The sequence below is a fragment of the Conger conger genome, chromosome 10 (assembly GCF_963514075.1).
Source record: "Conger conger chromosome 10, fConCon1.1, whole genome shotgun sequence".
NCBI lineage: Eukaryota > Metazoa > Chordata > Actinopteri > Anguilliformes > Congridae > Conger > Conger conger.
In genome coordinates, this window is record NC_083769.1 from 31,370,750 (window position 1) to 31,498,550 (window position 127,801).

Below are 127,801 nucleotides of genomic sequence, written 5' to 3' on the forward strand. Positions count from 1 at the left end.
TCTTTTGCTCTCTTGGGGTCCCCAGGCTGTAGATTCTACTTGGACCACAGCCTTCGGCTGCTGCCAGCTAAATCCTGTAGACACTGTCTAGTGGAGTCTATCAGCACAGCTTTGTGTGCGTGTGTGTGCGCGCGCTTGTGTGTATTTGTGTGTGTGATTGTGTTTGTTTGTATGTGTGTGTGTGTGTGTATGTGTGTGTGTGTGTGTGTGTGCATGGATTGTCCCTCTACATTTCTGATTTTAGGATTTCTCAGTTGGCAGGGATCTAATAAATCTTTAAATGACAAACATTTTTGAGATCATGTTCTTCCCTTTGAATGTTTAATTTCAGGCATTGAGAAGGTTTGACCCTCTGAATCCTTGCTTCTGTCTTCATTGTATAGATCACAGCAGACAGGCGATGGAAAAAGAATCTCACACACCTCAGTGAATTCATTCTTAATGATCTGCTGTCATTGCATTGCCTTTAAAGACAATGACACCCTAATTCAGAGCAACTGATACATGTGATACATTTACATGATCTGAATTGAGTTCCTTCATTATACAAATTACATTTCTTCTTTTCAGTAGTTTTGCCTCTGGTGATGGGTGAAAATGCTAGAAAGCTCATTTTGGCAGCACTCCTTTCCTCACCATTCTGTTTCATATTATGTATATATTTTTTTCTATTCTCAGTATGATAAGGAACGCTAGCAATATCATAAAATCTTGCGGACATTTAACTGTCAGTCAATAGCCTTACAGTTGGGGCACAGGCAGTGCAGATATGTGTGGCAGACACAACTGCCTCTATGCCTGGAGGCTACAGCTCACAGTACAGGGCAGGGCCTACAATTCAGAGCTCTGCTGTCGTCTTCTCCAGCCACACACCTCTCTGGGGCTTCATCTCAAATCCGTCGACCAAGGTCCTACGGCCGTCCGATGACCCCGCACGCAGCTCGGAGCCTGGCTGGTGGGAGCGGGGGTACGGCGGGAGGCCTGGGGGTGCGGTGGACATCATGACCTGCATGCAGGCTCAGGCCTGCAGGGGCACCACGCCTGCACCTTCCCGCACAGAGAAACACGTCCCAGGGCATGCCAGCGAGGCCGTGACGCTGCTGAATGTGACACGCCAGATTGCCTGGCACCAGAGTGACCATCATCTGGTGGGAGGGGAGAGACAGGGATGGGTGAGCATGAAAGAGGGAGAAAAATATGGTGGGTTTTTTTTGCTGCTGTCATTCTCAGGCCAAAGCCTGGGAGCAGAATAAATCCACACTCCAAATGCAACAAAATGGCTGTCTTCTATTCAAACATCAACAAATATCTTAATACTTATTGTATGCGTTTGTATTTGAATGGTGTGTTGATTTAAGTGTTGTTACAATAGTTACTGATGCTGATATTGATATATTATATCTTGTAATATGAAATTATGTATATATCCACTGTGGATCAGAATGTAAGTCAGAGGAGTGGAACAGAAGCAGAATGAAGAGTTCATAGGAGCTGTAGGGATACATTTTGCACTTTCACAGAATACAAAGTATATGAATAATTGGACATAGAGGCCTCATGCTGGCTCTCCTCATGCTTATAGATGTAGCCCTACATATCTACTTGGAATATATCTATGTCTATGGTAACAGAGAGAGGAGAATGGTAACATATTTCAGGTTTAATTATTTATACTTTCTTTTACCGCAAGTATTCAATGTGACAGCGATCAGGGCAAATAGAGTGCATGCATAATGCATTCTGTTGACATTTTACAAATAAAAAATGGAAATCAATTAAATAAGTAAAAGTCTGGGCAAGAAAAAGTGACTGCTACTTTGATTAAGGTTCCTCTCCTGCCTGAGTCAGATAATGACTTCCAACCATGCGCCTCTGTCAGTGGCCATGCCCGCTGTGTTTTGCGATCAACTTTAGCTAAATACTAATTAATGAATGTTTAGTATGGGTGCCCTTTTTATTGAATCCCTTTGGTATAAACATTAATTACGGCTCATTCTTTTGTAGCGCCATCATCATTATTCCACTGCATCCCCCTAAGGACCGTAAGCTGGGCTGGACCTGGTTGGAAACGACACTTGGAAGCCGATGCGAAAGACCTGGGACTCCACACAAGTGATGTTTGTGAGCGCAGATCAAAAAGCATTTACCTTTAGATGTTTCCTGTTATGAATATTCAATGTACTTATTGAAATATAATTTAGATTTCCTTATCTCTGGGGCCTTTTAATCATCGCATATTGCCCGAGGCTAGCACTGATTGACAGCCAAACTTTTGTGAAGAGGAGGGGAGAAGGTTCTCATGATGGAGATGTGGACTCCAGTGTAAAGCATGCAAGCACAAAAGTGCTGAGGGCTTTCAAAACCTCGACATGAGTACAATCTGTAGAGTGGGCATCTGCATTATATATACATGTGTACACTATGAAATACGCAGGGCAGTATGCTACTAAGAAACACACAATGTGAAAACACATAATTGTGGCAAAATTAGTTTATCTAATTAAACCATGCCATCTGTGTATGTATAGTCATGAATGTTGCTAATATTCATGTGTAGTGTATGTATGGTAAACTGATACAAACTATGAAGTCAAAGTTGAAGGGTAATTGTCATTCATTAATGTCATTGTGTCTCTCTCGGATGAACTTTGAGAGAAAATGTTTTAAGGGCAATGAGGGCAGGGAGTTATTAACAGGAAAGTAAAGCAAGGGTAGAAAAGTTTTCAACCATCAGTGGTATGATGGGTCTTGTTTCCATCACTGAAAGGCAGATTTGTAAAATACTAGTGTGTTCTCAGGGACATAGTCAAACACACTATGCAATTAAAATGGCTCCTATCGTTAAATGGGGTAGACAGGGAGAATGGAGTTGTATAATTGCTGTCTGTTTAAAGGCATTATTAAGCGAGGTCCTTTGAAACATTCAGTCACGATCAAAAATGGCCAGCATATGACCACTTCGTGCCACAGGGGAACACACCATATTGTTTTATAAAATTACATTTCTTAAACATTTGTTTAAATGTGTTAATCTCAGTTGCCATTATGGTTGATAGACTCAGGCACTATGCAGCTTATTGATATGAGAAGGGCTTTTGCTCCGTCGGCAGGGAGACACGGCCCATAATGGATGTTCTTTGTTCTGTCGGTTGAGGAAAAAACTGGAACGGAGAAAAAAAAAAAAAAAAAAAAAGTGAGCGATGTAATAATCATCATTAGGTGTGAAACATTTGAAGTTCTGTTTTTGTTTTGCTCGTGGCAATACTTTAATGAGCCACATGTGTGAGAACACATGATTAACGCCAAAGTCTAAATAAGAAAATAACAGAAAAATATGAACAGAGGTGGATGGCAAGTCACAGGCAAGTGATTGGCAATTTTTTGTGGAGATTTTTTTTGTGAATTTCTGCAATTTGGCCATTCTGTGAGCATCGTGACATGCATTGTGTACATGCAGGACTAACTTACGAATTGCACCATATACACTATTATATTCTATATACACAGTATGATTTTTGCTAAACAGTGGGATCATCTATGTGTCATTTTCACTCTTTGTTATTTTTGAATACTCCCCAGTAGCATTTGGAGGAGACACCCTGTGTCCTGCCAGTCTTCCTGCATACACACTCGTGAACATACCCAATTCATTTTGATAAGCCACTTTCATCACAGGACCACGTTTAGCATGTGCTACCAAACCGACGCTGTTGTGAGAGATTATTACACAGGGCCTGCTAATGAAAATAGATGTACGGGAGGGGAAAGGGTTAAGGCGTGGTGAAAGGGGAAGGGGTTGGTGGTGATGAAGATTAGCATTAATGCCCATTGTGAAGGCGTTTTCCTGCAGACGCTGGTGCGGTTTCAGTGCGCAGGTGTGGCCGGGTCCCGGAGGACTGCATTAAAGCTGTGGCCCAGCCCTGCCGGGGACACTGCTCTTTATATTAAACACTCGGCCGTATGCTGAGCAGGAGGCAAACAGCTGATGGGCTTTAATTGACAGCAATCAACACATCAGGGGGCTCTCCGCTGTGCTGGCTCCAGGGAACACCGGCAGCGCCAGGCAGAGAGGAGCCAGAGGTCACAGCCTGCAAAGGCCCTCTCACGCCGGCCAGGAGGGAGGGCTGGGAACAGCAGCCCGCAGCCTTCATGGCCGTGGACTTTCAGTTTCTCATGCTGCCCATGGTCTTTGGACTGAAAGGCAATGCTGAAATATGTATGTTCTATTATTTATTATTTCCTTTTCTACATCAGCCATGGTGGTTAGTCGTTTCACTATATGTGAACCTTCCATCATCTCCAGTTTGTCAAAACGGCCCCCTAAATCTTATCTCTGTGGAAATAAATATTACAGCAATAAAATGAACACTGCAAAAAATATATAGATATTCTAGAAACAAGACTAACTGATGTATGAATGCTGTATACATTGCACAAAATTTTGATTACATAAATATGCGAATCTTAATTTCCTAACTGTTTCAGCAATAAAAACAAAGGATGATACAGGCCTACTGCAGTAATTATCTTCCTTGCATTTAGTTCACTCAAATAAATAGCACAATCAGGATCAAATATCTCACTAATAATCAAAACCTCAAAGGCTGACAGTAGATAAAGTAGACTGCTGGTATCTCTTAAATGAGGACCTGTCCAGTCTAATCCCCCTCAGATGATTAGGTCACCTTACCATCTGACCCTCACCAGCAGTTGCGCTCATCCTATAGGTTCTCTCTCTCTCTCTCTTCACGAGGTCTGTAACTTGCATGAGCTAATTAACATTCAGATCAGAGACAACGAGGCACCCCTCCACAGAGAAAGGACATTCGCTGAGACGGCGACACTGTGACATTGTCATTAACTTGATGTTAATTACTAATTAATGGGGCTATTTCATTTACATGTATCCCTCTCTCTTCCTGACGGGGCTCCTTGCTGTGAAGCCCCGCTGAACCTAATAACACGGGGGCGGATCCCCTCATTTGCCACACGAGCTAATTAAATACTTACCCATTAAAAACATTTTAGTGTTTTTAAGCTGCTGTAAAGCTGGACGCAATGGACCGGGTGTCTTTGTGTCAATCGCGCCCGGTAACTGAAGACCAATGCCAGTCTCCGAGGCAAAGGGCAAGACTGTCCTGAGATATGAACACAAAGCTGCAGCACTTCTGATCAGAGTAAAGAATTATGTTACACCAACATACAATAAATACAATATTTATAACATGTTCATCCATAAATAAAGCATCAACAAAGAAAAACATGCAATTATTTATAAAATAAATATTGATTTTATACATTTACCTAAATAACTTTGTGAAGCACTTTTGAATACAATTTGTTTCCTCAAATTCTGCACTATGGATTTCCTAAACATATGCAAGCAGGGAGCCTGCTGTTTTAGAACTCCAGTATTTATCCTAGAGATGCGTCTTAGATCTAAAAACTTTCCTTTACAGTTTACCTACAGAGTTCACAAACAATGTTTTCAATGGGCACATCTAATGTAGTTAATTGTATAAACCCTGAAATGAAGGATTAGTTGCAAGCATACTTACATAGTTACATAGTTACATACAATAGTTTTTAGCATGCTTAACAAACCTACCCTGGCTAAGGCTGTGGTTAGTGATATTCACATGTTAACCAAACACTGGACGGGGTCCTGAGGGATGAGAGAGCGAGATGTTCCGAAGGAAAATATACTGCATCAATCTCTTGCCTTCCTCTGCCATATGACAATGATAAAAATAATGCGCTTAATTTGTATTTGAACATGTAGTTTTCTAAATATTTACAGACCTAATGAAAAATCTTCTATGGCAGCTCTTTTGTGCGTTTTGCCTGCACAAACACAGGTTTTACTGGGATTGGCTAAACATGCACATAAATGACTTTCGTGGGCCTATCACACAGAATGACATCAATGCACCCAGAATGCTGCAGGGTAAAGTACTTAAATGAACACACTTAGAGCTCCATCCACCAGAAGAGATACGTGTCAGTAGAGATGTGGATGCGGTCTACTGTCAGTCAGATCCCCGGGACCTTAAAGCAAATAAACCAGCTGTACCTCCATCAGCAGCACCTCCTTCAGACTGCTCCAAACATGAATTCCCTTTCTGCCATACTTAATTTGAGAAGCTAATGTTACATTGATATTCCGTTTGCATCTATAAGCATATTCAGATTGAACTGAGGTTTGGTTTTTCTCATTGTTTTTACTTTTATGCCTGACAGAGGCAATTCACTCACTGAGACATGCCGGTGATGGCCTGTCTGGCCCATAGGACCCAGCAGTGCTGAATAATGTGTTTGGACCAATAAAGTCAAGACTGACCAGAGCCCATCCACTGCTGGGCAGACCTTTCAGCTGCCTCTCCTCTGGTGGTTTTTATAACTGTGTGTACACATGTATGTGTACGTCCGTGGTTATAGCAGGCTGACCCAGCTGTTATTCTGCATTCTCAGGAGCATTCATACAATGTCAAATTAAGATCACTAACTGCAATTTGAAAGTGAACCTGGTGTGGGTACAAAGTTAAAATATCTCAGAATAAGTAAGGAGATGGATCTGCAAGGGTGGCATTTTGTAATCTCGCCGCTCGTGAGGGTGTTCTCCCCTCAGAGGGGGAGGGGAGGCAGTCATCTGTGGGCTGCATCGCTCTGCCAGAGGAGAAGGAGGTGGAGTCCCCGGAGAGGCCAGATCCTGTAGCCCACAGTGAGGCTGTGCCAAGACGAACGGGGTTAACCACTCCTGCTGTGAGGCCCGCCTACCCAGCCCTTGCCTTTCAGATCAGATCAGGGGTCCCGTCATGTCTGCGCTATGGATATTAGCGTAAATTGCTTGAACGTGTGGCCATTGTTAATGGGCACAGAGGTAAATATTGCATTACGAGTGCCTGCACCCCACATAGCCTGAGATCCGAAGGTAGTTCCCTCTCTACTGGATATCTACAGGCTGTCATCTCAGTCCTCATCAGTGCCTCTAACACCATTTTAATTGGGATTAAAGTGGAATCTTTCACATTGTAGTGCCAGTACAGTTTTGTCATTAACTGCGCCTATTACAAATGTATATTTAATTGTAGCTAGATTTTGTTTGCTATTTCACAGAAATATTTCCAAAATGACGAGGTGAATAGCTTACTGCAATGCATGCATAACAAACACACTTGGAAGTTTGAATGAAAGGATTTTGATACTGCAAATTAAATTATAGGTTTGGTAGCAGAGCTGTGGAAAGCCTGAGAAACAGGAATCATCACTGCACTGGAAGTGCTAAGATAATGAAAACCCATCTGCTCAAAACACTTCTCACAGTCAAACCTGTATCCAAACACGGGTCTCCAAAATCAATTTCACACGCAACAAAACCAACAGGCCATGGCAACTGACAATCACTCACTCGCACACATACAGTCAAGCTCTCCACGTTTCTCGCACAACGGCAGTGTAGTAATGGTTAGGGAGCTGAGCTTGTGACTACACAGTTCAGGTTTCATTCCCCGGTGGGGCTCTGTCATTGTACCGCTGAGCAGTCTGCTTAACCTAAATTACTTCACTAAATACCCAGCTTTACTAATGGAGAGTATGTACAAGAATTTAAGCTGTGTAAGTTGCTCTGGAGAAAAGTCAGCTAAAGTGGGATAAATGTAAAATGCACACAGCTTGTTTACTGTTTTTTCAGCCACACCATGGAACACACTTGAAGATGTTCATCACATGGTACACTGAAACAAGTATTACCGCATATACTAGCACAGGTCCCACGGCTTTCTCTGAACAGTGAAGTGCATCTTTGATTTTCTAACAATCGTGCACTGATTTGCACTTTGAAATAATGGTGATTCTTCATCTCCCTTTCTCCTCCACGCCACACGGAGGGCCATTGCCATCTGTCTCTATGGTAACCTGTGCCGGTCCCGGGAGAAGGGTGACTGGCGTCTGGCCGTTCACACACCGCAGTGCCAGAAAACCAACATGGCACACAGCGCCCGGCCATATGGTGCCTCCCCATACATCCCGAGAGCCTGTGTTTCTCAGTAATGTGAATGGAGGCCTGCTCACCACCAGCTGACATGCATCTCCCAAGCTGTGGCAGGGCGGGTGCCTTACTAGTACTATCTCTCTCTCACACACACACACACACAGACACACATTACTATGGCTTCCATAATCCCTTTTACAGTTAACTGCTGCCAAGGATGTCTGTCACCTCTTGTGCACCGAGTGCTTTTCTGGAATTGGTTGACTGAGGATATGGTTTTACACAAAACACTTAGATGCACAATATAGTGGCAGTGCGGTCGCTGCATGTGAAGGCATACTTCACAGGCGCGTCCCTCCTGTGATGCCATACAACAGCACAGGTGGCCTTTTGTCTGCGGTGTGTGACACTCAGTGGGAAAAGAATACAAGCACAGTGAGACTGGAGGATGACTGTTTGTAATGATATGAAATCAAAGATAAAAATACAGACCGTGCAGACGGAATGGAGGAGGAGCGCGTCACGAATCTTTAACTGAGACACACACACACACACCCGCACTATATATGCATTCAGACACATTTTCTCTCTCACACACACACATGCATGCACACAGACACTACACTTAAATGCCCAACATAGAAGTTAGGTTTGAATAAAAAAGCATACATTAAAAGGACAGATATTACATTTCATGCTTTAGACAAGTTTGGATTTAGTGCAGAAATTATGCAATCCCATGCAATACTTACTCTTGAAAAACATCTTTGCAGGTCTATAGTCACAGTCAGCAAAGATATAGACCAACAATCCTGATTTGCTTAACCCAGCTTTACTACAATGACCTGGATCTCTTGCACTGTGCTGCCCCCATCTGACTATTTAATGGAAGGACACAAAGCCAAAATCATACACATTTTATTATCCCCCTTATTATCAATTTCCCATATTAACAATCTATACTATTTATTTGTAATTATGCTGTACAAACTTTATGTAATGTGACAAAACAGTAACTGCATAAGAGAACTGGATCAACATTTTCATGAGAGAATACTATTTTGTCAGTATATGGAGTGTACTGTTAGATGCTACGTAGGACACATGTTTGTATATGACACTAGCAGTGCAAGTGTACTTCTTCTGCCCATGTTGATTTCACTAATTAGTTCTACTGTACCTCCTGGCTGAAGAATTGTGCTAATTAGCAAATTGAGGGAATTGGAACAAAATACTGGGAAGGAACTTTCTGAACCTGGACTTTCCACCTCTGCTTGTAACTAGCCAAGCCCAGCAAAAACAGAGCAGGAGAATAATGGTGATACTTTTGCAATTTCAGTGGTCAAACAAAAAAATTGGACACATTTCTTTCTCATTTTAAACCGTTGATAAAATATATTTTATTTAAATTTCAACAAAATATGCTTATAAATACAATTCATTTTCCAAAGCAAAAAAAAGAAAACTGCATTACTTAAATATCTTAAAAATCTATTTGCTTTCTGTATTGTACATATATGTTTTTGTGGAAAAAAATTATTCTAGAATGTAATATGGGTTGGTGGTTTACAGCTATTTTTTTCTAATCGTATTTGCTGTTCATGATAAGATACACAGAAGAAAGAGATGCCTGTATTTGGGTCTTAATAAATAAATTGAGTGGATTTACTGAATTGAGCCTTTACACAAACAACAACAAAAATGTAGTTGTAGCACTGGTTAGCAGTTACACTATCTAAGACATGGCTTTATTATTATCATCTGCTATTATCATTCACCTCAGCTCTACATAAAATATGTTTCTGTGTTTGCAAAGATTTGTAGAATGTTATGCTAAATGCATTGAATGTGTACTTGGACTCATAAGAGCAAGTTTAGACACATATATTTCATGAAAGAATACATGTTACAGTTTTTGTACATTTGTATGTTGATTGCTTCTGATATACAGGTGACCTCTATGTGGAATACAGTAACTGTTCAGATCAGTAACGGTCACCACCAGTTCCTGGAACTGAAGGACTGAGACACTGAGTAACCAAGGTGTCTTTCAGAAAGAGAAAATAAAGTCAGTATACATGCCATTTGACCATTTGACTATACCATGATATTTCTGATGAGTTGCCCCTTAAGATGAGGAAAAACGTAATGAAAGAGGGTTAGACCAGATTATGATGTGTCATAATTTCTAGGAAGCTGGACTCTGCTCCATGAAATGCAGTGGATGGAGGTTCAGTGGAGTGGGGCACCTTATGAAATCAAGTCAGAGATTTATTGCCCCATTCGCTGAACTGCTCCATTTTCATTGTGTTTGGTGGATATGATAGCTGTTGTTGTTCTTATTTCATTGTCGAAACATTTCAGTATGTACAGGCAATCGAGCAGATCCTCTCTCAAGTGGGGCTGGGACACATGGGTAACCTGGCTCTTCCCTTATAAAGGGTCACTGAGAAACAGGAGACTGCCTCAGTAACTTTGCATAGCCATACATTGTGTGCACAACATGCCTGCAATTGTGTTTAATGGCACAATTAACCTGAATGAACAAAACGACTTTTTGAGCATTGAACATTGATATTCCTCGAACATTGTGCTAAGCTGATGGTGGCATGGTCTGTAAATTGGCCAAAAACTAAAGTGAAACAACAGCAGTTTTAAAAACACAATTACAGAAAGTAGACACAAGTACAGTGTGTGACTGAACAAGAGTAGTACTCCGTTCATGCTACTGTATATTAACCCCAATGTGAAAGCCTCCTCACTCCTTGTGATTTTAAATAAATGCTAAGGACCGCAAAAATACTTTTTTCATATTATCATAACTCAAGATAAATAATTACAATAATGAATGATGTAAAAGTAATAATATATCCATTTAGCAAAAGTAATGTCATATTCAATATTTGGTTTCACATAAAATAACTTACTGAGCCCCTCTGTAGGATAAAGGTAAATAATATTGTACATTCACATACAACACTGTTCAATCCAAAGCAGACTGCAGTCTCAGTCGCAATGCCTGCTGAAAGCTTGAAACAAAACCTATTTGAACACAAATATTAGCATACATTACATTTGGTCAAAGACTCAACGTGATATGGTTAGAAACTCTATGGCATCCTAAATGGACAAGTGCATCACTGCGTTCCAGGATTGCAGCTGCCTCCAGCACTCTGACCTTTGCACACATTCAACCAAGGCTTTTAGTAATTCTATGTCTACCATCCTCAACCCACAAGGCTGCTAGGAGTAAGCAAATCGTTTTTGCTAGGAGTTTTCCACATACATATTTAATTAACTTAACCAAACTGACTGAAGAGCTCAAACTGCCATAGCATTTTAAGGCCAGGAAGTGGCCTAGCCAATGTGGGCAAACACACTCAGGAGAGTGTTGCCTGCACTGACGTAGGTCTGCCTTCCACACTTAAGACGTAATGTCTCCAGACCAGCACAAGAGGCACATTCACATTAACATGGTTGGGCCACACCCTCTGAAGTCACTGCTGCAACACCATGTACCTGCTTTGACCCTTACATGGTCACTTTCACAGTAAACTTTTTAAACATCAACCAATCATCCGAAGGATGAGAGCAAGGCTTCTGTATTCGATTAAATAAAATAAAAACATGCACTTTGACAAAAAAACATTGCAAATCGAGGTATTCTGGCATACACCATGCATCTTTAACAAAAAAAAAAAAAGCTTTGGTCTTTTTAGTCATTAGCAACAAATTGACAGCATTGTTGAAAATGGCATTCTGTGAAAACTGTGATCCATCTCTGAAGAGAATGAGTAACTGAACGGAAACCATATTTGCTATGGAGAAATATGACAGGTGAATTCTACAGAAAGTCAGCATAAGAGCGAGGCAATTAGTCATTTTTAATTAGATGCCACTCAAAATTGGCCATGTCTGGGGCAGCCATAGCCCCACCTGCAGTGACAGCTCTGCAGGTGCGAAATGAAGCGCACTTCTTGTTGCATCTCCACACAACAAGCTACACTTGTAAGTGTAAACCCAAAGCTTTCAGTAGAATAATATCCTCCTTATATGAAGGCAAGTAAGTACTACATTTCCTCATCTCTCTGCCATGAAATCTGCAGGCCTTACAAGTAGTACCAGCCCCTGTCTTACACCCTGTAATCCAACACCCAGCAAAATTAGAGAAAAACTAAAGAATAATACCCAGTTGAGATGAAGTTGGTCGGACAGAATCTGTGAAGGATTCATTCTCCACTTGTTCCCCTTTAGTCAGAAGATGAGAAAACTCACAGAATCTACGGATCCCACGAGACCATGCCCATGGTGTGCTCAGATGTGAATGTTGTGATACTTGGACTTGACCCCCTCAATGTCGACCCGCCGGGCCTCAGCGAACAACAGGAAGGAGCAGAGCCCCAGGAGGTTGACCACGGATATGAGGGCGAACACGGACGCCCAGGACCCAGTCGCTTCAATCAAGTATCCCGAGAAATACACCATGATAACTCCTGCGCAACATGAATGCAAAAGCAGAGAATCAGCATCGCGGTTAGGAGTTCGCATGTTAAGCGGTTTGTTTAAGCGTTTCGCTTACGCCCTGCAATGTAAACATCCAGATCTGATGTACAGTAATTCGAAAACAAAGTTCCATTTCATACTGCGTCACACTGCACACAACTGGCAGATGGACAATTGCACAGCTTTATCGCAATAAAACTGGTTGATGTAACATAGCTCAATCCAAACAAAGATCTGCAGACTGAATGACACACAGAAGTGATTGTGGAGTCTGAGGCTTAAAATAAACCTCACGATCATTTTATGAACGATCATACATTTTTTAAATGACTCTATCATAACTTATCAACTGTATAATTGTGTGTCACGAACAGAACTCAACCTACTAGCATTAATATCATACGGCTATGTAAACAAGGCTTATGAGCGCTTAAATATAATATTATATTATATAATGTCTTACCGGTGAATGCTCCACATGTGTTCATAACCCCTAAAAGGCAAAATAAATAAATGTAAAAGTACAGAAGCTTTAAGCATACATTATAGAAACACAAGCTGGTTCTAATGTTCTGGTGTGCAAACAAAAGACTTGATGGAAGTTATGTGCAACCATAAATGTTGAACTTAAAATGTATTCAAACAAATAGTCAAAGTAGTAGTGTTTAAGCCTTGTATACGATACATTTATATACACACATTGTAGTGGCAAGAAGCAACTTCAAACTAAAATATATATATGGGCAGGACCTGTGTACACTGTAGAGGCAGGATGTAAGTATTCATATCCTGTCCCTTCATATTCATATTCTCCGGTTCCCTTGCCAAACCACTGCTGTTATCTGACAGGGCTTTGAAACCCCTACAGCAGTAAAGGATCTAGTTTCGTTTTTTTGTCTCATCACCATTAATATGGCACCTGGTCTATGACTGCACTACTGCCCATGTCCTAAGCCTGAAAGTGACACAGGTATAAATACATCAATAAATACAGGAGTGTTAAACTGCTAAAATTCTCATACAGAATGAACATTTCAAGAACTGCACAATATCTGTTCTTGAATATGAAAAGGATTTAAATAGAGCTAATGGTTTTACCCATCCTTCCCCCAATGTGTAAGCGTTCTACAGCTGATGGCCCTTACCAAACAGAGCTCCAGCACAAGATGGGGCCAGGTCCTGCACGTTCAGAGAAACACCACTGGGTAAGAAAAGCACAGGGGAATAGGCGTGAGAATGTTAGCATTATATTAAACAGTGATCATGCTGAAGTATGCCTCTTGAATTATCTTTACAACTTTAGATATGCCCTCAATATAACATGAACACCACTTTGAAATAACAGCTGGTAATCTTAAAACCCTTTCAAACATTTAAAATCAAAACCATATCTACCCTTTCCAAAAGAGCAGTTTCAGAAAAATTCTGAAAATCATCTTTCATTTACCCATCAGAAAGGAAATTGTGGCTGAATACATCTATGCTGTATGGAGGCTTATAGTTAAAGGCGGGTAGTTAATACACCTCAAGGACTGCTCTGAAAATTCAGCTTCCATTCGTTTGTCCCTCTAGGTCAAAAGCAGAGCAGCACTGGTGTGCAGAGAAAAGAGAGTTAAGGTACCAGTGGCTGAAGGTGGTGAGACCCATGGTTGCGGACACAAAGGCCACAGCTGTGGAGAAGGTGGTGGTGCCACACAAGGCCAGGGTGAAGATACTGGAGACACCCATTGAGAAGAACTGGGTGGGGTAAAACACAAAAACACAGAACTGCTTCACCGCCTGATGCTGAGGAGCCGTCGGGTGCCTGAATTTACCGAGCAAGTGCAGATGAGAGGACGATTCCATACTGCTGCTAATGGCTGTTGTCATGTGAAACATCATAGTGACCTAGCATTCACTTTGCAAGCCTATATGGGGAGACAATCCTGTTTGGCAAGAGCGACTATGCACTTACCTGCATCAGTTTCCTGACCGAGGCTGTGTCAAACCCTGGAAAGGAGACGGGAAAACGTGTGAGCCATGCTGTTCAGACAACACACGCTTGACTATTCACTGAGAATTAGCTAAGCTGCAGAGCGGGTGAACTCCCTTGCCTTGCCCGATGAGGTGATCGGAGAGACAGCCGCTGAAGAGGGAGGAGGGGATGGCCACAAACCAGGGGATTACATTGAACACCCAGCCCTGCGAGACAAGCCCACACCCATCAGTGTGAAATGCAAGCGCCTCAGGGCTTCAAAAAAAATATAACCACTGCAATGTTTTCATTGTTCACCGGAAATTAAAATGATAGAAACAGGATTTCATTTTATGTTCATACCTGAGGCCACAGTCAATTAGCCACAAATGAGTACGGTAATTCAACAAATTATCGATTCAAAGGCTGAATTCATCTGCTCGCGGTTATCCCTCTGCATAAAGCATCTTATTTCATTCAGTTTGTGTAGCCAGTAGTTGTAATGGCCTCAATAGGCCATGTCTGTGGGCGATCTGACCCACTGCAGTGTGGGGTGTTTAAGGACAGGATCAACACATTAACTGTGGTGCCCTCTGCTGGCAGTTATGTGGACATTCTGCAAGACTGTCACAAATGCTTTCTGCAAAGTCAAACAAATGCTCCATACATCCATCGTTGCTTCCTATTTTGAAAAGTGTACCTATACAACGTACTGCACCTAAAGTTCTCTTTGAGGACAGTTCCCTAGAAAAAGGAGACTTTTCCTTTGTCCCATTACAGGTAGAACCCCATCCCATCTTTGTATAAAGATACTCCTGTCACACCTATCACAACAATAAAAGCACAGGTTACAGTTAATGCTTGAATGTTACCTTGGCATCAGGAAATGTATCCTTGAAGAAGGTTGGCAGCCAGGACAAGAGTGTGAAAAAGGTACTGGCTGTGCAAAGATGGGTAATGATCACAGCACTGGAGAAAAAAGACAAGAATACAAGACATGACCCCTGACCTTGATATCAGACTCAAAAAATAACTCATCGAGGTGTCCTAAAAGCTGACAGCAGCCCAAGGACATTGAAAAGTTCCCTCCTACAATCAACAAAGATTATTATACTGTACTTGATTAATTACCACTCATCTGAATTCACAACTAGAATGTTTTCTTTGCAGGCACAGTTCCTCAGTACTCACACCTCTTTTAATTATTTTATTGATTCAAAAGAAGTCACACACACACACACACACACACACACACATCTCACTTAAAACAGCACTTGACCTGATAAAGCATATCTGATCCTGTTCAGCAGATTTCATATTATGGTGTTCCTGCAATGGCAGGAGACCCATGTGACTCTCATTAATGTGTTTCTGGACACGTGTAAAGATGGGAATGCATGGAAGGTTATGTAAAGTCCACTATACAAGAGGAATAAAACAGCTGATAACTGCAGCCATTTTCCAGAAGGAAATGGTTTCATTTTCAATTTCGTATAAACAATGGACTCAGTGAGGGTGGACTACAATCCACCACTGTGGTAAAATTATACTGAAAACAGTCGCCTTCATGTTCTGTTAGCAGTGTATAACTGTACAGTGCTTATACCATCAATTCACTAAACTTGAAAAATCTCTCCATTACACAAACTCTCTCTGTCACAAACACACACACACACACACACGCCACACAAACACCTGAAACAGCACACACATTTTGCTCTCATCTTACCACACAGCTGGGTGCCTGAACAAGCGCAGCCAGTGTCTCTTGGACATCTTCGACTGTGCGCCAGCACTTCCCAATGACTCTAATGTGATGATCGGACCTGGAGATTCAAGCATAACAAACATTGAGCCTTTAAAACAAAATACATATTTAAAATGAATTACAGAAACAAGTTGAGAAAAGAAACACAGAAAGCACTCCTATAATAATATGCCAATTAACTGGTATACACAATTTTATAGAAATGTTATAAACATCATGGGAATTAAGAAACAAAAATGTTTCGGCACAAGACACTATTGCGTATGCATTCATTTTAACAGTGACAGGAAAAGGAGGAATTACGAAATAATTTGTCAATGACACAGGCCTACCTTCCCCTTTTAATAGATACTTCCACATGCAGTAGGCCCAAAGTACACCCAGCAGACCTGACACATAGAAGACACTCTCCCACCCGTAGAGATCCAGCATCAGGGAGCCTACACCCCCAATCACCAAGGTTCTGGGCACAATCAAAGAAAATACATATTTCACCATTGTATTATTTTTAATTGATATTTCAGCTAATGCAAGTGATCACACAATTGGTCTGTAACAGTCCGCTGGACCAACTCACCCCAGGTAAGAGCCGCTTCCAACTGTGCTCATCAGGAATCCTCTTTCACTCTCAACAACCTTCTGTGAGCAAAGACTGGCCAGTGAAGGGTAGTGAACACCTGTGACAAAAGCAATCAGCAAATCAGCTCAATATTTGTCATGCTCCTGCACGCATACATTTGAAATGCAGCATGATGAATGTTAGACACTTCGGCCTAGGAATGCAAAACTGCCTGTTCACATCCTGTCTGATCTGAACCTTTCTATGTAGAGCTGCAGCCTACAAGCGATACCTTGCGCACTACTTAAAAACAATCCATTTCCATTGCATCACCTGAAACCTCACAGCCAGAGAGCACAACTTCACACAAAATACTGGTGCCTGTCCAAATCAGGGCATTTGCAGTTCAAGGCTGAGGTTTTCTCCCAACTAAAACGTACATACTACTTCTATCTAACTTACTACAATATGCTCCCTCTGTGCTTTCTCTTCTCCATGTTTATCTCAATGCTCAGTGATGACGGAAGCAATGGAGATATGCAGTAAACTCTATCAACAACTTATCAATGAGAATGCCAGAACCAAAAACATAACCTGAAATGACAGATAGCAGAAACCCAGATACTTATGTCAGCCCAATTCCTCCGGTTAATTTAACCTACAATGGAAAGGGCCATTCACTCAATTAGCTCTATTCTCTAGCCACTAACTCCACTTCCCCTCTCCTCTATAGCACTATCCCCTACACCCAGCTGGTTGCAATCTCACCTTGAAGTAGTCCCACAAGGAACCTGGCCAGTGTCATGGAAACTATGGGTTGGGAGCAGAGGTGAGCCAGAATGGGGGTAAAGGCGGTCATTGCACCCCAGGCAGCAGCAGAGAGGAGGAGGACCTTCTCTCCACCCACCCTGGAACAGGTAATGCAAGCGTTACACAGCCATTTCAAAACCTCACATACAGCAACACTATGCTTCAGACTGCAGTTTCATTCCATTGGGGACTGTACAAAATCCCATGCACTCTTACATTGTTACTCATTTTGTCTCAGTAAACTCGTCTAGGTAATGGTGCAATTACTGGGTTCCATATGGCCAGCAAAAAAAAAAGAAATCAATGGTAATAGGTGAATGTTTTGGGAACACAAGCTTAACCTTGTACAAAGGTAATATAACGTAGTGTAACCTTCATATTATACCTCCATAAGTAAAACTAAATATTAGTTTTATTTAGTGTTACAGTATACAGCCTACGCCAGGGCAGCCCAACCCTGTTCCTGGAAAGCTATTGTCTAGTAGGTTCTCATTCAAGATTCTGTTCATTTGATTCTATGTAGTAGCAACACATCGAGATCTCTAGCTGTTGATTAAGGTGTGCTTTGTTATGGGTGAAGTGAAAACCTGCAGGACAGCAGATCTCCAGGCAGCCCTAGCATAAACAATAAAGAGTATCTATAATGTTTACACTGTTGCAGAAACATCCACTCATCCTGGATTGAATGGTTAGTCGTGTCTAAACCACAAAAGCATAAAACTCAAACTACAGTTTTTCAATGCAAGAGTGGGTCTTTTGGCCTCACCTGTCACTGACATAGCCCCCAAGGACCTGGGTAAAGCAGTAGCCCCAGAAGAAGCTGCCCAGCACCATTCCTGACTCGCTCTTGCTCCATTTGAACTGGCCCGCCATGTTGACAGCACAGATCGGCATTGCGACCCGAGCACAATACAGCAGGCAGGTACCTAACAGGAGAACTACCGTCCATATCCGCGCTAGTGGTCTAGAAAAAGAGAGGACAGTACAGTATGTCAATACACATCATCAATGTGACACACATGGGACATTATACAAGCTCGATGGGTAATTTAAGTAACTTGAATAAAAGTCCGTAGGCCAGCAAATAGCACTGGTCGTTACAAGGCTTTTGTACTAAATGCTTAGCAAATCAAACTTAAATTTTTTTTTAATAAGAATGCAATTCCACATGAAACGTTGCTAAATGGCTTCATGAGATGTCCCTCAGCAATCGCATTACTTTATTTGTACAACTTCTTCCAATGTCTGAATTAGACACTTCAATTGACTTATGCTTGCTGACGTTTGTCAGCACACGTCACTTAACACAACTCTCTGAACTTGAAAAAAATAGATCCATCGGACGGACACACCTAGCTACACATTCAGATCATCTATCACAAGTAGTAAGTTAGCTCATTTTAACTAGCTAGCTAGTTTGGTCCTTCCACAAACATTCATTAATTCCTGTATCGCGTTATGGAAAATACAAGCTGCCAATTACGTGGCATAGGCTGATGTTACCTAACGTTATACGAAATAATATTAACTGTAGAGGAGCTGGTAGTATTACGCGATACCCATTTTAATTTTTGATCCACAGTAAAAATTTTAAAAAAGCTAGCTATCTTGTCACATCAAGTCATGACTATCATTCCATAACAATAATACAAAATACTGCTAACCAGTGCACTCAACTAGCCAGTAAACGGTCAGCAAAAGGCCGAAGCAACAATTTCCTCTTCTAAGAAGTTGTTTAGAAATCGTCGTGATTATTTTGTAGCCCGGAGATAACGATAAAGCTATGTCAATCTGGTGATATAGAAAAGATTAGCAAGTAAATTTGGTTGACACTGTACTGTAATGAAATGAAACTATCAAGCGTTATTATTCGGCGAGTGGCTAACCTCTAGAATAAGCTTTATGTTTAACGAGGCAATGAATGATGTAGGCTAACGTTTGATGGTAGCCGTCTCCCTGTTTAAAATAAAACGACACTTCCTACCGACTGTTATTCAGCAACTTACCCCATTCACCATCAAAGTTGGGGTGGCTAGCTGCGTGTATGAAACAGGTACTGTAGCCAATCGTATTGCATCCTGATAAGATTATCCATCAGAGCATCATTCCGTTTTTCACAAAAAAGCCACAGAATTAACGATAGCTACCTAGCTAACATAGCAGAATTAACTTATGCTTACCTCGACCAGTTCGAATTCGGTTCTGTCCACTTCTTCTGAGATCCAGCTGTACCGAAATCGTCTGGGGGGTTGTCTTTGAGGTTGGCCAAATCCAGATTGGAATTCTTTCCATGTTTTTGTAAAATTGCCATTCAATGAGAGATGTTTCTGTTGCAGGCTAAAATTCAGCAGTTCGAGGACGTCTTGGGGAAAATAATAATGATTTGATCCCGAGGCCATACAGTACCATCTCTTTACAACTAAATGGCTAACGTAAGCTAGCTACACCTTCCGCGGAACAGGTAACGTTAAAGCAAGCATGGGCGTTTCGACAGCTAGCCTATAACTACAGTCAACTTAAAGTCTGTATTTTCCTGGTACTGGGAGTGTTGATCCACGTGTCAGTTTTTTTCAGCCACGCAGTTCTTCCTGCCAACGTTAGGTTAAATCAGGAAGTAGCTCAAATAATTTAGCCGCTTCCAAAACGCGAACGAGACTGAAAAGGCAGATCTCACTCCACCTTGTATTGACCCATCAAAGATGAACATTTTATTCACCGTGACTATGCAAGGTAATACCTGCCCTGGCAAAATATGCGCTACGGCTTATGTAGCTAGATAATGGCCTACAAGACAACAGACTAACGTTAAGACATGAGAACGAATATGCCATTACCATTATAAATGATTTATGCATAACCTTTGGTTTAATTCAGCTAGAGGTGCACGATACCTGTCCTCTCTTTCAATACACAGACACATGTATATGCCATAGCTTGCAACCTCGGTTTAGGTCAAAAGCTGCTTCTCCTCTGCAGAGGAATCCCATCAATGCTTGCAATAGTCCACGTGCCTGGTTGTGTATGCATGACGTTAACGCTACATAGAATTCAGTTAAATGCTTGAAATACTGTACGGAGGAGCCGAGCCCTACGCCTATATCGTCTTACAAATTTCTGCAGTCGTGTCAGTAGCTAATCATAATGTATAATGGTAAATACATAAATACAGCTCAGCCCCCAAGATATGTTAAAACAACTTGTGTATTCAGTGGACCTCATCCCAATTAAAACTATCAGGACAGTTCTAACAAAGTAAACTTTAAATAATCTCCACACAATTGTTTTGTCAAAAGTATTCTTTATTTCATACTGTAACTGTACATCTGCCAGAAAAAAACCTTCATTTTAGTAGCTGTTTGTTTTTACATTCTCAGCGATCACATTGTCTATACACTTTATATTTGAAGTTAATAAATGGCTGTAGAAAACAATTTAAAAACGAATATTGCAAAGCAACTTATGTGAACATTCACAGCTGACATAAGCAGTTCCACTGTACCCTTGTTAACAAATATTACAAAAAGATTAATTTTGCATGCTTTTGTTCAGCAAAAAGCGAAATTGATTATGTAGGTCAAAGTTGAACAAATGGCATAATTGTGCCCCCTACCCCACCATGGTTTTGTGACCAATGTGAGAGACTAAAGCTACTGCCATTCACATCACATGACACATTGATCCTAGAGGCAGAATAATGAAAGCATAAGTAATGTAGTATCCCTTACCACAGGGTATAATTTAGTGTTTTTGCATATCTTCATCCTTATCCAATTCCAGCTGACATGAATTTGGTGGCTAAATTACACTGCAAAACAATTATAATACAAAAAGTGAAGTTACTATTAATTGATCTATAAATATAATAAACAGTTGCTTAGTAGTAAAACATACATATCTGAAATATCATATTCCATATCAAGGTTTACATTTTGGAACATCTACATGTCTTCACTTAAAATGCAACCATATGCCTACAATTTTACACAACAAAGGAATTAAAATCTCTCTTAAGCAACAAAACATATGTACTGTATATATATATGGTTCAGTCCCTGACTGATTATAAATAGGAAGTAATGTGTCCTTATGGTTGTCCCCACAGCGCACTTGTACCAGTCTTCAGTTCATTTTGGATCCTCAATTGTTCCCTTGCTGAGGTCAGTCATTTTGGGGTACTTGACTTTCTTCTGGTCAAGTTCATTTTGAGCCCACAGTAATAGTTTAAGCAGTTTTGCAAGTTTCGGTGTAGACTCTCGGTTTTCATAATCTAGCACAGCCTGGTTCACCTCACTCCACACCTAGGGGAAAGAAGATGAATAAAGTATATCCATAATAATACTACTGCATATCAGTCTGGGGAAATATCCTAAGCATTATATATTTTTAAAGAGCCAAACAATTTGTGGTAGTTTATACTGGTCATGACATGTCACACTTAACATAAAGAAAAAATAAATTGCACATTAAGTGGTAGACATGTAGTACATTTTAAGACTTTAAGTCTCAATAAAAAATAAATGTCATTTTAATTAGACATTCACAAGGTTATAAATTTCAGTGGTGATCTAACTTCCAGCAAAATTTATGGATATTTCTTTCTTTTCTTAACCCCAATGGTGCCAAATAGCACCTGAGCACTTTATTAGGACCTACTTATTCATGCGATTATCTAAGCTAATTGTTTGGCAGCAAAGTAATGCATAAAATCATGCCAATATGGGTCAGGAGCTTCCGTTAATGTGATTTAAGTGACGTTGAACATGGAATGATTGTTGGTGCCAGAGAGGGTTGTTTGAGTATCTCAGAAACTACTGATCTCCTGGGATTTTCACGCACAACAGTCTCTAGATTTAGCAGAGAGTGGTGCGAAAAACAAAAAACATCCAGTGAGCAGCAGTTCTGCGGGCATAAACGCACTGTTAATGAGAGAGGTCAGAGGAGAATGGCCTGACTGGTCGAAGCTGACAGGAAGGTGACAGTAACGTAAATAACCACACATTACAACAGTCGTATGCAGAAGAGCATCTCTGAACACACAACATGTCAAACCTCTTACGTGGATAGGCTACAGCAGCAGAAGACCAATAAGTCTAAAAAAATCATTTTAATAAATACGTAATAAAGTGCTCAGAGTGTATTTTTAAAATGCCACAAGGCAATGTGGGCCAGAATCAAAGAAATTGACTAAAAACAAGGCAGTTGAAAACTCTTCAAAATCACATTTGAACAAGGTGCTTAAATAATTTATTACATGGTCACCCATTTATAACAGTATAAACATAAATGTGTTCAGTGTAAGCGGTGTCAGGCTATTTGCTAAGCAATACATAATGCCCATTACTTATATGCTGATTCCCTGTGCAGTCATGCATTCATATAAAAATATGAAAATATTACAAAAATGATCATGTTAAATAGATTTTTAGGCTTTTTTTTATTTTTATCCCTGCTGGATAACAGATTTTTTGTAGTGAATGCATCATTGAGAATACAACAACAGTGTCATTTTCCAGATCATTTAAATTTTTAAATTTTTATTAAAAAGTTCAATTTTTATAAAATAAATATTAGTACATGTTTTATTCCCTGAGCACAACATACTTGTTCAGGTCTCACCTTGAATATTTACAAGTTATTGGGTGGTAATAATAGCAAAAAAAGAAATATTTTTGAAAAGTCATCTCTGTAAACCTGTATTATATTTGTGACTAAAGTCATCATATGATTCTAAATTAAAAAATATATAAATTACATTTGCTGCAAATATATATGGATATTTTTAGAAATAACTAAATATCATTCTAATAATATAAAACTGCTTTTATTTGCATTTTTAACCTTTTTTTTTTCCTAAACTGGAAACCCTTATCTGTCACTGACCTGCATATTTTATCAATTAAGTACTGTTAAAACATATAATTGTACATAGACTGATCAGTCACAACATTAAAGCCACCTGCTTAAACCATTTTTTTCATGATTAAAATATATGATATGTGTACTTAAGTATTCATAACTGAATAGCATTCAAAAGTTACCTTTTTAAATAAAAATTGACATCTTGTAAGCTAATTGGGAGGGGGGGGGGGGGGGAGTGCATTGTTTTGTTATTTAAATATCTTGGTAGATACTGGTGTTCATGATCACCTCTATCTTAACAGGTGCTCCAGATTTGTTTTTGTTTTTTTCAGATTTAAGATCTATTCCCACATAAGTTTCACCACATGCAGTACCATGTCATTTCAATGGAGGGAAGAAGGGTGAAACTGATGTAGGATTAGACGCCATGCATTTTTAAATATGGTGGGTAGTCTATTTAAAACTGTTTTAAAATTCTACAGGCTCTGGAGCATCTGTTAAGATAGACATCATCGTGAACACCATTTGTACTAAGATACTTAAATAACAAAACAATACACCCCCCCCCTCCCAGTGAGCTTACAAGATTTCCATTTTTATTTTTAAAAAGAACCTTTTGAATGCAATTCACAAATGATTATCCCCTTATACGAGTACACATATCATATAATTAAATATTTAGTGTTTATCGACAAGTTTATACAGTTTAAAGCATTTCTAATTCTAGAAAAAACTGGTTTGAGCAGGTGGTTTTAATGTTGTGGCTGATCGGTGTATATTTCTGTATTAACTGCACAGTATTGGCCTTGACCAATCAGCCACTACCCGCAGCCCTGACTTCCATGGCTGTTTTCATTCACCTTCTGTCTCTGCATCATGTTGAGCAGGTCTCCGAAGGGCGATTCTTCAGGGTTGTCGAAGGCCAGCAGTGCCAGCGTGCGCTCCATCTCGGTCAGGCATTCTCGGCTTTCCTCCCCCTGCTCAGCCAGCTGTGTCTGTGCAAACTCTAGAGCCGCTTCCGTCTCCCGCAGTCGGATCAGCTCGATTAGGTGCTGCTGCTGCACGGTGGAAGGGAGGACAGGGGGGAGGATACAGGCCAGTGAGAAATAAAGAAAGAAAATGAGAAAAACAGCAACTTTGGAAGGCAATGGAGGTATAGAAAGAAAGATTTACAAAAGGTCAAATTAAAGGGGACTTTACACTTCATGATTAAGGTGTAGTATTTTTATTTTTCATTAATGAGGCAGAGCCACCAGCTTTTACCTGCAGATGGAAGTAAAGATAGCGATTTGTATCCAGCAGTTCTGGGTGAAGGCTGTTGATTAGGGCAATAGCCTCCTGAATCTGCCCTTTAAGAATCATCTCCCGGATCTTTATTCTCTCGTCCAGCGAGTCAAGGTCCACACTGGGCTCAATTCCCGATTCCATTCTGAATTTTTCTGCAGCTTCTTTAAAACCTTCTGAAAATGTAAAACACATACAGCAACCTTGAGGCTTCTCAGCATAGACAGCTCAGTAAAACATACATTATTATTAATTTAAAACGGAGAAGCTCATTTGTAATAGTGTAAAGTGTTTAGTAACATTACCTGTCACCAGATAATTCATGATGAGTCGGTTCATGTCAGCTCTCTGTATGTGCACATTATTGAGCTTGTCCATCCACTCATCTTTCGTGATGTCCTCCGGCTTTTCAGCATAACTCATAATGAATAGTCTGTGAAGAAAAGCGATAAGACATTGGTCGTGCTTTTGTAATAACGTTAGCCGTTATCGAACATCGACCAGCTGACAAACTCTAGCACAAACTTGGCTAGCTAGCTTGTTATCAAGCATTGAGTGAAGACAAGATGGCTAATATATCAGCCAATGAAATAATGTACACCGTCATAGACCGCCTATCTAGTTAACATTCACCAGTTTGCTGGCTTCACGCAACTTGGCTAGATCGCCCTTGGTTTACTATGCCTGAACCTTGCTGGATAGTTAAGAGTTTTGACTACCTAGCATGGTCCAGGTAAAAATGAATTAGACTAAATGCCGGTTTAACGTTAGCTAGCTTGCTAGGTTCCTGGGTGGTTAGCTGCTAACAATACTTCACTTAATGATTCGTTACATGTAGCTAAATACCACTTGACGGTGTACGTAATTCAGTTACATACATTACATATTGTTATGGGGCGTTTCATATTATCAACCAAAACATTGCAACCTGATCATTCAACATGAACTAATTTGACTGATTAATGCAGGCTGATGCTACATTTGCTAGCTAGCAACCAATGACAACAACGATAGCACGCCTGCTAGTTATGCCGGGATACATTAGACGACATCAACTCGATTTGAAATATCAGCGTGTTAAGCATACGTAAATATTTCTCTTAAATAAGGTTTTCGATCAGCCATACAATTAAAAAGAGATACCTGAAAAATACTTGGCTTTCTTCTACAGCATCTATCAGTACAGGGCCGCACTAGGGAAAATCTCGCGAGAGATCTTTTCAGAACCGAACGACATTTCACCAGAGTTTCAATATGATTGGCTAAGAATCATTTGACCGATGCTTTTATGTTTCTTTCATGTGCATTAGTATGATTGTAATAATATATGAGCCACAGAACTGTATGTGATATCAACGCATGTTCAGATCGATTTAAAGGGATAGTTTAACATTTATTGTTTTATGCATTTACTGTATATTCATTACATTTCTGTGTCATGATTTTGACTGGCGGAGACAGTTTTAGGAAAATTACTGGATTACTTACTGGATTTATAGTAGCTATAATTGTGTTACTATTTAATAAATTTAATAAATAATAATCATAATACAAATCTGTTCATTTGTACAGTCTCTGTAAACATAACGTACAACCTGATTTGGAGTTTTCCAAAGTGTATTTACAAACCCCTGACTGCCTTATGCATGATGCTGTAAAGCCAGCAGGTTTGCAAACAACATCTGCAAATATCTTAAAATACCTTCATCACCTACATTGAAACTTACTTTATTCTGCAAAGGGCCTAAAACAGGAACACAGAATTTACTTTTAGCAAGAAAATTACCCAAAGCACAAGGACAGAGCTACACTGCAGTTTTTCAGCCATATTTAGTCCTCGGGTCTTTGTGATTAGGCACTCACTGCTCCTATCTGTGAATAATCCATGCAAATGAAAAAACACGAGCACCAGTTGACAGTTATATCTGGATAGGTAAAGAGTTGATACACTGAATTAACAGTGTAAGAGTAGGGTTTCCAGGGTTTTTGTTTTATTGGTGACATGGGAATGACTTTAACATTTGTTTTATAATGTTAAAGATGGTTTTACAAATTGTAGAACCATGTTTACTAAATTATACCAAAATATAGATTTACCTGTTTGAGAAAATAATTTATTAGTGGATTTAAACAAAACACATTATTGTTTGTGCCATTTGTTCTCATTGTCGGTATCAAACATGATATCAGTTTGAACAATTGTTTTGTCTCATCATTCTTGTATTGATTATTGTTCCTTTAACCTAAAGTAGCTCTGGGTGAATTGAGTGAGGCTGCAATGGTCACTTGAAAATGCGATTAGTTTATCGATACAAATGTGTAATAGACGTCCACAGACGCTCCTTTACAGATTAAGGGGTGTTATTTCTTATCCCATCTGTCCATGTCTGGTGTATGCTTTCGTCACTCGGGCTTTCCCCGTTCCTCCCACTTTCTCATTTCGGGGTGCGCGCACGTCAATTCGCGACCAACGAGAGAGAGCGCTGATGCGGCTGCTTGTGTTTGTAGCTTGGTACGTGTGTGCGCGTTTCTTGGGATGCGATCGTAATCAGGTACAGTTGACTAAACTGAATTGAAAACCCATCGAGTCACACTACCTGCAGAACTCGACAAACCGGTAAGACACCCGCTGCTGCAAATAAACAGAAATGTTCAATATTTTCTCCCTGCCATACAAATAGGTATTTCCCTGTCCTTGGATTACTGCTGACTCTATGCTGGCCGTGCCTGGAGCTAGCTAGGCTAACCAATATGGATGCTGTATGTGCTTTTGATGCAGTACAGAGATTAGGCGCTTAAATCCAAGCCTGACAAGCGGATTTTAAATAACCCAATGTAAAATGACATCCAGTGCCCAATATTCCGTTTTTTGGCCTGATTCTCCTCGTTCTTCTCAGATCTATTTTATCTTGTTTTAGTGTGGGACGCATTCTCCCACCGAGCTAGTAAGCTAACCTCAATGGTTTAAAATGAAACCTCATTGATGCCGGTGTAATAGCATATATTGTCTCGTTCGCGTTGCATTCACCAAGCTAACGTTAGTCAATTATATGTTTTCGCAAATATAATTTTAGATGTTGATTTTCCATGTCCAGTGCACATATTCCCAGCCAGCAAATGTGTGCCGTGATTTAGCTTGCTAGTTAATTCTATCCCTTAGTATGATCTTTATTTCACGATTTTCGAATTTTTAGGCTTTTAGTATGCGTGCTATTACGTTACCTGATCCTGGGCTTAGGCCGTGCATTTCTGTATTTTACCCATAAAAACGGGTTACGCTTTCTTCGGTGAAGATTTTGGTGCCTGTAACTATGTTATATGTAGTAATGGAGCTATATGTTTGCATCTTGTTTCGCCGTTGCTTTTTGCAAGTAGAACGCATTGCTAAGTAACCATCCCTGATTATTCTCTTGATACTCTTTAGCACGGTGCAGCTTCACAAAAGTGAACAGGTGAAAGTGTCGAGATAGAGGCCATCTCATGCATACGCTTCTAACCTAATGTAGCTGATCAACTCAATGTTCATTTATATTTGTTCATTAGGTGATATTATTTTGTTCACATTTCGGTCTTGACTAGGTGGGCTGTTTCGGGGCGTAGGCCTAACCAACCTAATGACTTTAACTACGAACTGGTAGCTGGAGTTTATATTATTTACTTTACAAACATAAAATAGCATTTACAATCCAACAAACGCCTATACCCTGCTGGCCAGATAGTGAACTGAATTCCCCATTGTGTGCTCCCACACATACAACATTATTGATAAATAATTACCTATTCAGATAAATTGTCCTGCTGTTATAAGTTAGTAGCCCACAGAAAAAGCTGTATAAAATTGTGAGACTTAAAAAGGGTGGTCACCATCAGAATGCAGACTTAAACATTTGATTTGTGCTTCTAAAGTTTCAGTGCCAATTTCTTCTTTAATAAATCAACTAATTGACATTTATTTTGGGCTGGTTATGATAAATTGAAGCAAGCCCTCTAGTGTGAGATTTGGAGTTGGAAGAAAATACACTGGGAGACAGTTAAGGGTGAGTCAACGAGTTGGAGAAGAGGTTGTGCTAAGCCATGATGTCACCATGACATCATATCATGTGGTCCAATCTTGACTAGCTCTGACAACTCATATTCATATTGTCAATCTCAAAGCATTTTATTAGCCTTGTGAAATCTGTCCAGGGTCAGAGCAAAGTCCATCTTTCTCCTGCACCTGATTTTTCATTGTTATTCTACCTATTAGAAGTTCTGTCAGGCACTATACCCTGGGGCCTCTTGCCTCACTGCCTATGCTTTGTGTATTTTGCCAGTCTGTAAATTTTAGCCTTTCTTAATTCAGGGGAATATTATTGTCAGCCGTTTCATCCCACTCTAGTGTTGATTATGTTAGTGTTGGATTCCTTGAAGGCTTGAAAGCTTCAAGGAAATGCTCCTTTTTGGATTTTGGATGCACAAAACTGGTTGCCACTATTTTGATTTCCGTTAGAGCAGGTGGGATCGTTGGTCATTGTGAATGGTGTTGATAATGCTTTGATAATGTCCAGTGATGCTTTGATAATGTCCAGTTTCTTGTTTTAATTTTCAATGTACTGTTAAATAGGTCTGAAAAGCATGCCCTGTCAGCTCTCAGAGCTTTTATCGGTAGTCTATGGTTATACATATCTAATTGGAGAATGACTAGTTTAATGCATTTCTTCCATGAAATAAGTTCAAATTCAGTCCAGAGTTTTGGCTGGACATGCAAAGAACACAGATAGATGGTTTCTACCTGGCTTTTAGAAAATGCTTCATCCTAACTGGAGTATTGCTGTAACACTGAGCTATTGATTGAGTCTTACATCTTAGTCATGTAACAAGATGTAACTGTCAAATTCAACCAGTTAACATAAGAGAACATTCATGTAAGGGTGTATGCACATCAGTGATACTATACTTTCTTGAATATCCCGCATGTGCCATTGAAGGTAAGGTGAAAATTGATTTGTCTGCCATTAGCTAATTAATTGGAGTGCTGTGGTTAAATGTTCATCTCCTGCCAGTGTTTTAAGAGCCCACCACAGACTTTGATAAACTTTGATTAGTAATTTGCTATTAGTCTGCCACTAGTGACGTTCCAAGTAAGGGTTTGGATGACATACTAAATCATACTAATGGTTTCAAAGGATGACACACAATTGCCTCTATGTTGGGAATAACTAATAAATAGATAGAAATACAGGTAACTTGAGACAAATTCACAGATTGATGTGTGGTACTGTGGACTGAGCAGCCTATGAAGTGCTTGAAACAGAGAAATGAGGGATCTCTGCCTTTTCGTGTCTTCCATGTTGTAGTCAGTCGTTTAACATGTATTACGAGCATGCAAATGAGACCGACTGTCTGGGTTATTTCCTTTTGTTCCGTGGTCAGGTTGTGTATGTGACATGAATTTATATGTATTGTCATTCTTAATGGCAGCACATGTTTGCTTTTGTTTTGGATTGGTCTGCGCCACTCAAAGGCAGTGAGCAGGTGTGTTTGCCTATGAGGTTGTAGCTTTGTGATCACATTATACGATATTGATTCTTAGTGAGGAATACCTCTCTGTAAACTGATAGGATAGCAGGGAACACATGCGGTCATGTTCAGACATTGTTTCCTGTTATGCATTTTCTGACATTTTATAAAGAAAACAGCCATGGCACAGTGGGAGGAAGTCTTTAAATATATTTTTAAAGTTCTAAGCTTTCTGCCAGTTAACGTTGAACAGAGAATGAGAAAATGTGGTTTCCACTCTGGCCTAAATTAATTTTTTATATGATGTAACCTTCTGTTGACAGTTTGGCCTGATGACCCAAGTTATCATGATTCTCTAACAACAACATTTCTCTGTAACATTTCACTTTTTGTAAAATAAATGCAAATCTGAAATGTGCACTCTTACACACACACACACACTCTGATGCAGAAAACAAAATAATAAACCTAACACAAAATATGAAATCTAAGACCAAATTTATATATTAAAAATCTCGGGTGCCTAAGACTTTTGCACAGTACTGTATCTGTGAAGTCACTATGACACCTATTATAAGATGCCTCTGTTTTTAACTTTGGCTAATACAAAAAGCTGTGAGCATTTGAGACTATATTTATCTCAGCAGTTGTTTTTTTTCCTTCACTTTTTTCCGCTAATTGCATCTTTTGAATTTCAATTATCGCTCTGCCACCTGCTCTTGCACTCCAGGAACATTGTAACAGAGACAGGCTCACTTCTTCAGTGCACTTGTCTATGAGCCAATGACCGTTTTCCACTGTAACCTCTACACCAGTGGTCTCAAATTCACTGCCACTGAGAGCTGCGTAAATGCTGCCTTAAATGGTTCAAATGAATCAAGTCGTGCATATGTATTTAACTGCATTAAAGCGCAGAATATAAGCAAAATTTTTTTAATCAAGATCTGGAGGCTGGAATAAAAACCAGCCTACCCACAACTATAGTGTAGCACTTTCAGAGCGGAGTCAATTTCAGTCACATCTCTCACTGATTATTGGTGGCCTGTAGCCAGCAGGAGTGTCATTGTCATGGTAACTCTGGTGGCCTTAAATCCAGCAAAGCTCTGCTTCCATGGGCTTTCCACTTTTTTGCAGCCTGTATGATTGACAGTGAGTTCCTTTAAAGAAATTGCCCACTAATTAAAATATTCAGCCTGGAAGACGCTCGTTCACTCACTCCCTTAATTTTCGTAGAAATTTTCGTACCAATCTCTGTCATGAGTCATTAGTTGAAGAGCGATGAACAGGAAAATGGTGATAAAGATCTCATGCGATGAGGCACCCTTTTCCTCAGCCCCCACTCCCAGTCCCTCTGGCACCCACACTTTCCAGCTCAAGCCAACAAGCCATACTAAGGGTTTTGTTTTGAAAATGTATGCTATGGTTGATCGTAATACCGTTGAAGTTGAAGTATACCCATGGCATGTTTCAAATAATGCAGGTAGTTGGAATATGAATTAACAATTTGAATTAATGCTTTCCAGCCTGTATTTTATTATTTAATGCACATTTTTATTTCTATTTTACTTGAGATTTTTGAGAAATCTCTTTTTCATAATTCTCTAGGTCCTTCTCAAATGTTTCTGGTTTGGGGAGGTGCTTTCCATAATTACGGCTTGCCTGTGGAGTACTCAGGGAGACCTGTATAGACCTGTACCTGAAAACTTAAAATAAATAAGTTGGCCTACTTAAAGAAAGAAAAAGTGATGCTCTGTTAACACCATTTAGAATGTTCTTGTATAGTAAAGCTATATCAGCAGGCGGTATGGAGAACAGAGATGGCTATGTGTGTGCATGTATGCAGGGAAGCACAGTGTTGGGCTGTTTGTGATGCGTTTCTGTGAATTACATTTCTGGGACAATCCTTTTTGAACCTACATTTTCCCCTCTCAAACCGTCTCCTCAAGGAAAGATGCCCGCCCACAATAGCAATGATTTGTTTGCTTATTTTCTCCACTGCTGCATCAGATGGCACATGCTTGCCTTGCCTACTGAATATTTGTGACAGTAAAATTATAGCCAAATGACCGTAAAATTATGGCCCATCAGAAAGGGGCGTTGAAGGTGTATTGTCCAGTTCCTTTTTTTAGTTTAATTACTTTCTTCTTTGATTGATATGACTGAAAGTGTACTGGAAGTGTATCATCAAAGATGTGCTGTGATAGACGATGCAGGTGATTAATCTGGTGAAAAGGGGGGTGGACTGGGGAGTGGGGCTGTGGGGGTTCAGGATGCACACTCTGCAGGTGGTCACTTGTCAAAACATGAAAAGCATTTGAAAAAGAAAAGTGAAATTTGGTGTGATAGTGGCCTGGTTCGGCACTCCATCCTTCTTACCCAAACAGCTCTTATTCATAAGGGCATGCATATGCGTAATATTTCCGCCAAACCACATTAAATGAACCATATTTATACCCTACATCTGCACCTGCACGGAATGAAGAGAATAACATGGTTTGTCTCTTCTGCTCTCTGCACAGAAAAGGACACTCAGCATCCTACAGCAGCAGTAGGCCTGTTTCCCAGCTGAGATGTTTTTCCGACCTCCCTAAGCCTGCAGCTGTCCCGCATAATGCGTAGGAAATTACCACCAAAATGAAGGCATTGTACTGTAGGATCTGAGATAAACTGCCTGAATGTTGGGTTCACTGAATTCTGTGCTGTGGTCAGATAAAAAATGCAGCTGCAATGACAGTCTAATAGAATCATGTTATTGCCTCGTATTTTGTGACTTAAAATAGAGAACAGTGGTTGAATTTAATTGTCTAATTATTTCTCACCAAACAGCAGGTAATGGCCTGACCCAATTAAATTATTTGGTGATGTCATTGTGCTATTTTTGCTGTGTGAATGTGATAAAGTTTTGGAGTCCTTCTTCTTCTTGTCCTGGCTTGTACTATGCAGTCATTGTAATTCTGATGCTTTCTAGGAATTAATCTGAAGAGATTGCAGGGAGGCTGTTGGCAAACATTTTGTTTCTCATTTGATTCTAATCTGGCATATGGATGACAAATCAGGTGATTAGGCAAAAATGTTTTTAAAAAATTGGATACTCCTTGAGTCTGAATCTATTCGGTCCCAAAATGCACTTTTCCCTGGAAGCACTGATACCTGACATTGAAAAGCTGGCAGCTCATCAGAATCATCTGTAAGCACTTAAAATGTCCCTAAGTGTCTGGGCCAATCAAAAACATAGGCTAGGCTACACTTAAACTTAAATAATATGAGAGAGATTCCGAAAGTGAGCTTTCACAACAGTCTATAGGATGGGAAACATTGCAATTGTGGACGAAACGTGTGGGACAAGCCAGTTCTGCTGTTTTTATTAGAAAAAAATGTTTCTGGTGCCGACGAGCTGTAGAACAGTTGTGGCAGGTGGGGCCTGGATTTTGCCGAATGGGTGGACAGGAAGGTGAGCTGAGCTCTCACGCACTGCTGAAGGAAACCCTGCTGTCACTGACATTCACTGTTGCCAGGGAGACACTCATCATTGAAAAGAAACAGTAGTTGAAAAGTTTGCTTCCAGGCACAGAATCCCCCAGTGTCCTTAAGAGACTGCTGGAGGCTGGAGAAGAGCATGATAGTACCCAAGACAGACAGCCTGAACCTGCCATTCACGCGCAGCCTGCCAGCTACAGTGGAAACACACTTATGTGCAGATTATTCAGCCAGGGTGCAGTGAACTTCTTCAGCCTTTTGAAACTTTTCTGTTCCCCTCCTGACTTGACCAAACCATGCCTGTGTAGTGAAATGGGAGCCAAGATCCAATGCCTGTGTGAGTCATTTGCTCGGCACAGCAGCCAGAGTGACATGGTTGTGTGTTGAAGGCTGGCTAGTGTTGCAGGCTGCCAGCTCTCCTGTGCCTGGAAACAGTGCTGCCATGTCCAACTGCCTCAGTTTTCCTTGTGTCACATGGAGGTTTCTACATGGCTGGGACTATGGGGAAACTCCTCCAGGAACAGGATGGGCCAAAATTCATTCATTCTCAGAAAACCTTTCCGGTGATTCTACAAAATACATTTATCTTGACCTAAGTTACATATAAACTCTAGCCTCATTTGCCAGTCTCATGGAATGGTCTGGGCCTGACCAAGTTTGTGCAACAGAGATGTATGTGTGGCTAACTTTCTGGGCTGTGCTATGCGAAGTTGTCAATTGCTTTAAATGGCAAATACTGATCTCCTCTTTTGGGATTACATTTGGAGGAATTTCAGCCCCACTCAACCTTAAAATAAGGCTGGCTGTGGCTCAGTAGAACCAGCTGGATTGCGGGAAGCCAGTCTCATAAGCATTCTTTGATGTATGAGCATCTGGTACTACATTTTCTTCAGAAACTATCCTTTTATAAGATACAATATTCTCTAAAATGTTTAAACCACCAATTTCAATTTGTTGCCTGTCAGGTTAGCAAGGCCAAAAAGTTGAGAAATGTATGGGAAATAATTGAAGCAATTTGTTCAGTTGGCAGCCAAAGGGTTCTATCTAGCTTTGATGCGGTTTGGCAGCTAGGTAGCTTTATTCGGTGCTTGATGACTAGCAAGTTAATTGGTAAAATACGAAATGATAGCTACCCAACCAGTTACCTGTGTGTGTGAAACATGGCTTTAATTGGCAGGTTCAGCCCTTTACGAAGTTAATCGATCACTAGTGATATCTCTGCTGGTCAGGGTGAAATAAGAAAGTAAAAATAGTTTAGCATTTACCATAAGTGTAAAATATTTTGCATGTCGCTAACAGAATTTGAAGAAGCACACTTGCTACATTCACATGCAAATGAAACCAGAGGAAACTGGTGCATGGCACAGTCTGTGGTGGACAGGGTATTTCTGAGGCTTGAATGGAAACCTTGGTACCAAGCTGTTTCATTGCTCTAAAATGTTCATTTCCTCAATATTTTGGCATTCATCTGTGTATAGTGCCAACATGTAATGTAGTTAGACGAGTTAGATTCCTCATTTCCTTCAATTACAGTTTCCCTGTATATAACTGCAAATAGTCAGAATTTTTCAAAATTTGCCAGCCCTTATGTCACAGAGTGTTAAAGAAGCTGGCTCATACAGATGAACTGCAGGCCAGATGGCTCAAACCTAACTGGCTATTTTTAATGACTGAGACCAGTGTAGGCCGGATGTAGTTGAATGGTAATGCAGTATCAGTATGAATCTCTATATCTAAAAATGACTCATTTAAAAGCATCTGTAAAATGCAAAATGTTGCTGTGGTGTACAAAATGTCGCATAAATACTTTGTAAATGATGTATTCTGGAGGTAGGTTTAGTTGTACTGTTGATTCTACAGGACTCCATTCATTATAAAGCTGATAAACGGTTATCAGCTGAAAAATGTTCCAGGAAAACTGCACCTTTTTCTGGGCCTGCCTTGCCTTGCAACACAACAATCCAGGCCATCTGGCTGGGATTTAGAAGGCCCGCCCCATTCACACAAACATACGCTGCTAATGGCGCTCATGGAGACGCAAGCGCTCCCGCAGCTGATTCCTCCGGTCGTGTCAGAGAACATAGGCCGCTGTCAGAAGAAAACACTCCCCTCCTCTCCCTCTTTCCCCTTCTGTCTCCCTCCCCCCGCCCCTCGGCGCCCTACAGTACTGTGTGTGGGTAGAGGAAATGAAGGCGGGATTTTCTGTCTCCTGGAGCCGCATGCGCACGGTATTATGAAAAATGACTGTGGCACAATCTGATTGTGTATTCTGCTGGGTAAATGTTTTTCGTTTTTTTGCTTTTTTAAAAATATGAAGGCAGGAATTACAGTGTGAATAGAGACAAGGAGAGGGACGGGGGTGCAGACGATTTAGCCGGTCCATATGGTGCTGCAGAGGGGGTGGGGCGGAGGGGGTGCCCAGGGCCAGGGCTGCATTGCAGAGCTGTGTTTCTCAGGAAACTCCGTCAGTAATCAGGCTTAATGAGAGGCTGGATCAGCTCCAGTCTGGTGATGACAGGGAGGAAATCTCTAAATCTCAGGCCCGTAGCAGCAGCCCTATCTGAACAGAAATCTGGCCCAAATCACTGAACACTCTCATTAATAGTCTGTTTTTCACTTGCGATGTAAATCTGATCTTTCATTATCAACAGACATTAACAGTTGGGACATGCCTAATCTTAAGGTTACATATGTGATCAGATGCAAATGAAAATGATCAGATAGCCCTACAAATGTTTTGGTTCGAGTCAGATGTAAAATGTAGCCTAGGCCTAGCGTAATCTTAACCCATATTTTATGCAAAACTGTTTGTGCGGGTAGTATGAATATAGGTCAAATTAATAAGCCCAAAACTGCTCGTGACATGTTGGGTTGTGTTTGTTTTGCAGCCTTGTAGCCTTAACAAACTGTTATTTCAGGCACATGTTCTGCCTAAAATATTTTGCAGATATTTGAAATGACTGAAATATCTAGGCTATATGCACCATAGGTCTGAACTATATCAGTAATTTAGACTAGGAGTATTGGAACCCATTAAAAAAAAAAAACACAAAACACTGTATAGCTGGTTTAAATGGTAAATTTAAGAATACACATTTGTTTTAATGAAAAATACCCCCACATATTCACTGCTGGCATTGCCAGTCTACACTGACAGGCCACATATTCCCACCTCTTCCCCTTCCTATTCACAACACACCAGAATTTATAGGAGGCTACAGTTACGTACATTCTATCCGAAGCTGAATGCTTTGAATTCTCATGATAATGGAGTCTGCTCTGTGTGGGGTATCTGAGTGAGGGTTGCATATGCCCACAGCCAAGCCAGTATGCCAATTTAGGTGACCGCATATAAGCATTTATATTACGGCTACGTTAAACATTTAAAGACTCACAACAGAAAAACAAATGTTTATTGCAAAATCACGGAAGTCTATTGAAAATTAACTTTTCAATAGATTGTACAAGTTTGTTGCTGTACTTCATGGTAATACTAATTACATTGAATGTAATTGTTCTGTGTGTTTATAAGGAAGCCATCTCAATTGTCCACTCTTTTGTCCATTCAGCCAGGCCTCAGGCAGAGGGTATATCCCTTTGTTGTCGTAGAGGCTACACCAAACAATTTGTGCCATTCTGATTAGCCATGCTACACAGAGCAATATGTCCCCCTACAATTAGCCTACCTGGGCTACACAATGCAACCTGTCTCTGTATGATTGCTCAAGCTACACTGGGTGACTTATAGAGCACTGTTTGAGACCAGCCTTCTCCGGAAAACATTATTGGGCCACTCTTGCAGTGGCTGCTGGTGGCCCCAGCACAGAAGTAAATACGTGGGAGTGGCTAATCTAATAATGTTCTCTGGCGTGCACTGCAGTCAGATTAGAGGCCGGAAGAGTGTCACTCACGCTGACCTGATATGAGGCAGGGAAACAACAGGCTTACAATTCCATTTTACCTGCCATAAATTTATTTTTAGTTTTGTTGCCATTGTTACCTGGCTGTAACAAAATGCTGAAAGGATATGTTGCTTTATGTTGCTTTGTGACATTATTTCAGTTTTATTGCATGTTTTTCATTGGCCTGCAAGATTTATAATGACTGGTATAGGGCCATTTACTTATGGTAAATGCTAAACTATTTTTACTTTCTTATTTCACCCTGACCAAGTTTGTGGTTTCAAGAAAATACACTTTTAATTATTACATAGCACATTTATCTTTCTGCCATTTATTCATATAAACAAAAAAAGGGAGGTGATATTCGCATATCTCGTAATGCAGTGTGTATGTCTGGGTCATCTCCATCTCTTATCTTTATTTCAGACTTTAATATAATTTTAATTTTAATTTGAGTCATGCAGCAGTGCTGCGTCAGAATGATATAAGATCTCTCTGATTCCCTGCTACTTTGAAGGTTGCTGTGTGCGTGTGTTACCCGTACATTATGTCACTTTGTCTCTGTCACTGTACCATCTCTTATAGGTTTCTGTTGACCGTTTCCTCACTTACAGGTGATCATCTAGGGCAGATAACTTAACCTCATTTCAAAAGTGGCATTTCTAGATCCCACAATCAGATAGCATCATTTCTGTGCTTTTCTACAGACTGCCGAGTACGTGAGTCACTATGTCAGAACACCAGAGGCAGCGCTCGCTCTCCACATCCGGAGAGACACTTTATCATGTGCTTGGCGTCGATAAGAATGCCACAACAGATGACATCAAGAAGTCATACAGGTGAGTCTGCCAGATGAGCCGCACCCAGCACTGCCCTACCAAAGCCTTATGCACTGAGAGATGGAAGAGGGAGAGACCGAGAATTTGGGGGACAGAGAGATTCATGTGCTGACGGGTACTTCACTTGTTCTTTGCCATTTGTTACACTTACACACTGCCTGTTGCGCTGGTCACAAATGTAGACCAGTAAAATATACCAGTAAATGTGTATTATTTATGCATTTGTTACAAAAAACTTGCCCTTTCATTTGGGCTCTATGACACCATGAAGAGGATTAATTGAATATGTAAAGAAATGCAGAATGCTCTTTCAGTGGCTATCATATTTTCAATGTTGAAAATCTTATATTGAACCATTATTTAATCGGAAGATAAAACCTCTATTTTGAGAGACCCAACGAGAAAGTCGCCAGGGAAATGGATTGCATTTCAGCTTGTACATGAGGAAATATTCCTTGTGGTGATTTTCTTGGAGAAGTGCTTCTGTGCATTTGTCAATTTTCCTGGAATACACTAGAGGGTGACAGTGAGTTGTGTTGCATTTCAATGTTTCTGCATAAGGTCCTTGTATTCAGGAAAGAAGCATGGCGCTCTGCTATTTGGCGGTATTAGAGCATGAGGTTGACCGTCTTGGTCCTTGGCGTCCGTAATATAGTATTTGTTCTTCTACGTTTCATTTTGTTTTTAATGATCCCTTTTCGCTACCCCTTCCCTCCCTCCTCCCCGCCCCACCTTTTCAGGAAACTGGCACTGAAGTTCCACCCTGACAAGAACCCCGACAACCCAGAGGCAGCGGACAAGTTCAAGGAGATCAACAACGCCCACGCCATCCTCAATGACCCCACTAAGCGCAACATCTATGACAAGTATGGCTCTCTGGGCCTGTACGTGGCAGAGCAGTTTGGCGAGGAGAACGTCAACACCTACTTTGTCCTCTCCAGCTGGTGGGCCAAGGTAAGGGCAGCCTCTCTATGGCCTCTCTGAGGGGCATACAGGGTTACGGGTGTCCTTCCTGCTGTGCTGCTGAACTAGCAGTACTCAAGACCTCACTGGCTTAGACATCAGTGTCACTGTTATGGTTCCATTCTGCATGCTCACATAAAGAACGACCAACAAACAAAAATCTGTAAAGCACCTTCCCCACAGCAATGCTGCTATCAGTGCTTTTCAGACTGTTCCAAACAATGTAATGAAACACTGAGATTTCTAAGATTGAACCAGAAAATATATCGATAATAATTGACTGTGCTATTGAGATCATGACCCTTTTATAGTGAAATGCAAGCTTACATCCTGCTTTAATGGTGGTTGCTTGAGGCGGCTGTCTGAGATATCCTTGGGCTCATGTGAAAATACAAGGCTTGTTCACAAGGCAGTGTGGGAAATGGGCCAATCATTGTGCCGCATTAGCATTGATACGAGAGCGTGCGTGTATCATGTCCGGTTTCTCACTCCGTACCCCGACTCTACCCTTTCTTTCTCCTTTAAAATGTCTCTTTAAAATTCAGATTCAGATTCATATATGCTTTATGGGCATGACCACACATTACCGTAGTGTTGCCAAGACGTATGCATTTGATTTCAGCGTTTGCATCAACCTCTCAATATCTCTCTTTCCCTCTCTCTCTCTCTTTCTCTCTTCCTTCCTTCCTTCCTTCTTTCCTTCCTTCCTCGCTCTCCCTTGTTGCAGGCGTTGTTCGTGTTCTGCGGCCTGGCTACAGGCTGTTATTTCTGCTGCTGTCTGTGCTGTTGCTGTAACTGCTGCTGTGGGAAGTGTAAACCGCGGCCGCCCATGGACCAGGAGCCGGAGTTCTACGTGTCCCCGGAGGACCTGGAGGCCCAGCTCCAGTCTGACGAGAGAGGTGAGACCCACACGCCGTGCAGAGCAACACGATCACACACGGCCCCCTGGCCCTGCTGGCAGACCATTCTGCACCCCCAGCCTTTACTCATAAAATATCCTCCATGTCCACACTGAACACCAAGCATGAGTTTGAGGCCTGGGGCCTGTATCACAAAGCAGTAAAGTGACCCATTTGGCGCAAATTCTGAAAACTGCTAAAAAGTTGCTTTGCCTTTCAGTTCCCCGCATTTTACTGATAAAAATAGTTTCTTTACTGTCATAAAACTTTATTTTGAATTATAAATGCATATAGCCTAATGCAGTGGTTCTTAACCTGGGTTTGATCGAACCCCAGGGGTTTGTTGATACAGTCTCAGGGGTTCGGCAGGGGTCAAGGCACACACAGACACTAGTCTCTAGACTAGACTGTAGACTCTAGACTCAGTCTCAACGAACCCCCGAGGTTCGATCAAACCGAGGTTAAGAACCACTGGCCTAATGTATTTGGATATGTTAGATTTTAGAATTTCCCAAATCCTTGCAATTCTTAATTCATTTTACACATCAAAATGGCATTTGAAATTATCAGTGAAAAGAACCATGTTCCATTAATTGTTTTGAAAAGGATAGGCAATGTAATTAATATGACAATGTTAAAAATGATAGAAATGTACCATAGCATACTATTACAATTATACAATTGGTTCTGCCTGTTTCGTTAAGGTATGACTGTTAAGGAGTGCCTTCAGTCTGTTCTGGTGTCAGCAGGGGGCAGTGTGCAGCTGGGGAGCTGCAGTTTAGTCCTTACACAGCCCATGGCTGTCACACATTACATATGGACCAGATGAGCAGCCTGTTCAGATTTGTTTTTGAGGAGTGAAGAGTGGTTTGACCCTGTGAGGGGCGAAACTATCTCCACTAGACTGCGTATAGAAGCATTCCCATTATTTCTTTGCAGACCTCATTTTCTGTCTGTACTGTCCAGCTCGACACTGGTTTTGTATGATCTGTAGGGCTGTTGGAATGAATTTCACTATTCAAATATAATTAAAATGTCAAATTTAGTTTGGTTCAAATGGAAAAATGACCCTTCTAATGTGTGAACTAACAGTGGTATGTTTCCATGTATGTACTGTCTGCCTGCTGAACCCTTCTTTTTCCTTGCTCCATAATTCAAGCTCATTGGGCCACATGCAAGAACCACTTGTACGAACAGATTTATTCTTAAATCACTTAAATTTCTTAAAACGAGTGATTTCAGAGAACTTCCTTTGTTCTTGTAAATCCCACTGGCCATCTGTTTTGACTGAACGTGGCACATTGTATGAGCCCTTGTACGAAAAAAGTAAAATAAATTTATGATAAGAATACAAAAATGTTTTTGCATGAGGCCCATTCATTGATAAGTCAGTATATCTGTTTGTAATTGGGCTAACCAGCACTAAAGTAGCAGCACCATGGCATAAAACTCGAACTGATGGTCAATGCGAAGATGGACACCGTAGTTTGCAGAATTTGCAAAGTGGAACTTGGATATAATCCTCTGCATTCAGTGGAGTTCAGAGAAAGAAGCTGGCTGGAATTGACTGCTCTAGTGTTTTTTGGATTATATCCTTCTTTGTTTTTGTTGTTTTTATTTGTTTGTTTTGTGTATGTGCAAGCATGCATTTGTGTAGGCTTGTGAATGTGTGAATGTGCCTATGTAGTTACTGATGTCCCTGTTGTGTTTGTGCCTGTATGTTTGTGTGTCGGTGTATAACTGACTTCCCTGTGTGTTTCTATGTAAAACTTGCATGTGTGCACGTGTGAACCTGACCTCCCTGTGTCTACGTTTGTCCCCACAGAGACAGGAGAGCCCATCATGATGCAGCCCTCCTCGGCCACAGAGACCACCCAGCTGACGGCCGACAGCCACGCCAGCTACCGGACCGACACAGGCTTCAACTAGACCCCCTCTTCCTGCTCCCCTCACTTTCCAACACCGGGAAGAGTAAAAGAACAGAGGAATTGGGGGAAAAACGAAACCGTCATTTCAACACTGGAGAAGGAGAGGGCCAAGCAAGTGAGGAAGGAGAGATATGATGTTCGGAATACAAGCTGAGCTTTCACAGACATCTCCTTCTGCCCTGAAAGCAGCAGACATCAGCATTTTTGTTTAGGAAATGGGAAACAAGTGTTTGTTTCTTGGCCTTTTACCTCCACTCCTCCCCGCCCCCTCATCTCCCCTGCAAACCACTCCCACACTCCTATGCATAGTCCTGTAGCATGTAGTGTTCAATCGGTTTAGGCTGGGGTTTCTTTTTCATATTAACGTGTCTTAGTTGTGTGTTTGACTTTATATGTACATAAGTGCAAAATATATGTTCATATCTCACAAGTAGGTGTGTATGGATGTGTGTACGGACATGTATACATACATACAGATATGTATATTTACAATATGTATGTGTATTTAATTTGTGTGTGTATATTTGTATGTACACCCTTGTGAGTGTTTTGAATGGGCCACTGTCAGTCATTTTTTCTTCTTCTTAGAAATGCACTGGTCATGAGAATCCCTGGAGCTGCATGTGCTCATGTTCGGACACCCTAGAACACCCACACCAGGTGTCGTCTGCCAAGTCTCCTCCCCTCCCACTGATGATGGAGGTGGTGGTGATGATGATGATGATGATGATGATGATGGTGGTGATAAGGGAACCCGCAGCATCTTTATCCTCTCTGCATGTTCCCCTCATTGTCTAGCCTGCCTCTCCATGAGCTTTGTACCATGAAAATGGCAAGTCCTTCAGTAGCGAAAATCACCAAATCCATAAATTCTGTACATCATACCTACAGCTAATTAAGTCTTATGTCTTAGTTTTATTAATTCCTTTTCCCCATATGGAAGTATATCCCTACATGTCTAAATGACAAGTCATTGAATGCTTGGCTTACCTTGGTCACGTCATATGCTTCTTAAGCTTCTTTAGATGTTCCTCTTGTTTAGGCAGCTGGTTATATTGGAAATAATAGTGGTCATAAGCTGTAATTTATCACTGCAGAACTGGTTTAAATAAAAGTTCTCCTGGCTTATAGAAGCAAGTACTATTTGTTTCAGTATCTCCCCATTTTGGTTTAATTGCCTCTATGGAAAATATTCAGTATTAATTTGACGTTTTCTCATTTCCATGAATCCATGAGTTTGGTCTGTAGTGGTAAAACATGCAGCAATTGGTTGTTGGTTATTAACTACCTGTTTGGGAGAACATTTGTCAGTATCTTCAAAGCTGTGTTGCTTCAGTTCAAACCATCCTCTAACTTTTAACAGCAGGAATTTAGTTTTTGTTTTTGATTGAGAGTTTTTTCTGAAGTTGGTGACACCGTGTCATGCTCATTGATATGATGTTTACCACTGCTGTAGGTTCTCAAACCTGACCTGGATTCTGCAGTACCATATGTTTTGAGGTCAAAGGGTTTCAGTTTCATGATGAGAGCCTACTAGAATTTCCTGTCATATACCTCCTGGTACACATGGGGACAGGGACAGGGGTGGTGAATGTCTATATCATGGAAGACAAACCTACTTGACACTATCTCTATGTGGAAAATTATTTTAAGCCAGCTTCAATTGTCCTTCATTCTAGCAATGCAAAAAATTATATATTGCTTATGTCACTATCCCCCACTTTAGTGGTTCTTTGTGTGGTTTAACCAAATTTAGTGATAGTGCCATAGCAACTGACTGTAAAGGTATAGCTTTGTTCCGTTTTGGCTTTTGTAGTTGTTTGCTACAAACAAGAGGCTTTGTGATAGGAAAGCACATTGCATCTCGAATGGCAATGAGGAGGTTTGCTCACCAGGTATGGTAGATTTAAATTAATTGGAAAGCTTCATGGCATGTTGTTGTGTGTCTTTGCCTTGACTGCAGCGAGCCCCTCCTTTGCCAGCTTCTGATGTGAGAATCGGTAACTCGACCACTACTGATATTCTGTTCCCCAGGTGAAGCATTGGTTAGTGATGAGCAGATCCTGGAATGTGCATGTGTCTAAATCCTGTCTGTGATCAATCTGAGCCAGTCATCATGCGTCTTTGTGGGACTGATATGTAGCTTCCCTATTTAGATATTACCTAATCTGAACTCAGATTTGCATCAGACTTTTTTCCTGCGATCAGGTAATTTATAATAATTTAATGGTTTGTAGCTGGTAATGGATCAAATAGGTTTGCCATGAAAATGTCTGCACTGCCAGCCTACATGGGACAGTTCAGTAACAGACAAATTTGAAATCTGGTCTCTTAATTTTCCCCTTCCAGACTTTCTTTCATTTCTCCAATGGCCATTTCAGTTAGGGATTGATGTTTTGTAATATTACTTTTTACCAGATTATTCATTTAGAGCAATAAATATGTAATATTATTTGTGTGTATTTATTATTTGCCATGTCTTGGAGCTGTAACTTCAATTATTGTTGGTAATATTGCTCTTTTTATGAGTGTGAAAATAGGGAATCTACACACCGGTATTTTTACAGTTGGAATTTAGTTGTAAAGCTATTTCAAGGTACTGTAAAGCTGTTGTTTTGCACTGCTTTGTGTTATATTAATTTTTTGTGATCCTTTTTAGAATGATTCTGGTTATTACAGGTTCTCGTTCAGCTGGCTGTGGGAAGCAGCAGCTATCCTCAGACCATGCGGTGTCTGCGTGTGCCCCCACCTGCCCCTCTATATCAACATTAATATGGAAAGTAGACACGGTTCTTTGTGTTCCTTCCTGTTCTGTTTCTCTCCTTGCTCCTCTCAGTTTTGTCCTCCTAGCACAGATTCCAGTGGAAGTCTTTCCCCCTTTGTGTCAGCTTACCATTAGAATATGGATAGGACTAACAACAAGCTTTAAGAAAAGCTGGTAAATTCCTTCCACAAAACAAATGATTGACTTTGATTTGTTCACCTTTGATGAAGTGGTACTGGTGTTCCAGAATGATTTTGTTTAATGCATTTCCTCTGTCCTCTTGAGAACAGAACTGCTTATGAAATTCAGACCGATCCTCCTCGTATGGTGCTGATAGTGCATGTTTCATATCACGTTTAAGCATTCTATAACTTGAGATAAGTATATCACAACATCATCTATATTCTTGAGCACCGGGGTCTTTTTAATAGTTTTTGATGAAAATAATACTCTTGCTATGACACTTCATATACACTATACTATCTTCACATTATGCAATCATTGCTGGTTTGTGTGTTGGTGGAAGGGTGTGCAATGTCAGTCTTGTACTGTGATCTGAATATTTGACTTAAACTGTTTACAGTGCATAATGAATGATTGAGAATATTGTCCTTTAATCCAGCCTTCATTTTAGTATTTCATCCAAAGGAGGGATCAATGTTTATGTCTTTTGCGTTTTCGTTCAATTTGAGTTTGTGTTTGCAAATTCAATGTTCACAAGCTGATACAATGTTAACTGCCCCGTAGCTGGTCAAAGATGAGGGGATTGAAAAGGCCTGTTTGTGAATGAAACTGAAAATCATACCAGTATTAAATTGAAACAAATGATATTCGATGTGTTTAATTGGGTATCATTACAAAGGCTTGTGCGTTTTATCAGCATCAGATCACATGATGCAGGTTTGTAAGAAGGGGTCGTTCTTTACTTATGAAAGGACTGTTAAAACACATGTACATTAGAATGGCATTCACACTAAATGGAATGCGATGACGGTAAGGTAGTCCTTTTATCTTTGCTTGTGAGAGCATTATTTCTTGTGAAATGAAAATCATGTAGTGGTTTTCTTTTGGCAAATTTTACATTACATTACATTACGTGGCATTTAGCAGACGCTCTTATCCAGAGCGACGTACAACAAAGTGCGAATCAAACACAAAAATCAAAGTAATGAACATTCTGTTATACAATTTCCTGCTTTGTTCTACGTTCTTAAACCAAAAAAAAATGGAAAATGCAACATTTTTATTGCTATTAATTCTGACTCCATACCCCCACTAACGCCCCTGTGCCCGGCCTTTCCTCTCCTTCCCTTGATCTGATTGGTCTGTTACTTATCTGTGCTCATTTGAAGTGAAACACCTGTCTCAAACACTCGCTGTGGCTTCTTTGAGATGTTGGAAAAAATGCAATGTTTGATTGAATGCAAAATGTATTTGGCAAATTGTATTGGATTACAGATCAAGACATGTTCTTTTAGAATCTTTAAATAAATATAAAAAAAGATTATATAGTGCAAATATAGTGATATGGTAATATGATGCATTCTTTTATTTATTTTATTTTTGTTATGTTTTTAATAAATAATGGTAGTTTAAATGGTATGTAATTGGATGTTGCCATTAAAAGGTCTGTTTCACAGAACTTAATGGTTAAGGTCTCCTTCACATACAGTACCCGTAAATATGAGTATAGTGTTTGTTTTATGTTTTAGCATGGTTAGTTGCTGTGTCCAAAATAAACATGAGTAATTTATCTGATTTGCTGTTGTAAAATAAATAAATGTTTCTGAAGCTTAAAACCCTTTCCAGGTGCATTTGTGTGTTATTTATTTTTTATTTTATCCACTTTTTTATTTTCTCCAATTATAATTCAATCATTCATTTATTATAGATTTTTGCATTAACAAGTCTGAAATGCACTCATTAGAGTGGTAAGAAAATAACTACTTATAACTAACTAAGAAGATCTTTTTTAAAGTAAAGTAAAACCTGTACATGCAGCATTTCTCATTTCAAGCCTGTACTAGGGTCTATATGATGGTCAAACCTTTACCTATCTAATGATAGTAAAAATAATAATAATTTAATTTGTCAATGCTCAAATGGTGGAAGCTCACCTCAACCATCTAAGGGGTATTTCTCATTCAGGGTCCTGTCTGTAGGGCCCATTCGTTCAGATGCCTGGGCTACTCCTCTCCTTCAGGGTCATGTCATTTTGTAGGGCCCATTCATTCAGACACCGGGCCTCCTGTGGTGTAGTCTGATATGAAGGAAGAGACTTGATGACAAGGCTTCTTGATATGCAGAATACATCAGTTGAACAGAACCTGTGTTGTCAAAGAATGTGTTCCTAGAGCTCAGCATGAATGAGTATCATCACCTAACAAAAATGCAGCATCTGTGTTACATGATTAACTCTATGAAATACCTTGTTCATATATGCCAATAACACCTGGATTACTGTGCTGTCTCATTAGTACAATGCAGTCAGCCAGAACTGGCATGCGTTGGCTCCAGTAATTGTGATAATCCCTATTAACACTGTAATATCCTTCACAGATGTAGGAGTCACATGCAGCCACTTAATTCCCTGCTGTAGTCTGCCAACTGGGCTGCATAGCCATTGCTGTAGAGAGATAAACATCTTGCATAGCTGGTATAGACAGACCACAGGTGCCCTATTAACCAAAGGAGTCTCAATTGGGCAACAAGGAGAAAATACCCTGCCAAAGAGAGCCTGTCTCTATGTGATGATGGGGCTGATTATGTATGTGCTGACATAACATTACACAGCCAGGGCTTAATTTTATTTAGGGTTGTCTTGGTATGTCAGTTACAGGCTTTTGTATTGTAAGCCGGTCATAAGGAACATTTGGTCTCATGCGCTGGTCAGCTTGCTGACTTCCCCCCCTCCTACATTGTTAGCCCCCACCATTGGCACACATGCCTGTGGGGGAGAGCTAGAGAAGGATTTTCTCACATTCCAGAACAGGAATATTGGAGATGGTATAAAGATGTTTCATGATAATCCCAGGTCAGAATATAGTGATGTTTGGTGTTATTCTGATTGGTTCAGTGCGACTGGTGTAATGGTCTAGTTTTTGTAACAGTCTACCTTTTGATATCACAACCAGTCAGGAGCCGAGGGGAAACTGGACAAAAGCTCTGTAGAAGCCAGGTGTTTTAGCCCCCTGCCGGGTGGGCCTGGCTGTAAATTATAGATGGGTGACTCACTTTTTAGAACTAAGGCCTGGATTTCGGAGATAATGAGAAGAAACCAAACAGTCTGGGATGTCTCCTTTCCTTTCATTCACCCAAATCAGGTTTATCCAAAAGGTATATTACCATGAGAGGCACAAAGACATATTTACAGCATAATGCAGTTATCATGAAAACTCCCAACTACAGCATTCATAGATATGATGGGGCGGCCTGTAGCAGGAAGGGCCGCCATCTGTGAAGAGCCTGTGAGCTGGGGGTTGACTCTGCCATTTGTGAGGTGGGGGTTCTGGTGGGTGTCAAAAGGGACAAAGGACAATACTGTTTGTAGTTCCTTTTGAGGAGTTCCACACCAGTGACGCCAAGATGATAAAGGAGAGATATATGGTGGGTGGATGAGCGGTTCCCGGGCAATTAGGCCATGTGGGCCATTAAAACTCCCGGGAAAGGAATGTGCCTAACATCTTATGACCCCACACCTGGTCACTTCCAGGGGGAAAGACTCCGGGCAGTACCACAGTGCCCTCCTTTGGGCACTGCTGTCATTACCCCAGGGACTACTCTCTTGAATGAAAACCTCAAAACTGTTGTTTAGATGGTAAATAGACCCGGTAACACCTTGAAAACATTGCCCATGTGATCCTTGTATTATTGCATTAAGTCTTATGTAATGGTAACAGGAATTGCATGTAAAATGGATAATCAGGAGGGAAGTTTCATGATAACTGCACCATAACAAAACATTAGGATAATCTGTTTGGTATGGATGTGATCCAGTAAAGTCAACGAATCAGATGAGATACATTTCATATCAAATGGATTTTAATTAACCATAGTTTCAATAACTCAAGGGAAAACCTACACGTCCTCTCCTGGTAATCATCTCATTTTCCCTACTCAACAACCCCCAACGGTGGGGGTCTAAATTCCAGATTTGACCACCCCTCCAGGTTGATTTATGGCACTGCCGCCTGGTTTCAAACGTGTGATTTGGCATAAAAGCAAGGGAGACAGACCAATCGGGGAAGATCGTATTCGACTTCCCACACAACATGTCTTGGGTATGTATGTATGTATGTGTAGCAGTGGAAGATCGTATTCGACTTCCCACACAACATGTCTTATGTAGGTATGCGTGTATGTAAGTATCGGGAAGATCGTATTCGACTTCCCACACAACATGTCTTGGGTATGTATTTATGTATGTATGTGTAGCAGTGGAAGATCGCACTCGATTTCCCACACTGTGCATACTTTGTATATGTGTGTAGCGAAAGCAGGCTGGGTAAGATTTCACTCTATTCTATTTATCTTTCATTTGTCTAATTGTAATTGACTGATATTCTACGCTAATAACCTACCTGTCTGCGAATAAACTATTTTGTTTGTAACTTGCGTGATCTCCATGACTCTAATTCATCTTGTACCTTTTCAGCCTAAATTACAACTGAAATACTCAGGGGGAAATGGTGGCCAAAAGACCGACCGATCGGCGGGGCGGTACACCTGTGATAGTTCTAAGTTGTGAGGCCAGCAATTTCTGTCCCTTAAAGGGTCGGGCGACGCAAGGCTCTTGTAATCTGGTGCGAAGGGAACCCATGGGCGTTACGCCGGTTCCTACCAAATTAGCTCTAAGGAGCCCAGACAATGCTACGCCGACCTGGGCTCGCAAATATCATGGCAGGTTTGCATGTATTGTGTTGATTGGACCCTCAGCCTCTGAGTTCTCCACCGAACTGAGATTTCAGCAGTAATGCTAATCCCGGGAGCATATATTGAGTAATGGTGGCGCAGGTACGAGTCGAGTGTAATCACTCCCGAGGTCTGCGTAAGTTACAAACCCAAATTTCTAAATTATATCTTAAATGGAGTCAGATCAACGAGTGGAACGAGAGTAACCACTAAGCTTTCAAAACAGCCCCGTTTACGAACGGAGAATATTAGGAATATTACTGATCTGTTTCAGGCCAGTTGTAAGCGGGATATGGGGCAGGTCAATCCATATCCGACCCGTGGCAACAGACCCAGTATATTCCTAAACATAATTGTGCGCTGTTCGTGTGCGGAGTTTGATAATTAAAATCTTTCATTCAACCGCCAGGAAAGAACACGTCGTCCCTTCACCTCCAGCTATTCCCTCATTGGTCTAGCTGTGCAGGTTCTACAAGTGGTGACCCCGACGTGATCTAATTTCATTATGTGATCAAACTTCATCCATGTAAGATTCGTCTGCCGAGGCTTACAATGGGTGAGGTGTCTGAAGTTTGTCCTTTCTGGTGGTGTTGTTGCATTCCGGCATGATACCCGTTACCGCGGGTGTATGGTTTTCTTCCATCTGGTTTTGCGGTCCTTGGTGTGGTGAGTAGCACAATTTCTTTCATATCGGCATATGTTTGGGAGAGTTGTGTTATTTTACTGCATGTACACTGTTTCGGGAATCGACATATCCTGTACAGGGCTGGGACCGTAGAATCCAGTCATATTTGCAGGTTACTACCTCTCAGGGTATGTAACGTAATTATTGGAGGAGGTAAAGAGAGAGAAATGTTGATGTGCATGTTTTGTGACGGCGCTGTGTTGCTGTGGCTATTAGCTTAAAGAGCAAGTAGGCTTCGGTAGCAACATGTGTGCGAACAAGCATGTCACAGAGAGGGTAAAAGTGTTTAGATCTGTATGCAGGGATGAGTGGTTTATGAGCTGGTAAGTTTGAAAGTTAATTAATAATACATATATGTGTGCGGTCTGTTAGGATGCGCATATATAATATTAATTTTGGAGTAAGCTTGAGCTCCGTTAACGGTGGCAAGTTTCTCCATTATAATTGCAGAAATTGTTATAAGTTGCAACTGGGTGCTGAATCAGGGGCATGTTCTAGGTTCCCAGGTTGTCTGTGTTCCACGGCGGGTATACTTCTCAAGCCCTTTGATTGTGGTGGTTATAACAAGTATGGTGTTTATAACAAGACTTGAGACTATCGGGTATCCGTCCGTCGGGAGCAGCAGTTTTAAGTCTCAGTGATTGAGGCCTGTATCAGTGGTTGCGATATCTCTGTATACTAGGCCCGATGTTACGTCATAGGGCCGCTGGGTGCCACAGCAGATATAAGTCTCCACCCCTCTGATGCGCTGCTACAAGGTTGGGGAATATTCTGCACGTGGTGCCTATGTCTAGACCTCTGAGACGGGGGTCGGGTGTCGCCTCACAGAATGTCTGTCTTTCTGAGCTGCTGGAAACCGAGTCCTCTGGCATGTGCTACCTGTATTGGCAACATTTGTATACTTATAATTAAATGCATAGGCAATAGTTTGTGAAATATTTGTTATAGACATATGTAAAATTAAATCTACTAAATGTTCTATAATAGATGTCACATAGGCTTTGCCCTAGTGGGGATACATCTGTTGTAAAACAGGATGAAATCCCTGATTATATAATTTGTTCTATCGGATAAATTAAATTATTTAGGCATAGGCCAAATGTATAGTGCATCTTGGTGTACCATATTAGTTTCCTCTGCTTCACTTTGTGTGCTCTAGCTGCACCACAGTGAATGCAGATAATTTATATTGTTATATACGGTATACTGCATGTCTGTGCATGTCCTTTAAGAATTGTTAGTTAATAATACTAATATACTTACTTGAATGCCAGTTAGATTAACTGAGGCATGTGTGTACCTAAATCTAATTGTATGTTTGTGTGGTTTCTCCCACTAACACAAAATATATATATTAGAATATTTTCTAGACCTTAGATAAACCAGTTAATGCCATGAAAGGAACCCTTTAAAGTTTTCACTGATTTACAGTGACTTGTGGCATCTGTGCCTATATGGTGAGATGTTTACAACAGGAGAGGTCTTTATATCCCAGTAACACTGAATTGGCTTATATTTTGGAAGGTGTTCCAAATGAAAAATGTTTAAGCAAATTTCAGAGTAAAAGAGAAGAAGCAATTCCTCCTCTTATTTACACCTCTGGGCATAAAACCTAACAAGGGGGGTCATTTTCTGGCAAGGACTGATTTATGGGTCATTCTACTCCCCCCACAGTTTCAAGCTTTTCAGTTCCTCACTGCCCCCCCTCACAGCTCTCACTGCTCCCTTTGTGCGTCTTGTCTCTCCTTCCCTAAGTGTTTGTCATGTGTGGTGTTTCTTGTTGTAAGAGCAGTGAACCTGCACTCTCAATGGTTTATCTTGAGAGAGTGTATGAATTGTTTTGTTTTGATGTATTGTTTTTGATCAATTCTTTAATTTGATTACAGATTTATGCAGACATTCACCCTGCATAAATGTATATTTTTATTGTTTTTGATTCATTCTTTCATTTGATTACGGATTTATGCAGCCATTCACCCTGCATAAATGTGTATATTTTTATTGTTTTTAATTCATTCTTTGATTGGACGTATGGATTTGTGCAGACATTCACCCTGCATAAATGTTTATATTTTGAAGCAAATAGCTGCGTTATACATCTTGTGTTTGGTATATGTTAGTTTTAACCGTCCCAGTATTCTGTTCTGCATGCGATATACTGCAATATAGTAGTATGCATGGCTACAGGCACAGCTCGATAATTTAGTTCCTGAATTCTGAGGCAGACGTGCCATCCAAATACTTATAGGATAATTCATTATCCTAAATTTCATCAAGTTTGGTAAACCAGATGATCACTGGTCTCAAACATATCATTCATAGTTTACAAAAAATATATTCACGGCTGTTAGATCTGAAGCGCAGGCGCTCCATTCTATTAGCTGTTCACTTGTCCATCAGACCCATACCATCGAGCGTGTCTTAGCCTGCAGAACATATGCCAAGGGTTGGTTTGCTGCTGCCAGCAAGATATTCTGGACTTTTGTCTGCACAAGAACCCTAGTCATGTCGTAAGGGAATTCATTGAGGCCTTAGGCTGGCATAGGTGGATTGTGTCAGAACAAAGATAAATATTCTTTATCCACTTCATTAATGTGTCTATGTATTGTTTGTATGTTTACTATAAATAGTTGTACTGTCTATATTGGATTCTTGGTTTCTTTTCCTTTGATTCACCTAAAACAGGTCGATCTAAATTCCACTACCATACGCTCAACCTGCGTAGTAGTGAAGAATCAGGTATTTAAATTAGATCACCGTATTGGTGCATATCTCTATAAGGGACATGAAGACCATATTCACCACTCGCACTGGTTGTCATGAAACATCTTGTCATTATTATATGTCTAACAATATTTTCCCATTTTGTGCCAAATGTATTGGTGTTCAGTTTTTGTCTGGCCATGCTGAGATCGTCCAGGTGTCTCACCCACAGTAGTACGTCATCAGCGAGATGAGCTCCTTCACGCATGAAGGTCTGACCTTTCCAGCGCGTCACTTGATTGACTGGAAGTGATTGAGGACTTCGTAATGGGTCAGATCTGCGTTCTGAGGAAAATTCCGCTGGAGGTGGACGTCTCTCTGTGGTGGAAGGACACTATTTCTGGACAGTGTGCGTGGTCTCTGACTGACCTAATGGACCTGGTGCAACGGGTCATCCAGGGCCAGCTCCTCTACCGGCTCTGCCCAGGATGCCTACATATGGTGGGACTGGTGGGACTGGGTGTTCTGAGAGTCCGTCATCACCAGCCTCATTCCACTCCCTAAAATCTTCTAGCCCTGCTGTTTCGGTGCTCAGCCCCCTGCAGGTGCCAACACTGTCGGGATTGAGACCCCAAGCATCCGCAGGGAATTACATGTACAGCCACGGCTTTCACAGTGACCCCTTGGAACTGTGTTGTTTGTCCCTCGGGGCCATAGGGGGGAATCTGTAAGCCGGTCATAAGGAACATTTGGTCTCATGCGCTGGTCAGCTTGCTGACTTCCCCCCCTCCTACATTGTTAGCCCCCACCATTGGCACACATGCCTGTGGGGGAGAGCTAGAGAAGGATTTTCTCACATTCCAGAACAGGAATATTGGAGATGGTATAAAGATGTTTCATGATAATCCCAGGTCAGAATATAGTGATGTTTGGTGTTATTCTGATTGGTTCAGTGCGACTGGTGTAATGGTCTAGTTTTTGTAACAGTCTACCTTTTGATATCACAACCAGTCAGGAGCCGAGGGGAAACTGGACAAAAGCTCTGTAGAAGCCAGGTGTTTTAGCCCCCTGCCGGGTGGGCCTGGCTGTAAATTATAGATGGGTGACTCACTTTTTAGAACTAAGGCCTGGATTTCGGAGATAATGAGAAGAAACCAAACAGTCTGGGATGTCTCCTTTCCTTTCATTCACCCAAATCAGGTTTATCCAAAAGGTATATTACCATGAGAGGCACAAAGACATATTTACAGCATAATGCAGTTATCATGAAAACTCCCAACTACAGCATTCATAGATATGATGGGGCGGCCTGTAGCAGGAAGGGCCGCCATCTGTGAAGAGCCTGTGAGCTGGGGGTTGACTCTGCCATTTGTGAGGTGGGGGTTCTGGTGGGTGTCAAAAGGGACAAAGGACAATACTGTTTGTAGTTCCTTTTGAGGAGTTCCACACCAGTGACGCCAAGATGATAAAGGAGAGATATATGGTGGGTGGATGAGCGGTTCCCGGGCAATTAGGCCATGTGGGCCATTAAAACTCCCGGGAAAGGAATGTGCCTAACATCTTATGACCCCACACCTGGTCACTTCCAGGGGGAAAGACTCCGGGCAGTACCACAGTGCCCTCCTTTGGGCACTGCTGTCATTACCCCAGGGACTACTCTCTTGAATGAAAACCTCAAAACTGTTGTTTAGATGGTAAATAGACCCGGTAACACCTTGAAAACATTGCCCATGTGATCCTTGTATTATTGCATTAAGTCTTATGTAATGGTAACAGGAATTGCATGTAAAATGGATAATCAGGAGGGAAGTTTCATGATAACTGCACCATAACAAAACATTAGGATAATCTGTTTGGTATGGATGTGATCCAGTAAAGTCAACGAATCAGATGAGATACATTTCATATCAAATGGATTTTAATTAACCATAGTTTCAATAACTCAAGGGAAAACCTACACGTCCTCTCCTGGTAATCATCTCATTTTCCCTACTCAACAACCCCCAACGGTGGGGGTCTAAATTCCAGATTTGACCACCCCTCCAGGTTGATTTATGGCACTGCCGCCTGGTTTCAAACGTGTGATTTGGCATAAAAGCAAGGGAGACAGACCAATCGGGGAAGATCGTATTCGACTTCCCACACAACATGTCTTGGGTATGTATGTATGTATGTGTAGCAGTGGAAGATCGTATTCGACTTCCCACACAACATGTCTTATGTAGGTATGCGTGTATGTAAGTATCGGGAAGATCGTATTCGACTTCCCACACAACATGTCTTGGGTATGTATTTATGTATGTATGTGTAGCAGTGGAAGATCGCACTCGATTTCCCACACTGTGCATACTTTGTATATGTGTGTAGCGAAAGCAGGCTGGGTAAGATTTCACTCTATTCTATTTATCTTTCATTTGTCTAATTGTAATTGACTGATATTCTACGCTAATAACCTACCTGTCTGCGAATAAACTATTTTGTTTGTAACTTGCGTGATCTCCATGACTCTAATTCATCTTGTACCTTTTCAGCCTAAATTACAACTGAAATACTCAGGGGGAAATGGTGGCCAAAAGACCGACCGATCGGCGGGGCGGTACACCTGTGATAGTTCTAAGTTGTGAGGCCAGCAATTTCTGTCCCTTAAAGGGTCGGGCGACGCAAGGCTCTTGTAATCTGGTGCGAAGGGAACCCATGGGCGTTACGCCGGTTCCTACCAAATTAGCTCTAAGGAGCCCAGACAATGCTACGCCGACCTGGGCTCGCAAATATCATGGCAGGTTTGCATGTATTGTGTTGATTGGACCCTCAGCCTCTGAGTTCTCCACCGAACTGAGATTTCAGCAGTAATGCTAATCCCGGGAGCATATATTGAGTAATGGTGGCGCAGGTACGAGTCGAGTGTAATCACTCCCGAGGTCTGCGTAAGTTACAAACCCAAATTTCTAAATTATATCTTAAATGGAGTCAGATCAACGAGTGGAACGAGAGTAACCACTAAGCTTTCAAAACAGCCCCGTTTACGAACGGAGAATATTAGGAATATTACTGATCTGTTTCAGGCCAGTTGTAAGCGGGATATGGGGCAGGTCAATCCATATCCGACCCGTGGCAACAGACCCAGTATATTCCTAAACATAATTGTGCGCTGTTCGTGTGCGGAGTTTGATAATTAAAATCTTTCATTCAACCGCCAGGAAAGAACACGTCGTCCCTTCACCTCCAGCTATTCCCTCATTGGTCTAGCTGTGCAGGTTCTACAGTATGATAATAACATTGGTCATATTTTGTTATTTTATGCTTATCATACACATTTGCACATATTATATAGAATAGAATAGAATAGAATAGAATAGAGTTTTATTATATTAACGGTTTCATGTTTCATGTTTCATCTCCTAGGATGAATGGATGACAAATGGTGCTGTATTATTTAGCTTTCATCCACAGCTTAGAGGTGAATGTTAAGTGTTGGTCTGTTTGTTACATGTCTGTGCGTGTTTGCCCAGCGCATGCGTACTGTGGCTTTTGATGGTCCAGCTGGACCAAGAGCTGACATAGTCACCTTCCCTAAAGGCATGAATGATAATGAGGACAAGTAACCTGAGAAAGAGCACCAGCATTCCACCCGCCTCTTAATATGGCCTAGCCGGGGCAGCCCCTGGGAGCCTGCCAGTAACTTGACTCTACCCCACACTTGTTACGGCAAACTTGGCCCCCTGGACCAATGGGCGTTCCCAACAAGGGATCTGGCGCTCTACCTGAGCCGAGGCATTCTCTCTGGTCCTGACGGGCTGCTCTCGCAGGACACGTCGCTTGCGTGTGCACACACACACACTCCACAGACAGCACTATTGTTCGCTGCGGTTTTCCCACCATCGGCTGGACATGTCTCTGCCTCTGGAGCTGGGCTCCTTTCATCGGGACCAGGCTCTGGGCACACTGGAGCGCCAGCTGATATGTCCCATCTGTCTGGAGGTGTTCACGAAGCCTGTGGTCATCCTGCCCTGTCAGCACAACCTCTGCCGCAAGTGTGCCAATGACCTCTTCCAGGTGAGGATCTCGATGACCTGCCCTTCCTTTCCTTTATTTGTATGCTTTTGTGTTTGTCTCAACTCATTCAAATCATTCCTGCAGTTACCTTCACAGTGGGCACTTGTTTGTATTTCCTGTCTGATGATTGTCTTGTGTATCTAGTATTTGAATTGTCATTGGGAAGGTTCATCATTGTGGCCTTGGCCTTTCAGCTACAGTTCTACGTCACTCAACTCAATATGTGTCATCTACATCTTGAACCATTTAACTTCCTAGATTGGTATCATTAGCCAATAATATTATCTTATCTTGAATAATAGATAACCTGGACCCGCTTTTTAAATTATTGGTGAAGTGTGTGTTTCTTCAAATCTAGTGTGCTTTTCCCTTCAAGGGGAGGAGGTGAGATGTGTGGTGCAGTCTGAAGCGTGGATGACTCAAACCATGTTCTAATCTCTCATGTGGTTCGGGGTTTGATTCCCTCACCATGGCAGTTTCTGTACTATGATCCCTCCTCTCTTTTACCATCTCTGCTTTTCCCCTGTCTGGATAAATAACATGCAAAAGGAGAGAGGACTGTCTGCTTTCTTTTTTAAAAGAGAAGAGGAATATCTCCCTGTGCCACATTGTTGCTGGTGCATGGCCGTAGATCCGGGGGATTATATTCATCCCAAGGGGAAAAAGGGGCCATTTTAACTGTCCTTCATGCTGATTTCTCCGCACTAGAATCCCAAACAGGTGTGTGGATTACATTGGCTATATTGGGACACAGTTCAGGCACATGCGCATAGCTAAATATTTACAGTGGATTTGTTGTTTGTTGTTGATGAAACATTTGTGTTCACATGGAAGAGACAATGGAGAATGGAGCCAATGTTCCAATGTTGAGGCTTTTGAGAAACTTTTGTTATCATAGGTTATCTACAGCTGAATGAGCTTCAATGATTCCCTCTGTTTTGTTTTTTTGTTGTTGTTTTTTGCGTAAACTTCCATCATCATGGTATTAGTTTCTAGGGCCACTGGCCTGGCCCTCCCCTGTTCCCCTGTTTTAATTTACAGTCCCTTGAGCAGAAACTGGAGATTACTTTCAAAGCCAGCATTGGTATTGGGCAAGTAATTATTGGTCATGGAAAGAGAAATGTCCCTCTCACATTGGGACACAATGCTCCCATGAGCAGTTTTATTGACTGCAGGACTAACAACATTTCAACCAGGCCCAGTGTCACTTGCTATTTCGGTTGCTGTTTCCATGTGGGAAATTGTCTGCTATATATATTATATGAAACTACCATATACCATTCAATTGTATACCATACTGAGAAATCAAATAGCCATCTCATACGTTTCATCTTTCACCTGCTCAGCTCACCCTTCCTCAGAAACGCTGACACCCTCCCAGTACAGTCTCCTAACTCTGCTGTGAGCTCTCTGAGGAGCGAGGGTTGGAGCAGAAGGATTGTACATTGCAGAATGGAGACAGGAGTGGCCGAGGATAGAGGAATATAGACTTCAAGTAGGCCAAGGTTGCTGCACCCAAGTCCATATTGTTGAGTAGTTCTGCGATTGTGTGCACACACTTCTGAAAGATGAACAGTCACTCCTACTTTCATCCTGTTTCTGCTGCAGACATCTGTATCCCTGGCTGCCTGTGTGGCTAAGGCCTGTGAGGGTCCAGACCTACGTCTGACCAGAGCAGCTGAACTCTATTTCAGCACAGACTATTTCAGGCCCCTCTCTTTTTCTCTGCTTGATCTCTCCCCTGAGAGAAGGTAGAGCAACTGTGGCTTTTCTGTCAGTGTCCATCTGTAAGCCACACCGCTGAGGCCCACACTTGTTTACGGAAACCCACCCGTTTTTCTGTATTTATAAACACCTTCTGGGAGAGGAGGCCTCTGCTTTTCAGTGGGGGGTGAGCTGACTGAGCTTAAAGGTACGCTACCCGGGGTGTGACGTAGTTCATGGAATAACTGAGATGTTCGTCATCCAGCAGTTGTCTGTGCGATTTGTGTTACAGGAGCAGCCAACACAAAATAAAGTGTTTCACCTATGTAGACATTGCTCTGTTCACTATAATTGAGAGAACTGCTTGATGAGTGAGAAATGTAGCCATCTTTGTTCCAGGCACGGGGTAACATGGTTGGTGCTGGGGGTCGCTTTCGGTGCCCATCCTGCCGACATGAGGTGGTGCTGGACCGGCATGGAGTCTACGGGCTACAGCGAAACCTCCTAGTAGAGAACATTATCGATATCTACAAGCAAGAATCTTCCAGGTAGGCTACCTGTAGGTCTTATGTACCACATAATATACAGGTTGTATAGTCATCTGTATGCCTGCTGATTGAAGACAGGTTAATGCAGAGACCCTGGGGGCTGGGAGTGGGTCTTCACAGTGCTTTATGACCTCCAGACTGCTGGGAAAATGTTGAGAAGTCTTTTCTCTTTAATACAGAAACTTCTCCATTTTCAAGGGAGCCTCTCAATGAGGACTCAGCAGTTGGATGAAGAATGAAAATGTTGAGACATGGGGAAAAGACATTTAACAATGTTCCGTAAACCAGAGAAATAAGCAACATAAAATATAAATCAGGGAAAGTTTTACCTAGGTAAATCAGTTTATGTAAACATGCACATAAACCATTAAAGACCATAGATAAAGGAAAATGTTGATTTAAAGCTAGCAAAGGAATTGAAATTGACCACCTTCTGCTTCCCACAATGCCTTGTGGCTTCAGCTCCAGGCCACCAGCCAAGCCCACAGGCCAGCCCACCTGTGAGGAGCATGAGGACGAGAAGGTCAACATCTACTGCATGACCTGCCAAATACCCACATGCTCCCTCTGTAAAGTATTTGGGGCACACAGCACCTGCCAGGTGGCACCTCTGCATGATGTGTACCAGCAGCAAAAGGTGAGTCGTCCTGGTACCTTCTGGCCTCAGAAATAAATTCTGAATCTGTTTGCCCAACCCAGATGTTACACCCTGAAACTGATCCGGGGTATTGCATGGAGTCTGCCTTGTTGACAGAGCTCTCCCCCAGCCCACAGCTCTCATCTGCTGCCAGGGACACAAACTCCCCACTTATTAACTGTCCACTTGGGCACAACTGAGCAAAACTGAGCTTTTGGGCCATGCACACCAGCAGTGGCAGTAGAAGGATGCTGTAAATTTGAAAATGGCATTGTGCCTGTGGTGAAATGTGGTATTGGGTGTTTCATGTCATGTGGTTGCTTCGTATTCACCGGACCTAATTTATTTTATACAGCCTTTTATAGTGGTGCTAAGTTATAGTAGGTTCAAGGGTGCCATGTAAGAGGACATTATAAACTGGGTAAGCTGTGCATGGAAGCAGATGACAGTATCCTTAGATGGCACACGATGATTTATTGCATTGAGTTTTAGAGCTGTGTGGTGTTTTGAGTAAAATGAATCATCAATGAATCGGCTTGCGTGTCTTCATTTTCCCAGTTATCATTTCTCTGAATTCGATTTCTCCTGAGTCAGAGCCAGTGCTTGTCTGGTTCCAACCAAATTATCAGCATATTCTTTCAACAGGTGGAACTCAGTGAGGGGATTAATGCTCTGGTTGCTGTAAATGACTACATCCAAGGATTTATTAATGCATTGGAGGAGACCTGCAAAAACATTGAGGTGTGTTTACAGAAAAACTTAAGAATGCTTTTAAAGCAGCTACTCTAAACTCTATAGTGCAGTTTCATGACAATGTGAGTGATGTTTGCCTACCACAGAGAATACCACTAAATGCCACCTATATTTTATCCTCCACATACCTCTTTTTAGTGTCCCCTCCCCCTAGGGGTACCCACAATGCATATATGTAAATATCATGTTTCATTCTCATGTATGCACATCATCAGAATTGTAATGCTGATTCATAGGTGAAAAATAATGGGCCTTATTATGTTACCAAAACTGTCAAGCAGTATTACCAGTGAGGTGACCATGCCCTGCCTTGCCTACAGTAATGGTGCTGATAAGCAAAATGTCAAATGTCTACACTATTGTGTCTCAAGGACAACTGCAAGAGCCAGAAGCAGATCCTGTGTGAGAAGTTTGACCGCATGTACAGCATCCTGGAGGAACGCAGGAAGATCATGCTGCAGCGCATCACTTATGAGCAGGAGGAGAAGACGGGGCACACCCGCTCCCTGGTGCGAGCCTATGGGGAGCACGTGGAGGCCAACTCCAAACTGGTGGGGACAGCCTTGCACACTATGGAGGAGCCTGAAATGGCCACCTTTTTACAGGTACTCTCATCGGAACGGCCTCACCCCTCCAACCAGCCTGCCTCAAGGCTCAGAAATTATCCCTTGGTGAATCACCTGGTTATCAGGGAGAAAGCAAACCGTTTTGTATCAATAAATATTTTAAATATTTTAGTCATTTTTTTTCATTAGCTAGAGTTATCAACTTTATCAACAAGTGGGAATTCCATACCACAACTGCAAACATAAGTATGTTTACAGTAACTGTAATTATTCAATGTGGTTGTTTTTTTTCCCATTACTTTAGAATGCAAGAGCACTCATCGAGAAGTAAGTGGCTTCTCTCTCCAGAATTACCTAAACCTGCACTGCACATAACTTATATTTATATATGTATATTGCTTTAAGGGCTTCTCCCTCTATCCTGTCACGGTCATTCCTCCCTCCCACAGTTTGACAGAGGCCACCAGCTCTTCCACAGTGGAGGCCCTAGAGCCAGCCTTTGAGAACATGGACCATTACAAAGTAGACTTCAATGCAGAGGAGAGGGTGCTGTACCAGTTGGACTTTGTTAAGAGTGGGTGAAGACCATAATTAATATAAGCGCATGAGAATCTAAAACACTTGATGAGTTTAATGGCTGGCATGCTCCTCAGTGACAGACTATTAGCTCTGACGTATAAATGTACTGATTACCACACATTGGATGGACTTGCTTGTTGTATTTAAAGCGCTGACAAGTACAGATTGAATGCTGTACACATGCACTTCTGTTTAGGGCAGATAACTCTTTGTTCCAATTTTATATTTACTATTCTAGTTGTATTACTTGTTTAGTAAGCATTGGACATGTATTTATTGTAAAACTATTGGCAGAATCTGGCCCAAAACACTGACCCTGAATCTTTTTACTCTACTGTATTGCTCACATATTTGTTTTAATTAGGATTAGATCAGTTCCCAGATCAGTAACTGGTGTCTGGAGCCAAAGCCATGCAGAAAGCTAGGCAGTGGCAGTGATGCCCTGATCTACTCCCCCAGCTGAGGAGGAAGTAGAGGAAGAGCCAGAGCCAGAACCCGAGCAGGAGGCAGAACCCGTCCCAGAGCCGGAACCCGACCAGGAGGCAGAACCCGTTCCAGAGAGTGAGCCCGAGACAGAGCCAGTGCTGGACCCAAAGGGGGACGGCTGTGTGGCCACTGTCCTCCCAGGGGAATCAGAGGACATTCGAGGTCAGGCAGAGGGATGTGCAGACCCTAAGAAAGAGCTTCAGTACGACAAACATGAGGGGCTAAGCCTTCAGCAGGTATAGACAGCTTTGCACCCTGCCTGCTCACTTTCTTTTAGGCTAGAACTGCACACTACTCCATCAATACCACTTCCGGAAACCTCTGCAAAATTGTTTTCTCATGCTTTTTGCTTCATAGGCAAAACAGTAGAAAGTTGTAACACATTTTCCATGTCTTAACTTAATTCATCAATTACTTTTTTAATTTTTTTTCAGAATGCTTGCAGCTTTTGTGTTTAAAAAATGGTATGCTGGAAGGTTTAACGTGGGTCTCCCTTATCTGTGAGACCGATGAGAAATAGACCGCAAACACAGTGTCATCTGTGTCGTATGATTCTTTGCCGTCCTCTTGTGAATTATCTCCCCACAAGGACGCGCTGGAGCTGTGGCACGATGAGCATGATGCAGGGGACTTGGAGATCCAGGGCTTGCTGGCTGAGGCCAGTGAAGACACCAAGCTCTACCCAACCTGGTACAAATCCAACAGCTGGCAGGTGGTTAGCCCCAGCCTGGCTGTGTGCTGTGAGCCTGTAGAGGGCTCAGACAGTGAACCGCAGCTGACCAGAGACTCCCAGCCCCAGCCCCCATGGACGGGGAGCAGCCTTGTGCCTGCGGCCCCTGAGGACCCAAGTGGACAGTTAATAAGTGGGGAGTTTGTGTCCCTGGCAGCAGATCAGAGCTGTGGGCTGGGGGAGAGCTCTGTCAACAGGGGCAGTATGACTACAACACCCCCACAGGTCAGTCTATTCTGGCCAAGATACGGCTCAACCTCGCTCCCCTGTCCAATGCCACCATGAAGTCACTCCTGCATCATGGCCATCATTGCCTTGTCTCAGTCATCCTTTCTTCAGTCTCTGTTGCAGCAAAAGGAAGGACCTCTTTAAGGTGTCTTGTGTGCCCTATTCTCCTAAAGAAAAGAGTTTTAAAATTAAACATTTAAAAAATAATCAAATACTCCAATTGGAAACCAATTTACAATCACTGTTGTGGTTAATAATGTAATACAGGGGATGAATGATATCAGGTATAAGGGACTATCGTGCATTCAGTCCTGGTCAGACACCTATAAGAGGTCCTTCCCTCGCCCTTTTTACTGCTGTCAGCTTCGGCCTGCCATGTTTTTCCATTGCCTCCATCTCTCCATAGGCTGTCAGCCTCATCTTTTACATCCTGGCTTTGGTGATCATCCTTCAACGGGTCTGGGGTCATATTCAGTGCATCACTTGTACATAGCAAGGCGGGCCTAATGGACCATAACTCAATCAAGGTATTGTGGGAGGAAGTGGGCCAGGTGGGTGGGATGGCACATATCAATTCAAACAAATGCACACCCATATTTTTCTGCCTCATGGAAATAATAATAGCATTCTTTTTAAACTTCATTCCCAAACTGATCTAAAGGTCTTAAAATACTTCTTTTTTTTTTTCAGGTGAGCAAGTGACAACACATTTGTCCATAAAAAAAAAAAAACATTTTTAATTCGCCATTAATTTTCTCTCTAATTTGGAATGTCCGTTTTACCATTTACTGCTGTGTTGATGCAGCAATCACTGCAGCCATTTTAGGGGAGTGTAGACACTCATTGTTCTCTTCCAGAATGCACAGTGTTGCCCAACACTTCATACTTCAGCCCATGGGTGAAGCTTTCACAGACTTGAAGGAAGACATTTAGGGTCAGCACGATCACAAACCAGAGGCAAACCAAGACCATGGGGGTTCATTTGACCACTTAATTAATCTGTCACTGAAATGCACAGTATGAAGTTAAAATGTGGCAGAATGCCACTGCAAATGACAATAAATCTCTAAATTCTCATTGTGCTGGGTGACAATTAAATAATTTGCTAAGCAGCCATGTCAAAGGCATTACAATCTGTGCTCAAATTCTCAACACATTTTAAAAATTTTCTTAAATTATCATGTTCAAATTTACTTTTGACTTTGATGAGTTTTAACTTCAGCTTGAGATAAACTTGGTCCAGATTTCTGCTGCTTTTTTGCAGTGGTGCAAGCGAAGTGGGTGTGGATTGGTGCACCATTAAGAGCTTGCTGTACTATACCTGGTTAATAATACTGTAACTGATATCATGGGCACTGTTGTCCAGTCATGCATCTCCCACCTCAAAACTGGAGTCTTTTGTCAGCCAGTCTTAGTTGGACTGCATTGGAGAAAGAAAAATGAAGCAAAAAGGTCAAACTCAGCAATGGATAGCAAAGCAGGGTAACAGAAGCCTAGGGAGGATAGGAGCAGGGGAGTGAAACAGAATGAAAGATTAAGAAATGATTAGGCGGAGAATGCCATTGGGTCATAGCCTGGCTTTCACACAAGAGTTCATGGAATGGATAGAGGTGTGGCTGGATAAGCGAGAGAAACAGGAAGGAGAGAGTGTGGAAAGAGAGAGAACGGAGGGGGGAAACGTAGCACATACAGTTCAGCTTTGTCAATGTCTGTTCCCTCCCTCCTCTTTTAGGATCTGGTCCCTGCAGTGGGAACCCAGGATGGGAGAGTGATGGAGCAGAGCATTGACACGCCCTTTGACCCCAGCCCCACGCCCCCCTTGTGGCTGGACATGTAGACGGGAAAAGGCAGGTAGCGAGATGGGCAGTGCTAGTGCATGTCTGTGGCATGGGTCCAGTCCCACCCGTTGTCCAACTTTAGTAAACTAGTGGAGATGGCAAGTGGATAACGCTGGTATAAATCTAGGTCTGCTGCAATGACCCCTACATATTGCATTTGCCCCGAATTCATAGACAGATATAGCCAGATGCTAGTTTGTGGGCTGTTCTCAAAGGCTGAGTTTGTATAATAAGCATATTTCTTTGAGGTGAGAAATTTTCCTCTTTGATAGCATTGGGATCCATTTGTTCATTTGTCCTTGCTCAATGTAAGTAATGCTGCTTTATCATCTTTTCCACAGGGAATGTACACTCACTGACCACTTTACTAGGTAGACCTGTACACCAGCTTATTAATTTAAATATTTAATCTGCCAATTATGTGGCAGCAACTCAATTCAATGAAGCGTGCAGACGTAGTCTAGAGGTTCAACTGTTTTTCAGGCCAAACGTCAGAATGGGGAAGAAATGTGATCGAAGTGACTTTGACTGTGGAATAATTGTTGGTGCCAGACAGGGTGGTTTGAGTATCTCAGAAACTGCTGATCTCTACAATGGTCTTTGCAGAGAATGGTGCGAAAAACAAAAAACATCCAGTGAGCAACAAAAACGCATTGTTAATGAGAGAGGTCAGAGGAGGGTGTATATTTACAAGCATCAAATTCAAGAGCAATATGCATATTGGTTCTATATTATCCAGGACAATATTAAACATGATAATACAGAGCTGCACTCTGTTGTCTCTGGTCTCAGTAAATTGTATGTCGTCATAAGATCCTGCATGATGAAGGATTGCATTGTTTCCACCTGCTGTGTATCATCGCAACAGTATTGGCTCATGTGTTGCGAAGCTGGTGTTGGGGGTTAGCTGGCATTGTCCTTGTCTGCATATATTTTGCTTTTTTTCTCCTAGAGAGGATCTGGCAGTCCAACACAGGCAGAAAACCAACCCAAACCAGCCCCAGCCAGTCAGCCCAGCCGTATGATCTTCTCCTTCTCCTGGCTGAATGCTCTCTCCAAAAAGAAGAAGTAAAGGGAATGGCGCATGCCCAGCATGTCCTCAGTCCATCTCTATGGACAGGCATAGATACCAGCACAGTGCTGGCACGCTGAGCTTGTTACAAGCGCATGGAACTCTGGTTAAGATGGCATGAGGAGGTTCCTGAAAAGGTGTACTGTCAAAGAATCCCAACATGCTGCATGAAAATTTTGAGGAAAAAAATTATATTAAATAAAGAAAATATGTTGTTTTGTGAAAATTTCAATTTCAAATATAGAAAATATTCAATTTAAGAGTTACGCAGTTACATACTATTGAACAATTTAACTTGGAACAAAAAGGAAGTGAGCTTTATCTTGCTTCTCCAGAACATCTGTCTGTTGTAATCTATTGTAGTCTTCTGCTGCTGTGGCTGCTGCTTCTGCTGCCAGTGAGGGAGGGGAGGGGAGGGGAGGGGAGTGGAGCTTAGTATCAGTAATCTAACACACATTATTTTCTCTCCAAGGAGGACAGGCTTCCTGTGGCTATGCTAATGCTTGCAGAAATATAGTATGTTGATTGATTTGCATGTATTAATTAAATATTTGTTTCTTTTTTTTAACATCTGTTATTTCACATCTGTGTTTGTAGATTTTTTACAATGTGTGTTGAAATTTAATGGATCATGTATGACTGTGATTTATGAAGTCTTACTATGAGTTGAAAGCATGCAATATCTAAATGTTTTCTTCAGCTGCTTTTCTACTTTGATCACATTTAGTATTTGTTTTTAGTTTTGCTGAACAAAAAAAATGAACATTTTGTAATATAGTGTAGAAATTCAGTACTAACTCAACTGGTCATTCTGTGTTTAAACTATTATATAATAAAGTCAAAAAATTCACCCAAAAATATGTTCTCTATGAGTTACATTCAGATAAAATTACATTCAGATATTGAGTTAGACAGTTCATTCAGCACACATAGATATGAAAAGTAATTTGGCACATTATTTGATATGTAATGTTTCTTCCAACCTGATATAGGTCATAATCCAGGGATATGCAAGGATAAATGTATCACACTATAAATTTACAGTCAAGTTTTATTAATTTTAATGCATACTGTCAAAATTGAATTAGACAAAAACCATTATATGCCATATGGTCCTTTAAACTGGTATACTTACTCAAGTTCCTTTCCCTAGTATGTTCTTTGAAATATTATAATTCATACAACTCGCTACACTAAATCATCAAATATTCACACCTGAAATGGGATTTGGTTCATGCTTCATAAACCAGTATAAATAACTGGTCATTTTCCAATAGCTTGCATAAGTTTTTTATTGTTGAAAGCTTTTTGAGCCATCTTCTCCTCTTTAGCCATCTGAAGGTATTCTCGGAGGAGGTGAAACGTCAGATCGATGGAATTGGGTTTCCCTCGTGCTCTGAGTCTCTTCAGGCGTGTCTTCTCTTTTTCATCTCCCTCGGAACTGCCGTTTGGATCCTCAGTAGCAGCACACGCCTTATCAGAGCTGCTCTGTCTTGGCTGGATAGAGACTAATTTGTCTTCGAAAAAGCACTCATTGTTGAAGTTACTGAGGGGAACTGTGGATTCGATCTGCGGCTCAAGAAATTGACACTGCTCATAGCACGAAGGTCTTCTGTCTTGGGGCTTTAGAATGTCCACAGGGTGGCATTCATTCCATGATAAACAGACCCAGAAAAATATAGAAATCAGAATAAGAAATTTGTTCATGATGTTTTCTCCCTTCTCTGAAGGCGAAAGGCCCTGAGAATACATTAAAGAGTGTTAATTTCCCTTTGTGGCATGCTTTTAACATGAGGGAAAAAAACGGAATCAAAGGGATAAAAAGTCTTGTCTCTTACAAAAGGCTTCACAAAGAGTTATGGATATGACTAAATAGGATTATGGAGCAACCATAAAACAACATAACACTTAAAATAAGAATTTGTTAATGTTAATAGCATGTGCTGCCAGCAATATATTTCAAGCATATCATGTGATATGAAGTATAGATATCATTAGCCTACATACCATGAAATCAATACCTTTTAACTAAAGTTTGGTAAAGCTTTGGAAATACAGTAAAGCTATTTCTTTATGTAGCCATTCATATCACAAATCATTATATTTTCTAAATGGTTTAAAAATGTACTTACAATGTCCCAGTTGCAAAAACTCCACACAATGACAAAGGAAATCAGAAAGGAAATCTCTTTACCAGTCCAAGAATGACAGGCCTGTTTTTATAGCTTGCCACAGAGACACATTATTCCTTTGGGCCAAGTGGTGATGTAGACTAGCAAAAACATAAACTGATGTTGTTGTCTTCAGACCACTTCCAATCTCATGAAAGATGTGACCTGATATCACAGATCAGCAAACTCAAGTGATGTTTCTGACGTAGAACAAGATTTGGGATTTCTGACTCAGTGAGCTGAGAATGTCTTAATTAAAATCCATGGTCAAACCACCACAGATGGTAATTCTGAAGAGCTTCAATTAACTATAATAAAAGACAGCATTTAGAAGCTGTATCATTCCCAGTGGAATTTCATTTTGTATTTGATTTACATAAATAAGTTGGTGGTATATGAAGAAATAGTGATTATGTCCACCCCATGCACATAAGACCAAACAGCAGGGTGGAATTCTCCTGTGGTTTGAAAGATAGTAGAAAGACATTTCCAAAAAAGTATAAAAATTTTAAGAGACTTTAACTTGATTTGATGTGAAAAATGTTGGACATTTTGATGAGAGGTCATTCACCCAAACAAAGATTTAGGAATCCCAATTTTTTAATTCAACCAAACTGATCCCCACCCCAGCAGAAACCAAAGGACATCCTTTCTTTTGTACAGCTGTTGTAGTGAAATATACAGCAGCCAAGCTTTTCACAGACCCAGACAGTTCAAGTCTCTTGGAGCTTCCAGAAGCTTCTGAGATTTAAGCTCAAGCTCCCTCACTCTTACAAACAAACCACGTACAATCTCTTTTAAGAAATTATTCATTGTGGAAAATAATCTCATTTAAATGACTGTTTTGCCATAGTATGTTAGTACATATAATGTCCACACTGAGATGAACTGAATCCTATGTGGACCTTCAATTATAAGTCTTAGAGCTAGCAGGGATTTGGTCTTGATTTTCTTCCCAGGGGGCAGCATGCAAAGTCTAGCTGTTGAGCATTCTGTGGGGACAGCAGATAGCCAGCCACGTCAGATCCATCATCTTTGTATCCAACATGAACAAACAGAATCCCTTAACTGCTCCCAAGACATTACAGCACCAAGATCATTTTCTGTCATTCTTGTTTTACAGTTCAATTAGCACACTTTTATTGATTCATAACAGCCTGTTGTGTTATTTAAATACATGCTACAGTATGAGGTGTGATGCCATTTACAGTATTAGCTGATCATAGCCATTGTATTGGAGTATTACGAGGAAATTCTAAATGTCACGCTATTTAACACTTACATAACTAGTTTCACATTAGGACAAAAATATTGTGAACTGTGAAGATCATTTTCACCTGGCATTTGGGATTTATTGTCATGTAATATTATAAAATGTATGCCAACTATTTTAACAAATACTTTGCATGAAAAGTATAATTACAATAGTGTTTCATTCATTAGGAATGTACTGCATAATGTTGTGAATCCATTTTAAGGATGTTTGATGTGTTTTGCCTTTAAAATGCAGCTGGCATAGAATTCAGTAGTACATTGATTCAATTGTGGCTTGTAAGCTGTTCCTGTAAATGCAGATTTGTAGAACACAATTGTAAGCGATAACTGGGGTCAAAAGCAAATATTGGCAAAATTAAGAATGAAATAAATGGGGCGTGGCTTTCACATTTTCAGCTGGTGGTCATTAATTAATACTAGCATTCTTTCATCTGAATTGTTTTACTAGATGTGTTATTAGTAGATGCACTACTTACAGGTATTCCACTATCCTTGTTAGGTCTAGTGGCACTTTGCTTCTTATTCTTTTGAAAGAATGTAATACATTTTTCAGGGGTCAAGGTTGCTGTATGGCCCTTTGTAATTAGAATGAAACCAGGGAAAACGTAATCTGATTGCGCCGGAAGCGAGCTAGAACCTCATCACGCTGAGCTGGCTCTGTCTGGTTTCGAGTACCTAGCTGTGTCTCTCCGGATTTGTTGTTGTAGAAGCCCGTGTAACAAGGGAAGAAGTCTTCTGGTTTCGCATATTCACGGGCGCAACATATTGCCAACTAGCATCACTTTTGCATTGAAATACGACGTTGGGGATCCAAAATTAATATATTGACATGATGGAGTCTGCAAATCAAGGTAAACTTTTACTTTGTAATATTAATATAAGATATTGTTCAGTTCCAGTATATCCTCGTGAGAAAGTAGCTAGCTAGCTACGCGGAATTAATGCTGGAGGGCCCGAGCAACAGACGCCCTATCGCAGACATGTCATCTAACGTTAGGTGTCTAAATATTCCATGTTCTCGAATGTTAATTTAGCCATTGTTCTAACGTTGGCTATATTTAATAGAGCATTAAATGGTTTAGCATCAACTGTTTTGTTGCACCGTCGTCCCATGCTTAAAATCAGGCTAGCTAAGACACCAGTTTATTTCGTAAACAACGCTTTGGTACAGCATTATTGCAGTGAAAACCTAATGTTAACGTTAATTAAATTACATGGCTAATTATCTAGCTATTAATTTGTACGCAAAAGATTAGGTCGATAGCTAATGCCTGCTAGCAACTAGCTATATAAAGAGCACCTGTATGAGAAGCTAGCCAGCCACGTCATCCTGTGTTTTTAAGATATGCTTTCAAGTCGGGCGTAACACTAGCTAAGGTAATTTAACGTTACAGATACGTTGCTAGTTAACCTGACGTTAGCTTACCATGTGTCTCGACTCTTGCACTTAAATGTACCATTAGCTAACTTAGCTACCATTTGTGTTGGTTAACTTAACGAATCAGAGCTTCTTGGATAGTTAGCTAGCTAGTCTAGCTAGCTACTCATAAATATTTTATTTTTATATTTTTCATATTTTTGCAAATATTTGCCGTTTTGGATGCCGTTAGCTAGCAGCTAATATTCTCCTGTTTGCTTTGTGTTTTCTTGTCATTAGCTCTTGACCTAAAGACTTTTGTCAACACAATACACTTGACTCGCTTGATATATTTAGTTAAGTTAGCTAGTTTGCACGTTACGTATATACGTTTGCAGTTGAATGTCTGGCCCGGTAAAAGTAGCTGTCTATTAACGTTTAAGATTAACGTGCAAATGTTGGATAGCTACATTAAATACAGATCACATGACATGGAACTGTGAGAACAGCTATTAGTGCGTATTTGGCTAACCTTAATATAACGTTAGTGAATCAAGAGATTATAGTCGTACGTTTTGGGGGAGACACTGCTGGACCATCTCGCGTGAAGTATTGGGGGTGACGTATCCCCCTGTCTCCCCTCAAACTTACGCGTATGACCGATATGGATGATGCAAACTATGAAAAACCATTGTATTGTGTTGTCAGACACGGGTGGGGCAGTGTCACGTTTGTATCCGGCAGTTACGTTAACTAGAGATTTTTGTCAAGTTAAAAGGGCTTTTTCATTTAATTTCAAAACCTGAATTGTATCAGAGAGAGCATAGAATAAAGTCACCTATGGGGTTCTTATGTTGAAGGACTTTTGTCAAAGGTTAACAAATCAGTCAAAAAATCTTTAAAACATAATTTCTAACATCATGTATTGTTCTTTTGTGGAGGATATTTTTACATTTCAAACTGTATTCCCTCACATCCAATCTGTCATCAAGCTGTTGGCTTTCCTGGTGCAGTTCACCACTGAGTTTGGCTTTTATAGTTCCTGTGTGCATTAATTTGAGCTAGTGGGGGCACTTGGACACAATGAGAGCTCTAATGACTCTCTGCACTTCTATCTACAGTTACTCAGAGTGATGTTGCTCCTCCACTTAATCACCTCAGGATCCCGGAAACTTAATCTGGGCGCTAAGTGCCTGCCTCATTCTTAAGCTCAACAGCAACTGCACCCACCTTCTGATTCTCTTATGACTTAGGCCAGGGATGAGCAGCTCCAGCCCATCAATGACTGGAATTGCACTGGTGTTCCTTTACAAAACAGCAAGATCTTGAGTGTTTGTCTGACTGCATTCGTTCATACCTGATTTAGACAGAATTCGGTGTGTGTGTACACAAATGCATTCTCCATCTCTCTCTCTCTCCTTGTGCTTGTGTTCTGGCTATGTTGTAGATGTTAACCTGAACTCTCCCAACAAAGGCCTGGGGGTGGACTCTCTGACGGACGTGCCGGTGGGCGGAGCCACCAGTAATGCTGCCAGCCCTGTAGTGCCACCTGGCCTGACTGAGGAGGAGGCAGAGGAGCTGAGGACTGAGCTTACTAAGGTAAGGCTATAGTCTCATTTGCTGCCCACTCTGGATCTCTGGTCCTTATCAAAGGGTTCCAGGAAGCAGGGAATCATCAACATTTTAAGTGTAGGGACGGATGTTTTTCCTCCCCATATTATATGTAAGATTTAAAAGCTATAAATACCTAACTTTGAGATGGCTGGAGCAGTGGTACCAGCATGGGACATTAAGCTTGGACTCTTGCTGGCTAGGTTACCAGATAGTTCAGCAGGGGACGTTAATCTTAATTGCATTACCTTGATGTTCTGTGATTGCAGGTGGAGGAGGAGATATACACCTTGCGGCAGGTGCTGTCTGCCAAAGAGAAACACTCGTGCGAGCTCAAGAGGAAACTGGGCCTAAGTCCCCTGAATGAGTTCAAACAGAACGTCGCCAAAGGCTGGCAGGATGTCCAGACCTCCAATGCGTAAGTACATCCAATGAAGATGCTTACAAGCTGGTCTGGTTAAACTGGCTGAAGGTTGTCAAAAGACATGGAATTGAAGGCAGACCTGTTCCTGACCTGAGGCACATCCCTGTCAAGACTGCTAATTGTCGCTGCAGAAAATGATGTTCTTGCAGTCAAATGACATCATTGAATCCAGACCCTTTTGTTTTTTTTAAATGAAAGTAATTTCAGTGACAGTTCCAATATAATGGCCTCCAGACATTGAAGCCAGTAATAAAACATTTATTTTCTCCATTATTATTTATTCCCCAGAAGGAACTAGCTATGCCACCCCATTTGCTTATCTGTGTGAGGTTGATTGGTCTTTAACAATTGAGGTTGGCCGTGTGCGAATTTCAGTGTCATGCACATTAATTCCCCTTTTAAAACTTCATTGCACAGCCACCCTCTCAACTGCAGGATAGAAAAGACGCAATCTTTTATTGTTAACCAGATCTCTATTTCTAGCTATGTGAAAGCCACTGAGAAACTTGGGGAGTGGAATGAGAAAGTTTCCAGTTCTGATTTGTGAGTCTGGGCTTGCATCATCATGGCATTGCTATGTTTGCTCTGTTCTTCTCACCCCAGCTCTGTTCCTAGGTTTAGGGGCAGGTGATGCACTGAGACCTGACTCCCAAGCTATACTGTATGGCTATGAAATAGTAATAGGAGGCATAATGTGTGCTGACTCCAGGGCCCTGCCCCATAATTTCACATCATAACGCTTTTGTCCAAAGTAAACTGTAGTAAAGGAAAGATGACATGTACAGTTGGGTCCAAAAGATCTGAGACTACATTGAAAATCTGGGATTTATTTAATGTAATCTTGGAAATAAACAGAAAGTTTTAGGAAAAAAACTTTCAACTTTCAACTTTTCACTCGAGTTGTTATGCTGATAATATAATTTGTAATTAAAATGTATGTATTAAATGAGAAAATAATGCACAGCATTTTCACTAGTGGTCTCAGACCTTTGGACCCCACTGTATCTAATACGAGTCAGGTCTCACTGTAACCCTGTTGGTTTTCCACCTCATATTATGTTGGCTTGCATGGACAGTCACACTGCCACTAACCCCCTAACCACATTTACCTTTTTATTCCATTCCTTCTGGTGCAAGGTTCTGAATTTTTATGTTTGCTTTCTGGCGTGGTTGTGACTGTGTGCTAGGAAGCCTGCTTTCCCCGTGATGTGAGATTGTGTCCAGCGGTTATGCTAGTCTGACTTATCCTGGTTCTGCCACTTCCTGGTTTCCTTTTTCTTTTTGAAAGAAGGGGAACTTTTATTTTCCTCAACCTATTTCTCAAAGCATTCTCAGAACCGTAAACATTACATTCTTTCAGAAGATCCATTTAAATGTAAGTTATCCAATAATGAATTGAGTATGACCGCACACAGATTTGAATTCATTGTGGGGCTGAGTTCAACAATTAATGCCTATTCTGTGTAACCCATTGATTTGCTTGGATTTAAAAGGTTGCAAAAAAGTGTCTTCAATGTAGGAGGCCTACATTGCTCAAAGTTGCACAATCTCAAACCTTCACGGAAGTTTTTTTTGGCTTAACTGGCTTGACAGGGTACTTAAATGTGAGGCAGTGAGATTGCTTCACAGTTTAATCGGTAGCACCAGCCAAAAGGAACGTGTGGAAGATACATTTCTTCCATATGCAGAGAGCCACAGAGTACTCTCTCTGTATGGTCACATGACTCATACAGAGCGAGGGTTCAGAATGTACAGGCACGGTCAGTGACTAAGAGTGTGAGATGGAAGCAGCTTATCTGATGTGTGCAGTATGCTACTGTAAATGAGAGCAGTTACCAAACTAGCCTTTAAAATTTGTATTGTCTAGTTATCTGCTGTTTGGTTAGAAAGTTCAAAAAGTGTATTCTAATTTCTAACATTTTCTTATATATTGGATTGCTGGCAGGGTGATGATTTGCTATTATTTTCAAGTGCAAAACCAACTGAATTTCAGCATGGTTCCTGTTTACCTCTGTTCAACTGATAAAGTATGCCTGAACATGATTTGGCGATTATGTTTGGGCAGGTTCATATGCCTATCAGAATATCCCATACAAGTATGTTTTGTTTTGCCACTACCGGACCCCTGATACATTAAGCTGAATTCCATGACTACATAAGATGCCTATTTCTTATTGCATTATGGTCCACCAGATGCTAAGGTGTGTTGTCTGTGAAAGTGCCTAGCAGTGTCTGCAGCTGGCTGTGGTTAGTTGGTATTAATACGTTTTGTCTCTTTCCTTGTTGCTGTCTTAACTAATCAGGCAAGCCGTTGTCGAAGCTTGGGATATTAACCTGTGTGATTTGAAGAGGTGTAATGGGGATAATTTATATCCTCATTGGCATCTTTTTGTTACCCTTTCCCCCTTAATTTGTCAAGGGGGATCCACGTTTCTTGAACAGTCAACAAAATTAAAACCTTTCCGCAATAATACTGCTAATTGCCTGTTGTTCATTTTTGTGTTGATGCTGAAATCACGTTTTGCTGGTTTGATCTCTTGCACTATGTGTATTTATGTTCTCAGTGACTGCACTTTTCCAAAAACCCTGTGAATTTAATGTCACACTGTATGTTTGTAGATATCTTTCAGCTTCAGCAACTTTGGAGGACATAAGCCATAGTGAAGCGTGAGTTTTTCCGTTTGTTCGTCCTTCTCTCTTGTATTGCCCATTCTGTGTAGATTGAGGGGTGTAAGCACTGTTTTCCTTTGTCTGATGCTTCCTACTGATTGGGTTTGGAAATGCATTGATGCGAACAGGCATGGATTTTCTTTGTGGGGGCCTTCAACCTTCTTGTTTGGTTGCCTGTTCTTCAAAAATGCAATTTTCTTTTCATGAAACCATCACCAATGTTCTTTGATAATAGCTTGCAGCATCATTAATGTTGTACTTATTGCAGTGAGTGAGGTAACAAAAAGAAATGCATAATGCACTTCCCATGGGATAAGTTTGCCTGTGAGGCTTGTGTACTTAAGGAGGTAATGTAACTAATGCACCAAAGACTGAGAGGAGACTCAAATATTGACAGAGAACATTGAGGGGTAGCGCTAAAGTGCTTGGTCAGCAGACTTGGAGACAGGACTTGCTGGTGTTTTGTGCTTATCCTGACATTTCCTCTCCTTCCGTTATCTGGAACTTTACTTTCCCTGTAGACCTCTCCCTCACCATACTCTTCATTTCAGAAGACATTTGAAAATCAGGAAGGATTTTACACGTGCAGCAGATGTTGCAATGGGACCTTAAGATTCCTTTTGTTAATGTAATGCTTTCATCTACACTGGATTAAATGAAAGAGTATTTAATTTATATTACGGTACCATTTAAATGTATTGATGCTTGTTATGGAGTTAATATTCTGCTTAGAACCTAGAAATGTGTAAGGGAGGGGCACCATTGGGAGGTTCTTCCCAATGTCTCCTGCCAGGTCTGTAGGTGCAAGAAGTCATATGTTGATGTTGTCTGGTTGACACTAATTCTTGTTGTCATGATGGCTTAGCAGTCATGTGCATACATTATTTCCCTTATTCTATTTTTATTTCTCAGCTTGTAGGTAATGGGTTTTTTTTGGTGGTCGTGGAGTGGGAGTGTGTTACTGTGGAGAAAGCAGGGTGGATTTTGCGCTGATACATCCCTAGCTGAAGATAACAGCCCTGAGGCATTGTGAAACAATGCTTGTACGATGTTGAAGAATTGAGTTTCTTCTTCTTTTTCCATTTGCGTGTTACCATGAATTCATATCATAGCTGGTTCACCATACTGGCCCAATTTTCTTAAATATTGGTATTTAAATAGGTAATTTAGTCCCTCGAGTTGTAATATGGTGCAACCATAAATGCTCATTTTTGTGTATCTTTCTTTTGTGTTTGTTCAATACCTTTAAATGTACAACTGTAACAATGTAAATTTGTGCCTTTCACAAGATGACTCTTGTTTTTAACCATACCTTTCTGGGGAAAGCAACAGGAAATGTATTAAAATGGAATGTCCATCCACAAGTGAAAAGCATGTGCCAGTCTAGGACTGCCTAACCTTTCTGCTCACGGTTGTTAACTTTATATCTTGGGTATAGCTGATTTAAAAATATATATATATTTTTAAAAAAATTATAAATTAAAAAAAATCTGCTTCTTCCACATCAACAAAATTCTTGAAAGGCAGAATGTCTTAGGTACTGTCTGAGATCTTTCATAGAAGTACATTTTGAAGTATTACAATTATGACATGGTACTCACCTTTGGGTAAAACATTGCATATGCCTATTTTGGTACATTTTTGCGTTGTGTCTTTTGCCTGGCAGCGTTTCAGCTGCACCTCCATATGGCTCCATGTGATTTGTCTTCTGTCAATGCGCCTGGGCATTTCTGAGTGCTCAACCAGTTTCATAGTATTTAAAGACCTATGCCAATTTGCACTGTTCTATTCTGTACATGAAACATGAAATGTATTATACGAACATAATACAACCTTGACAGAAATCATGAAGCATACCAAAAACACGCAGTGCCTTCAAATTAATATTATGAATTCCTGCATTTGTAAATTTAGATTTTCCAAGATTTCTTTTTTTAAAGTATACTCACTACATCTGCATACTACATAGTTAAATATTTATGAATCCATCTACAGCTCCACTTTGGGATTTTCCATATGTTCAGTCCCTAAATCAGGGGTGCACAGCAAGGGTGCATGCCTCAGGTGCCAGCTTCTGCTCTTAATTGTTTAATTTGCTAAATAATATCTTGAATCTGACATTTGTATATGCACCAGCTACTGCTGCAGACTGCAAGTGTATCCTAAAGACTGTACTCTGCTCAAGTACAGGAGTGAACCAACATAATTTCTAGAGTTGTCCGAAAAATAAATTAAGGTAATCAGTTGGAACAAAAACCAGCTGGCAGACCGGCCCTCCAGGACCGGAGTTGTGCACCCCTGCCATAGATTTAGAGGTTTTGTTTAGGTATTTTATTTACACTGTTTGCTGTTTTTTGGCCTGGATGGTATTTTCTGCAATGTTCCCTTCTCTCGCTCTGTAAATCTCAGTGGCTTTTCGTCTAGTCTGTGGGCAGATTAACCCCTTTGTGACCATTGCTGTTTCTCTGGCTTTTGACGGTAAAAGACTACACTGTCCCCTGTCATCCCTTTAATCCATTGTCATCCCTTTAAGATAAATGTGCATGTGTCTCCCTCTTTCCATTTGCAGGTACAAGAAGACTCAGGAAACACTAACTCAGGCCAGTCAAAAGACGTCTGCTGCCCTGTCCACCATGGGCACAGCCATAAGCAAGAGATTGGGAGACATGAGGTACTGTTTGCCCCTCTGCTACCAGCTGGAAAGACTACAGCTTCAAATGGGCAAAATTCTTTAAACTGTGAAATATGATTGAAAGTTTTCCTCCTATTTTTGATATTCATGTTTTAAGAAGAAATACCTTCTGAAGAAAACATTATTTAACAACTTTTAATGTGAAAGCATTGGAATTTATTTGAATCTAACAGTCTTACACGCAATGGCTTTGCATTATACTTCTGTCTGTACTGTCTTGTGTCCAGCAGCATTGTGCTTTGGCATGTGCATTATTTCCTGGCTTCCTGTCCTGCTCATTTATAGTTAATGGCCTTTCAACAGCATTTCCTTTTCCTTTTGCATGATGCTTCCCTCTGTGTGGCTTTTGAACTTTTGTTCTTTTCATCATTATTTATTAGTTTGTTTTTCCTCCAACTAAATCAAATGGGTGACTGTTTTTCATCCAAATACCCAGAGCAACTAACTGTGGTCTGTAGTGTACAGTACACTTCTACCAACATCCTCATGAAGGACCCTATTTTAATATTTTTGAGTGCATTTGTGATCTGTGTTGTGAGAGCAGCTGGCTTAGCACTGGAGCAACATCTGTGTTGTCTTGGTTCCTGCCTCTGCATTGCACAAACATGGCACCATTCAGGTGCTGTGGAGCAATGCTCAGTTGCTTGGCAACTGTAACCCATGCCGATCTCCCCAGTTGGTCACCAGGAGCGTGACTGTGGTCTCCTTAAGTGCTTACGCATTTTACTGCAGCTAGAGAAGGCAGGAAGTCCCTGTGAAATTATTCCTAGAAACTGAATCATTTGAATGAATTAATTCAGTCAGGGCATAGGTTTGGGCACAGCCAAGATGGCCATAGTAAATTGAGTCAAATCAAAATTACATTTCAAAAGTAAGTCTTTATCCACATCATTGCAAATCTGAATTATTTAGGTAGCTGTCCCATATGTGTACATCTGTTACTTTCACCATGCAGTATTTGGATTTGCATTTCAAATGACAGGGAATCTTGAAGCAACCATTCATTTTGATATGGAATTATTTTGCTCTGGAGGTTCCCTGAGTGAATTGCACTAATTCAAGCTGTTTTCACTATCACACATCTGTCACCACCGTCACCCTCACTTATAATGTTTTACCATTGACCACATCCAGATTCATCACAGAAGCCATTGTATGGGTTTATGAAAAGGTTCCCTTTGGTTAGTTTAGAGACCAAAGTTTCTGAGAAGGGGAAGAGGTGATAAGACTTCAAATGGTTTTTGGACTCTGATCAACACAACTGAATACTTTGTGAAAGTTTGCCTGTTGGACTCAGCCTTGAGATGAGATATATATTGTGAAAGCCTGTGCAGTCTCAGGCAGAATTGGGCAACGCCTGTGTTTTTCTGTGGCTTGCCTCTTTCTATGTAATTCATTTTTTTTTTTTTTGCCTGATAGCTGGACGCAGTTTGCTTATCTTGATTTTTCTTGTTTTCATTGCTGCCTGTGGGTTCTACAGAGCTCTACCTTTTTCACATTCATTTGGGTAAGACAAAAAAAAAAAAAAAAAAAAAAAAAAAAAAAAAAGCCCACTGATTTCAAGACCTTAAACTTGATTGTAATGTTCTATTACAAGTTAAGCACTGGTTTTATAAATTATCAGCCTTAACTGTCCCTGCTTATTTTAGCTTTATTTACTTTTGTAAATTTACTGAAGCCCTCCTTGGCTGTTGAGCATGTCTGATTCATTCAAGCAGCAAGTATGCATCTTTTTCTGAATTAGATGTCTGTAATTACCACCCACTCCCCATTTACAACAGAAATTAATACTTACCTGATTGTGTTTGTAATGAAGGTTTTGCTTGTCCTGTTTAATGTTTTGGGCTACTGCTTTTTTCTCTATCCTGAATATTGCTGCTTATCTTAACCCTCACTTCTTTGTCTCCTTAATGCTTTCGAAGTAGCAACTACTCCATTCGCCATTCAATAAGTATGCCTGCTATGAGGTAAAGTACTTGGTAGACTCGGGGCCAATTCTTGCTCTCGAGTGGAATGCTGTATTTAATGATTCTGTGATGTACATAAATCTTTTTTAATGGCGCAAAGTGCTCTTAGGCTGGCCATTGCTAATGTATGCCTTTTCAGTACTGCCTTCACTGTGGAATGAATGTTGTTTTATTCAAATTGGAGTAGCTCCATTCTTAGAGATTCTTGACATTTCTAATTGTACTTTTTTTAATCCAAATACTATGTGCCTTAAAGGAACTCCCCAACGTTCAAATCCTTTGAGGACAAAGTTGGAAATATCAAGGTAACTTTTTACGTTATGCCTAACCAAAGTGAATAAATGAAACCTTTTGATTGTTTTTATCTCACGTTGCATTTTGCGCCTTTGCTGACTGACTTGCAGTACAAGGTTGTGGGCGCCCGAGGCAACGGGGAAGGAGTCGCGTCCCCGACTGAAACGAAACCAGTTCAGGACAATGCTCCTTTCTGAAGCGCCTATCCGCCAGACTGTGCCGCCACTGCGTCGAGTGAAGCCCCACCCCTCCCCATCCGCACACACCCTACACTACATACGCTCTCTCAGCTGATCTCCCCTCCACTTCCTTCCTCTCCTCCTCATCTCCTAAAGCATGGCATATCCCCCTTTCATTGTACAAATACTATACTGCTAGGAAAAGTAGGGTTCTATCATATCACCACAAGTTGTAAAAATGTTTAACCATTTTGTATTATAAACTATTTTACACTGCTTTGCATAATGTTTTTACATAACTTTTATCAATATATAAATATATATAAATATATATTTAAACAGTACTGCCACCTGGCATTCATTCGTAGGTAGGGGGACTCAAAAGAAAAACCAAAAAAAATCTTTAAAAATGTGAAATGGATTTAAAAATATGATGCGTAAAATATCAGTTTTGTATCCAAAATCCTCCCATGCTGAGCAAATGTTTGATTTTTTTTTTTTTTTTTTAACACACAAATACAATGTGAAGCAATGTTATGCTGTGCACCAGGTGAATGTGGAAACAATCTCTCAAGCCTTATACAAGTTCACACTTGAAAAGACAGCTGAAAGAATTCTGCCATTGTTTTTGTTTTTTTCATGTTGGAGTGATGAAAGGGATATAAGGCCAGCGCTTGTGTTATTGTAGGTTCAGATGCATGCTTTGTGCCATATTTAGAAAAGATAGACCACCATGTAGAGAGCTGCCATTTTAATAATGAACACAGCCCACCCTTTCCGTACCAGTGCCATCCGTGCCGAGTTATGCTGGATCTCCATTGTGCACTTACGCAGCCTGTTCACTGGTGAAGCGATACCAGGGCTTCTAGCAAGCCGTTTGTAACATTAGTGAAATGCACCTAAGGGCTGGACACAAGTTACAGTCCGTTTGGTAGCACAGTCACTTTTTTATTTTATTTATCCTTGTTATGTTTCCTTTATTTGTGTGTCATGGATTGCTTTTATAGGTCACATTTGTTAGGTAGTGTAATTCATTTCTTGTGGTATTTTGGTGATTTCAGTTTCATTGAAAACCTGCTGCCAATATTTGTTGACTGTTCTAGTTACTAATGTCCTTGTACATAATCCACTTAAATTTGGCAAATTAACAAGAAAAGGCAGATTTATCCTTAGTTTATATAGAGCTGCAATTGACATTAATAAAACGTGAACACTATGGGAATTAGAGGGTGGAAAAAAATATGTATTAACGATTAACTGCATTCTAGCTTATGTAGACACCATGAAAATAGCTTTAACATGTTAAGCATAGATGTAGAAATTAAAGGGATCAGATTGTTTGAATTGGAAGCAATTATTTTGTTTCTGTCATATGTTTGAATATCAATAAAGCATTCCTTTAAAAACCTTTGTGCCTTGTTTTAACTGCTGTTTAATTTGTTTTATGATTGATGCTTACAGTTTGTATTGGTCATACCTTTTACAATAAATCTATCCAGGTCTGGACTGATGTGGCCTTCTACCTCCTCCCGTGTCTTTAGGAATAGTGATTTTTGTCTGGCCACAAAATCTGATTTAAGCCCTTCTTGCAAGCCCCCTAGTGGCCATGGTGCTCATGGCATGTGACTGCTCAACACTGATTCAGTGCTCCTGCAACCAAAATATGAGACAAAGTAACAAACTATTCCAGTTTCCTTAGCAAGGCAAACAAGACAACTAAATCAAATATGCAGTTTCTAAGTGCCAACATAGCCACGTAGTTTGGCCAGTTAGACCCTGCGGCCACCTAGGAATTCAGTTTGACACCCCTGTCCGAATGCGTCGTTCTCCTGGCAACCACAAAGCAAGTCACAGAGACAACAATTCACAGGGAGGTAGGGAGGGATGGGGAGAGGTGCTGCTTGAAGAGGTGAGTCTTCAGCTTGCGCTTGAAGGTGGGGAGAGATTCTACAGTTCTGACTTCAACGGGGAGTTTGTTCCACCACTGTGAGGCCAGAACAGACAGTAGTCGTGAGCGTGAGGTGGAGGTTCGGAGAGGGGGGGGTACCAAGCGGCCTGTTGAGGCTGAACGAAGAGGTCTGGCAGGGGTGTAGGGTCTGATGATTTTTTGTAGATAAGCTGGGGAAGACCCTTTAACTGCTTGGAAGGCTAGCACCAATGTTTTGAATTTGATCCGAGCCATGACAGGCAGCCAGTGGAGGGAAGTAAGCAGGGGGGTGACGTGTGAGTATTTGGGAAGGTTGAAGACCAGACGAGCTGCTGCATTCTGGATGAGTTGGAGGGGTCTGATGGCGGACGCTGGGAGACCCCCGCCAAGAGGGAATTGCAGTAGTCCAGGCGGGACAGAACCATCGCTTGGACCAGGAGCTGGGTGAAGTAGGCGGTGAGAAAGGGGCGGATTCTCCGTATGTTGTATAGGAAGAACCTGCAAGACCGGGTCACCGCCGCAATGTTCTCGGAGAGGGATAGTCTGCTGTCCATCACCACGCCGAGGTTCCTTGCACTGGGTGACGGCGTGAGTGTGGTATCCCCGTGGGAAATGGAGAGATCCAGATTGGGAGAGGTTTTAGCAGGGATGAATATCATTTCAGTCTTGCCTGGGTTGAGCTTTAGATGGTGGTTGTCCATCCAGCTCTGGATGTCCCTCAGGCAAGCAGAGATACGGGCTGAAACCTGCGTATCAGACGGCGGGAACGAGACGAAGAGTTGGGTATCGTCCGCGTAGCAGTGGTAGGATAGCCCATGTGCAGTGATCACAGGGCCAAGGGAGCGAGTGTAAAGAGAAAAAAGAAGCGGGCCTAGGACTGAGCCCTGGGAAACTCCTGTGGCGAGGGTCGAGGTGTCGATACCGAACCAGCCCAGGCAACCTGGAAGGAGCGACCAGAGAGGTAGGACTCAATCCACTCAACACCTAGAAAACAAATGTTTTAAGGTAAAAAAAAACTGTTGAATGTTCTGTTTGAGAATTTATGATGAATAATAAAAACATTTGAACACAAAAAATAAGGGACAATTTCATATGCTTCCAGTGGACTAAAAGCATTGTATTCATTTTCTGAGAGGTTTTGGGTAGATTTTTGGACCCCAAGATATCTTCAGGCAATTACTATAAAGATAGTAATTGCCACTTGAAAAAAAAAGTGAGTTGATCTGTAACTAAATAAGTTAGTATTGTAAATAGTACAAGTGTCTTGCTTCATTGAAGCAATTTTCAAGTCTCTGTAATGCTTACCCTTGGAGTTACAAAGCCTTGAACACTGCAATGGGCGAGTGGTAGAAGATTTGGTATCAGCCCGCAGCGGATACAATTTTCTATCCATCCATCCATTATCTTAACCCGCTTATCCTGAACAGGGTCGCAGGGGGGCTGGAGCCTATCCCAACATACATTGGGTGAAAGGTAGGAATACACCCTGAACAGGTTGCCAGTCCATCGCAGGGCACACACACCATTCACTCACACACTCATACCCATGGGTAATTTACACTCTTCAATCAGCCTAACCTGCATGTCTTTCGACTGTGTGAGGAAACCGGAGTACCGGGCAAAACCCACGTGAACACGGGGAGAACATACAAACTCCACCACAGAGAGGCCCCGGCTGACCGGTATTCGAACCTAGGACCTTCTTACTGTGAGGCGGCAGTGCTACCCACTGCAGGATAAAATTTTCACAAAATAAAATTTATTTTATATATATCGGTATCCAGTCCTGACAGGTGGAATGGTATTACGACTGCAGCCTTGTATACTTATTTGTAAAATGTCACCATATTTTATTTTATTATACCAAGTTATTGGGTCAATATTGAATTGAGGTTGTTCAATTTTAAGGTAGGCAAGTGCTTGTGCAAATGTAATGAATAATTAGACCTACAATTTATCACAGAAATATATATAGTTCATATACAGTCATAATGGCTCTGCAGTCAATATTTTCGCTGAATGTGAGGCTCAAGCTTAAAATAGTTTGCACACTCGCCTTTCAGTTATAATGGCATTATCAGAATAATACTGATGGCAGCCTGGAAGTATGTTTTAAAGTTGCTCAATTAAATATTTAAAAAGGAGAAACATTTATTTTACTTTGCATGTATTTGGAATTTAGTTTCAATATAGGCTCATTGTTCTTATTATCGGGTACCCTATAGCCGATCATATACAGGTACGTTTGCTTATGTGATTACAATAATGATTGTATTTCATTATTAATGTATTATAATTTGTATTTTTTGGGCATTCCCTGTATGCTGATGAAAAGTCTCATTCAGTCTTAATTAACAACCAATTTAATGTTATCGACTCCCACCTATCTAATAATGCACTGCACTCAAGCAAACATGTTTGCTTGAATGGTACGTTTTTCAAAAATCTAGATAGAATCAAAATGGGAATGGGGCAGTACAAGCAGAAGATATCGCTGTTTTATTCGTTCCATTACAATTTACCTGGTTTGAGACCAGATGGCGCCATACGCTACCGTGTAGCCTACATTGGTGGGCGTCTGAAAGCTATATTTAGATCCGGTCCCAGCCACAGTGATGTGGCCCAGCTCTGAACCTCAAACGAACTTTATTAGATTCAAAAACATGACTGAGAAATAGGATGCATATCACGATTTGTAGTATTCGTGCAAATCTAGAAATATCGGGGGGTTTTGGTACGCAAAGTTAAGCAAATTCATGGTTGTTAGAAATGTGCAAAATAATACAATTTCAAAAAACATGAATTCCCTGACCGGGAATCGAACCCGGGCCGCGGCGGTGAGAGCGCCGAATCCTAACCACTAGACCACCAGGGAGGTAGTTGTTGCAATTATTTAAATTACATTACAAACGTTACTGTAAACGGCCAGACTCCACCCAGTTGGACGTCACTTTGCGAACATATAAATAGTGATTCTACAGCATGCTAACTTAAAGGAAAGTTTTACAGTTGACAAATTGACGTTGAGGGTTTTCGTTACCCAGATCTCTTTCAAATGGGCCCCGTCGCCTAGCATTTACTCCCCTGAGCTTCGCCGACTGAATTTCTTATAGCTGTAACACCAGTAGTTAAAAAGGTGAGTTTAAATTTCCATTTCTCATTTAATTTGTGAAATAAGCTAGCTACCTAACGTCATAGCTGCCAACTCTCACGCTTTCGGCGTGAGACACACGTATTTGCATGTGCGTGTGAAAACAGGCAAATGCGTGTGTTGGCAGCTATGTAACGTTATTATGAATAGTAACATTGTCTTTATTATTTGATAGCGTGAGCTAGGCAACTTTGCTAGCTAAGTAGATTAATGGTTAAGTTAGTCTGATGTCTTGTCAAATGCAGGAGGAAAGACCCAAAGTTGTTTAACTTGTGCAACAGTTATGTTTGTGAAATCATTTCTTAACTGTTGCTTTTTAGGTCGCCCCTTATTTTGTTTCGAAGTTGTGTTCGTCTACTAACGTTAGCTAACGCTAAACATCCCTTTAAAGCATATATGACCGATACATTCACATGAAAGATTTTTAAAATTGCCGAAGACCATCATTTGCGTTACTTGTTATTATCAGTTTTGCTCAGTAACTTTGCACGGCTATGAGTTGCCTAAGGTTAATAATATACTGATGCCTTTTGACGTGTAATATATTTTTGTAGAATCTTTTCGCCGTAGCTAACGTTACACGTGTCGTTATCTTTCAATCCAATATTATGAATCGGCAGCCCTACCGAATCGGTTAACGCATTGTAACGTTAGCTGCATTTCATGCTACAGGGTGGCATAGTCTAACGGGGGTGATGGCCTTTATTTTTTTTAAACATTTTGAGCCGACAACCCTTTGAACGACAGGTCTATTGGAAAAGACAACAGTGCGCTGAGTCTGGCATTGAGCTACTATTGTGCCTGTACTTACGAGTAAAGCTATAACGTTAATATGCGGTAATGACTCATGATCTTATTGTGGCTACCATAGGAATCGAACTAAAGACAATGTGAAGACACCAGTTATGGGGAGGGAGGGGTGCTGGCTTAGCAATTAATTTGGTTGTGAGGGGCCCTCTGAAACGTACAGTGCTGGCTTTATTTAAGAGCGCTCAGACCATGTTAATCTCCCACTCATTTTCTTGCCAGCGTTTTCCATCTACGCACAGCTGACAAAAGGAGATCAGAAGAATGGCAGCGATTCCATCAGGCGGCTCACTTGTTGCTACCCATGATTACTACAGACGTGAGTGTCTCCCAACTGCACCGGTAGAGATGGGCTTTTGTTAGTTTGACTCATGCAGCATCAGACCTTTGAACGTTTAAAGCTCCCTTTCAGCCGCCTCTGATGAATCCGTGTGCATGTCTGGCGTTGTTTTGATGTGAAATGTGTGTGCTGGTTTGCTGCAGGGCGTATAGGGTCCCATTCCAGCGGAAGCTCCTGTAGCAGCTCTGAGTACACTGGGGAGGTCATCCCACACCATCCAGGTCAGGCCAAGCAATGCTCAACTCTTCCTGTGTGCATCTGGAAGTAGTGTTCCACTCCCTTATTCTTGCTCTATAACATGTTCCAAGACTGGCACTGGCCGTCTTTATAGTTCTTCACACAATCCTGAAAACTGCTCCATAATTTCAGTTTGTTTAGGAATGCAGGTGCGGGGCGGGGGGTTTATGTAGGAATGTGACCATGGCAAGTTGTAAGAGGAGAACTGAGAAACAAAATACTTTTGTGTGCTAGGATCGTAAATGTTGCCTCCAATGTTGTAAGTCTGTGGGAGAGTTCACTGCTTCGGAAGTGTTGTGTTGGGTACAACCGGATGTGGTCTGCCCATGAGTAGTGTGGTTGTCCTCTCTACTGGAGTTTGTTGCTGGTGTGGTGGTGTCATTGCTGTTAGCTGTGATCAGCAGCCTCTCATCTCATGTCTCCTTGTCTTTGATCAACACTTTAGGGTATATTCATTGTCCAAAAGTTTCCTTTTTTGGGGGGGGGGGGGGAGTAGTAAATACAATTTTGCCTAACTGTCATTCCATGAGCTATTGGAAGTGGACATTAAAAAAAGCACTTAAAAAGGTTGAGGCTGTTGTCTTAAAATATGTTGCTAAACTGCCATTTTCATCGAGATGATCTCACTGGCAACACAATTCAACACAGTAGAAGGATTAATACACTGAGTGTAGTAGATGACTCCTACATTGAGTCAGGATGGATGTATTGCCCATGGAATGCTAGGAGTCATGGTACAGTATGTCACCACTTCAGGATGAACTATTTGAAGTGAGGCCATTTAGCCCTTTGTCAGAATCTTTTTGCCATTGTTTTTCTCTCATTGCTTGGGGGGGGCAACTGTTCTGGGAACATTTGGCTTCTGAATGGATCCTTTTCTTTGGTTGTCAGTCTCCAAATTCTCTCGCCCACCAGAAACTTGACTACTTGCCCATAGATGCCTGCAGTAGCTAGTGACACACAATAAGATCTATTGTTTTAAGCCAGTGTGTGATTTCACATTGACTGCAAAATTATAAAGACAATTGTCAAGACCATGTAATATTTTATTTTGCTCTGCATTGAATTATTTTGTTTGACCCTTTTTTCCCCAGCATTGCCCAAGCAAGATTCTGGACACTGGTGGTCTAGTTTCTTCTTTGGGAAATCGAACCAGACTGGAACAACTGCTTTGACCGAAGCACAACAGAAGTGAGTTGAAGTGACAAACTGGGAAGAAAATATGACAATATGACAAATCCAGTTCTGGTTACACACTACCTGCAGCAATGACAGCCAAATTTACATTCTGATTATATTTATATTTTCCAAACTGAACTGTGCCTATTAACATATGTTGTGGGTTGCAAGACTCTATTTTGAGGAGAGTAGGGGTGTGTAGGTGGAGAATGTTCTGCGTGCCAACGGTAATTCTAATGCACTCAGACTCTGTGTGTGTTCCCTTGGCTCCTCACAGGGCAGGGATGTACAGTGTGACCAATGGCCAGGTGACCTGCGTGGCCAGGGAGATGGCGCTGAAGAATCCGCTAGTAGCCGCTAGTAGCCAGTCTGAGAAGCCTGAGGCAAGCAATCCCCCTCCGTCCTGATGTGGGGGTCCAAAACCAACGCTAGGCAACGGAGACAACTCCATTTTTTTTTTTACCTGTAAAAAAAGGCTGCTTTTTGTTTTTATACAGTTTTTTTTATTCAAGATTTAAGATTAAAAAATGAATTCCCATATAACACCTTAGTGGACATGTTACCCATTTATGTCGCTTGTCATCCCAAGATGAATAAAGTTACCTTAAGCAGCCTACAGTTATGGTTTCTGAAGTTCTTCCTTTCTGTGAAATTGTACAGAGGAATTATCCTTTAGAAAAATATGGGGATTTTTATGTTCATGTTTCATTTATGATTCAATCTCAATAGATCTGTGAATAATGGCTGTGAGCAAAAATGTACAATGGATACAGAAAACCTTTCGGTCATTTCTCCTGAGGTTCCGAGTAGTGATCTGGGCTCTGAAATGGTATTCCACGAGAATGATGCTCAATGATGCGTCGCTCTGTTGGGTTGCTCCTGAAAGGGGACCGCACCAGCTTGTACACTGGCAGTCTGGTTGGATAAATGTGCTTTATGCATGCTCATTTCTGACCCTGTAGTAGAGAGCATGCAAATGCCAGCAAATCTGGCTGCATTCCTACTGGGTGCTTGCCACAGGTTGCTTGTTGGGCAGTTAGCTTTCCAATTTGCATTTTTATACAGCATTTTGGTTATACATAAATGTTTTGTGTAAACCTGTATACATTTACCCCTCTTCATTAAAAATAATTCAAATAAATGATTGTCTTGCTGTGCTTGCAACTTGTATTGATTGGTCAATTATTTACATGCTGGGGAAGTACAAAGACTACCCTTTGTGTAACACATGTATACAGTGTAGTTTCTAAGTATTTGGACAGGGGTACAATTTCTGTTCCTTTGGCTCTGCTTTTTCTGAATAGTCCGGTGTATTCAATAATTTTAGCACTGCTATAAGAAAGCTTTGATTATCTAGTTTTGATTCTAGGATTTTGGTTGCCTTTGGTGTCTTACTGCCATTGGTCAATGTGAGGACCAGAGCTGTGCCAATGACAGTCAAAGAATTTCATTGTAATGCAATAGATTATGAAATAAGTCCGCAATTGCTACATTCATTTGTACAACATTCATCCAGTTTGTATTGGCAAAACATTTGAACACACTAGGTTCAATGGAACTCAGGTCAAGACTGAACCCGGGACTGGGAGGCCAGCTTATTGCACAGGGAAGTTGCATGGAATTTCTTATATAAATGAGCGAGGCGATGCCCGGTCATCTTCAACAGAACATGTAAAACAAAAATTAGATATTTAAATGAGAACAAAGAACACTAGCCCGAGGGCTTTAAAATGATGCATCATTTCATTACAAGATGTGCTTTTAGTGCAGTTTTTTCAGGTCACTACTCATACCCTCCTTTCAAGTGCTGATTCTTTTCTGCTCCATACGCCCCTCCTCATCCCAGCAACAGGTCCTGGGAAGGGAAGAGAGGCCCTCTGGAGGGCTGCTGAGGCTCTGATTGGTTACTTGCATGAAAAAGGTTCCCAGCCGCAGCATGGCAACAGTCCAAGGAAAGGAAACAAACTTACTTTTCCTCTGTTGCATGTGCATGCAACTGAGGAATCTGGCCCAGGGATTTGAAACTGAGGGAAAGCAATAGCAACAGGGAACATATAGGTTTGAGCAGATTTTTTTCTCTGCTTGTCAAAAGTGGGGATTGGGTTCTTAGTATTGTCCTCGTAGTGCATTAAGGCACAGAACACATGCTGCATGTACAGAATCTCACTGCACAGTTTTGTGAAAAACGTTTCCTCTTGTCCACAGGAGTGGGAGTTCTACTTCACCACCCTTTCAGTTCGATTTGGGCGTTTAGTGGTAGGTGAGGGATTGCCCAAATTCACACTGATCCACCATCCTCGGGCCATTGTTGCAGATAGACCTGGGGGAAGGTAGTTGGTAGAAAATTATTAAATAAGCCTATGCAATTTTATGATGTTAATGAGAAAAAACATTCATGTAATTCATTTTCTATTCATCTACATTAATGCACATTTTGCACATTTTGCACATTTTACACACACACACACACACACACACACACACACACACACACACACACACACACACACAGGCCAACCAGCATACAAAAGTTAAAAAGATCTTTCAACTCAATGTGCTTATGTTAATAGGCCTACCTTGATGTGTGGATGTGGTCACCCAAACCGTGACTTGTCTTTGTTTTGATTGTGTTGCGCAATGATCGTAAGCAGTTTTCTCTGCGGTTGACGGGCCAAGGTCTGTACAAAACAGCGTTAGATAAAAAATATTTTTAAAAGCTTTTGTTTTTTTGGGGGGTATGTCGATAACGTTAGACAGTCACATCGGCATAACAGATATAAATTAAGTATTATTCCGGATGTGTCGTTATGGCCAATTTAGAGTTCTCAAACGGTTTCAATCACGATAACAACAGGAAGTAGCTTCTTGACTGGAACATAGTGTTCCATCCAAAAAGGTATTGCATAATTTAAGATGAATCTGTAGGTGAGCTGCGGTCGTCCAACAGTCGCAAAAGTTAACACAAGCCTCGTTTCTGGTGCTTGTGGTTAAACATTAGACAAATAAAGTGCCGTATTGAATTGGGTAGCTTGCCACAGCTTACTTCTGTAGAACTGGTTACGCGCAACCAGGCACGCGGGAGCGTTGATGCTGGTCATTGCCCAAAGTCGAGTGAATCCAATTCTCCGCAAACAGATGAGTTTCTGGGAAAAGGAAAAAAACAGAATTTGCTCATTGAGCAAAGGTACAGTTTGTTTTTGAGCCATAATAGAGACATGGTCTATAAATAACCGTTCACGGTGCAAGCTTGCAAAGAATATTCGCTAACAACTGCAGGTCTTGTTCCGGGGTTTGGTTTCATTATCCTGTGAACTGTACGAGGCTAGCTAAGGCAACTTAAAGACCTAAGAAGAGAGTGCAGCAGTTCTCTCCCTATATGATTATTCATATAAAGACTGTAGATGATCAATAACGTTGATCTATTGCTGATGTAACGGAAATGTTTTATCATGATCATTTATAAATGGGGAACCGCAAACTGAATGTTGGTTGTGATTAAAGCAATTGAAATCTGGGTGATATTGTGCCCTATATATTAATTGCAGAAAAGATGAGAGCTACCAGTCTGGACTTGCACTAGGATGCTGGGAATGGGATGTAGTTGCGTTTTCAGGTCAGAATAACAGAATCAAGTAGACGTGCAGACAGCAGTTCATGCCAAACATCTGACGATAAGGCACAGAGCTGGGAGCTGGAACCCAACAGCTGGGGTGTTTTAATTTGTTTTTTTGGTCAGGGTGAAATTAGAACGTTTTGTTCACCCACCATTGTGAATCATCCTGTAGGTCTCTTATAATAATGATCTCTATAATTAAGTTTATGTGAAAATATGATAAATGAAACAACAGTACTAAAACTTGATTCTTGAACCTGACAAAAGTCCAGAGAGGCCAACTGGCCATCATTGTGAAGGTGATGTGATTTCAGCCTCAGAGACCCTTCAATCTGGTTCCATGCCAGGGCTGTTGCTAACTGGGTGAAAGGTGGTGATGAGTCCAGGGGCCCACTGGGGGATACAAATGGAGAGAGGCCGAGAGAACGCTTTAAAAACTGGTCATGTTGTGCAACAAGTTACTGAAACCAGTGTATATCTTGTATCATTTAATTTAGAGCTTTATCCTTTAATTCTAAAATTGGATTCACTTGTAAGGCTATTGGCTTTCACCCTGTACCAAGAGCTCCTTATGTTGCACAACCTTAAGACTTGTAACTAAAAATGTTAGCGCAAAGTTCCTTCATTTTCCTTTGTTATTTCAAGGGCTTGTGGTCAGCAATCCTTCAATCACTAAAGTAAAGTAAAGTTTATGATATATGGGCTATACTTTTGGTAACCAATCTTAAGATAATTATTGTGTAAATGTTTAGCACAATACTCCTCACATAATAATAATAATAATAATAATAATAATACATAATTTCAGTTGTTATTTCTATTGTCCTAGTCTGTTTTGGTACATAGTGTATCATGGAAAAGTGCAGAAACCAGAGGATACACATTTGATGGCTGAAATCATGTGGTTGCATAACTGTCCTTGAGATTAGCCATATCGGAGCAGCAGGTACCGTGATTCCTGTCAGGTTATGGCACAATGACAGCAGTGTGATAAAATCCCAAGAGAAGAGAATAACAAATGTCCAAAGTAGAGTTTGGAACAGCAGACAATTTCAGAGTCCTCCTAGAACATCCACAGCCATGTGGCTCGAGCCTGAACCCGAGGTCTCCTGTCCCCAGTTCGGTGTATTATTCTGAGCACGTTCATTGCACGTCCTGCATGCACCCACACTCTTCTGATGTAATGCCAAGTCATTTCCACATGTAACTAACCCTGTGTTCCAGTGACTAGGAGCTGAGTCACCAGCAGCATTTCAGCTATAGCTCCAAACCATTTTCACCAAAAAAACATTCACAGCCACAACAGTGGGGGCACAGTGTGGTGTGCCGAGAAATAACAGAGAAATTGGAGCACAACACAAAGAATTTAGAAGAAGAACTTTCTGCCAAATTATTTGATGTAATCTTTCATACAACTCATTAACATACGAGACTAGTAAAAGAAAAAGAACACCTACCTCTAATTTCCGTTTCTGTGTTGGTCTGTGATCCGTTTTGCAGTGAAGTGTCCTATTTTGGAATTCATATCACCTGGTCTCATTCTTACCACACAGGATAGCAATGAAACACAGATCACAGAAGGAGATTACCAAACCACAAAGGACAGGGCACGTCCCGTTGTGCTGATTTGAACATCAAATGAGCATTTGTCCTGTGTCCTGGTGGAAGTAGACATGGGAGAGCGCTGCTCGATTGGCTGAGGAGAACTGCTTACCACTTGACCTTTGGGAGGGATCCTAGCAACGCGAGAGACCTAGCCCCTGGGTCTAAGACGCCGCCAGGTCTAAGCCCAGCTGTTTTCACACGCCTGCTACCTGCTGATGACTGCAGGTTGTATGAAGAAGGAGAGATAGAGTAAGACCTGTGTGTGCACTTACGGAAAGCTCTCCTTTCAGGCCCACAATAATAATATGACAAGAGTGGCCTTCTTTCACCCGAGGAACACCTTTCAGCTCAATTTAGAGGAAGATGCCATCCCTGCTGGATGCCATCCCTGCTGGATGCCTGGTTTTAGGGTTGTCCAGCTGAAGCTGCTTTTGAGATGGTCAGATGGGTTTCTTCCCACTGGGTAGTTGCTCATGTTTGCTGGTGCAGGGCTGTTTGTTTTTGCCCAATTTTATTTTTTTACTTCATCCCTGTCACTCTCTGTAAGAAGTGCTATGCAATTAAAACTGGACTGAACTGCTGGGCTTGTTCCCAATGCTTGTTGTAACCATGCAACTGCACCCTACTGAAAAAAACAGCTCAAGCAGTTCAGACCAGCTCCCCACTCAACATGGTTTGACCAGCTCAAGCTAGTTTATGAAACTGTGTAATGTAATGTAATGAAATGAAATGAAACAGCTGGTAGCTGGTTGATTAGTTAGACCAGCTCTATACTCAACATGATTTGAGCAGCTCAAGCTATGTTTTGAAGCTGATCATAGCTGGATTTTACAGCATCGCATTCAAAAATTAACATTTAACAAAAAGGCTTGAGTCCTTTTCATATATGGCCTAAAGAGGCTACTGTGACCTAGAGTTGTAGTGAGACTAGATGGAAAAAACAGAGCTAGTGTTGGGTTCAGCACAGAGACTAGAAGGGGCAGTCTTTAAAAACAGCCACAGTGTCACATGTTCTGCACTGCCATGAAATTATCAGAAACAGGTTCTGCTGAGATATCGCTTTTATTTACCTTACGGTGTTACGTAAGGTTATTCTGCACAAAGGTGACAAATTATTCCACAGTGTGGGAGAGGAAGAAAGGGTGGAGGATTTCGTAAACAAACCCTCTTATCAGACAGTGAGTCTATGCCTGAGGCTGCCACAGCTGGGCTGCATGCTCAGGTTAATCTGCATGGAGTCTGCTGGGGACTGTTACTATTGTTACGAAATGGCGACCTCTTGCAGCTCTAGATCCATCAGGTGGCCCAAGCCTGAGCATATCTGCAGAATGTTTGTCTTTGGAATGAAGCCATGCCTCCATCTGGAAATGCACTGACAAGGTGCCCTGCGGCAGTCCCAGACGGCTATGAACAGCAACACGAGTACCTCTGGCAAAAATAACCCCACAACCCGAGCCTCAAAAATTTCGTATGGCTGTCACCATCATTCCCCCCACCCAACAATAAAGTGGGATAAACTCTGGGCTGGGAAGGGGTTGCAGGAGGCAAACATGTAGATTTTGGGCTGACCTCTTTGAAAGTTCACAAGTCATTGTTGCAGAGCCATGTTCAAGAGGAGTTACTGGTTTTTCAACAAATTTGTTCCACAGCAGAGCCTAAGATGTCAAGCGTGCCAGGGCGGAACAAGATGGCACTCCTTAGGGGGGGCTTTATAATCATTGTGTGTGTGTGTGCGTGTGTGTGTGTGTGTGTGTGCACATATGCACTGGTATCTGGGACAGCTGTTTTTTCCACTGAGTAGCCCCAATGGAGTTGACATAATTCCTGACAGAGAGCAGCATTTGCACTTTCTCACATTGGCGTTGACCAGCCAAGCAGAGCTCAACTGAGCAATAAGAAAACTGGTATTGTGCCATCACATACCCAGGTATTTAATACCCCACAGCTGCGGGGCCTATGAAATAAATCACATTTAACATCGAATTAAGCTGCCAAGTCAACTGGGAGTTGAGGCACATCCTTTTGCAAGTTAACATGATTTTTTAAAAGTAGGCCATTCCTTCACTTTACTACATTTCAGCATTATTTCAAGCAACATATCCATGCACATTGGTGATGTTAACGGCTCTTTTTAAGAGGTGTACCCTCTTGTGGCAGAAACAAATGTAACACCTTGTTTATGAAACCTAAATATCTAAATATCAGTGAAGGTTAATTGGTGGCTGGCAGGATGTGATGCTCAACCAAACCTACATTTCATGGCCTCTAAATTACTTTTGTAAAAATAAAATAATTGAAAATTGCGGTTCTGCTACAACAATCTGTGTAGATTTGTGTCAACGTTTAAATCTTTGTAAACCTTCTGTGCAAAGGCTAGAGGGAATATAAGTCTCACTTCCAGACCGTTGTTTGAAGACCACAACATTTATAGTGTGCTGCAGGAGTGCAATAGGTTTGTGAAACTGGAAAGATTATCCATAATTTTACAGAAGCATTGCTCTACAAACACTAATCTTTGATTCAGAGCTGCTTTTAATGTATTCAGCACATGGCATTTTAAATAGTCTTCTCTCTGGGATGTGCCATCATTCTTTCAATACAGTACATTTATCACTGAAAGAAAATGTACATTTTGTACAAAAAAATATGAAAACCAATAAAAGCAAAACAAAATAATAAGATCAAAGTACCAAACCCACAATTCAATCTTACAGTTATTAAACAATAAAATATTTGGAGACAATACATGATGCACAAATGATTTGCTTAAATGGTCATAAGACAATGTCAGACAGATCTCTGTCTTTGTCAATTAATTCCCTGTACCTTTCCAAGATATCCTCTGTGTGCCAAATCATAATCACGTATCTAAAATGTTCATACAACACTAGGATGCGACTGGGAATGGGATGTAGTTGCGTTTTCAGGTCAGAATAACAGAATCAAGTAGACGTGCAGACAGCAGTTCATGCCAAACATCTGACGATAAGTTGGAAGGCCTCTTTTCCAGTTCTAATCCCTGGGAAAAGGGCCTGCTTATGTCCTCACAGGTTGTTGTCTTTGCTGCCCCCATGTGGCCTCTATAGAAGCTGCATTCTTCCACTGACTACTCCAGCTCATAGCTGCTCTCCAGTATGTATTTCAGATCGAGGAAACTGGTCCGATCCTCCGGAGTACACTGCCAGCAGGAGAGCATGGCCTCATAAATGTACTCAGGGCACTGGGGTGGTGCAGGCATCCTATACCCGCTTGTGATCAGCTGGTACACGTCAGAGTTGCTGCAGGCTGCATTAAAGGAAAGATCAACCAAGGAGAAGAGATTTATCAATGCCCATTATATGACTAAAATGTACTTATGTCATACAGTTATTAATATATTATTATTTTTATTTATGCAGGGTTATGCATGTTATGATACTGAGGTTGCTGAGGAGCCCTGCCATTCATTTTAAGACACAATACTAAAATGGTACAAATGAAGATTAGGTTATGACTCAACATTAAAATAATAGAAGTGATCAACATTATGTAAACCGGATTTAAGATTACTAAGAGGAATTCGTCATTTGAAAATGTGTGATTTGGCGATTTCTTGCAGATGGTTCCAGCTCCATGGTGTGTAATAACCAAGATCCATTATACCCAACTCAAAGTACAGTAAAACATATTAGACCAATTACCATACTTTGTTTATTAAATGAAATAAAAAGCCAGGCCAGTGTATGTATCTTTACTGGCTGAGGGACCAAAGACCAGGTAACTGGACCCCAGAAAGATTAGCGGCAGCAAATGGGGATCCATTTAATAAACAATAAACAATAAAGAACTCCTAAAGGTTACAGTGCTGGGTGAGAGTCACATTACATGTAGAACACAGTGCACTATGTAAAATATTAAATTATACATGCATATATGAAACACATTTGCTCAATCACTGCAATCAAGTGGCTAGTTTGGCTAGTGTTTTAATAAGTTAATAGGCTATAATTAATATGCACTACATTGCCGTAATCCAAATGACACACTTGGAAAAGACCTACCTGGGTATGGAGTTCCTCCATAGGTGACTATTTCATAGAGAAGAACTCCAAACGACCACACATCCGACTTGCTGGAGAACCGTCCATGGCTGATAGCTTCTGGTGCACACCATTTATAGGGAATCTTCTTGTCTTCAGATGTATAAAATGGCTCCTAAACACAGATTAGAACAGTAAGGGACCATTTACCATTGGCTTTTTTCAGAGTTTTGGCCAATCATATAACACTACCTAATAAGCAAAAATAACACTCAATGTTAAGTAGTAATATGTGCAATAGACTATGACAATATTTGCATAGCATTGGAAGTGGAAATAATGTCATCCTTTAATCTAGTTGCTACAGGAAACCTCACTCAGAAATACTGCAAGCAGCTGAATTTGAGTTGACCATCTCTATTTTCTGTCCATGTAGAGACAGTGGGTGTGTCCCATTATTTTTCACTCTACCCTCCTTTACACTCTACACTCCCCTACGACCACTCCTCCACTCCAGAAGAAGTATGTGGAGCAAAGGAGCGGAGTAAACGAGTGGAGGAAAGGAGTGAATGAGGGGGAATGAAGATCAGCTTATCAGCTTTGCCGTCCTGTATTGATGAAATAGTCCTATCTGATCATAATAAAATAGTCAAACAATGATAGATGAAATAGTCCAATTTCATCATAATAAAATAGTTAGACAATAATAGATTAAATAGTCCTATTTCATCATAATAAAATAGTTAGACAATAATAGATTAAATAGTCCTATTTCATCATAATAAAATAGTTAGACAATAATAGATGAAATTTCATCATAGGAATATTTTTGGAGTGTCGTCTACTTCAAAAATGGGACAGTGGAGGGAGGGAGTCCACAAAAGGCAGGGACTAGAGGAGGGTGGGAGTGGAGTGAAGGAGTATTTATTTTCTGAATAATGGGATGCACACAGGGGTAGCAAATACAACAGCTCCACCATACCTTTAATCAAGTTTCAATCCCTACACCCTGGCCAAATCCATTCCACAATCCCAAGGGACTGACTGTCCCCTTCCTGAATAGTTGCTTCTGTACTGGTCCCACCGTAGTTGAACAAACTTCCCAAAGTGGTCAGGATAGCAGAACCATTGGCTCTATTTTGAGTGAAAACCCATCTCTTCCTATCTCTTCTCTTACCCAAACTCTAATTCAGGTTACAGCATTTTTATGGTTTTCAGTTTTATGTTCTGTTCTCTTTTTTGGGCTCATTATAGATGGAGCACGTAGAATTTGTATTTGATTCTTGGTTAGCATAGTTGAGCGATTTGCTCTGAATAAGGGCATCTACTAAATGAATGCAATGTAATATAATTGAAAGCAGTCACACATTAAGTTCTAAATTAGAGATTTTTTTGCTTATAATTTACAATTTCCACTCTGGCTTTAATGTAGACTGTATGCATGTAAATAGACTATTAACAAAAATGTTGGGGATAAATTGAAAATATAGACTCTTGGGGATACATTTCTTGGCTCTATGACGGTTTATTCTCAAGACAAACTAATCTTAATTTTCTCCAAGGTATTTCTCTCAATTATTGTTCAAGTATTTGTAAAATATTTTTACTTTGACATGGGCTGCAAGCAAAAACATTCAGAGAGTAAAGGACAAATATTAACTAAATCTAGGCTGATGATTCTCATCTGCACCTGTGCTGCAACTGTTGATAAAACTAAGAAACAATGCCAGAGGTAAAGGAATATACTGCTATTGTTGAAACAAGATAGCAAAACAAGATAGAAGCCAACAATAACAAGTCTTTCTCTTATTTCCATTTCAGATGCAGATATACACAGCAATCCGATGTGCTTCCAATTTTACATATAATACAAGTTTAAACAATCCATATATTTCACATGCCAGAGCTCAAGTGCTTTAACCAGCATAATAATTGAAGCAAAAAAGTATGAACAACCTTAATAACTCGAGCCAGTCCAAAGTCAGCCACTTTGCAGATATAGTTCTCCCCAACCAGGACATTGCGAGCTGCCAGGTCCCTGTGAATACTGTTCTGGGACTCCAGATAGGCCATCCCATCAGCCACTTGGGCACCCATGTCAATCAGAAAGACCATATCCATGGCCCCTCCCTCTGGACCTGTAGGACACATCACAGGAGAGACTCACAACAAGCCACCAGTGTTTCATCATCCTTTCTCTCACAACATGCTCATTATCCAACAATGAATAACCCCATTTCAAATTAAAGTCATTTCAATTTCTCCCATAATGACCCTCCTGATATTCCACACTGCAATTTTCTCCTTTATCATTTTCCTTTTCACATATCAAGACTAATATTCATTGTGTCCATCATCCAATTTGTTTAGTTTGCGTTCAAAATAGCAAATAAATTAAAAGAAAGCTCAGAACTCTGTCTAAGGTGGTATGGGGTGTGAAGAGTATTGGAATAAAAAATTTACAAAGACACTGTTCACAACCCAGCAGTGTTGACAGAAAACTTACATTTTGTATGAAAACAACAGAAAGCACATTTCCTGACTGAGTACATGTTGCAATCCTTTTCATTTTATGCCTTTAAACCAAGTTTGGTTGTTTTTGCAAAAAGGTGTGGAAATGAGGATTAAGTAACCAGAGGCTGGGAAGTATGAGTGACAGGAGGAAGGAAATATTATGGGCTGGCAGTGCGGACTGACCTCGCAGGAAGTCGAGCAGGTTGCCCTTTTCCATCAACTCGGTGATGATGTAATAGGGGGGCGAAGAGCTGCAGATGGCAAAGAGCGTGATCAAGTGTTTGTGACGCAGCCTTTTCAGTATCTGAGTCTCCAACTGGAACTCTCTATGGTTCAGGGCCTCTAGACAGGACAGAAGGGCAAAGAATTCTGGGTCAGACATGGCAAACACTTCTGAATTTAGACATTTTAGTCTAGTTTAGTTGCATTTTAGTCTCAGGTTTAATAATAGGTTTATTATTTCTGATCCCTCGGGTGGGGCTGAACATAATGACACTCGGGGACAGTGAATGGAGTGATCTTAACGGAGTGATCTTTCTCTTGTGGTTTAGTTTAGCACTCGTAGTAGCAGTATCAGCCAAGATGTAAAAAACATTTTCAAATGCCAATTTGTGTCATCTTTGCTTACATACATTCATAACAACATGACTTGTCTTTTCTCTTCTGAGTTAATTGTGTAAGTCATCCATCATACCAGCACTAACCCTCCCACCAAGTACATATTTGTGATACTATCCTACATACCAGAACTGCCACACACACATATACACAGATACCTGAACTGTCTTAGATCTTGTTCAACTGGAACAGTGAACTTTTTCATTGTCTATTCATGCCTCGCTTATTCTCTGAAGAATTAACATGTTAAAACCTGGCTTCTTCTTTTTTTTACTGGCTTACTGATAGCCTTGGTTTGCCTGACCAAATATACTGTATGCCGTCACAAACAATATAAACAATAGTGTCCTTAAATAACAGAAAGGAGGAAATGACACAAGATTAAAGTTATACATAGAAAATATGTATCTAAATATCTAATATCTAAATAACTGGCATGGTGGACAAGGGCTGACTTAAGTACTGTAACTTGAGTTCCAGAAAAGTCCTTAAAACAAGGAAAATCATCCTCTGTGAGGCCCCCTAATTTCATAAATTTTTAGTTGAGTTTTTACTTTGCCTGATGTGAATGTATGTCAATGGAAAGTGCTTTATACATAGCAACTTATTTTTCCATGAGTCAATACCTTCCATGATTCACCAGTGCATGCTGGCTCATAATTTATGAACTACCACCTGTGTAGCTGCTATTCCTCCATCTGATGGTACATCTTATGTCTTGAAGCATTTCTGACTAGTACAGTATGGTGACAAATAAAGGAGATAAACTGTCCTCTTGAACTGTTACACGCAAAACAATACCCCATTCCCATAGTAGTAAATCCTGAAGTGCAGGGTGTTTAGATGCAGTGAACATGCCATGCCAACTATGCTGGTGAACATGAAAATTCCATTCATCCAATGACTGTTCCAATACCTCTTCCTCATTTCCACACTTCCTACATTCTACTACTTCACAGGAGAAATGAGAAGTAGAGGAACAGGGAAAAGGGGGAAAGGACTCGGTGCTCGATGGTCAAAGAACACCAAAAAAAACAAAAAACAAATGAAGCTAGCCTCACTGTCATCACGTATAAACACTACATCCCCTGATACTGGAGATTGTAAGAGGCCACATTTCCCCCCATAGCATCTTTGTGCTTCTGCCCTCTGTGCTCCTCTGCCTATTCTGCTTGAGGTTGAACAGGATAGTAGCACTTTCACAGTAACACACTTTGCCTACCGTTATTTTTCAAGACTTTTATGGCAACGTTGATTTGGTCTTTCCACTTCCCTCTGTACACATCAGCAAAGTAGCCACTGCCCAGCTGATCCCCAAAGGTGAACTCCTCTTTGGGGAGCTCCCACTCATCCACTGTAGAGTGGGACAGGTCTTGAGGTTTTGGTTCGTTCTGCAAGAACAAAATATTACACCATTCGGCCAGGTATTCAAAACCACAGTGTTGCTCCTTACTGATGCTTGACAACACTGGTGTCACAAATTCAGTTTGGTAATGGTGATTAGGCCTCTAAGAATGCAAATGGTCACCTGATTATTAAAACAGACACCTGTGGTAAGGTTTTTCCAAGCTCATGGATGCTGCTAGCCTAACTGAAACAAGACTCTATCACAATGGTGATACCTACCAAGCTACTCAATTGCACCTCTCCCTATCCCCCATGGGTCGAATGCAGTGCTCCCTTTGACCATGACTCACCCTTCTACAAGCGCTGTTGAGCCTCTCCACGGAGATCGACAAGGGGGAAGTCATGAAGTGGTCTACCAAGTCCATCAGACTGGCAAATGTTGCACTTTCGTTCACATTGAAGAGCTCCTCATTCTGATGGATTTTGAAGTGTTTCACTTTATTGTCCACCTTAACTGTGTAGGGAGGAGCACCAGAGAAGTTGGGTCACAGTGAAAGTCCTCATTTCCTAAAGGATTTGCATGTTGCACTGAAGAAAGGAGAACCTTTAATGGCAATCTTAGGACTTTCCAAAAAAGGAAGAACGATTATGTAAACATGTAATGTTCTATATTAGTTCACAAAGACTCTCCTTACTTTCATTGAGAAATGAGGAATAGAAAGCTTTATAGAAGAAGGTTGATAGAATAAATTTATCCAACTACAGAAGCACAAACAACCCTCACTGGACAGACAGTATCAACTGAGGGGAAAAAAAGAGGAGAACTATGAATGTTTGGATACAAGTACAAGTCATTCATCAAATGCCAAATGTCTGATGTGGTACATATGAGTGGGAAGGATAGTGAGTTGGGTCTCATTCTTGATACGGTCTTGCCTTTAAACATCAAAACCTATTGAAGACAGTGTGACATTCACTAAACATATAAACCCTGTTTCAACTTCATCATTTAACCACTGCAGGCTATACATGTTGCAGGACATTTCCTTATGCAGAAAATGACAGACCTGTTATCTAAAAAAGAGGTCTGCAGGTAGAGTGTGTTGACAGAAGAAACCCACAGTACAGGAGAAAGTGTGAAATTCACCAGTACAAAGACAACAACAACATGCATATGTAAGAAACATCTTGCTCTGTATCTTAGAACAGGCCAGGTAACCATTGGATTTTATCCAATCTGCATCTTTAATAAATCCTGCCAGCTTTTGCCAGGGTGACACCTGACATTCCTAGCACACCTCAGCTTACTTTATTTATAAGTAAAAGAATGGACAACTTCCTGGTAACATGTATACAAATTGGCGGGAAATGACAACATACATACCTGATAACACATATCCAACATCATCTTTCTCACTCAGCCGTACAAGGAATGCTCCTTCACCATTCTCTGGAGCCATGAGATGACCTGAGGCTTCAATCCTATTCATTTCCCCAAAGTACCACCTAGAAGCCATTCAAGAAGCATAGAAAAACAGTCAGCTCCAGAATTACTGGCATCCTTCCTGAAAATGAGCAAAAATAGGCTCAAATATATGGATGAGCCATATACCTTTATTTTAACACAATAATTTATTAAAACAAACATTTAATTGGCTAGTACAATTTTGTCTGCAAAACAGTTTGTTTTTGTTGGCACCCCTGCAATTAATATTTGGTGAAGCACTGAGCCTCTTCCTGTAATGTCTGACCACTCCACCATGCATACAATTTCATGCTCCTTGGTATTCTTAGTTTTGCACTTGTAGACTGCCCTCTTCTGACCACATGTTTTTAATTGGATTCAAGCCCAGATTGAGATGGCAATTGCCAAACATTGATTTTGTGTTCCAACAACCAATTCTGTGTTGATTCTGATGTGTATTTAGAGTAAATGTCTTGTTAAAAGTTTAATCTATGGCCAAAACACAACCTCCTGGCAGAGGCCATCTATCTTAATAAGAGCCCCTGGACCACTCGCAGCAAAACTGTCCCAAAACATCAATGATTCGCCATCATATTTTACTGAGGATATCAGGTGCTTTCCCTTATAGGTAGTCATCTTTTGTTATCAAACATGCTGATGGTGTGCAAAGTTAAGCTGAAGACTTAAATTATGTTTGGCAAATAATGTTTCCCAACCCATGCAACCCTTCCAAAGAGCTTTTCCACATGGTACCATCAAACAGTTGGTATTGAAGCTTCACAACCCCAAGATTCCACTGCACTGTGCAGTTCTGAAACTGAAAGTTATTTGACTCCCTTGCCATCTTCCTCACCATTTGTAGGGGCAATATGCATGTTCTCTTCCTGTAGGATAGCATCATATTCCTGTGATTAGCAATATTTTCAACAGTGAATTTAAAAAAATATCCGCTACCTGATTCATGTAGGTAAACAACCATCTATCTCTTCTAAGTTGAGAGCTGTTTGGTCTATCCCATGGTGATCAATGAAAAAGGGAAGTTACATGTGTGAAACCTGTGTGGAGACTGAGATACATTTTTAAAAAATAAAATTTTATCATAGACACCACTCTGGTTTTATTTGAAACAATTCTTTAGGAATGTCCAACCCCATTTTGACCCCTGAGTTTTTGAGAAAAATATTATACTACTCCATATAATTTGAGTGACATTTATTCCTCCAAATGTTTGAGCAGACATTTTTTATAATGATGTGAATTGTTTATTTGACACAATTCTTTTTAATCATCTTCATGAAGGGTGCCAGTAATTCTAGAATTTACTATATTTAAGTTGGTAGCTCCAAGCAAATGTTCACACTGCTTATTCTGCTTGCCTAACAGCAAATCATTCCAAAAGCAATTTCTTTCGACCTGTTTTTTTTTATCAGGTTTAAAACTATGAGTAGGGGGTGCTGTTCTGATATGAAGCCTAATCTAACACAGAAAATGACAACTGTAACGAATACGTCGACAAAGAACTGCGCAATAAATATCAAGCTAGCCACATGCCTTGCAACCCCTAAAAGCAGAAGACATTCGCTTTTGCGTCCTCATTAGTCACCCGACCTGAGCGGAACACGTCTTAACACTTTAATTTGTATTGTATGTCAACATGCAAGCAATGCAACACTCTATAGAGAACCGTGTTCAGTGGATCATTTGGTGAATGAAATAGTTTTAAATGTACATCTTTTCTTTGAAAAAATACTTACGGCATGGCATCCGTAGATTCTCTTCTCGCCAAATAATTGTACGGAACTATGCCGGTTGCTAATATGCGGCCATTTCGGTCCACTTTCCTGGCAGTCCACCAGTCTCCAGACCGGTCAGTAATGTTAAAAAGGTCTCCTTCTTGAAACGACAATTCTCGATCTGCCCTTGCTTCGAATGCCCACATTGCCGTGTAAATAGCGCTCTCCGCGGGCTTTGGGGGGTGCAGTGCGTACCGGACATTGGACGGCACTTCAATCCCCTCGTTCCTTTTACTGGATCCTCGAACCGCACTGCTATCATTGTCATCACGATTTTGAACGCCATCGTGCTTTGAGCTCCCAAAAAGCCTTTCACAAAGCGTCCTCAAACAAGGGCATGTATTTTTCGAAGTCTCACCCATAGGACATAACTTGAAGTTCGAAGACACTTCGCTTCGGGAGTTGTCAGTGTGGTGATTTACCCGTTTCACAGCTGAATACTAAGACAGGATCCTAGAGCGAAGCCTCACGAAAGCGGTTCACGTATCTGAGAACTAGCTTCCTTATTTTCACCACGCCTAACTCGTTTTAAACGTTTCGGAATGCAGTGGCACAAAGTATTTTGAAAATCTGTCGCACACAGACACGCACACAGACACACACACATACAGCCGTTAAAAATATAAGGAGACCGGGTCACATACCAACACGGGGCATGTTGAAAAATGGGGATTTAGTATAGTTGCATTTGCGCAAGAATTAAGGGTTTGTTTTCACTTATGTATTATACCAACCCGATTCTCGTGTGTGATGACTGGGCGATTTGAAAACTTCATCAACAGTTCTTAACAAATGAGTGTTTTAGCGTGTTTTAGTAGGTTTTTTTCACCAGTGTTTTTCAATTAACTGATGACTTGTGAACGCCACAGATATTTAAATCACCGTCTTGTGGGTTCTAAAGCAGTTTAGTTTTGGCACATTTCACTAGCAAGCAGAAACTGTGAGCCATGCAGAAGTACAACTAGCACAGCTGGGGCATGTTGGAATGCTGTGTTCCAAAATGTCCCCGCCCTAGAATAAATGCATCAGCCACAATATCATTTAATGTAAACTTGTTTTATTCCATGTGCACCATGTGCTTATTCAGTCCTATTTAGCACTCACTCTTATCCATTTCTTTCCCTGCATTCATTGCATATAAAATTTTTCCATAGTATAGACAAATTATAGACCATTTCTAATTTTCTTCAATTATCAAATGAAAAATGTAAACGGTAAAAATTGTTGGATTCACCAACCTTTGACTTTATTAAAACAAAACATTTTCCAGTCCGTTTTCCGACATTTCGGACGCCGTTTAAACTTGCCCCATAGTCGGGACATGCTGGAAGAGTTTCAATCCTGCTACTTTCGACTGAACTGTAATCACCAGGAATGTCCTATAACTCTACCAATCATCACAGCAAAGACATGCATCTTCTTTCTGCATTCAAAATATTTGCTCTAATATGTGTATATATTTTAGGCAAAAACCTAAAAGTGTGGTTGTCCCGAGGCCTCCCCTACAATTTAATAACAGCACTGACACCTTTACTTAAAAATAACTTTATTCTGATAAAGTACATCATTATGCAAGCCACATCTTTATAAGCGACGATTAAATTTATTTCCAGGACAATTTCTTAAGTATATTTTATATAACAATTTTGCAACAATATAGATGCAAGAATACAAAGGGGAAATAAAATCAAAATCCTCTTGTCAGAACAATGGCTCAGATCACACAAATTAGGTTTCTATGTGTCGGTTTTTGTCTTAAAGCACTACCATTTGACAGCAACTCGTCATTGCGGTCCCGTAATTGCACTCTTCTCCATTCTGCTAGAATTTGTTGTACAGTGCACTTTCAGGAAGTCTAGTATGTGTAAACATTGGCACTCTCTGATGAATGACATTTCCACCCTGTGACACGGGGTGGACTAAACCTGAGGGACAGTAACAGTGGAACAACCTCTGCTCCACTCATTCACACTTGATCTCTGAGCTCACAGTCAACATCTGAAGATCATTATTGCACATATCCTCATTAAAAATACAATTGTAAGCTGTCTTTGGCGGCAAAAAATAAAATTTGAATCCAAAGTAGAACAGTCCTGGTGTGTTTGTGTGCATCAGTGCAGTCAGTCCTCTTCCCTTGCGCTACACCTCAATGGTCTTGAAGTAGATCCTGGCATAGATGTTGTCCAGCTGGCTGTGCAGGGAGTGGAAGGAGGGTCGCTTGGCACTGTCTGCATGCCAGCACTCCATCATGATGTGGTAGATATTCGAAGGGCACCTACCCGGGCAGGGTAGCCTGTACCCCGAAGCAAGGATATCCAACACCTCCTTGTTACTCTTACCTGTCAAACAGAAACCTGTCAACAGTACTTAAACACTACCAGACCATTTGGGAGCTCCTGTGTAGCATCTGAGAAGTATGGTGTACAGAATGGTTAGGTCACTTGACTCAGGACTTGAAGTAATGGCTGTGGGGACTAATCATATGTGTATACACTGCTTGTGTACCGAAAGGTTAATTGCTGAAATAAACAAGAAACAACACATGAAGCTGTAAAGGGAAGGGGGTACATCTGCGTCACTGTGAATAAGTACTTTATATAAGGTAAACAATTTAAACAAAAGTTCACTGAATCACTAATGGCTCTGTAATGACTTGCTTGTAGGCACTTTCAAAACAAAACACATACATACCATCATATGGCATCTTTCCTCGCGACATCATCTCGTAAAGCAGCACCCCGAAGGACCAGACATCAGATTTAACGGAAAAGCGCTGGTGTAGGGCCGCCTCAGGGGCCGTCCACCTCACAGGGATTTTAGTGTTCCTGCTGGCTGTGTAAACGCTGTCCTACAGCACAGGGAGGAAACTCATCACCCCCACAAACCGTACCTCAACCACCACGGTCACATTACATTACATTATTGGCATTTGGCAGACGCTCTTATCCAGAGCGACATACAGTTGATTAGACTAAGCAGGAGACAATCCTCCCCTGGAGCAATGCAGGGTTGAGGGCCTTGCTCAAGGGCCCAACGGCTGTGCGGATCTTATTGTGGCTACACTGGGATTAGAACCACCGACCTTACGTGTCCCAGTCATTTACCTTAACCACTACGCTACAGGCCACCCCTACACCTTACATGTGCAGTGCTGTAAAAATGTACATTTCCTCCATTATTCAACCATTCATCACCCTTTCATGAATGGAATGAAATAGTAATATTCACAGTAATATACAATAATAGGCAAAATTAGGAAATAAATACTTTTTCACTGTACTGTATATGGTTAAGTATGGATTTTGGATTCCAAGATTACCTTTATAATGCGAGCAAGCCCAAAATCGGCTACTTTGCAAACCAAGTCATCGCCGACTAGGATGTTGCGGGCAGCGAGATCCCGGTGGACGATGCTGCGGTCCTCCAGATAGGCCATGCCCTCGGCCACCTGGCTGGCCATGTAGATCAGGTGGGCCGAGGTCAGCACATGTCCCTCTGGGGCTGGAAACAGAAAATACACATTCTCCTAGAATGAAATATTTCAAATATTTTTATATTTTCATGTGAATATCATATGAAAGGTCAAATATACCACCTTTTGTGTATATGTTTTGTGTACATGCCTCATTTTTATTATTATTATTTGTATTTAAACCTTTATTTAACCAGGTTAGGTGAAACAATAGTGGGTCTGTACAAAATAATTTATAATATGACGCGCATAAAGCTAGTTTAGTTTAGCTTAGTTAATAAGATCCCCATTAGCTGTTACACTAGGCAACAGATACGCTTCCTGGGGTCTACGTTCCACAATTTTGGTCTCCACTGATTGTTACAAAATTGAAGGAGCAACTTGCATATTGTCAAAAATATTGGTCATTTCAAAAAGACTTACAGCCCAAGTAGGACTTAAGGCTGCCCTTGGTCATGAGCTCAGTGATGATGAAGACAGGATCTCCCCTGGAGCACAGGGCCAGCAGCTGGATGAGTTTCGGGTGGTGGAGGCTCTTCAGAGCCTGGACCTCCTTCACAAACTCGTCTTGTTTGGTGTCCTCTGTGGTGGCGGAGACAGAGGTCACACATCATCACCTGCCAGACATTGCTTCTATACTCCATATTACACCATGATTCATCTGCTGCACACTTTGGGCTCCGGTTTGTATATGAATGAGGATCCTAACACAGACTTCCAAACATGGGGGGATCTTTTCATACCAAAGATTTGGCCGCAATAAGAGAGAGAGCAGGAAAAGCAAAAGGGCTTATGTCACACTGGAATGCACTGCCATTGCCATGTTTGCAGTGATGAGATGAGAAGAAATCTGAAGTATGTGCAATCAAAATTTGGAAACAGGAACAAGTTGAGTTCCTGAAACTCCTGGCAGCTATTCACTGTGAGCTAGCATACAGTCACAGCTGAGAAGGTGTGTTTCACAACAACATGATGGCACACTGCCCAGTGATTTAGAGGCATGACATATTTTTACTCACTCTGGTAAAGGTATTTCCCGTAGATATTATTGTATTTTACTTTGAAATGCATAACATTTGCAATATTGTCAGTCTGCACTGCATTGGCAGTAAAGCCAAATTCCAATCTTTGAGTCGCCAACATCTTTCCTCTAGTCTATTCTATGTTATGTATTCTATTTCTCCATTTCTGTATTCTATTGTATTTCCTGGAAAGTCTGATGTACTACTGTTGCCTTGACTAGTATCTGTGCCACTATGGAAATTGAATATACCACAACATATTGTACATCAGAGATGGGGACTCGAGTCGCACATACACGGACTCCAGACTCGACTCGGACTCGTCCAAAAATGACTTGAGACTCGACTCGGACTCGTCCAAAAATGACTTGAGACTCGACTTGGACTCGTCCAAAAATGACTTGAGACTCAACTTGGACTCATCAATAAGGACTCATCAGCAATATGGCCAAATGGCATCGTGAAAATTACGAAGTGAATAATGTCACAGCCAATTAAAATTATTTATATTGAAGATATTCCTTAGTTAAAACACACCCAACGTCATTTTACGTGCCACACCGTGCGTTTAGTTGCAACCATAGCAACACCCTACGCTGAGATTAGCTACAGTTCCGCATGTTGTGGCCTTTGAGTTAAAATAATTCAGGCTCATCGAGCCAAACAAAATTATTGCAATTAGCAAAATGGGGAGAATTAAATTTAAAAATCTGACCTATTTCACACCCGACCAAAAAATGACAAAAGTATGCTAATGAAAAAATACATTGGATACATTGGTTGTTAGATGCATTGTAACGAATAGAAAGACAGTATTTTCAAATGTAATGTGTGTATTTAATTTTGAAATGCTAATACTTTGAAAGTTAAGTTGAGACATTGTGAACAGGTGATTTGGTTCAATGATCAAATAATTTTGATTATCCGTTTTGAGTTTTGTGTCTACAGTTTTGAAAAATGACGTCAAGGTTCTGAAATTAGTGTCAACGTGATTGTAAAAACTGTAATAAACCAATACTGCAATGTGATTCAAATTTCAACACTTTGTAACTTCATCTACAATGATGAAGTTCTAATTATAATTATAATTACTGAGTTGCAGATACAGATTAAGCCTAGACTAAATTTAATTGGAGATCACACAGAGTTCTTAAAAATAGAATGGATATTTATTTTTTATAACATCTTATTTATTGATATATCAATTACCTACCACACCAGACCTAAGGTTTTGGCAAGCCTTTCTCCAGCCATCTTGGCTCAGGCATGGTAGTTCATTGATATATGAATAAATAAATGAAATAACCACTACCTTTTTGTCTGCCCCTGATAATATTGCTTCTTCAGTTGTCTCACACTTGATGTCATATACAAAATATGTCTTCTACACTTTAGGCTGCACCATACTGGAGACTTGAGAATTGACTCGGACTCTAGCTCAGGGACCTGAGACTTGACTTGGACTCTAGTTCAGAGACTTGAGACTTAACTTGGACTTGCATTTGATGACTTGTGTTCATACAGTGAATAAATAAATAAATAAATAAATAAATAAATAAATAAATAAATAAATAAATAAATAAAAAATACAGTACATATTTTTCTTTCACAACAGGGCAGTATATTGCAATATCTAACAGTAGCTATAATATTGAATATGCCACATTGTTACATCTTGATAATATATTTAAACTGAATATATCTTCAGTATAGTCAGTTCAATATTTCTGGAAGTGGAATAACCAATACATGATTGTTTACTGAGGCTTTTACAGTACTGTAGGCAAGGCAACACACCCGGCTCTACACTTGCCTATGCAACACATTGAGGATACAGTGTGTGAATTTGCAGCTGAAGTACTACAGTCTCACGTTAAGTGAAAATAGAGTATTTGTATCTGCGCAGGCTAAGACAAGTGGTTATGAAATTGGGGAAGTCACTTATGCTCATAACCTCATCTCTCTTTGCTGGTGAGAGAAGTCAGTGTGAGCGGCCATTAGCTCGCAGAGCAGCAGTATGTGCTGATAGCATGTGGCATTCTAGACCATACAGAACACGCAGGACTTTAGTGCGTGTTTCTGGTCATTGTGCTTTTGTTTTTGTAAGAATACAAAGTCAGTATTAAACTGTTTATTGTTCCATGTTTATTTTCCTTCTCTCATCTAAACCAATTCACTGTACTTGGAATGCAACCTCTCAGTATGTTTTCATACTATAGTCATATTCATTATTCTGTATAATCTTAATTAAATTGGTATATAAAAAAGCAGAAAAGCAGTATAAGCATAATGGTGGGATTGCCCGCAATATATTTTTAATCTTGGCAAAAAGTCTTAATAAAAATTGCATTCTTTCACTTCTTGTTTTCTCAGAATAACAGTAATCTTGGAACAGGCACACCCTTTTGGTACACACACTTCTGAGACTGTGGCTGCCAAATTTCCACATTAATGTAACCGTGAAATGCAGGTAGTGACTCTGGGCCACAGATAATTATTGTGCAATGCAGGCTGTCATACTGAACAGCAAGGTAGGCAGCTAATAGGTCAGCTAGCATTAAATGACAAACCCAATCCAAATACTCCAGCAGAGCAGATATGTGCCTTTTTATAAGGCTTGAGGAAGCATTGCTAAAATAGCATGTGGATTACAGTCAGGGCCACACAGAGACCTTTTACTACTCAAAGGAAGAAAAGGGCACACCAACTGTTTATGACACCAAGTTATTGTATAGAATATATTAGATGAATGAATGCAACAGCAACTATAATAATGCAAAAACAGGTACATGCCTGTATATTTTACATTAGAAGGAAACTGGATCTGTAGTAGCCGTCAGTGACCACATGGAGTGATCCACTCCTGCTACAATGCTCGCCATGCCAATGTATAGAACGCACCTTGCTTCAGCATCTTTACAGCCACTTTTAGATTTTTGGTGATCCATAGGGCTTCCCACACCTCTCCAGACTGCCCCTCTCCCAGCTTCTTCTGCAAGGAGAACTCCTCCTTTGGCCTCTCCCAAGGCTCCATGTCAAACAGCTCTCTCTGCACAAATCAGCAGAACAGTACAATAAGTTTACGCTACCTTCAAGGATTCTTAAAACACTGTGTTTCCCATTGGAATCGCATTAAGATACATATTTATTATTTATGTACAACAGCATACTTTAAGTAAACACATTTCCCCAATATTTTCTCTGAGAATCTGCAATGTACGCCCATGAAAACTAAACCAGAAAGGATCGGAGAAGGAGCAGGTGGAGGACAAGGACAGCTTATCAGGTTCAATCTTCTGATTTATGTTTCAGAAATGAAAAGCGTCCATGTAAGCTGGTAATGTAAGCCAGGGAATGGCTTCCTCCACCATTCACATTACTGTCAGTCATTGGAGGCTCCATTCTGGCCAAATGTTTGAGAATGAGCCAGTACCGTCAATATGCACATGCTGTAGCTGGGTCATTTAGAGGGTGGACGGACATATCTTATCAACCTGTCTGCAAATAAATTATTTTAGACTTGGGGGAGAAATGTCAAGTTATTTCCAAAACACTGTTGAGAAATAAGGGAGCACAGAACATACCTAATACCATTCAGTGTTTGTTTTTTAAAAGTTTTGTTTAATTTTGACTAGACAGACAGGCAAGTTAACCAGATTAATACTAGCAACAAATAGCAGAATATCAAGGACATTTTGAAATAGTTTGGTTGCTGCCTTCACATGATTGGTCACTGGCGAGTATACACTCAAATTAATCTTTCAGTGTATATCAAATGGAAAAGAATGGTCATTATTTTTTAATTTGCTGTCAATATAATTCCACAAATCTGCTTGATACGTCCAATGGTGAAAATGGGCAGTCATTTAATTTAATACAGACAGCAGTTAAGGGGAGAGTTGAGTAATGAAATGGAGAAGCTAGTGGACCACTGATATGGTTCCTGAGCTAAATGGCTACAGGGAAGCTACAACTACAGTAGGCTTTGTGGACTGAAATTGCTTTCAGCCAAGTTGGAAAATGCATATCGCAAGTAATTTGGCAGCAAAATATGGACAGCCTGTCTAGCACATTCAACAGCAGATCGAGTGAATAGATAAATAATATGTCATAATTTATCACAGTTGTGGAATTTAAGTACAGGACTCTTAATTAGTGGTTATAGTGAAAGAATTGGGTAAGGATGTGTCAGACAGTTTGAAGAGCAGAGAGTGAGCCAGTTGTCCATGCAGATTTATATTGTGTAGAACTTATCTTCATTTGTTCAATTGTGCAGGATATGTTCATTATCATGACATATTCAACAAACTATACAGTCAGTTACAGTATATTTTCAAACAAGGCCATCAACCGGGTACCTGAAAAAAACTATTTGTGTAAATGGTCCCAAAAAATAATAGTGTGTCATTCTTACCCTTTTACTCTGCCTACCCTCAATTGTGGAAAGCACAGAACATGTAAGTATAAATATTATATGTTCACAAATATTATTCTGCATATTATATTAAGAACAGTACGCTTTGCAACTCATTATATTCATTATAATTGTGCATACATGTGTGAGACTGAGATAAATGAGAGAGATAAATGTGTGCGTGCAAGTGTGTGCGATTTTTTAAGAGATTATTGTTGAAAAGTCAAAGTGAGCTGAATTCAAACTGCAAGTTTATTCTTTACATTTGAACTCCCAAGTGAACCCACAATTATCGAAAAGTGCAATAGGCTACTACAGAAATCATTGGAAAACCTTCACTGATATTTTTTAGTGATTAATAATAATTAATGTCATCACATTGAAGGAATAAAAAAACAAGGACAAGCACAAGAACATAATATAAAACGTAACAGTGCCTAAATTCAATATATAAGTGTATTTTTAACAAAACTCTTCAAATGTAATCTTCTCCGTTGGCTGCAATGGTAGTTCCTGTACCACTGAGCTGGCAAATTTTGCCATTGAAATATGAAGGCTACAAAAATACTAGTTAATTCTAGACAACTTATCAAATGTTTTGAGACCTGTAACACACTGAGCTTCTCCGATTATCTATTAAATCTACAGTATATTTCAAGTGCATGAGTTAAAGATTCGAACATATTTGGACCAAGAGTTGAAATCAATACATAATAACTATTAAAATCACGAACATACAGCTATTTGAAATCATGTCCTTCAAAAATACTAGTTAATTCTAGACAACTTAAAGCTATCACTTATCAAATGTTTTGAGACCTGTAATACACTTGGTCTGAGCTTCTCTGGTTATCTATTAAATCTACAGTATATTTCAAGCGCATAAGTTAAAGATTGGAACATAATTGGACCAAGTGTTGAAATCAATACATAACTATTAAAATCACGAACATACATCTATTTGAAATCATGTCCTTCAAAAATCAAAAGATATATTGAAAAATGTTTATGAATGTAATAAGCCGGCTATGCTATCCCTGCAGACAGCAGTGCATAATTCACTGTTGCGCATTGCCTTTTTCTCATTCAGCTTCAGTGTCTCCCCTGTAAAGGAAGAGAAAAGAAAATGGCAGATCATGACTGGCCAGGGACACACAGCATGATTACTGTCATCAGTAATAATCAGTGTTCCTGCGCCGGCCCTGATAATACAAAAACTAATCCGTGCCACTGCGCCGGCCCTGAACACCAACTGGACCTCCCTCTGAAATGGTGCCTTGTGAGTTCTGAGTAGGACTGTTACTCTGGAAGATTTTACTAAAAGCATTCTTCGGCTTCATCTGATTATTTCTTTTTGATTTCTTTTTTTATTCCAAAAGGAGCAGTTTCTTAGTGACGGTTCTGTGCAATCACTGAGAGGCAATACTCCTGTAAATCCAGGTTGTGGTTCATTTCAAAATGCCTCAGGGTTTGAAAAGGCATCATATGCACAGCATTATTCTCTGTCTTTTCATGTTGTATATGAGCTGGCCTGAGACCGTTTTTAGACGATGTAATTTATGGGAAAAGAACGGTGCTGGATTTATGGTGGGAAGGACAGGGCGAGTGCCTGGGAGACAGTGTGGGTTGTAACTGGACGTACCGGTTGTGTACATGGCTGTCCCAGGGGTACCCCAAGGCTCTTGAAATGGGTCTGGTAGTGCCGCACCAGTTCCTCCAGGGTGCCAAATGACACCTTATCAGACACAAAGTAGGCCCCAATGGATGAGCGATGGACTCGGAAATGGAAAACTTTGCCTTCATTCCGGACTGTAAAACAAAAGGCAGATATCTTTGTAAGACAGCAATAATTCTGAATTCTGTACTCCCTCCCTGTCTCTTATCCGCTGAAAGATCCTCCCCTATTGAATTATCTTCAAAGTAATATTATATCCCAAATCAGAAAGGCCACTTCAGGCCAGTGAGGACAGTTGTAAAACCTTTCATTTATTTCATGAGAACCAAGTCATAATGTCATAATGGTCACAGCATTCTAGGCTGGCTCTAATTTGAGACATTCAAGGTGTAACAACTGATCCTGCTCACCCCTATCTGCTTGTTATAAAGACAGCAGCTGAATGTAGAATTTGCATTATAGGTTAATAAAAATGGACACACTTTTGCACAGCTTAGCAAATTCAGTGTCAGAACCTAGTTTGACTGAGCAGTGAATCTAGGACCGTGAAGATTCTCAGATTAATAATTAAAGCTTTGTAATTGCAGTGCATCCTCAAGGAAATGTAGAATATGTATCATAAATAGGACAAAAATGTGCAAAATGTATTGTCACTTTCGTATGCTGTAATATATTTTTAAATATATTACGTTCAAAAAATATTTCCAAAGTATTGCACAATACTGTAACATTCCTGTTTTGTGACTGAGCTGGCTATGAAGCACCTCTTCTTTTGAGATGTGACTCTGCACCACACTCTGGAGTGACAGTACTGTACGCATTGCCCAATGTAGCACCTGAAAACTTCAAAGCTTCAAAGCTTCAAATTAAACACTGCTATGCCAAGCCTTGCCAAGACATCCTCAAATAAATAACTGATACTACTATGCCTCCTAGTGGCCTATCCATGTCAAATTGCAGAATGGGGGAATGTATCTTTAATTGGGGAAGAAATAATGTGATAAAAAATAAAATAATGTTCACATTATTGCATGTCCAAAGACATGCAGGTTAGGCTGATTGGAGAGTCTAAATTGCCCATAGGTATGAGTGTGTTAGTGAATGGTGTGTGTGCCCTGTGATGGACCGGCGACCTGTCCAGGGTGTATTCCTGCCTTTCGCCCAATGTATGCTGGGATAGGCTCCAGCCCCCCTGCGACCCTGTTCGGGATGGGCGGGTTCAGATGATGGATGGATGGATATTTATATAAGTTATATTATATGTATATGTGTGATAAATTATATTAACCTTCAACATCAAAGATTGGGAAATTGCTTTTCTGAATGTATTTTGGCCAAAAATAATCCAAGAGAAAGGGAAACTCAGTGAGGAATCCTCATGGGAGACAGACAGCAGGTGAAGAAGAGGAGACTGGCCTGAGATGGTGTACTCGTCACTGTGGCTCTCGCTGATCCGCACTAGGAAAGAGCCGCTGGTGTTCTGCTGAGCCAGAAGGAGCTTCTCCGCACTCTGTCTGTTGATGTTCCCATAGTACCACCTTGAAGCAAGACCGAGGCGTACAATTACACATAAATCCATCAAATCCCATGCTTGTGTCAGGTCCTCAGAGATAGATAATCTCGGAAAAATAGTGAATGAGTACAGCCACAGATTCAATCCCAACTATTAGCACCTGAAATACAGAGGGGTGGTGGCATTGAGGTCTAGTAACAGCCAATTTACTACAATGACAGGTACACCTCAACAATGAATTCTATACATAAACATAAGCCCACAAAAATTCCAACGAGGAGTACCCTTCCTACAACATACAAACTTTTGTTCATTAGTCAAGGTGATTAACCATATCAAGCGCATCTGAATGGCTGTAGGCTATGCATGCACGCACGCACACACTAGAAGACCATAGGAAAGCTGTGAAATGAATAGGCGTACACCAAATATAGCCTGCAAAAATATAATATTTTATTAGTTTATTATAATGAATGACACACTAGTCCTATATATGTAGCACTTTGTAAACAAAGTGACTCCATCTTTTTTGTGTATGCCAGGAAAGACACGCCTCATAGGCTATCCCTTTTATTCAGGGCAGGAGAAGAAACCGGATTGCTTTCTGAAAGCTAGCGCGAAATTATTTGGCAGAGTTCCACGAAATTCAAGTTTCACTGAAACTCTCAGGTGCGGGTGCAGCTACTAGGCCTATTCTTAGACAAATTCATACTTGTTCGCCATTCAGTCAAGGATCAGGCTACCATGTAGTCTAATTAAATAGCTTGGCGAAACTTAACATGTAACACAAACCGAGGCTGTTTTTACAGAATTAAACTATTAAATTAACGCCAATACGGGAAATTTGATATGGGAGATAGCGCCTTGTCAGGACCCCGACAGCCTTTGTCTGCAAAATGCTAACATTACACGCAGAGCAAGTGGTAGCTCCTACGAATTTTATGAAGTCAGTAAGAAAACGAAACAATTAATAGGTCTCTGTCTAAATAATCACGACTATTTTAGGCACCCATAGCCTAAATTACATAAAAGCAACCGTTTCCTAGTCACATGCACTACTACACCCAAATAGTGATCTCAATCAATAACTTTAATATTGCTGCCTTATAGTGTAAATAAAAGTGGCAGTCAAAAATATAATTTGGGAAATTATTTGCTTGACTGACTATTTCATCCGCATGTAATCTTCTGCCTTTAGGTTGCGCTTAATTCCTACAGCATTGAACTGCAGGTGGTTCTTACTGAATGATAAGTATCTTCACTGTTTCCCAACACATGGGTAGCCTATAATAATCCTGAAGACAAGTTATGTTGTATTAACTTCAGGAATATTGTGGATTGCTGTCGCGGTTTATTCATAACAACAAAGTTAATAAACACTTTAAAATAAGTAAAACAGTTGGCCAACCACAATCGTTTTATACTTACCGTGGAATCTAAACTAACTCGCAAATAAATTATAGGCTAGCCTAGTCTACCAGGCAAGAGTGTGCACTGCAACAGAACAAGTAGCCTACTCACTTGTGATTTGCAAATTCATCTCGTAGTAATGCCACGTAATTAGCGGGGACCAAACCAGACTCCAGAGAACCAGTCAGTTTTTTGGCAAGTACGTAATCTCCTCGTTTTTCAATAACGGATAATTTGTCACCCTCTTTCACAGTTAGCTCCTCTTCGCTTCGAGCTTCAAAATCGAACAGAGCCGCGTACAGTTGTGTCGGCTTCTTCTTCGGAGATGGAATTCGGATATCACCTGAAATTGTGCGAATTTCTGATGGTCGTGTAATATTCGGGTAGTGGAATTCAGGCCAAATACAGTTCCATAATCTACTCAAGCACGGCATGCATGTCCGACAGCAGTGCTCCATCCCAAGATTATTTATTTGCCTCACATGAGCAACACAGGGAATCCAGAATATTGTTTTACGCAGGGCAAGGCAAGCCGAAGCGTAGCCTAAACCGCAAAAGTAGCCGGTCTTCGATTCTACACAAATCCACGAAACATCTCAGATGTAGGCTACCTGTTTTTTCGCATAGATAACGCAGTGGCTACGTTTACTAAAACAGTGGTGTTGACAATCAGGTGAAACCGGTTCTGTGTTGAGATGGATCATGGATACAAAACTGTGAGGGCTGCAGGAATGCGGAAACGACATTTTGTTCGGGCACAAGTCTGATAGAGAGCAGAACAAAAGTAAATGCTTTGGCGATACATTGTCTCATTTTTCATTAAGATCTGACGCATTGCTAATGCAGTTATTAACAGAGCTACTGGCTTCGTAAAGCAGCAGACTACCTGCAATTTTCCCACGCTGTATAGCATAACATAGGCTAGTGCGTTTTGCATCGAAATCCCTACCTTTGCTGTTCCAGATCCAATTAACGCTAGACATTTGGTCCCCCAATTTCTCCAAGTCCCTAAACGAATAGGTTACAGCCTTTTTAGAAGTCAGAATACAAAGGGACACGTTTTCTAGATTATAAACTACCGTTCTTAATTTCAGATTCGTCGCCTACGTTTTGTACTGCATGGTTTTGTTTAAATATAGCATACTCTGTAGAATTGACCCTGCATATTTTCCGTATAATTTAGAAGTGACACGTTAGAGGCGGGCTACTGCCAGTTTTGTATTATTTTAGGCTATAGCATAGGTGGCTCACTAAAAGTAGTATTTCCCACCAATCCCCAATAGATGGCAGTGCTGCGTGCTATTTCTTACTGTCATCCTGTTGCCTGACAATAGCTATGCTACCTGTACAAATTAGGCATAATCATATTTATTTAAAAGTAGGTTAGGTAAGTCTACAGTGAAAAACAACCACCACTCAGCATTATGTCATGATGGCACTGATAATTTAATTCTTAAATCATTGAACGGAGACTATCCACGTGAAGGACTTATTTTACGTAGGTACTAGTTGACAATAGAATGACAAACTGCTTTAAACGTGTCCATTTTATCAGTGTTGAGTCAAGTATAGCCTATGGCTATCTCCACATTGTATGAAGCCTAATGGACAACCGGAAAATAATTTCATATATAATTATATATATATATATATATATATATATATATATATATATATATATATATATATATCCCCTTATTTTTGTGTTATTTTGTTAAAATGTTAATGGGCAGTCGTTCATAACAGCGAAGTTGCAGAACAAACGCACGCCTCCGGATTGAATTTAGCATAACATAAAAAAGTGTTACACTGTTCGTGGGTGAATATCACGATACAAGTAAACATTAAGTAAACACAACATATAACATATTCACATTGTTCTTGTATCGTGGTCTCTAAGGTTTACTTAAAAACACGTTATTTTGGTTTGGATTTATGTAGGCTAGGACTTGAATTATTCACAGTAATGTGCTCATTTCACAATTTCAGTGATTGATGTGTCAATTAGCTTTAATTGCATTCAACCTGACAAAAGACAAGACGTTCCTGATTCTGTTTGATATATAGCACACTGTTTTATTAGTATGTTTAGCGTTGTGACTTACAGCTTGGGAAATAGAGTCACAATGTTATGTTTGGAAACCAACGTTTTTTACCTTAGCAGTGACATCACACTGAAGAAAGCTTCATTTCAAATCATTGGTATTGTATAAATCAAAGTGATATGTAAGGTAAGATAACTGCCCATGCTGTTTCGCATTAAACAAACAGAGGTTGATTTTTTTCTTTTTGTTGCTTCACATATATATTTATCAACACTTTTCTAAAGAATTAAAATATTTAGCCACATGTACTGGGAAAAAAAGTATCCACTGTTATATATAACACAATAAATATAAAAAAGAATAATTATTTGATATAATTTATGTGGTATCAAAGAGGGAAATGGGCCTTTATTCAGTAAGACGCATGTTTAAAAACTGTGGTCCTTTACCTGAGGTTTTGTCTGCCATAGTTTTCTTAAATCCAGTGAACCCTATTCAGGGAATTTACAACAAATGGCTTATGATTCACTGAAGAGTAAAAATGTTCCTGTGAAGGCTAGTGGTTTACCAGGCTTTTGGTTTCGTATGAAGCCACTGGTCTGTAAGTATTTAACTGGCTAGTGGAGTAATTGTCAGAAGCCAAGGACACAGCTCCATCACATTTACAACAAGTCGGTTTCTCCTACTACGTAAATGAACTGAACCTTATCTAGACTTGGTCCCATTTCCTCTCCCTGTACTATGTATCAGATTAAATTAACAGGTTTCTGGGGGCATGGGAAAGGGGGAGGAGAAAAAACATAATCAAACAAAACAACAAAAAGAATCGCAAAAAATCTGTACATGTAAACATCACACTTCCACTGAGTCCAAAATCAGGAGGAAAAAATACAGTTTCACATTGGTATTAGGAACAAACAGAAACTGCGATAAGAACGTCAGCTCCTGGTGGGTAAAGAGGAAAACCTATAAACAGAAACAGAAGAATCTAAAGCACCACCAAATTATAAAATCAAACAGACTATGGTCGGAAACCATTTTGATTAGACTGTAGCTGTACACTGCCCCAATAGAAAAATAAAAAGATAGGTAATTTTTAATTTTTTTTTTTTCTTTTTGCTGAGCTATACATCTGACCAAAGCAGATAAAGTATGTGTTCATTAGCAAGAACCCTGACCAGCAACACACCTGCCCGTGAGGCCTGAGTCTCTCAGGGTCAAAGGCTGACATTTGTGCACTTGATTATGTCCACTCAAGAAGCCAACAGCCAATAGTCACCAAAGCTGGAGAGCCCAAGCCTTTTGATTGGATGAGGGCGAGGATCCATTTTTTTCTGTTGGCTGCACTCAGGCCCACACCCCTCAGCAACGTGTGGTCTAAGTGGTGGCACTGTCCTGCAGTAGCAGGTCCCCCCCATCCTGAGAATCCTAGAACTGCATGCTGGGTAAACCCGCATTACTAAATGATGCCAGTCAGGTTAGTTGCTAAATGTGTCGACATCCTTGTTTGGAATGTTTAGGCTGACAGAGTTAACTTCTCTTGTGACGTTGGTATTGTACAAAATATTTCTGAAAAGACCACTTACTTCCACTACAAAAAATATATAAAATAAAAGTAATAATAATAAAAATAGAAATCAGATAAAAATGTGTAAACGGCGAGCCAGTGTGAGTGCTCTACCGATCCCAAAGAGTCAGAAGTCCAGTAAGAATGCTCAGATTATGGCTAAAATACTCTGTGGTCTCCAAGACACACTGTATACAATAGCTGCACACAGAAAAGGAACGGAAATCAAACAGTGAACAAATTACACCATTCCAAGATTGTCTTTTGCCTATTTTTTTTTTTTTTTTTTTACAGTTTGTTTTCTTAAAGTTGATGAAAAACAGAAAAGCAAACACCAGAGGATGGAGTTTTTTTTAAGGAGGGGTTGGGGGCAGGCTATTTTCACAACAGCCCGTAAACCATATAACATATAAAGATCTTTCCACATACATTTCATTGTCCCTTGTCCATTTTACAAATGCATATCTACCACAATCCTTTTTTTTTTAAACCGTAGCAGGGCTTTGCGATGTGAGGTTAGATGAATCAGCAGTGCTCGACAGTGGTTTTTTAAAAAGCGCAGGATCTGTCTGTTGCTCCAGTGCGTGCAGAACAGGGGGGGGGGAGTCACACCCCTCTCTCCTAACTCCTCCGTCTAGTTTGGCAGGACAGGAAACGGGGACAGAGGTCGACAGGAGAGCCGAGGGGGAGAGAGAGAGAGATGAAGACGAGTTGCCTAGGAATGTATTCAGCCTGAAAAATGCCAATGCGAGCTTATTTAAGAATATACAGTAAATACAGTTCCACTGTGAACCCCCTGCAGTCAGCAGTATTTGAGCTCCAGTAGAGTCTCGGAGGCCTTGCGTACAGTAATATAAAGGCAGTTAAAGGCTGGTGGAGGGCATGGTATCCTCCACCAGAGAGTACCCGTTCATATCATTCAGTGGTACTATTGATGAGTCTGAATGAAGTCTGGAAAATGCACAAGTCCAATTCTTTTTCCGCAGGAGCGTCACAGAGAATGCAGCCCCCCGTAGTGCAGGCCTGAGAGAGATGACTGTCCTACCACGGCCGTGCTCATTCGGGATATCATCTCCAAACAAAGTGAGGGTTAGCCTTGCATTTTGCATATTTCTTTTGTGTGTGCCACCAGCAATGGCACCTTAAAAGTCAACGGCTCGCTCGTGTTCGACCTAGAGATTCGGGAACTCTACTTCTATTCAGGCCCTTCCTACATAGACATTTAATACATATCATAACGCGTCAACTTGAATTCAGTGGAGGTTTGGAATTGCACATATCTGCAGGATGGAGGTGGGTCTGGGAGCTCCTCGCTGTGCTCCACTGGCTTCTCACAGCCCACCTACATTCCCTTGCCAATTGCAGAATTCCCAAAATGGCTTTAATTCACACCAGGGCTTCCCCCCCCCCCCCCCCCCAAAGTTGCCAGCAGTAATAACGATTACTCGCAAACCGACCTCCACAGTACGTTAGCGTATCCTAGCCTATCTGGGTTAATATCAGGTTGCAGGTGACCACGAATGCTATGATTATCAGCTGCATTGCGATACTCTTGCTCGTTACAGTAGGACATCTCTCACCAGTGCAAGATTTGGCCCTGAAACAGGCTCCCATCACAGAGCGTCTGCTTCAGTGTGCAAAAGGGAGCAAATTACAGTGACGCTAAAGTGAGCCCAGCAAGCCTACCTTCCAGAAGAACACTGACTCTCCTTTCTTTCAAAGATAAAACCTTCACCGGAATCTGAGGAGCTTGGAGTGACTGCGATTGAGTAGGAGGGCTGGATGATGACTGTGTGAGTGTGCAGGTATGAAGGACACACAGTCCAACCCTACAGTGTGACTGTGCAGGTATGAAGGACACACAGTCCAACCCTACAGTGTGACTGTGCGGGTCTGAGGGACACACAGTCCAACCCTACAGTGTGACTGTGCAGGTATGAGGGACACACAGTCCAACCCTACAGTGTGACTGTGCAGGTATGAAGGACACACAGTCCAACCCTACAGTGTGACTGTGCAGGTCTGAGGGACACACAGTCCAACCCTACAGTGTGACTGTGCAGGTCTGAGGGACACACAGTCCAACCCTACAGTGTGACTGTGCAGGTATGAGGGACACACAGTCCAACCCTACAGTGTGACTGAGGGTCTGAGGGACACACAGTCCAACCCTACAGTGTGACTGTACAGGTCTGAGGGACACACAGTCCAACCCTACAGTGTGACTGTGCAGGTCTGAGGGACACACAGTCCAACCCTACAGTGTGACTGTGCAGGTATGAGGGACACACAGTCCAACCCTACAGTGTGACTGAGGGTCTGAGGGACACACAGTCCAACCCTACAGTGTGACTGTACAGGTCTGAGGGACACACAGTCCAACCCTACAGTTTGACTGTGCAGGTCTGAGGGACACACAGTCCAACCCTACAGTGTGACTGTGCAGGCATGAGGGACACACAGTCCAGTCTGAGGAGTGACTGTAGATAGGTACTACAGTGTAAGAGGAGAGGCAGGACTGTGTTGGACTGTGAGAATGAGGCCCAGGTCAGTGCTTACGTGAGGCTGAATGAAGAGCCTGAGGATTAAAACAGAACAGATACTCAAGCCCCCCCCCACAAACATATAAAAACAAAGAACAATTCTCAACACAGCCCTATAAATCAACAGAAGGCTAGAGGAAACCAGAGTGCAAAGCGGTGAGAAACAAAAGCCTGGGATGATCCGTTTTTTTTAGTTCCTTTTTCTGTCTTTTTTTGTTGTTGTCCATTTTGCATTTTTGCGTGGGTCTGAGGTGCTCTGGTTCAGCCGGAGGCTGGCGTCCTGGCTTGAGGTTACAGGTCTGTGGCAACAGTCCGGTCCATAGCAGCAACGTGGGTTAATGGCCATCTCTGAGTCACAACACAAAGATGTACAGTATCTTCCCCGTAAAGTTCCACAAGTGAACTGAGGACAAAAACAGGAAGGAGCGGGGGGAGAGAGGGGGAGAAAGGAGACTCCGAGAGGGAGAGGGTGACACGGAGTGCGGTGTGTTGGGAGTTGGGGTCATGGGGTAAAATTTGGCCTTGTGTAGGACTGGGGAGGCCACCGTGTCACTGAAGAGACGACAAACAACGAGACCTAAAAAGTCTCTATTCTCAGCAGGGAAAAGTCAGTTTCCTACAGAAAACACGTCTTAACACCCAGCCCTTCGATTTCAATATTCATATCTCTACGTCTTTATCCAAGTAATTCTGCCGTTTGTGTACGCTTTGAATATATACATATATAATCTGAACAAACAAGACTTTTAAAGATTAAACTTGAACTACAGAAACAATATTTATTTTTCAATCTCTACCGAGCTGCTTTTGTAGCGGGCTTTTCAAAACAACAAAACTCTTGCTTTCTAACACCAGCTGGGATAAAGTACAGTAGGTGTACAGGGACAGTAAGTACATTTGAGGTATTTCCATGTGAAAAAAATGGCGTTTCAATATGCATAAGTTAAGTGTTATTCCCGTGGGAAAGTCTTTATTACTCAATGGGGAGGTGAGGTTTGTATGAGGGGAAAGTGCTTCAGAACACAGAGAGCGCCTATTTACAGCGAGCAAGAGGTTCCTCTCTTCCGTCACTCTTTGTCTTTTCTCTTTTTCTGTCTCCTTAGCCTCTGTTCAAAGTGTCTTCATATAGTTAGTGCTATCTTTAAGATAAGTCACACCCTTTTCAGTAGCTTAGGAACGTACAAACAAAATTCAATTCAATGGCCTTTAAAACTAACAAATTAACTTAAATTAAAAAATATCGGTCATTAAGGAAAGTTTTAGTTGGAAATGAAGGACAGTCTGTTTTGTTTCGGGTGGGGGTTGGGGTTTGGGTGAGTGGTGAAGGGGGGCGTTTTTAATCTCACTAGCGCTGTGCGCTGTGGAGGGTCAGGTGGAGACAGAGGGGAGGGCCGGGGTAGGGCCAGAGCCCAGTCCAGTGTATCCTCCAGCATACAGCTCTCTCACGCCTCCTCCAGGTACACTCCTCTCAGCTCCCGCGCCTCCTCTTTCATCTTTTCCTTAGCTTTTTTACAGTGATGGGGAGACGCGTGATCCCTCTGTGCCCCCACCTCGACGGTGCGAGGGGCCCGGTTCTAACATGGCAGAGCTTTCTCTTTCTCCGTCTCTGCGCCGACATCAAAGAGCGAGGGATGGGGGGCGGCGCGCCTTCTCTCTGGGGGCAGGTGCTGAGGAAGAGGAGGACGAAGAGGGCGGCAGGCAGTCCCAGGGTGGGGGTAGAGGAGAGCGGGGAGGGAGAGGAAGATGAAGATGACGGCAGGTAGTCCCAGGGTGGGGGTAGAGGAGAGCGGGGAGGGAGAGGAAGATGAAGATGACGGCAGGTAGTCCCAGGGTGGGGGTAGGGTAGGGGAAAGCGGGGAGGAAGAGGAAGATGAAGAAGGTGGCAGGTAGTCCCAGGGTGGGGGTAGAGGAAAGCGGGGAGGGAGAGGAAGATGAAGATGACGGCAGGTAGTCCCAGGGTGGGGGTAGGGTAGGGGAAAGCGGGGAGGGAGATGGTGGCAGGTAGTCCCAGGGTGGGGGTAAGGTAGGGTGGTGAGGAAGAGGAAGATGAAGAGGGTGGGAGGTAGTCCCAGGGTGGGGGTAGGTAGGGGAGAGCGGGGAGGGAGATGGTGGCAGGTAGGAAGAGGAGGAGGATGAAGAGGAGGAGCAGCAGGAGCGCAGCTCAGTTCTGCTGCAGGATCAGGCTCTCCAGCTCGTCGGCGGAGCGCAGTAGGAAGGCGGCAGACTCGCGGTAGCCGGCGATGAGCTGCCGGACGGCGGTGATCTCGGTGGGGCTGAGCTGGGCTGAGGCCCCCCCGCTGCCCCCTCCCCGCCCGTGACTGTTGGAGCTGGAGGAAGAGGAGTTTGACGCAAGAGACTTCATGCTGAGGTCAGTCGGTCCTGCAGGGAGAGACC

General features: G+C 41.1%; 9 protein-coding genes, 1 long non-coding RNA gene and 1 other non-coding gene across 25 annotated transcripts in view; 4 read left to right on the top strand and 7 right to left on the bottom strand.

Moving 5' to 3' along the window:
• Positions 1-9,354: 9,354 nt before the first annotated feature.
• Positions 9,355-20,181, bottom strand: slc17a9b (solute carrier family 17 member 9b). Its single transcript, XM_061258934.1, has 13 exons — positions 19,765-20,181; positions 18,351-18,548; positions 17,543-17,682; positions 16,793-16,892; positions 16,548-16,678; positions 16,177-16,273; positions 15,320-15,416; positions 14,587-14,674; positions 14,448-14,482; positions 14,115-14,230; positions 13,639-13,694; positions 12,957-12,986; positions 9,355-12,483 (listed from the first exon to the last, which is right to left on the bottom strand). Exons 1-13 carry the CDS (start codon positions 19,893-19,895, stop codon positions 12,305-12,307), a joined length of 1,398 nt encoding a protein of 465 aa, XP_061114918.1. The 5' UTR covers positions 19,896-20,181; the 3' UTR covers positions 9,355-12,304.
• Positions 20,182-21,294: 1,113 nt separating this feature from the next.
• gid8b (GID complex subunit 8 homolog b (S. cerevisiae)) lies at positions 21,295-25,970 on the bottom strand. The gene is made up of 5 exons (XM_061258070.1): positions 25,871-25,970; positions 25,033-25,160; positions 24,707-24,903; positions 24,304-24,501; positions 21,295-21,882 (listed from the first exon to the last, which is right to left on the bottom strand). Exons 2-5 carry the CDS (start codon positions 25,148-25,150, stop codon positions 21,709-21,711), a joined length of 687 nt encoding a protein of 228 aa, XP_061114054.1. The 5' UTR covers positions 25,151-25,160; positions 25,871-25,970; the 3' UTR covers positions 21,295-21,708.
• Positions 25,971-27,188: 1,218 nt separating this feature from the next.
• Positions 27,189-46,802, top strand: LOC133139260 (dnaJ homolog subfamily C member 5-like). The gene is made up of 5 exons (XM_061258682.1): positions 27,189-27,344; positions 38,313-38,444; positions 39,185-39,398; positions 40,135-40,306; positions 42,132-46,802. The coding sequence occupies exons 2-5, from the start codon at positions 38,335-38,337 to the stop codon at positions 42,233-42,235; spliced, it is 600 nt and encodes a 199-aa protein (XP_061114666.1). The 5' UTR covers positions 27,189-27,344; positions 38,313-38,334; the 3' UTR covers positions 42,236-46,802.
• A 10,363-nt stretch (positions 46,803-57,165) lies between these two features.
• On the top strand, positions 57,166-66,676 carry trim101 (tripartite motif containing 101). 2 transcript variants are annotated; one of them, XM_061258071.1, is made up of 10 exons: positions 57,166-57,350; positions 59,439-59,602; positions 60,065-60,239; positions 60,885-60,980; positions 61,364-61,597; positions 61,863-61,885; positions 62,008-62,132; positions 62,597-62,859; positions 63,988-64,108; positions 66,372-66,676. In XM_061258071.1, the coding sequence occupies exons 1-9, from the start codon at positions 57,186-57,188 to the stop codon at positions 64,072-64,074; spliced, it is 1,332 nt and encodes a 443-aa protein (XP_061114055.1). In that variant the 5' UTR covers positions 57,166-57,185; the 3' UTR covers positions 64,075-64,108; positions 66,372-66,676. The 2 variants fall into 2 exon arrangements, with proteins under 2 accessions (XP_061114055.1, XP_061114056.1); XM_061258072.1 differs by lacking the exon at positions 66,372-66,676 and adding an exon at positions 65,314-65,516.
• A 3,839-nt stretch (positions 66,677-70,515) lies between these two features.
• On the top strand, positions 70,516-82,537 carry tpd52l2b (tpd52 like 2b). 12 transcript variants are annotated; one of them, XM_061257175.1, is made up of 8 exons: positions 70,516-70,788; positions 72,742-72,893; positions 73,175-73,323; positions 73,813-73,872; positions 75,949-75,996; positions 78,569-78,670; positions 80,915-80,963; positions 81,063-82,537. In XM_061257175.1, the coding sequence occupies exons 1-8, from the start codon at positions 70,767-70,769 to the stop codon at positions 81,147-81,149; spliced, it is 669 nt and encodes a 222-aa protein (XP_061113159.1). In that variant the 5' UTR covers positions 70,516-70,766; the 3' UTR covers positions 81,150-82,537. The 12 variants fall into 12 exon arrangements, with proteins under 12 accessions (XP_061113159.1, XP_061113151.1, XP_061113149.1 ...); XM_061257167.1 differs by lacking the exon at positions 73,813-73,872 and adding an exon at positions 80,614-80,658 and having other exon boundaries at positions 70,521-70,788; positions 72,769-72,893; positions 80,915-80,962; positions 81,050-82,537; XM_061257165.1 differs by lacking the exon at positions 73,813-73,872 and adding an exon at positions 80,614-80,658 and having other exon boundaries at positions 70,523-70,788.
• Positions 82,538-85,861: 3,324 nt separating this feature from the next.
• trnae-cuc (transfer RNA glutamic acid (anticodon CUC)) lies at positions 85,862-85,933 on the bottom strand. Its single transcript has one exon. It is a non-coding gene; the product is annotated as a tRNA-Glu (tRNA).
• A 101-nt stretch (positions 85,934-86,034) lies between these two features.
• LOC133139187 (pancreatic progenitor cell differentiation and proliferation factor B-like) lies at positions 86,035-89,936 on the top strand. Its single transcript, XM_061258570.1, has 5 exons — positions 86,035-86,194; positions 87,239-87,335; positions 87,500-87,577; positions 88,688-88,784; positions 89,050-89,936. The coding sequence occupies exons 2-5, from the start codon at positions 87,281-87,283 to the stop codon at positions 89,177-89,179; spliced, it is 360 nt and encodes a 119-aa protein (XP_061114554.1). The 5' UTR covers positions 86,035-86,194; positions 87,239-87,280; the 3' UTR covers positions 89,180-89,936.
• A 301-nt stretch (positions 89,937-90,237) lies between these two features.
• Positions 90,238-94,077, bottom strand: LOC133139188 (uncharacterized). Its single transcript, XR_009709793.1, has 4 exons — positions 93,843-94,077; positions 91,816-91,915; positions 91,349-91,450; positions 90,238-91,092 (listed from the first exon to the last, which is right to left on the bottom strand). It is a non-coding gene; the product is annotated as an uncharacterized LOC133139188 (long non-coding RNA).
• Positions 94,078-96,504: 2,427 nt separating this feature from the next.
• On the bottom strand, positions 96,505-106,442 carry ptk6b (PTK6 protein tyrosine kinase 6b). Of its 2 annotated transcripts, none has more exons than XM_061258009.1 (8): positions 106,391-106,442; positions 103,873-103,994; positions 102,839-103,002; positions 102,364-102,532; positions 100,707-100,865; positions 99,966-100,147; positions 98,031-98,184; positions 96,505-97,275 (listed from the first exon to the last, which is right to left on the bottom strand). In XM_061258009.1, the coding sequence occupies exons 2-8, from the start codon at positions 103,976-103,978 to the stop codon at positions 97,097-97,099; spliced, it is 1,113 nt and encodes a 370-aa protein (XP_061113993.1). In that variant the 5' UTR covers positions 103,979-103,994; positions 106,391-106,442; the 3' UTR covers positions 96,505-97,096. The 2 variants fall into 2 exon arrangements, with proteins under 2 accessions (XP_061113993.1, XP_061113992.1); XM_061258008.1 differs by lacking the exon at positions 106,391-106,442 and adding an exon at positions 105,708-106,338.
• Positions 106,443-107,275: 833 nt separating this feature from the next.
• Positions 107,276-120,183, bottom strand: srms (src-related kinase lacking C-terminal regulatory tyrosine and N-terminal myristylation sites). Its single transcript, XM_061258010.1, has 8 exons — positions 119,364-120,183; positions 117,746-117,867; positions 116,297-116,463; positions 113,142-113,289; positions 109,642-109,800; positions 109,066-109,247; positions 108,438-108,594; positions 107,276-108,085 (listed from the first exon to the last, which is right to left on the bottom strand). Exons 1-8 carry the CDS (start codon positions 119,708-119,710, stop codon positions 107,886-107,888), a joined length of 1,482 nt encoding a protein of 493 aa, XP_061113994.1. The 5' UTR covers positions 119,711-120,183; the 3' UTR covers positions 107,276-107,885.
• Positions 120,184-127,527: 7,344 nt separating this feature from the next.
• The window catches only part of nol4lb (nucleolar protein 4-like b), a 97,003-nt gene continuing 96,729 nt past the window's right edge, over positions 127,528-127,801 (bottom strand). For both annotated transcript variants that reach the window (XM_061257899.1, XM_061257900.1), the window contains exon 11: positions 127,528-127,786. In XM_061257899.1, coding sequence (XP_061113883.1) covers positions 127,569-127,786 — 218 coding nt within the window. In that variant the 3' untranslated portion in view covers positions 127,528-127,568. The remainder of the gene's footprint in view (positions 127,787-127,801) is intronic.

What these genes read in the sequence shown, in the direction of transcription:
- slc17a9b (XM_061258934.1), bottom strand. Translation starts at nt 19,895, where the DNA reads ATGGCAATTTTACAAAAACATGGAAAGAATTCCAATCTGGATTTGGCC. An exon ending in CCTTGTGGGACTACTTCAAG is followed by an intron (nt 16,893 to 17,542) that starts GTGAGATTGCAA and finishes CTTTTGTCACAG; the next exon opens with GTGTTCACTACCCTTCACTG. An exon ending in CTCACCACCTTCAGCCACTG is followed by an intron (nt 13,695 to 14,114) that starts GTACCTTAACTC and finishes TTTCTTACCCAG; the next exon opens with TGGTGTTTCTCTGAACGTGC.
- gid8b (XM_061258070.1), bottom strand. Translation starts at nt 25,150, where the DNA reads ATGAGTTATGCTGAAAAGCCGGAGGACATCACGAAAGATGAGTGGATG. An exon ending in ATCTTTACTTCCATCTGCAG is followed by an intron (nt 24,502 to 24,706) that starts GTAAAAGCTGGT and finishes TCCACCGTGCAG; the next exon opens with CAGCAGCACCTAATCGAGCT. An exon ending in ACATGATGCAGAGACAGAAG is followed by an intron (nt 21,883 to 24,303) that starts GTGAATGAAAAC and finishes TCTTTCCCCTAG; the next exon opens with GTGTGGAGTGAGGTGAACCA.
- LOC133139260 (XM_061258682.1), top strand. Translation starts at nt 38,335, where the DNA reads ATGTCAGAACACCAGAGGCAGCGCTCGCTCTCCACATCCGGAGAGACA. An exon ending in GACATCAAGAAGTCATACAG is followed by an intron (nt 38,445 to 39,184) that starts GTGAGTCTGCCA and finishes CCACCTTTTCAG; the next exon opens with GAAACTGGCACTGAAGTTCC. An exon ending in TCTCCAGCTGGTGGGCCAAG is followed by an intron (nt 39,399 to 40,134) that starts GTAAGGGCAGCC and finishes CCCTTGTTGCAG; the next exon opens with GCGTTGTTCGTGTTCTGCGG.
- trim101 (XM_061258071.1), top strand. Translation starts at nt 57,186, where the DNA reads ATGTCTCTGCCTCTGGAGCTGGGCTCCTTTCATCGGGACCAGGCTCTG. An exon ending in AGACCTGCAAAAACATTGAG is followed by an intron (nt 60,981 to 61,363) that starts GTGTGTTTACAG and finishes TTGTGTCTCAAG; the next exon opens with GACAACTGCAAGAGCCAGAA. An exon ending in CCAGTTGGACTTTGTTAAGA is followed by an intron (nt 62,133 to 62,596) that starts GTGGGTGAAGAC and finishes CTACTCCCCCAG; the next exon opens with CTGAGGAGGAAGTAGAGGAA.
- tpd52l2b (XM_061257175.1), top strand. Translation starts at nt 70,767, where the DNA reads ATGATGGAGTCTGCAAATCAAG. An exon ending in GATGGAGTCTGCAAATCAAG is followed by an intron (nt 70,789 to 72,741) that starts GTAAACTTTTAC and finishes GCTATGTTGTAG; the next exon opens with ATGTTAACCTGAACTCTCCC. An exon ending in GACATAAGCCATAGTGAAGC is followed by an intron (nt 75,997 to 78,568) that starts GTGAGTTTTTCC and finishes TTCCATTTGCAG; the next exon opens with GTACAAGAAGACTCAGGAAA.
- LOC133139187 (XM_061258570.1), top strand. Translation starts at nt 87,281, where the DNA reads ATGGCAGCGATTCCATCAGGCGGCTCACTTGTTGCTACCCATGATTAC. An exon ending in TACCCATGATTACTACAGAC is followed by an intron (nt 87,336 to 87,499) that starts GTGAGTGTCTCC and finishes GGTTTGCTGCAG; the next exon opens with GGCGTATAGGGTCCCATTCC. An exon ending in GGTCATCCCACACCATCCAG is followed by an intron (nt 87,578 to 88,687) that starts GTCAGGCCAAGC and finishes TTTTTTCCCCAG; the next exon opens with CATTGCCCAAGCAAGATTCT.
- ptk6b (XM_061258008.1), bottom strand. Translation starts at nt 106,108, where the DNA reads ATGGGTGAGACTTCGAAAAATACATGCCCTTGTTTGAGGACGCTTTGT. An exon ending in GACTGGCTCGAGTTATTAAG is followed by an intron (nt 98,185 to 99,965) that starts GTTGTTCATACT and finishes ATCTGTGTTTAG; the next exon opens with GAGCCATTTTATACATCTGA. An exon ending in TGGAGGAACTCCATACCCAG is followed by an intron (nt 97,276 to 98,030) that starts GTAGGTCTTTTC and finishes CCTTTAATGCAG; the next exon opens with CCTGCAGCAACTCTGACGTG.
- srms (XM_061258010.1), bottom strand. Translation starts at nt 119,710, where the DNA reads ATGGAGCACTGCTGTCGGACATGCATGCCGTGCTTGAGTAGATTATGG. An exon ending in TGTAAAGATGCTGAAGCAAG is followed by an intron (nt 109,801 to 113,141) that starts GTGCGTTCTATA and finishes CCGCCACCACAG; the next exon opens with AGGACACCAAACAAGACGAG. An exon ending in GGCTTGCTCGCATTATAAAG is followed by an intron (nt 108,595 to 109,065) that starts GTAATCTTGGAA and finishes CCTGTGCTGTAG; the next exon opens with GACAGCGTTTACACAGCCAG.